The following is a 144179-nucleotide window of genomic DNA, read 5'->3' as shown; positions in this document are numbered from 1 at the left end:
GTTTTACTTACCTTGTGTTAGCTGTGTGCCACCGAAAATAAGTTATTGCTTTCCTCAATCTGGGGTTCCCTGATTTCAAAAGCATCTGTAATTGTATATTACTTCCTTAGGTTTTACCCACCGGGTATAACTGTGTGTTATGACAAAAGTAGTTATAGGTTTTTACTGCACCTAGGATAAGTGTTTCACTATTGACCAAAAGTATACTGTCCAGTTGACTGTTTGTGTGATTTGTTCCAAGAGTCACTGTACAACTGGAAGGGCCTACGGCCTTTGTATTACTGAATGTGATCTGAACGTAACCATTGGTCTTTTACTCCCAAAGAATAGGCTTGACCTATACTAAATGTGTATAACAAGGTTTTGACTTCCCTAGAACTACTGTTAGGTGTTCCAAATAAGGTTTATACTTGGGTCTGTGTGCTTTCAAGTATAGTGTTCTGTTTTTATACTGTGATTTCTTATAATGTTTTAGTACTTACCTACCCCTAGATTTATCTGGGCCTACCTGTATTTAAATAAATCCTTTATTTTTACAATGCAAAGTGTTTCAGTGTCTCTTTGGATCATATGTATTACAATTTAACTTGTACTTTGTCTACTGCCCTCCCTCCCTCCTAAGATAAGCCTGGCTGTTCTGTCTACACTACCCTATACTCAGGTGGTACAGCCTTATTCTAAGAGTGGAGTCTTGTACTGTCTCAGTTGAATGGTTTTACTAAGCCCTTAGTTGGACTTCAGAAAAATTGTCCTAACACTGAGGGCCTTCTGTCAGATTTTATGTCTCACCTTCAGTTTCTCAGGACTGGTACCACATCCTTAATTTTTACATTTCTCCTGTGTCTCAGGGGTGTTGGCACACACTGAAAATGTACATCTCTCTTGTGTTTTTCAGTGATGGAGACACAGCCTGCATTTGTAAGTGTCTCCTGCCCCTCAGGTGCCAGGGAACAGACTCAGTTTGAATGTATGTTTATATATCTCCTTCCTAGCCAAGGTGGGTACAACTTCTGCATCAGCAATATCTATGCATCAGGCTGATTTCCATTGTGCCTCATCCCATACATGATCATGGACTGTGTCTCTCCTGCTTCTGATGCAAAGAATGAGGGTGAGAGGTGCATGCCTACTGGATTCATAGCACTGCATTGCTCCTGCACAGACAGCTCCACATCACTTTCCTTCTCTTGCATCCTTACTATTTTTCCCGACAAAAACTAAATGTTTTTGTAAATAAAATAAAAGTACAAGGATGTCTTTCTCAAAGTAAACTAAACAATAAGGAGCTGATTCATGGAATTTGTGCGCAGAAAAACAGGGATTTGTGCACCATTATGCCCGCAAATCCCCATATGATAAACAGGGATTTGCGGCCAGAATGGCGCAACAATCACCGTTTTTCGGCACACAAATTCCATGAATCAGCCCCTAAATGTTTCTCAACTAAAATATCAAAATCTATGTTTAATGTTTGATCAAATAAATATATAGTTTGTTAGATGTGTAGTTTTATATTGAGCATTTAAGTTAAAAAGGTCTTGGCAATTGTGTGCACGTGGAAGGAATAATAGGTGTGCTTTGAGCAGAGTTGAACCAATCTCCAGGGCAATACCTGAGTGGGCAGAATGTCAAAGACCTGTCAGCGGCTGAATCGCTAATTATTAGAAACTCCAAAGTGGAAAGAGGGCACCTATGCAGCCCTTTTTTATAGATTAAGAGAAGAGATGGAATTCCTAACCTTACCGTGGAGAAAAGGTAAAAGAATCATAAATTGGATCCAATTTATGATTCTTTTACCTTCTCTCCAGAGTAAGGTTAGGAATTCCTTCTTTTCTCTTAATCGCTGAGTTCTTCAGAATGATATCTTCTCTATTCTCCTCTTTTAAGCTGTCCTTTATGACAGGGGTGGGATAATGGGATATTTTCACTGTGGGACCCGACCAGCAAACACCTGAATGATAATTAGAGAATGTCTACTTTGTGGATGGTTGGAGCTGCTGGCTGGATTGGTGTTGCTTTATCAGGTCCATTGTACCATTATTTCTGTTCTCTGTGACAGCATTTGACCCAATAAATGTGTATTTCTGAATAGGTCCCACTTAGCAATACCTGCTGCCCTTAGTATTAAAATGGTGAGATGAATAGTTTGGTTGGAAAATATATGGAACAAAAGTGTGCTTTTGAAATCTGATGTGTGATATTGATACATTGGTATTTGAATGTGTTAGGGTTGTAGGCTAGTGGTTCAATGGGGGGAGTAATAGCTTGGCAGGTGTGATGCTGGAAATGCATCGGAGGGACAGGGCCTCCGTATCCTTGTACTTTACTGCCTTTTTATCGGGTGTTCTCTCATGTTTTCCACGCAGGAGTTCATGTGGGACTCCTGGCTGTGCAGCTCTCTCTGGTTTCGGTGAACAGACCCCATGGGATACCCTTATGGCACCCATGGGTAGGGGTACAACCATCCGCCCCTAGTGTATGTTTTTGGGCACCTGTGGGTGGCCCACAGAGCAGGTTATGTGCTGGTGGCAGCTCCGTGCTGAATTGACTGGTGTCCTGAGCGTCCTCCATTTTGGGATGCCCAGGCACTGTCATTGGAATTGGTAGATTCCTGATGGAGACAAGATGGCTGCCGTGGCCTCTTGCCCTCCATCGCCTGTTACCTTGATCTTCCCGAAGTCTCAGGAAGCCCTGACTCTGTCCCTTCCCCCTGACTGGATTTTGAGTGGAAGTTCCATATATGGTAGTGTGGGGAAGTGCTGACCAGACTGGCTGGAGCCTTCCAAACAACCGTATGTTGTGGGTACGCCTATGGGTAGGACCTGGGTGAATGGAGTGTGTGACGAATACGCATTCTATGTTGTGGGTGTCTAGTATCTGGTGTTTGACACACTGACTGAGACAGCCCTGCCCGAAACTGGTATGAATGCAGTGTGGAGTGGTGAATGGCCGGGTACTTGTCCCAATACACATAACTTGTTGTGAGTGTCTGGAGAGAAGTGAATGGCCTGAATGCACTGTGTGCCTGATTGGATGTGATTGGATGGTTGAGTATGACCCAGCGGAATGAATGGGAGATCAACAGTATATCTAGGGACCTCTCAATGCTCGGAATCGTGTTCAGAAGCTGAAGTCCACTACGAAGAGTAACTGGAGTGAAACTGAAGCTTGACCTTGAAGCCCTGCTGGATGAGAAGAATTGATGTTGCTCTCCTTCACAATATGAAAGCTGCTGTATCTCCAAGGACTGACCTGGAGAGGACCTGGTAAGGTGCCCTCTTCCCGAGCTACGAGGGACCATCGTGCACCAGCTGATCTTTGCCAAAGCTCCCTGGTAGACAGACTTTCGACAGGCTGCCAACCCGAGACGGGGACTGCCGCGGAATCCCAAAGAGAATCGCCTTGACTATTGTCCGCCACTGTCGACGACCGCCATCCCCAGCCCGAGCCGCCGTGCTCCCGTTTGCCTAAGAACTTTCGTATCCGAGGATGCTCTCGTCCGCATCATCGCCGTTGTATCCCGCTGGAGAAGGCCTGACCGTCGACGCGCTGAGGAGCATCTGTCTGTGGGTTTCCTGCCACCCAAAGACCACATAAACGCCGATGACTCAAGGCCCTTGCTGGGGCATGGTTCTTCAAACTCTTTGCGGTCCAGAACTATCAACACTGAGGTGCCCCGCACGCCTCTTCCTTGCAGGACATTTACGCTTCCCTGTCAAAGAGCACCGCTAGGAATGAAGCTGCCACTTCACCGTCATAGCTCACCCTGTTCTCCGTCGGACGTTCGATGACCCGTGACTCCTGCCTTAAAGGGAGGGCACACAAGAAGGGCTGTCGATTCCCTGATGAGGAACGCTACAACGCCAGGTACTTTGGGGCTGCAGAACTATTGGGAAGTCTCTTGTGAAAAATATATGGACTGGGCTTGTATCTTTATTCTACAGGTTGCCTAGGTGGGGAGATCACCACACAGAACTGTGTCTCAGTAGCAGGGCCTGTATTCTGCCAATTGTTCTCACCAACTGCTTTCCTCTTACCTCTATTGTTGGTTTGCTTTATAAACTGATTTGTGTGCCATTTAACCATACAGTTGATGCACTTTAAAGAGATCTACTAGTAATTGTTGTACCACGTACAACTGTATTTTGCCATTATAGATAACCGAGTACAAAGTGAGTTATCGTGATATTGTACATAACCTTGAATATTAATTATATAAAGACTGTCAGGCCGATTCATGGAATCAATGTGCGGCGAAAAAACGGCGCACGCGTGCGAAAACGTGCGATTCGCAGTGAAATAGCGAAAATCGCAGTGCAAGTGCGATTATCGCACAGAAAACATTGCACATCAATTCATGGAAGTCCGTGCACGCGCAAAATGTGGGATGTGCGCTGAAAAAGTGTGCGGCGCACGCTGGCGCACGCTGGCGCACAGGTCATCGAACGCTGTGCGATAAGGCCACAGCGAATTCGCACATAGCACGGCGCACATAACAAAAGTAGGCGTAACACGGGGCGTCACACGCAGAATGGGGAACAACTCGTGAAAATGTGGGCGTCACGGGGGAAGTACAGGAGGCAAGTGCGCAGAACGCCCACACGCTCGCCTGCAACACGTATTCATGGAATCGAATAGGGAAAAACAGCGCACGGCCAAAGACGCGCACAGGCCCATACATGTCCGCCACACGAAAGCAGGCGGTAGCGTCCCTGCGCAGGAAAAAAACGTGCGCCAGAAAAGGCCCACACGCGATCGGGCCTGGGGGAGCGTGTGCGTGTATCTCAGAGGTGCGCAAGAAGTTTCACACGCGATCGGGCCTGGGGGAGCGTGTGCGTGTATTTCAGAGGTGCGCGAGAAGTTTCACACGCGATCGGGCCTGGGGGAGCGTGTGCGTGTATTCCAGAGGTGCGCAAGAAGTTTCACACGTGATCGGGCCTGGGGGAGTGTGTGCGTGTATTTCAGAGGTGCGCGAGAAGTTTCACACGCGATCGGGCCTGGGGGAGCGTGTGCGTGTATTTCAGAGGTGCGCGATAAGTTTCACATGCGATCGGGCCTGGGGGAGCGTGTGCGTGTATTTCAGAGGTGCGCGATAGGTTTCACACGCGATCGGGCCTGGGGGAGCGTGTGCGTGTATTCCAGAGGTGCGCGAGAAGTTTCTCACACGCGATTGGCCTGGGCGCGTGTATTTCAGGGGTGTGCGAGAAGTTCCACACGCGATTGGCCTGGGTGCGTGTATTTCAGGGGTGCCCGAGAAGTTCCACACGTGATTGGCCTGGGCGCGTGTATTTCAAAGGTGCGCGAGAAGTTCCACACGCGATTGGCCTGGGCGCGTGTATTTCCGAGGTGCGCGAGAAGTTCCAGACGCGATTAGCCTGGGAGCGTGTATTTCAGAGGGGCGCGAGAAGTTCCACACGCGATTGGCCTGGGCGCGTGTATTTCAGGGGTGCACGAGAAGTTTCACACGCGATTGGCCTGGGCGCGTGTATTTCAGAGGTGCGCGAGAAGTTTCACACGCGATTGGCCTGGGTGTGTGTATTTCAGGGGTGCCGAGAAGTTTCACACGCGATTGGCCTGGGCACGTGTATTTCAGGGGTGCGCGAGAAGTTTCACACGCGATTGGCCTGGGCGCGTGTATTTCAGAGGTGCGCGAGAAGTTTCACATGCGATTGGCCTGGGCGAGTGTATTTCAGAGGTGCGCGAGAAGTTTCACACGCGATTGGCCTGGGCGCGTGTATTTCAGGGGCTCGCGGGTGTTTTTACACACGATCGGGCCTGGGGGAGCGGGGTACGTGTATTTCGTGGGCTCGTGGGTGTTTTTACACGCGACCGGGCCTGGGGGAGCGGGGTACGTGTATTTCAGGGGCTTGCGGGTGTTTTTACACGTGATCGGGCCTGGGGGAGCGGGGTACGTGTATTTCAGGGGCTCGTGGGTGGTTTTACACGCGATCGGGCCTGGGGGAGCAGGGTACCACTCACCGTCTGCCTTGCGTGTAGAAGAACGCGTAGCCAACACCCACCCGCTGTGAAGTAGTAGCGTGTGAACCCCAACGCCTGCAAAACACACGCACCGCACCCCACGAAAAGCAACACCCGTGCGCGATACGTCACAGACACGCATACGCGCTAAGGGCCTTTGGTCCAATGGAATCGCGTATGCGTGCTGACGCGCTTATGTGCTAAGGGCCTTTCCTCGATTCACACGCTGACGTGCAGAATTTTCACGTGCCAAATCACTCCGTATCAAGCTGGCCACGCGTAAGCACACGGAAGACCACGCTCCTGCCCAAAAGGTCGAATTACTGCCCCCCCAGGAGCCCCGAGCAGCCTCCCACGAGCCATCTGCTGCTGCCTGCCTGCCTGCTGCCACCGTGCCCTGCCATTTGGTGCCTGCACATCAGCCATCTGCAGGGGTCCAGTTGCTGTGTCCACCCCTGCTGGAACAGAACACTCCCGATGGTGGGATACCATCGCTCCACAGCCCAGCCCCAGGACCCAGTTGCCCACCCACGCCTGCCTCGTGGGTCGCCATGTCGGGGCAAACACCATCCGAGACCACTGGGACCCCCAGCCAGAGGGGCAGAGGGCCACCAGCTTCAGTCAGAAGGAAGTTGGTGTCCTGGTGAAGCTTGTCCTGGGGCATTATGGTGCCCTCTTCGGATCACCACGCGCCGACAAGGAAGGACGGGACAGGATCTGGGACAACTTTGTGGTTGCCATCAACGCGGAGGGGGTGGCAACCCGCAACATCAAGCAAGTCAAGAAGCGCTGGGAGGACTTCAGGTCCAGGACCCTCATAAAGGCCCGGCGCCTCGTGGAGTGGGGCCGGGGCAGCATGAGTACCATCCAGCTGAGGGTCCTGGAATGCGTACGCCCAGCACTCCATGCCCAGATCCTTGAGAGGCAGACCCGTCTGGAGTCGAGCGGTAAGTGGCCAAGCATTGCTGTGTGAGACAGGGCATGTTGCAGCGTGCTGGTTTTCTGATACTTGCCTGTATGTGTGACATAGGCCATGTACGCGTGTGTGTGTGCAGGGACATCATGGTCATGCATGTGAGACCAGTAATGTGTGAAGCACACGGTTGGTGTATGTGTGTAAATGTAACATGGGGAGCCCTATGCGGAATGGACACATGAGAGCATGCCAGTCTCTGTTTCTGGACATGGGTGTGGGTGAGGGATGGGTGCTGATGCCATGTACATGTATGGTGTCTATGTCTGTGTTTCTGACCTGCGTGTCTGTGACTTGTGGATGCCATGGATGCATGACACATGTCTGTGACAATGTTCAGATTCACTGATGCAGCCTAGTTATCCTTGCATCCACTGTGTCTGGGGTGTACGAGTCCAGATGGATGAAAGTACATTGAAGTGTGTGCATGTGATAGGCATGACCCATGATGCATGTGAGTCCAAAAACAACATTGTATGCTTCAAGAGTCCCTTGGACATGTTTGCTTATGTCCATAGCATGCGCCATGCCTGTTACTGCATGTGTTTTGCCTGCACTGACCCATGTGTTGTGGGGGGACATGATGGAAGTGATCTTTGACAGTGCCACTCATCTGCTATTGCTTCCTGTCTAGGGGACCATTGTACAGTACCCTGATGCTTGTGTTCTATGTCTCCCTCTACACAGCGCAAAGTGAAGAAGAGGGCGGAGACGGCGCTGTGGAGCTAAGCGGCGGGGATGCCCCCACGGCTGCAGCGGAAGGGGTGGGTGAGCCCCCACAGGGGCTTGCAACGGCGGAAGACGGTGTGGAGCCATCCAGGTTGGTGGTTTCCAAAGAGGAGGAGGAGGCCGCTACTGAGCCGCACATGGGGCCTGGTGGGGGCATCCCTGCTGGTGCAAGTGGTGCAGTCCAGGGGCAGGGGCAGGAGGCAGCACAGGTCGCCGTGGAGGTGCCTGTGCATGTCACTGTCCCTGACACTGTGACTGCACCACCATGCACCAGCAGGGATGCCCCATCCCAGGCCCGTCCGCAGGTAGGGGGGATGTCCATGTCATCTGACTCCCCTCCACCTGCGGACGAGGGGACCCCTGGCCGTATGGAGAAGGTCCTGATTGGTGTCGCGTTGCGCACGGCTGTCATTCGTGATGAGGTGCGTGCTTCCCGGGGGGAGCACGCACGTCATCACGAAGAGCACCGTGCCAACGTGGCCCAGTTGGGAGCGGTCATGGTCGGGGGTCTCGTACATGTGTCGCGCACTCTGGCAACCCTCTCCTCCTCTGTGGAGGCTATGCGCCAGTCGTACTCCATGCCGTCTTCCGGCCCAGATGCCACCAGGGCCCCCTGTGGACCTGCCCCGACCAATGCAGCGACCTCGGTGGGGATCCCATCCCTGCCACAGTCAGGAGTCGGAGGTCCAGCAGAGGTGGACACACCAGCAACTGGACCCCAGCAGATGGAGGATGTGACGGCGTCGGTGGTTTCCATTAGCCTGGATGCCGTCGTGCTGGCACAGGCAGTTGCGTCGGAGGCAGCGGCAGGCTCGACGCAGGAGGCATCATGGCTCGGGGCCATCAACATCAGGGGTGCAGGCATCGGCCGGAGGGCAGGAGAACCCTGCAATGGGAGTGGCGTCCATGTGGGAGCGGTTGGGCCAGCAGATAGGTGCGGAGCAGCAGCGGGCAGAGGAGGAACGGCTCACAATGGTCAGGGCGGAGAACTCCATGCAGAGGGCGCTGAGGCGGGCTGAGTGCCTCGAGGGTCTTCGCAGGGAGTTGGAGCTGGACACTGCATTATCCCTGCGGGACCTCGGGGCCAGGGAACATGCCCGCCTCCAAGCCATTGAACAGGAGTTCGATGATGCCCTGGCCCATGACAACAACCAGTGAGCCGTCGGACTAGCCCGCTGCCCTTGTAAATAGTTATGTAGTTAGTGTTAGGTTTCCTTTGCTTTTTTATTTATTTTGGACCTTTTGGACAATGGGCCACATTTTTGTATATAGTTTTATTTTAGTAGGTAGTATTTTTATTTAGGTTTCATTTCTTCAGTTGGGATCATGGACCCTGGTTTGTTTATCTGTATATAGTTGACTGTTGGATTTTATATTTTTTATTTTATTTACCCATGGAGCAATGGTTTTCGGTTTTGTTTTTACCTTGGATTTACTTTCTTGAACTGTGACTTTGGACACCTTTCCTTTGGATTATGATTTGTCGTTTTTCATTATTTTACGGACATGCTGCTTTTGGTTTTTGATTCCCATTGTCATTTGTTTATTTTTAATTCCATTTATGCTGTTTTTAATACATTTTTTTCATCAAACTTCAATGTGTAGTATCATCTCATTGGTATCATGCATATCAATATATGGGTTTTGAGATTCACTGACACCCATTGGGTGTATGTGAGGGCCATGTGTTCATTTCCAAACTTGCTATTGGGGTTCTATCATGTCATTGCCATTTCTAAGTGGGTGGATGCAATACTGGAGTGGGTGTTTTGCATTTGGAGGCTGACCATAAGGGCCAGGGATCTAAATTGTGATGACATGTTGGCTGGGGGATATGTGTGGGGGCCTGCTGGCAGGTGCACCGCAATGCTGAGGGGTGGGGGTGCAGAGGGACATGAGTGGGACATGAGTGGGGGCCTGCTGTCAGGTGCCCCGCAATGCTGGGGGGTGGGGGTGCAGGGGGACATGAGTGGGACATGAGTGGGGGCCTGCTGGCAGGTGCCCCGCAATGCTGGGGGTGGGGGTGCAAGGGGACATGAGTTGGTGATCAGTAGTGCAAGGAGACATGTGCCTTTGCTGGGGGGCATGCCCATGTTGGGTGGGCTGCCTGCGGGACATGACCAGGGATGCAGGGTAGTCCCCTGTGGTGTGGGCTGCCTGCAGGGGCCGTGGAGGGTGTACAGGAGACACCTTGGAGGACCCACACTGCCAAATCACATGTAGGACTCCCCGGCACCCCTGAAATACACGTACCCTGCTGAAATCGCGTGGGAAAATTCTCGCGCACCCCTGAAATACACATACCCTGCTGAAATCGCGTGTGAAAATTCTCGCACACCCCTGAAATACATGTACCCTGCTGAAATCGCGTGTGAAAATTCTTGCGCACCCCTGAAATACACGTACCCTGCTGAAATCGCGTGGGAAAATTCTCACGCACCCCTGAAATACACATACCCTGCTGAAATCGCGTGTGAAAATTCTCGCGCACCCTTGAAATACATGTACCCTGCTGAAATCGCGTGTGAAAATTCTCGCGCACCCCTGAAATACACGTACCTTGCTGAAATCGCGTGTGAAAATTCTCGCCCACCCCTGAAATACACGTACCCTGCTGAAATCGCGTGTGGAACTTCTCACGCACCTCTGAAATACACGCTCCCAGGCCAATCGCGTGTGGAACTTCTCGCGCACCCCTGAAATACACGCACACGCTCCCCCAGGCCCGATCGCGTGTGGAACTTCTCGCGCACCCCTAAAATACACGCGGCCAGGCCAATCGCGTGTGGAACTTCTTGCGCACCTCTGAAATACACGCGCCCAGGCCAATCGCGTGTGGAACTTCTCGCGCACCTCTGAAATACACGCGCCCAGGCCAATCACGTGTGGAACTTCTCGCGCACCCCTGAAATACATGCACACGCTCCCCCAGGCCCAATCGCGTGTGGAACTTCTCGCGCACCTCTGAAATACACGCGCCCAGGCCAATCGCGTGTGGAACTTCTCGCGCACCCCTGAAATACACGCGTCCAGGCCAATCGCGTGGGGAACTTCTCGCACACCTCTGAAATACACGCGCCGAGGCCAATCGCGTGTGGAACTTCTCGCGCACCTCTGGAATACACGCGCCCAGGCCAATCGCGTGTGGAACTTCTCGCACACCCCTGAAATACACGCTCCCCCAGGCCCGATCGCGTGTGGACCTTCTCGCGCACCTCTGAAATACACGCACACGCTCCCCCAGGCCAGATCGCGTGTGAGACTTCTCGCGCACGTGTGTTCCCGAAACCCGTAATACACGTTCCCCGCTTTGCGTTTGCTGTTTGCCAGTCCGGTAGACTGGTACAGGGTTGGTGCAACCCTTTGAGATGGTTTTGCGATCTTGATGGCTTGCGCGAGGGCATTCTTGGGGGCGTAACTGGCGCTGCTGCAGGGTCACTGCGCCACTCTGCGCCACGTCTGCTTTTGGAGGCGAGAATCCATGAATACACTGTGCGCAGAAATTGATTTTATCGCACGCGGCTGGCGCAGACATTCGCACGGGCACGCTGTGCGCCAGCCGCGTGCAACACTTTTGTGAGGAATTCCATGAATCGGCCTGTGTGTTTTAATCAATACAGTGTGCAGACATTGCTTTGTGGGTGCTTGGGGACTACACTGAACTTAAGAACCAGCCTGCATCACCTCCTGAGAAGCTAGGCCTTGATTGCTCGACCACGTACCAATATTGAGAATCTTGGCTGGGGTCCTTTGTGCTCTCTTCTAACAATAAGAGAGCGGAAGTCCAGACCCCCACTCGGTCCCTCACAGCATGCAGATAAGAAGAATACACATCCGGCATTAAAATGTGATGAGTATAGTAATAACACCATATTTAACTGTAGGGAGGTATAGCTCAGAATTCAGCTAATGTGCACATCCTATTCGTAGAAAGCAATATGTTTTGTAACAAACATAACATGCTTTCCATGTTCATGAAAAGCATTTCGTGAAAAACTGCACACCAACTAGGTTGCATGTTTACATGTATTGTGTAACAAAGTTGCCTTGCATTATCCAATCCTAGTTCTACTTATTAACTAGATGGGACCTAGAAATCATTAAACTAATGTACCTATCCCCTCCCCACCTCTAAAATGTCATTACCCTCCAACATTAGCCCTGCTCCCCCAAATCCTAGTGAACATCTAGCTGTCCGATCTCAGGGTATGCCAGATCTACCTTTCAGCGCTTGCCTTCTGATTCAATGACTTTCTTTCATCCTGATCTGTTAGCTCTTTTCGTGCCTCATCTCCTCACTGCTCTTCAAACCTTCCCCTAAAACGTATGATACAAATACAAAATAACTTAACAATACTCTTAAATCAGAGCCTTCTGGGTCTCTTGCCCTGCTTTAACACAGCAACAGAAAAATAATTAAAAGGGATCCAATGATAATAGAATTCCAAGCTCCACTGCAACCATGACGTCTAAATGACCGCTAGCAAGGGCAGTACGCTAGGCCTATATGTGATGGCACAGCCGCCAGAAAGGCACCACACCCAGTTGCATCATTATCCCAACTCCCTCTCTGTTCTGCCAACAACTCGGCTGACCCAGTGGGGATATGAGAATGCGCGTGTTGCCTCACCCTCAATTTCCAAAACTGGAGATTTATCCACTATAGTTGGTAAAGTAAAACCACCAATTGGTAATAACGAAGAGCCCTGCATAAGGCAAAGACCAGGGACCAGAGGTTTCATATGCCATTGCTGTATACATACCACAAATGGTGAGAAGCTCTGTAAGAACTTACCTATCTCTTTTTTCTTTTACCAGTAGACATAGGGCCTCATTACACGGTAGGTGGAGGACCAAGGTGCTATTAGCACCATGGTCCAGGCCGGTAAAATACTGGCACGGCCTGGGAGGAAAGGGGAATTACCGCCCTATTCCAAGGTTGGCGGGGCGGTAATTCCCCCTTCCCCCATTGCCTTTCCCCATTCCCATTTTTGCCCCATAGGGCTCTATGGGAATGGGGAAGGCGCTAATTACGGTGGCGCAAATTGCGGTACCGTAATTAGCACCCTGGTCCCTTTGCGGGTTGGTTTTTAACGCCTGCTAAACAGCAGGTGTTAAAGTACCAACCCGCAAAGGGACCTCGTAGTAAGGCGGTAAGGGTTTACCGGTACCGGTGCCCTTACCAGTACCGGTAAACCCTTACCGCCGTCCGTGTAATGAGGCCCATAGATTATTATCCCTTTTCAATTGAATTCCACATTTTGGATTCCTCTTATTTTCATCCCACATCTTAAAGAGGAAGATTGTAATGAAGTCACCCTTTTCCTGGAGTTCTAAGTTCCCAGTTAAATAAGCACAAGAGATTCAATGTTGCATAGGCCAAAATATGAACATTTAAAACATCATAGCTTCCGTTTTGTGTTGTACTTGCAACCACAGCTTTCAGTAATAACTATAATAGCAATGTAAATATAAAGTAAATAAAAAGTAATGTGTGCTCCTCCTCTTAATAACACTTAGGCATGTGAATGTCCCTATAATTAGAACGTGCTCCCAAAGTGGCCTCTCTTAGACCTTCAGCAGGTAGTTTCCAAAGGTTGTAGGTTTAAAGTAATGATTGTCTTCGGGAGTGTGGGCACATCTCTAATGAGGAAGCAAGGCGCAATATGGTTTACAAAACAATCTTGAAATACGATTTGTCAAAAACACAAAGCAGTATATTACATTGGGCCTCATTACACGGTAGGTGGAGAACCATGGCACAATTAGCGCCATGGTTCATGCCGGTAAAATACCGGCACCGCCTTGATGGAAAGGGGAATTACCGCCCCATTCCAAGGTTGGAGGGGCGGTAATTCCCCTTCCACCATTGCCCTTCCCCATTCCCATTTTTGGCCCGTAGGGCATAATGGGAATGGGGAAGGCGCTAATTACGGCACTGCAAATTGCTGTACCGTAATTAGCTCCCTGGGTCCCTTTGCGGGTTGGTTTTTAACGCCTGCAAAAAGCAGGCGTTAAAATCCCCAACCCACAAAGGGACCTCGTAGTAAGGCGGTAAGGATTTACCGGTACCGGTAAAATACCGGTACCGGTAAACCCTTACCGCCTACCGTGTAATGAGGCCCATTGTCTTCTCTACGCAAAGACAAAGGTAGCCGAGGGGATATACACAGGCACAAACATGTTTTCAAATACTCTAAATGACTCTCAACTATTTTCAGGCTTGCAATGACTCCCATTGTTTCTCAGCTCTCACAGGATTACCACTTCCAGTAATGTGTTACCACACCTGTTAAATACAGTTAGTGTGGCATTAACAAACCAACTCTCTTAAATCCAGAGCGTGTGATTACCATCCAGGCAATAAGCAGGCGTTGAATGGAAAGAAAAGGCATGGTGTCAGAGGAAAATGCAATTCTCAGAATAGACGCAGACCTTCTTAGCAGATAACGAACGTGGTGAAGGAGGAGGTAAGCGGTGTGGACACCCGATGACCAACACTGCTCCCAAGAACCATGCTGCTCCTCGGTTCAGAATCCTCTACCACATCATTGTGCCCTCACCCTAATAGTGTTGTCCTGAAATGGCATATGCAACATGATCCTGATGGGCCATCACCATCAGAGCGCATCCAAAGGAGGATGTCAGAGGAGCTAGCAGTCTCATCCTTGATATGGTGCATCAGCAGGGCTTTGGGAGCCAGGGTGTCAGGACAAGCAAGTACATACACAGAAAGCATGCACGCCATACCTGTTTGTAATCTGGAGTGAACATACCCACTTGCCATGTGGAGGGAAGAGTACCTGTCCTTACCAACATCGGGCAATAATGTAGCATTATATGCCTGGTCTCCAAACGCTTAGGGGCAGTCAAAAGTGTGTATTGGAAAGTTGACTGCAAAGTGTTCCTCACTAACCATTCTTACCATGGAAAACAATTATGTACCTGCCATGTTGATCTCATATATCCAGCTCGAGGAATGAAAGATGGACGAAGCATTGTCTTAGAAGCTATTGTCAGGAACCAGTGAGGGCTCCCTAAGTGGCAATTGGTGTGTGGCACACTCTATGCACCAATTACTGCAAATTAAGCTCTACTCGTTGAATCCTGCAAAGGTGCTGGGATTTCAATCCAAGATGATGGTGGCCAATATTATGACAACGATGATTATCCCAACTACACTAGTTCCAAATCCAGGGACACCCCCCAGTGGTGAACAAGTGTGGCCTGCTACCCATACCCCCACCTCCACTACTGCCACCACCATGGCCACCACCACCATTCCACTCTCACTGTACCACCGCCTCTGAACTGGCAACATCAGGTAACTGAGATGTGCCGTAAAGATGACAAAAAAATCGCAAAAGAGAGGTATGTTATTGGTGCCAAGGAGACCACCCCTCACATTCATTTTCTGATTCCAGTAACGTGACAACACTGCACGTGTTGAATAGCATAATGCGGAATGTGTGTCCAGAAGGAGCATATTGAGTTAGTGTGACAACGCTCAAGCCAGGAGGAGTAGGCCATGCTACCCTGACAATAACTGCTCCAGTGAGCTGAGAGAATGTTTCATAAAGCGAGGGTGATGTTGGTGGTCCTGGCAATACTGAGGACACAGGCATGCTGCAGTGTGCGCAGATAATTATGGCTGGGGCCAGGAGGATGCAGGTGAGTCACCAACATCGGACTTGGTGTATCAGTTGTGTGGTTATAAAATAATTTCTTAATTGTATATTTCTTCTTCCCCTTTAGGCTTGACAATTAATCACATACACGTCTATATAACTCTGACAAACATTATTGTGAGGCCTCAGTCGTTAGGACTGCTCACGCCTTCAAAGGTGCATAATCAGCTAGAAAACCCGCTAGGAGGTGGGACAGCCCAGAACAACTGTGAGAGAATGTGGGATAATCAGTGCCAGATTAAACTCTGTGGAGGGTCCTAGGCAGTCGAAATATCTCCTAATACGTTTCAAATTTTCCCCACCACTTTATTTTGATCCGTTATAGTGGGGCCCCTAAAAGGAGTGGGGCCCATAGAATGGTACCTACTTGGCCTAATGGTTAATCCAGCACTGGGGATAATGCTGGAACTGTGAAGTGACAGAAAAGTACAGGATGAAAATTATTTGCGAAAGGCATCATCTGGCTCCCAAGTTAACTGCCAACAGTCTAGCCACGTGACAGGTGTACAGGAAGGAAAGATGAACAAGCAAGAGGCTGCTCCTCGAGGAGAAAGACTGCATCTTCCCACGACTAGCTGCCAAATCAATGACACAATTGCACATAGCGATGAGATGTTAATTTTTCAGCTCTAAAAATGTTGTAAATTAGCCCGATTTCGGGGTCGAAGGTTAGTTTGATGTCTTGAAGTTTGGAAGGAGGCATGCTATCGGTTTTTATGTTGCAATGCAGCGTGATAAACTGACTCTGCTTCCTGCTACTCTTCCATATTCTAGAGTTTGTTCTCTGTTTCTTCATGCCATGACCAAGAATTGTTGGCACCCGAGGAGGACATTGGCAACATGCTAACCTTTTGCCTCCATTTCCAGCTCCTCATCTGACAGGGTGGAGGTCACTCTAAAACTCCATCGACCCGGTGAGTGGTAGGCTTGCCTTAACTGGTGTTACTCCTTTGGGTTTAAGTAGTGAGGATAGACACAAACTGGTGGCAGAAGTCTGGCAAGACTTTAAAAAGGGAAAATTGCCATAACCAATTCTTGCTCAAAGGTACCTTCGACATAGAGAAGATAGCAAACTTAAGAGAGCTCTCTTATGTAAAAAGTGTCAAATCTGTTCAAAACAATGATATGTTTACTGGGCAGTTTAACCATGCAGCAAAAGATTCAGCTGCACCGGGCCCACCAAATCAGATGCAGATGCATTTTATTACGTTGCTTTTTATTTTTTATTTGCAGTCACACTTTTGTTTGTGAGACACACTTGTGTAGTTATCCTACAGTAACAACACGTGCAGTTCATTATTTATTTTATTTTATTAATTGGGTATTTATAATGTGCCTATTCATAATGTGTTTCATGGCGCAACAAGATAAGAGGGGGGGCACAGGGATGACAAAACAAACGGTCCAACTTGGCCTTGTGAAATAAGGATCATGCAAGTGTAGTTAACTGAAGTGCAGGGGGCTTGGGGGAGTGCCAGTGGGTTAAGCAAGTTCCAGAGGAGGCCCCGGTTGACAGTGCCTGGGGAAAGAAGAGTGTGCCAGGGCAGGAGGTCCAAGTGCGAGAAATGGGTTTGGAAGGGCACCAGGGGTGCAGGTCCAGCCAGGCTAGTGCAGGGGAGAAAACCCCGAAGGGCAAGTGCAGGTTGGGAGGGAGGGTCAGAGGAGATGAAGTACACAGGGTAAACTGGTCGAGGAGGGCCTGGTGTCCTGTAAGAATATGGTGGCACCAGGCAGCCAGTTATGAGGCAGAGGAGAGATTAGCAGGGGAGGAGAGAGGGAAGTAGAAAGAGAAAAGGAGAGTCTTGAGAAGCTTCCGAAACTTAAGGAGATCTGGCTCAAGTCTGAGAAGGGCAGAGAGACCATTCCAGAGGGAGGCACCTACAGAGGAGAGAGATCTACCCCCACTCTCTGCTTGGGGAAGAGTCTGATCTGAAGAGAGTTGGAGCTAGAAGTTAGAGTGCTGTAGCAATTAGGTATTTAGGGAGAGAGAGTTGGATGCAGCAGGGTCCCAGGTGATGTTGAGTATTTTGAACTTGATCCTCTGAGCAACTGGGAGCCAGTGTAGAGATTTAAGGGCTGGAGCAATGTGGTCCCTGGGCTTGAGGCCAAGGATTAGTCTTGTATTCCTATTCTGGATTAGTTGAAGGGGATGAAGGAAGGAGTTAAGTAAGTTGAGGAAGAGGCTGTAGCAGTAGTCCAGTCTGGAGAGGATCAGAGCTCTGGAGACTTGAGTTTCTGGGGGAAGGTGACGAAAGGGAGAATGACTCTGAGGAGGTGTAGCTGAAAGTGGGACTTCTTAGCAAGGTCTGTGATTTGAGGAGAGAAGGAGAGCGAGGAGTCAAAGATGACACCAAGGTTTCTTTCCTCAAAGGAGGGATCGTGGAGGTTACCCATGGAGGATGGAAGGAGCTGTTAGCAGTGCACCCTGCCTGAATAGCAGACAATTCAGAAATGAGAGAGGAAGAGGAGAAGGCAGCAGAGGGAACTTGATGGAGTTGCGTGTCATCCGCATAACACTGGAAGTTAGTAGAGAAGGTGATCAAATGGGAAAGAGTTGCAAGGTAGATGATGAAGAGCCAAGGCAAGAGTATAGAGCGCTGGAGGAAACCAAACATTGAGAGTAAGATGGAGGAGATAAAATGGCCCCGGTCAGAGAGGAAGGAGGTCAGCCAGTCCAAACCCAGGTCTTTGATTCCAAGGGTATCACTGAGCCGATTTATAAGGGTGATATGATTTACAGTATCAAAGGCAGAGGAAAGGTCCCAAATTATGAGAACAGAAGGAACGTTGAAGTCAAGATTAGGGAGCAAGTCCTCAGGGGTGTTCAGGAGTACAACCAACAGACTCAGTGTGGTGGGTAAACTTGGAGAGGGTCAGCTTGTCCAAGAGTTTTCCCTGGAAGGGGATAATTGAGATAGGGCAGTAGTTAGCCTGACAGGAAGAGTTGGCAGAAGGTTTTTGTGAGGAGAGGGTGCACAAGGGAGTGCTTGAAGGGTGAAGGGAAGGTTCCAGTGGCAAAGGAGTGATTGCAGAAATAAGCCAGGCTGGAGGAAGCAAGACAATGTTGTCCATGTTAGTTCCGGAGGAGCAGGGGAGAACCTCTTTGGATAAGACTATCATAGAGCTGACTTGTCTAGAAACCTCATCAGGTGATATTGGAGAGAAAGGGGAGAGCAGGAGGGATGGGGAGGTGGGACAAGGGAGGTCTTAGAGCGGGAGAGGTAGAAGGGTGTGATGTAGAGGAGAGTGAGGACATAGTATGTTCTGAGTTTTAGTAGTGAATTGAGAGGCCAGAGAAGTGCAGAGGGACAGGGAAGGCAGAGGAGAAATGGAGACCGCAGTAGCATTGGAGAGTTCCTTGCAGATTTTGAAAAGTTCAGCTGTGTTGTTAGTGGCCAAGAGATGCAGGCTTGGATAAAGTCCCTCTTCTGGCACATGGCGAGTCTGTATTTCCTTTGCAGCAGGCGGCAGGCCAGTTTTTCGGAGGATGTGCTCGAAGCTGGCCACTTCCGCTTAGCAACTCTGCACTTGCGTTTCAAAGAGGCAAAGTTGGAATCAAACCAGGAGTTTATCTTGTAGGCAGGATTCATGTGGATCCTTATGACAGGGGCAAGGATATCCAAGATGGAGAGTTGAAGGTTTGCAAGGGCTCTGTCAGAGTGACAGTCTGTGGGTGGAGTAGGAATGGGAATGAAGCTGGCGGCAAAAGCAGCAACTGACACTTGCTTCATAGGTGTGTCCGACCAGAGGGAAGAATGGTGAGTGAAATTGAGCCACATAGGTTGCAGAAGGATCCAGAGCCCACTTCAGTGCAGTCAAGATGAATATTAAAGTTGTAGATGAGGAAAAGTTTGGAGGTGGAGGCCTGCAGAGAAAAGATGAGGTCAGCCCACTCTGAGAGGGGGAGGGGTACCTGGCAAGGGGGGCTGTAGATGGTGGCCACAGACAGAAAGATGATAGGAGAGACACCAAGCCATTACATTCTTTTTGTCAGCTGATCAAATGTGAGCACTGTGGCTTCTGTCATGCTCTGTGCGACACAACCTTTCTGGAAATATATTTAATATTTTTGTTCAATGGGATGCTTCGAGTGCATAGAAAATAGGCCGCCAAAATGTAATAAATTGCCCTCCACAAGGAGGGTCTGTTTCCTAGTATCATGCATCATACTCTGTCTTCATGCAACTTATCTCGCTTCAGGTCAACATCTCTGCTGTCACAATCCCAAAATTACTACTGAGAGAAAGCCAGTCTCTGCCATGAATATCTGCTCTCTAAAAATGATAGTAATTTTATCTTTTCGATGATAAATCAATACATTTCGTTTGTGTGGCATTCTAAGTAAATGTGTTCTGAAGCAACAGAGTTAATCTTTAGTTCCAGAACTTCCTGAAAGGGGTATAGTAGGGCATCTTTTAAACAGCTATATATATAGTTGTAGTTCACGTGAGTGCAACAACATAAAAAAGGGTCAGGCCTATAAAATTAGTACCTGCAGGGCATTTCATAAACAACACTTGCCCATGGCTAAACATTAGAATGCACCCCTATAAAGGGAATCCTACAAAGCAACCCCTCCCAAACATTATAAATACACTCTATTATAAACAAAATCTAGTTTTATTAACTTCTAATTTAAGTACTTAAAAGTAGTAACTTGACACAGCAAAGTAGACAACAATATTGGAAAAAAGAGTTCACTTTCATTATTATATGCATACGTTCTTCTATCTCATGCCCACTCTTCAGGAGTGTACTGCTGAAAATGTATGTATTGTAGTTGTGTGAACTATTTTTGAGATGTTGCACTCAATTCATTTAATTTTACATCTAGAGCCAATAGCCTATCTTCTGCTATTAAAGACTACAAATATTTTCATCAGATTTGTTACTGAAACTCCTCGCAACAATCATAACAGCACTGGTAAGCGAGAACTTCAGGGTGACCCACACATTTGGAAACAACCAATATTTACTTGTATGGTGAATATGTTGCAACAAGGAATGCAATTCACTGTCCACAATCCACAACTGTTGGCTTTGTCAATAATTATAGTCTAGTAAACCATGAACGAGTTTTTTTAACCTCTGTGCCCTGCAAACTTCATCCCTTCTTAATATTAGTAGCTATAGAAGAAGTAGCTATTACATTATTTGCCCAGGATCACATACCTTGATTAAGTGGTGACGCTGATATCTGAGCCCAGTCTGCAATTTAGGCACTAGACAATATATATTCCCAACTCTAGTTGGTACAGGTATGTCTTAGTGGGCCTAAACAAATATTCTTTGGGTTTCACAGATGTACTATGAAGATTTAAATTCACTGGTGAAACAAAATGCATGAAAAGGTCACCTTCTTGAAGTAATTGTGCCTCATTGTAAGTATGCTGGTCCGGTAACAACGGTGCCGGTAAGCTACTTGCACCTTTGTTACCGGACTGGCTTATTCTGAGTTTTGCGAGCGGGTGCCTTTCAGCCCGCCAGATCTGACCTGGCGGGCGGCACGGCACTTGCTCACACACATTGACGGTAGCACCGGCACCATTATGAATGGTGCAGGTGCTACTGTCTTCCCCATTCCCATTGAGTCCAATGAGACTCGAATTGGAATGGGGAGTAATTTGTCCCGGCGCTCGGCAATGGGGAATTACCGGGACCACTAGGGCTAAAAGTCCCCATTGCCGGGTGCTGAAAAAAAAATGACTCCGGCGGCAGCCGTGCCGTTTTTACCGGCACAGCTACTGCTGGGGTCATAATGAGGCCCATTGTTTTACAGAGCATGGAGCTTGTTGTGCATTTCTCCCATTTCTAATCACGCAGTATTTTCAGTTGTTCAGGCACACTCCACCAGCAATAATAACTGACAATTAACAACATCTACCACTAATTGCTCCCCCAATTAAAATGCTCTGCTATGAACAAAGAAATCTGAAAAACATGATTGATATGCTCTGTGCATTCCTGTTTCTTTCTCGGTACTTAACATGCAAAGCAAAGAAAAATGTAAAACGGGAAAATGGTTTGTAAATAAGTCTTGGAATGATGGCAGGGAAAAGCTAATTGTGCACCTAAATAGTACCTGCACCAACCGGCAGCCACCGGCTTTGTCCACCCCAAGAAATGACCCTGAGTGTACGTTCAGTGCATGAATGTACATAGACAGAAAGCTATACATTATCATTAGACAACTTCACAGACCCGTTTGCTTGTTCTGGACTTTGGTTTAGTCTCACTGTTAGATACAGACAACAAAGCAGTCTTATGATATTATTGTACTCTGAGACAGTGTTCTGGGTTGCTTGCAGTTCTTACTTAAAGCTGCAGTGCATCATGGGTGCTCATGTTATCATGTGATGAATTGCTATTTTCGGAGTGCTCATGGCCATTACTTATTGTATGTGTGACTCATGAAGCAAGGGTTAGTCAATGGGAGCGAGTTCCAAAGAGATGCTGTAGAAGTGACACCAGTAATTACCAACACACGAGCTCCTCAGATGGTGACTCAATCACTGTCACTGTACCCTTTTAGCTGCAACAACATGAGCACTACCTGTCTCCAGCTTTGTTTTTAGTTTTGCCTCACAATTACAATGTGTGTGAAGTTTGCAAACTTCTCACACATCTCATTCCCCAGTGTTCACATTTTAGCCTTTCGTCAAAGTGCCATTACAGAGGATAATAGCAGCCCTTAGCAAGGGCCTCATTGGTGGTCACTTGAAATGTGATTCACAAATTCTATTTCATCTGACTACCCCAGTGCTTCAGCTGTGCAGCATGTTTCTGGACTGTAGCCTTCAAGTCCTAGCAACACAGGGAGGACTGTGCACTTTATGAACATTATCTGGGGGTAAGATGGTTCTATATACAGGTATATAGCATGCTGGTAAACAGTAGCCTTCAAGCCCTAGGAAACATGAAGGACTGTGCACTGTGCACTTTATGAACATTATCTGGGGGTAAGATGGTTCTATATACAGGTGTATAGCTTGCTGATAAACAGTAGCCTTCAAGCCCTAGAAAACATGGAGGACTGTGCACTGTGCACTTTATGAACATTATCTGGGGGTAAGATGGTTCTATATACAGGTGTATAGCTTGCTGGTAAACAGTAGCCTTCAAGCCCTAGAAAACATGGAGGACTGTGCACTGTGCACTTTATGAACATTATCTGGGGTAAGATGGTTCTATAAACAGGTGTATAGCATGCTGGTAAACAGTAGCCTTCAAGCCCTAGAAAACATATAGTACTGTGCACGTTAGGAAAGTTATCTGGGGTAAACTGGTGAGATAGACAGATTCCAATACCAGTCATGTGGCGCTGCCTCCTAAAATGCCTGCTGCAGAGATTCATAAGTAGCCTGCTGGTTGTAGGTTGCAATCCTTGTAAGTAGGATCAGCTGGTTAATGTGATTGCTGCATAGATGATCTCAGTCACATGCACCCATAATAATTAGACACTGGGACCCCTGGAAACTTAATCCAGCCTGGACACTTATTCTGATTTATATGAAGAGGCACGACGCAGACTCAATAACTGTGAAATAAAAGGATTAAATGACTGGAATGAGAAAATACAAATCCAAATTAAACATCTGAGATCAAAGGGTAAAATAATTGAAGATGTATATTTGGGGCCAGCACACTCTAAGCTTTATCCTCAATTGGACAACAATTTGTAAAATGAGGAGGATATTATCTTCGTTTTTATTATTGTGTGATCTAATCTGCAACGGTCTGCTCCATCCACTGCTCTGTCCACACCATAACACATAGCTCCCAAGAAAAACTTTCAGCCCTCTCACTAACTGCCAATTACCCAACAGCTGGTTGCCCAATATCTGTCCCCTGCTCTGCGCCCATTCTCAGTTCAATCATACACCCTGAGCAGACACCCTCAGTGGCCCCTCCAGAGAAGCTGAACATTCTTTCTTTCACTGCAGTAAAACACACACTCTTGAAGGCACCTGGTCTAGGGTTGCCAGATTACAACAAAAAGGTCATTTTGTATTGTCGTGAAAGTAATAGGTTTTCACAGGCAGTTCTCACTCAAAAACATGGTAAAAGCAGCATGCACTTGCGTAGTGGCTGCAGGTTGTCCTTCTTCTCTCAGGTCAGCCTCAGCAGCCGCACCTGTGATACAGCAATGTGAATGTATTGTTTTGGGACCCTACCTTGAGGTTACTGTACCACATGCTAATACTGCATTGTTAATGAAAAACAAAATGCAACACCTGTTGCTTGCTCAAGTAACTACAAAATATTGTTAATGATTTCATCTCACTTCCCTCTGACACACTTCCCCATTTGAAATCTTGCATCTAGGTTACCTAGTTCAATTAACAGGGAGTCATATGATTGTTTTTCGATCACTTCTGAACTACTTGATGTTCCCTTAGATAATTTAATTTGTTGATGGGTCAAGTTTCCGTAATGATGAAGGAAATCGAGTTGCACTATATGTGGGCCATTCTCCATGGGCCATGATAACAAGTTCCCAATTACCAAATGTGATATCTGACCAGGTTACCATGACTATGGCATGCATTTTAGCTGATCAACAAAGGAGTGACCATCTACACTGATTCATGATATGCCTGAGTCTTCTTCACATTGTCTGGTTTGATGCTTAAACATAATACACACATCTGTGCCCTGTTAGATGCCATCATATTAGCACAACAAATTGCCATTTTCAAGCGTGCACAACATCAACCACTTTGTGACAAACCTTTAAAAAGAAACAGTTGGCAGTTTCTAGCTCTAAGGCTGATTTTCTATTCAGATTAATGACTCAGCATACATATATCCCACGATTCTCCTCATTCCAAGAGCTAGCTGGAACAACAGGAGGAGTGCAAAGCTCTGTTAAATCAGTTTTCCCCTCTGTTTTCAGTAACACAATGCTTGAGCCCTTGGGGCCAGCATGAAATTATCACTGTTGACTGTTTAGCTGTCAAAAGCAGGTGTTTACAGGATGTCAGACCATGTAAGAACTAGAGCTGTACCGAATAGCATATTTAGTATTCGGCCGAATACCGAATAGTTTGTCAACTATTCGGCCGGGGACGAATAGTGAGCCGAATAGTATTCTAGGGCATAAAAAACAGCATTTCAATTAATAAACTAATGAGGCATTCTATTGCATGGGTACATATGTATTAATTGGACACATCTCTGTAAGCTTATGACAAAAGACAAAGAAAAAACAAAAGTTATGGGAAAAGCCCTTACTCCTAGTAAGAGTAACCTGTAAGGGGAAGGTTGTATTTTAGGAAAACAAGCCTTTCAACATTTTCAGCTAAGAGGCTACTTCTGTGTTCAGAGTAAATCTCTCCAGCTGAACTGAACACTCTCTCGCTGCCACATTGAAAGGGGGAGGTGCCAAGTACTCTCGCGCAACATTCGCCAACCCTGGAAACCGAACACTGTTCATGTCCCACCACTCCAGCGGGTCTGCAGTTTTAGGGAGCAGCGGCTCTCTCAAAAAGACACTGAGCTCAGTGTCCAGGGAATTTATTGACTGACTCACACCAGCCGTGGACTGCTCAACAACACTGTCCCAGAATGCCCATATGCCACATGGTGGAACGCTCTTCTTGGGTGGTGGCTCGTCCTCTTGTGGGTCAGGGTCTGCAGGTTGCCCCTCAGGAGGCGAGGACTGCTCACAGAGGGCTAAGGTAGTATAGTGCATAGAACATTTCACATTGTTGGCCACAACATCATTGCTGAAAAATGTTAATTTGAACCGCAGATCGATGCCTGTTGCCACACAGTAGATGGGTATAGTATGAGTGGGCAGGTCTACTAGTTGGGCGTCCTTACCTCGATTTCTCCTGGGGGGTAGCTGAACCTCACTCTGATTCGGAATTTGAATTCAAACCGAAAAAGATCGATCTGATGGAGCCCCTCAGGGAATCACGAGATGTTGGGGCTCAGGACAATGATCGTGGGAATTTTGGAATAGTTAATGTGGAGATTTTGTCTCTTTTCTACTTTGTAAAAATTGTTTCATACAATTAAATCAAATAAAAAAAAAAAAAAAAAAGATGGGTATAGCCTCAATGTCTTTGAATCTTGCCTCTACAGCCTTCAATAACTCTGCTTTCACTAGCTTCACACCAGTGTCCCTAACCTCGCCAGAGCTCAGGTAGGCCCTTAAAGCTTTCACAGCAGGAACCACTAAGGAGATGCTTGATGCATGGGAGCAAATCTCCTTTGTGAGCTCTGCAAATGGTGCCAACAAAGATAAAACATTTTCTGCCAAAAGTCACTGGCAGACAGAAAGATTTGACACTTTATCGTCCTCCGCATAGTACAAACTTACTGGCCGCCTCTGCCCTACCAGTCGCCCCAGCATCAAAAAGGACGAGTTCCACCGTGTAGATACATCTTGAATCAACTGCAATTCAGGCAACCCTAGATATTTTTGTAGTGTGTGCAGGCGGGACGTGGCGGAACTAGAATGTTTGAAGTGGCCTACAAGTTTTCTTGCATGTGTCATCATATCTGACACAGATCTTTGTACAAAATGCCATCCAGCATGAACAAAATTATTGCAGTGAGACAGCGGGGGTGCCCCCGCGGCCTCACCGTGATGAGGGGACATGTGGGGAGCACATTTCAAAGCGAAGCTGCCGGGGTGGCCAAAGTGCCCCAGCGGCCTCATGAGTCTGGGGGGGCCACTCCTGCAGGCCCCCAATGCAAAACAATGTCGGCCACTGGCTTTGCACCGGTGGCCCGACGAACAACAATATTATTGCGGTGAGGCCGCGGGGCCACAGGGAACCCCCGCGGCCTCACCGTGCTGAAGGGGCGGGGGACACATTTGAAATCGAGGCCGCCTGGGTCGGCAAAGTGTCCCGGTGGCCTCATGACTCTGGGGGGGGCGCTAGGAGCGGCCCTCCAATGCAAAACAATGTCGGGCCACCGGCTTTGCACCGGTGGCCCGATAAACAACAATATAACTGTGGTGAGGCAGCGGGGGTCACCGTGATGAGTGGGCATGGGGGGGTCATGGTCACTTACCTGGCGATGTCTCCGGGTCCGGGTGCTGGCATCTGCTGGAGCTGTCCATTGGCATAGGAAGCGAGGGAAGGGAAGAACTGTTCCCTTCCCTCGCCTCCTATTACAACACGTTAGGCTGGTTCCTCTGTGGTCAGGCTGCAGAAGCCAATAGGCAAACAGCTTGTTTGGCTTCTGCAGCCTGAACACTGCAAAACCTTCCATGATTGGCTGCCATCTCCCAAACAGGGAGAGGGCAGCTAATCATAGAAAGTGGACTTCGGCTTCGAGTCCCTACACTGAAACTATTCTGCCAAAGCCGGATAGCTGTATTTCAGCCGAATTTCGGCAGAATAGGGACTCGAAGCCGAAGTTCGGTACAGCCCTAGTAAGAACCCACATAAAGGAAGAGGTCAAGAAGATGCTTGATCTTGGGGTAATGAAGCCTGCTAGCAGTCCCTGGGCTAGTGCAGTTGGACTAGTACCAAAGGCAGGATCCAAGGAATTGAGAATCTGTGTGCACTAGAGCTCTTAATGCAGTCACCATGACTGACAGATGAGCTGGTGGACACATTTGGTTCAGCCAAGTACCTCAGTAGATTTGACCTAACCTCAGGCTATTGGCAAATAGCTCTAACAGACCATGCCAAGGTGAAATCTGCATTTTCAACCCCAGGAGGCCTCTACCAGTTTAAGGTTATCCCTTTTGGACTAAGGAATGTACCTGCTACATTTCAAAGGATGGTAAATCATGTTCTGAATGGGATGGAGGACTTCTGCATGGCATACTTGGGTGACATAGCAGTATTCGGCCCTACTTGGAAGGAACATATTGACCACTTAGGATATGTATTGCAGGCTCATGAGCAGGCCAATCTGACCATAAAGGCAAGTACATGTCAAATTGGTCAGAGTAAAGTGGTCTACCTTGGACATGAGATAGGAGGAGGTGAAATAAAGCCATTGCCTAGCAAGGTACAAGCTGTACAGGACTGACCAACCCCTACTACTCAAACCCAAGTGAGAGCCTTTCCAGGTCTCACAGGTTACTTATAGGAACTTCATTGTGTACTGTGGGACCATCGCTTTTCCCTTGAATGTGATCTGCTCACCCAAATTCCACAAGAAAGTCAGATGGAATGAGGAGTGCACTAAGGCAATTGAAAGACTTAAGAAAGCCCTTTGTAAAGCTCCAGTCATGACAGCTCCAGACTACAACAAATCCTTTACTGTACAAACGGATGCTTCCATTACAGGTATAGTTGCAGTTATGAGTCAGCTGGATGAGAGGCAGGGAACACCCAATCTGCTTCATCAGTAGGAAACTGAAGGACCCTGAAACAAGGTGGGCAACCATAGAACGTGAGTGTTTTGTCATTTTGTGGTATTTGAAGAAGTTTAGACCATACTTATATGAATCTACTTTTGTAATTCAAACAGACCACCAACCCTTGAGATGGTTAATGCAGATGAATGGGGAGAATCCTAAATTGTTAAGATGGTCAATCAGCTTACAGGGGTTTGATTTTACCATAGAACACAGGTCAGGGTGTAATCACCAACATGCTAATGGTCTCTCCAGAAAGTATGACCAACTGGAGTAAGGAAATTAATTCAGGGGTGGATTAAATCCTCATGTCCCTTAGTCTGGGGGGATGAGTGTTAGTGAGAATTCTTAGAAATGTCCTAATTCCCTCTATGTGAGAGACCCCCAGCAACTTTGCTGGATTTTGAGGACTTGATTTTTTTAACCTGGAGAGAGTGAGACCCTTTTTCCCACTCTCTCATGTATTTTAATGTGATTTGTACACTGTGTTTCTTTTGGTTGTGGAGTCTGACAAACTCCATAGGCATCATCTTTTACATTGTGTCACACAGCACCTTCGGTGCAGTGACACAGGGAAGTATTTCAGATTTCCCAAAGGTTTATATACCTTCTCTGGGATAAACTACTGTTTCCCAGAGCAGTAAAAATGAAATTGACTTTACTTACATTTGTAACCTTATGGACCCAGCACACACTGGGCCTCATTATAAGTATGGCAGTAAGGCAACAACCGCTGCTACCGTACCGCCATACTACGATCTGTGCTCACGGGTGCCTGTCAGCCTGCCAGGTCTGACCTGGCAGTCAGAGCGGCACTCGCGAGCACAGCATTTTGGATGTACCGGCACTGTTGTAAATGGTGCCGGTTCATCCGACGTCTCCATTCCCATTGAGCCCGATAGGGCTCAATGGGAATAGGGATGTACCAGGCCCGGCACCCGCAAAAGGGCAATTACCGGGTCCGGCTGGGCCGGAATAGCCCGGTAATTGCCCATTCATGGGTGTCGGACCTGGATGCGAGTTTGGAGGTAGCCTTGCCGGTTTTACCGGCAAGGCTACCTCTAACCTCGTAATGAGACCCTCTGTCTTACAAAAGGGTGCTGGAGGGGCTACATAGTATCCCCTTTGTCTAGCTTCTCATGTCAAATTTTTATGTTACGCTGTCCTCACTGAATGGCTGGTGGCAGTGGTTTACTTTTTACTACCATTATGGGATTTTACTACGGGCTGCGTTCGCAGCCACGGTAAAGCACCCATGGGTGCCATTTTTGTAAAAATGGCCCGGTGTTCCTTTTTCATCATTTCTTTGTGGAACGGTCCTTTTTTAGATTTACTCTGCGCCCCAAACCAGGTTTGGTCCCTTTGTTAATTTTGCCTTTGGTGGAATTCATGAGTGAAGCCCACCTCTGGCTTCAGGGTGTCTGGCGGGGGCAGGAAGCAAGGGAGATGCCTGAAACTCCATGTGCTTAGTCTCCTAGGAGATAGGAATGCACTGTTAGGTGATTGGCCGGCTGGCTGTCCGGCAAGGATATCCACCCTGCTGGGTGACTGACAGCTAGGCTTGAATGAATGGGAGCAACCTGCATAAAAGGCAAGGCTTTTTGGCTTGGAAGGCAGAGTCGACAACTGGACACAGAAGAACTTGAAGAGGACACCTGCTGCAACTCCTGGACCGTTGCTTTGCCTGGTGAAGCCCTGCTGTTGTGCTGAAACTCCAAATTCGTATTGACAGAGAAGCCCCTGCAAGGACGACTTCTCCCTTTGAGTTGGTGGGACCAATCAACTCCAAAGTAAGCACCTGGACATCCTCTTAAAGCTGATTGAGTTTCTACTGCAGTCGCTGCTGGAACCGGATAGCTAGGGAGAGGACCACCAGTTTGTGTGCGTTGCTTTTAAGCTGGCCAAGAGCTCCAGGAAGATCCTCCGGACTCCCAAAAAGCAGGACTGACCGAGCCTGAGCCCCCTCAACAGAGTGCAGGACCACAGACGCAAGGAAAGCCCATCTCGACAGACAGGAACCACAGTGTTGCTATTTGCAGTAGACGCGAGAAGCTGAAACACTGAAGTGCCACTTGTTTGAAGTTTGTCGGTTGCGAGCGGTGACTATTCAATTACAGTGCAGGAATCCTCAGAAATCCTCCCTCTTGTCCCCACGACTGAGGCCCAGGACAAGCGAGATCTGCAGAGCTGCACAGGAACAGAAGTCATCTGCTGCACTTTTTCTTCAACCTAAAGGTACTGTAAAGTCTAAGAGAACTTACCTCTTGTTGTGTAACCACTTGTCCTTGTTGGAGACTTGCTTGGTTGCATCTGTAGAGTTGCTATCAGCTTCTTTACTTCACAAACCTAAACAGCTAGTGGCCCTACTTTGATTGCTTCTATTCTATAAGACTTTTAAAACATTGTGAAAGACGTTCTACTTACCTGCAAGAAGTGCTTCAGTTCACCCTGGCTTTGCTAACTTAGCATTGGCTGGCCTGGCTCCCTGAATGACTCTTCTCTCTTCTGCTTTTGTGTTTGCTTTCTTTCCAGGAAAGGGTTAACTGACATTGCATTGGGGGGTTATTGAAAGTACTTACCTTCTTAAGAATCCTTGTGTGAATACTTGTTTTATTCTGATCCCTCTTTTCTTTGAAACTCTCCTAAGAAAGTGTGAATGCAAACTGTGCTATATTAATGTCCACAGCACCCTAGCAATTGATGTCACCTGAGGGTGTAGGTAGTGTCTGTGAGTCATCCCAAATGGGTGTCTACTGATTTAGATAACTAAGAGTGTGTATTTTTGGAGTTTATTTGTGTGTTGTTTTGTATTGCTCCCTTCTGAAGAAGGCTTATTCTAAATGACTGGTAAAAAAATTAATAATTGTTTACTCAAGAAACCTTGTGTGTAAGAGTTTATTTGAATACTTGTCACTGTGAATCTCTGTGTAACTTCCCTCAGCTCACATTGACCTGTCTTGAGATAAGCCTGGCTGCTCAACACGCTACCAACCTGTGTAGTACAGACTTATACCAAAGGTTGGGTTCCTATTGCCAGGAGGTCAGGGTTGTTGTAGTGCACCAAAAGGGTACTGCATACAATCTTGCCTAACAATGGAACAGCAACTCCAGCTTCCATGCCACACGTACGTCCCACAATAAACAAATACCACAGACTATTATGCCCACACACATTAGGGTCCATGGAGCCAAGCTGTAGACAAATGTGTGAGTCAGTCAGGCCACCCACAACCATATCGCAAGTTGGGCGTGGCCGAACGGACAAATGGCCTTGTGGCCATGAGGTAGTGCCTGCCTTAAGGACACAATCCAGGGTCTAGTTCTTAAGCTGCCAACACTGTGTTGGGGTCCACTAGTGGCATAACACTGTTTGCGAGTTGAGACCGATCAGAAGCACTTGTGCACCCTGAGCGATGCTGGGGCATCAGCCACTTTATGCCGCATTCCCCGCGACTGCTGCCGGACAAGAATTTAGCACTGGGCACTTCCCACCTCACCCACCATCACCGAGGGACTTCTGGACATGTATCTCCCCTCCACTCAGCAATATGCTTAAAACCAGTGGTTCACCATGTATGATCTGAGTTCATGGCCAGGTAACAGAAGTTCAGGTGACTGGCCTTAGGACGACCTTTGCACCCTGTGGCCTGTATCAGGGATGCAAGCATCAGTGCATGTCCCAATGCTGCAGGTTCAGTGGTCAGGTCGGTCAAGCAGGTGCCAGTGGCACAGCTGGAGGGATGGGAGGGAGAGGCTGTGCCCAGGCACAACTTGTGCAAGGAGGGGGCAGCTGCTGCTCTCACCTACACCACCAGCATGGGGAAGGGTGGAACGACACCATGCGGAATGTGCATCGTCCCAGACTGCTGTGGAAAAACGATCTTAGTGGAGAAGTATAAGGGCATTACTCACATGGGCTCATACCGATTGCATGGTGGCCAGTCCCTGTGGCCAGCCCACCCCCCTTCAACTCTGACATGACCACTGGGGAACTGCTGGGCTTCTCTGCATTTGCTCTGCTTTGAGGGGAGAGGCACCAATGTAAGAGGCACTCCCCAAGGGGGCATGCTCTAGAGTCAACACAAACCCAAGTCGGGTGGAAGGTCATTGCATGTAACAACGGCCAAGGACAGCCAAGCAGTCAAACCCTAGATGGACCAAGTGTGCCAAATGATCCAGTGGACTATGGGGAGAAGGATGGACAGGGTGCCCTGCTGTTGATGAGCAAGTCATTTGAGGTTCGGTTGCCTGGGTGTTGCAGTGAGTACTAAGTGAAGTGCTGACAGGACCCACTCTCACTGTATACAGTAAACCAGAGAAAGGCAGTAATGCTTCCTTAAAATTGGGGTACCCTGGGTGACAGACAAGTAGGTCTGGCCAAATGTGTCCAGCTTCCACATAGATCCAATAGGCGTACATCTCAGATTTTACCCTATCCAGACTTTCACAGCTGGCCAGCCATGTGAACCTTCCATTCAATTCTATGGTCAACTACCAGATGGCCAGGTGCGGAGAGTGCCCAACCGGCAATTCAAAGCAACACAATAGGCACAGGCGGGCATGTCCCAGGCCTCATGGCAATTAAAACCCTCCTTCTCCCCCACAACATGTCACCAGTAGGCAATACACAGAGGTAGGGGATCAGCGCTTGTTAGGGCGGGCAACTCCTAAATTCATGGGGGTATAGCAGGTCTGGGGAACTTGCCCAGGCAAGCAGAGTCCTCTTTTCGGTACACCATAGCAATCAATTTACCCTGTTCAATTCAGGATTCCTCAAACCAGTCCTTCTTTGATTCCGCACAGCATGGCCATGCGAGCGGGATGGGAGGATGTACCTCCAATGTCCATCCAATCACATTCTAGCAACATACACCCCTGGCAGTTTGACCTGAAAGCATGCAGCACATACAGGCACCCATTGCTGAGGATCAAGCAGAAATGCCATTGCTCCCAGCCCCAACAAATGCGATGATGACATGTCATGTCTGGCCCCTCATGCAGTGGCCTGACAGATCACACAGCCATCCATGTAACTCCAATGCACCAACATGCCATCACCAGACATCCATACACATGTGTCAGTCTCAGCTGCTGATTGTGGATGATGGGTATATCACAGACATGCAGCACCCCACCCCCTTTTAGATCACATTTAACAGACCTGAGGTGTATCATTTAACAGACCTGAGGTGTAAACAATGGTCAACTTGACCACACAGAGTCTTTACCATCTGTTCATAATTAAAAAAAACACTGTTTATTATTCTACAAAATACTATGTGTATTAAAAGACAAATCCAAAACATTTCCACAATATACAAATACCTGCTTATACATATACATACGGAGCAGAACCATGTGCAGCACTAGCTAAAATGTGCAAAACAATGCAATACAAGTGCTTGAGGTTGGTATCTAAATTGCCAATCTTCAAAAGCTGTTCATTCAGGATAGAGTGGTCTCTATTTTTGACTTGATGCTAAGGAGACATTCTTGACACTGTGTGCTCCTAGTTTGGAAGGTTCATGTTGCAAAAAATAAACTTTCCTCCTTGCTTCATTACTAAGAGACCACCGTCCAGGTTGAAAAGTCCAATTACAGTGTATTTAGATTACTTTTTCTCGTGGGTATAGTGTCTAAATTTCAATCCCGCTTGCCAAGGATGTAGTTCTTAAGAATCCTGTCAGCACAATCTGTTTTGGCCAATACTCCATCCCTTCACATTCACATTCTCTATAGTGCTACCAGGCCGTCATCGGGACACAATCTTAATTTTCGAAGAAATCAATCTTTAAGGCTACCCCAAACAACCAAAAAATTATGAAAAAATATATCAGCTGTCTCATCAATGAAGGTCTTGTATTTACTTTCTTTCATTGTTCTAAATCCTTACATCTTTACTAACCTTAATATTAGTTATCATCTGGGGAATACATCGCTCATTTGCATTCATGTTAACTTCGTCCCTTCTTTTATTATTAACGGAAAGAAATCGCATTATGCAAATGTCAGTTAAATCCATATGAGCACACTGGCTCATGATGTTGTTGTATTTGTAGTCACAACACTCACTACCTTATTCGTGATATCTTCCACGTCTTCACTATTATGGTGTTACTTCTTGTTGCACCTTTTTTCTTTTTTTTCTTTTCGCATTTAAACTGCCTCTCAAACCTGTTGAGACAGTGTATACATTCAGCTACTATACTGCCTTACTGTCTCTGGTTCAACATCACAGTTTTAAGTCACTAGTTACATGCGCCTCCAAGAATTAAAATGATGCACTCACAGAACTTCGCAAAATTAATTGAGTCTCATTTAGAGCAACTTCCTGACCACACAAGGCAGGCCGTTAGACAAACTATTCCTAGTGAGTCTACTGTATATCTGTATGATGTGGCAACAACATGCCTAGTACTTGTGTGCATGCAATGAGAGTTGCTGACATCAATTACTTAGACAGGAATGGTTGCCAGATTGTTATGTTGGGGGCATGGGAGGGACATTCATGCACAACATCTCTATGGGTTGCTCATTTGCAAATGATGATTGCATCATCCACACTCAACAGCTGAGACTGACACATGTGTATGGATGTCTGGTATCTGACATTCACACCTCCCAAGCTCCATCTCTGGGTTGAAGAGGGTATCATACTGGGCCAGGACCTGCATACCCGGGATGACAACTTTGTTGGTGGTGAAGTTGGCAGCCTTCAGCCTCTCCTTGGGGCTTCTGGTCGATGAAGCTGACATGGCTTCCCTGAGGCTGGCGGAATTCTGATGGGTCCTGATGATGTGACGTGGAGCTATGGTGGTGGAACAGAGAGTTGGAAGTCCCTAGATGGCAGGTGAGGTGGTCAAAGAGCCTGACAGGTGAGCCACAGGAGAACATGCAAAGGGGGAATAGCAGGCTCTCCAAGGCAGTGCTGGTGGTCAGCAGGCACTCACACACTACCAGGCGCAGCAGATATGGAGGTTTGGAGGCAATCTAGGACAGGAAAAGGCAATAAATGGCACAAGGCAGGAGGAACAGGTGTCTCTCATGGATTCACGGGGCAGCAGTCTGAAGATCTGAGGGAGGGGCCTAAGCACGTAATTTACGTGCCATACTCAGCATGCCTACGAGCCCAACACTGTGCCAGAGACATTTAAGGGATGACACACTCATTTCCAATTGTGCACGAAAACTGAAACATTCAAGGGGGTTGAACATATAACTCACAGAGATTTTTAGGGGTGTAATACACATTTTACTGAGCCTATCTTTTTTGTGGATGTCTGGCAGTGCCTATTCTTGTGGTTCTGCCTTGCAGAATGTATTTTTCTGGGTTATTCCACATGGATCCTATTTTGGGTTGTGCCATGTACATCGTATTTTTTTGGGGTGTGCCTCGTGGTTCCTAGTTTTGGGAGGAGCTGCCACATGGATGCTGAGGACAGATTTTAACCTAGCTACTTTTAACTGACTGCACAATGTGTGAGAAGGCTCCACAGAGAGGGAGATGACGAGGACTGGGAAGAGGACAGAAGAAGGATAATGGTGTGCCTGCAGGTGCCCCAGCAGCACCAAGGTCCCCTAGGGGCAATAGGGACCAGCCTGTAGAGCAGGAAGAGACAGAGCACCCCACAAAGAGGCACAGGAGAAGGGGCCACAAAGGAAGAAGCGGTTCACCATTGATGAGTTGCAAATCCTCACAATTTTATCTACAAACCCCATGTCGGCTTGTACCCTTGTGCTGGCAGTACCATTTCCCAGAACCAGTGGTGGAGGATTTGGCACAAGGTTATAGACCTAATCAATATATGTGACATGGAGAGGTGCACTGCATTACAGGTCCACAAGAGTATGGGGACCTCACAGCCTGGACCAATGAGAAGACGGTGGCAACCTGGCCTCTGCCTAGGCCACTGGAGACAGATCACCACAGTAGGAGGAGCTGACTCCATTTGAAGAGGTTACCCTGTGGGCTCATCAGCAGTGCACTGGTGGTTGGTGTGGGAGGTATGGACACCTATGCAGCCACATCTGGTGAGTGCCATGTTTGCATGTCATGTGTACTTACATTTTCACATGATATGCAGTCAAACGTTGTGGAATTGTTGGCTGGGGTCCTCCTCACCCATCCATTGGTACTGCAGTAATGCTAGCAGGGTCACTTCCATCACATGTTCTGCATTCAGGGAGATGGATGCATCGTGTCCATGTGCGGTTGACTTTGATCTTAAAGTACACATAACTGTATACAGGATTTCATTGCTACACCTATGTGTGGCAAAAGCATGCAAGACACATCTCATTGAACATGTTCACAGTGTCATCCGTGTGGACAATGCATTTGTGAACGGAAATCACAAGTCACACAGAATTACACCGAGGTGTGGATGATGTCAGAGACATCCATACACTGAACCTGGATGCCAGTGGACATGCATGAGTGACAATGTCAGTGCAGAGATGCATGAGGTCATGTGCCAGACAGGAGTTTCAGTGGTTGGCCAATAGATGTTTGAGTTATGTACATTGGAGTGTCAATGGACTAGTGGCCATGCAAGTGTGCACTGACCATGTCCATGTCACATTCTGCTCACACATGGTTGACATGCATGTGAGCATGACTAACCAAGAATGTGACCGAGGGCAATGTGGCGATTGGGGTTAGGGGGATTGTGGCTACACATATGCTCTATGTAGGTTAGGTCAGCATAATTAGAGGTCAGGCTTCCACATGTTGCAAGAAGACAAGGTTGGAGCAGAGTAGGGGCTCAGTAATGATGCACGTACCTCAATCCATCCACTGGTGGTAACTTCACTCTCATTCATGTCCGTATGTATGTATGTTCTCCTAATACTCCAAACCATGGCATGTTGCATGGTCTAACTTGCAATGACATAATTAATGGGTCACAGAATGTCAGCCATCTGTGCCGTACAGGTTACAGTGTTCTCAGTTCCAATGTGTGATGTGTGTGTGGCTGGCAAGATAGTGTCTGTATGCATTATAGTTCACAAATGCGTGTTCTGCCAGGTATGCTTGCCTTTGTATATTGTTGTCTGTCTTTGTGCAGTTGATGAGGCAGAAGATGGGGAGGAGTACAATAAAGAGGAGGAGGATTAGGCACAGCCATCCACCAGTGCAGCCCAGGATGCTGTGCCTAGTGAGAAGCCCCAGGCACTGCAGAGCATCATCAGCAGCTCTGCAGACTCCTCAGATGATGCTTCCGAATATGATTTTGAGGGAATACTGAGGGACATAGAGGGTGCACTAATGAGTAGTCTGGAGGCCATGGAGCTCAAAGAGTTCCTTGAGGCTGCTAGGTCTGAGGAGGAAAGCAGGAGTGGAAAGCCCTTTATAAACAGTGGTATCAGTGGCAGCAAGATTGCCTTCACCCATAATAAACCTGGCAGCAGAGACTGGTGTCAAACAGCGGGTTGCAGACTGACAGCCAATGACAGTGCACTCACTGTGAGCAGCGCGGTGTTCATCATCCCGGCTTCGTAGGCCCCACACACATGGTGGAAATGTGCCTGCCAGTCACTCTGAGTGGGTAGAGGGGTTGCTGCATACAAGTGCCCAACAGGGAGACGTCCTGCAGGAGATGGACATGGTCATTCATTGCCTGGCTGCAAATGTTATCTCCTCAACTGCTGCATGCAGTACTGAACAATGCATATCACGCCAGGAGGGGAGAGAAGACATGCAGCAACTGAGGCAGGTCATTAGCGAGAATAGTTTGGCGCTCTGGCAATCCCTGAATGGTGAGTCTTTGGCCTATAGGGACTACCAGCAGCAGGTGATTGACACCTTGAGGGAAACACTGTGTGTGGGGATGTTGGCCTCAAGGGACTTCTAACATCAAGACACGCAAACCCATATCAAATGCCTGCAGGCACAGAAGTTGTATGTGAGGGAATCCCTGTGTCAAGCCGCAGAAGCCCAGAGCCAATCCCTGGAAGACGAGATGTTGGCATTAAGGCAGTCCCGCCATCAAGACACAGAGAACTGGATGCAGTCTCTGCACGATGAAAGATTTGCCACAAGGGAAATCCTCCCCCAAGAGATTGCTACCATGAGGCAATCTCTCAACATGTAGTTGGAGACATCAAGAGCAACCTTGCCACTCGTGACGTACATCACCAAGACCTTGTCATGATCGGGACCCTCATTCATGCATACCTTTCACGAGTGGCCGTAGCCAATGAGGACCAGGCTTTGGCACTGGTCAGAGTGCACTATCCAAGGGTCCACCACAGGATGACGGCTCCAGTTGAACCATGCAGGTGTGGCTCTTGGCCATGTTCACACACATCCCTATCCTTTTGCCCATGCCACCTCTTCTTCATGTGCCCTGGTGTCCATGAGGTTGTGGAGGGGATATTCATTTTGATGTTTTATTCTTCTATATTTGTGGACTCAACAACCGTCAAGGTTGGGCTATATTTTATTTCTTTTTTTGAATATTGACCGTGTCCAAGGTGGACTTTTTTTATTTGTTTGTCTTTGTCCAGGGTTGACTCTATTTGACTTGTACCCTCATCCAAGGTGGATTCTAATTGACTGGTAGCCCCGTACAAGGTGGACTTTTTCATACTTTTGTCCTCGTCCAGGGTGGATTCTATTTGATTTGTACCACCATCCAAGGCAGTCTCTTTTTTCTTATTTGATTTTTTCCCAAATGTCAAGGCCATTACCCTCTTGAGGGCATTTTTACTCGGAGGACTGGACACATGGCCATGCACAGTGGAGTAAACAGATGTGGCGTTGTGGACTGCTACAGCTTCCTACTTAAGTTGCACATTGCGTTCTACATTGATTCTCATATGTGTATTCTGTGTGTCTGACTCATTTATCTATTTATTTATTTGAACTTTTATTTGAACCAACTCACCCGAAGGCCCCAGGGCACACAGAGAATGAACAAGACAAGACAACACAAAGTCAGAGTCAGGGGGAGATGAGGGTGATTCTAGATTGAAGGTGCATTGAAAAGGAAGGTTTTCAGCTTTTTATTTTTAACTCAGTCGTAGTTTGGATTTTTTTGAGTTTGGAAGAGATGGCGTTCCAGATAACAGGGGTCAAGACGTCAAAGCTTGTCTCCCTGTGCTTAGCGAGGCTAAATTTAGGCTGAACTAGTTTGGCCTGGTCCTGTGATCTAAGGGAGTGCAAGTGAAGGCATGGTTTCAGGCGCTCTGTGAGGTGGACAGGCGCCTCATAAATCAAGCACTTGTGAATTAGAGTTAAGATCTTATGAGCTACATGTTTCCTCACGGACTACCAGTGCAGCTCTCTTCTTGCCTCAGAGATATGATGCTGTCTAGGGATACCTAGAACTACTCTTACTGCCCCGCTTTTGGTCACTTGAAGAGCAGAGAAATTCGACTGGGCGGTGGTTGGCCAGGAGACTGTTACAGTAGTCCATCTGTGAATTGACTATGAATGAGGCCAGCAGAGACATATTTTTCTGGGAGAGAAAGGGTCGAATGTGGCTGAGAAGTTTGTTAATAAGCCTGCAAGATGCGCAAGTCTCGGTGATGTGCTGCCTCCTAGTAAGTTCAGCATCCAACGTGACACCTAGCATTTTGGCGTTCATGGCCAGTGGTATGGTTGTATTGGCGATGGAAAAGTTGGCATACTCTGGTGCCTGTTCCTTGAGCATGTGGCTGGATGCGGTGATAAGGATCTCGGTTTTCTCTGCGTTAAGGGCCATTGAATTTGCAACCATCAAGGAATGGATATTGGAATATATGGAACTGATGGCCTGTGAATCATGGGAATAGATGCCTGAGAGTTTTAGGATGATCTGAGTGTCATCTGCGCAGTTTGTATAAAGGACACCCAGATAATCATGAATCGCCAGAAGTGAGAGGATATAGATGTTAAACAGGGTGGATGAAATGGAAGAACCTTGGGGTACCCCACACATAAGTAGTGTGGGTGAGGAACAAGCATCATCTATGGCGACCCTAGCAGTATGGGGGCCCAAAAAGGAGGCCACCCACTGTTTGCTGTACTAAAACATCCTACCAGGGATTGCAACCTGGTCGCCAGCAGTTCATGCTCGACCAGGTCAAAAGCGGCGGAAACGTCCAGCAGCATAAGAAGGGCCGAATGGCCTTGGTTGATGATGGAGGAAAGATTAGATTTAAGGTCAAACATGGTGGTCTCCGTGCCATGTCGAGATCTGAAGCCGGATGCCGGGGGCCCAGTATGCCATTTTCCTCGATGAATTTCTGAACTTGCAGGTATGCAACCTGATCCATAATTGTAAGGAGGAAGGGGAGAGTTGTGCTTGGAAGGGGGTCAATGTTGTCTTTTTTGAGTAGGGGGTGATGCAAGCTTCTTTGAGATGAAGGGGCACACACCCTTCAACAAAGGACAGGTTAATGAGTTTGGTCACCTAGGGGCCTAAGATATTAAACCAGCTGACCATGAGCCTTGAAGGACAGGCATCACCCTTACATGAGGTAGTCTTCATGGTAGTTATGATCTGAGTAATTTCGGCCACGGTACTTGGGGAGAAAGAGAACGCTGATTGAGATTTTCCGATGGGAATGGACGGGAGTCCTGTGCTCTCAGGGAGGCCTCAGAATACCAGTCTGGTCTTCATGAGATGAGCTGGATTGTAGATGTGAGGCAACTTTAGCGGTAAAGGTATCATGAATTATTTGGCAGCAGGCAGAGTCCTTAAACTGTGCAACTTTGGTGTGAGGTTTGCTCTTAAGGCCCTCAAAATGGCAAATAGTTCCAGTTGGAGCTTAATTTGGCCTGTAAGATTTTTTTGTTGTAGTAGGAGGATCTAGCCTGCATCATAGCGGACTTGAAGTTCTTTACTGCCAATTTATAAGGGGCTAATGTTGATGGGCAGGGTTGTTTCCGCCAAGCTCGATCGGCAGACCGCCTTAGATGTCTGAGGGCCAGACTATCATTATTGAAGGGTTTCAGGCTTCACACGTCTGGTGATGAGGGGCGGTAGGTCATCCATGACCGCACCAAGTGTGTTCGTAAGATGGAGAGCAAGGTCAGAGGCATTGTTAAAATCCTCAAGACGGCCCAGTTTAAGAGTCTGTCAAGGAAGGGCATCGACTCTGGGCAGAGATACCGGGAGAATAACAAGAAAGGTCAGGAGATAATGATCAGACCAGGGACAGGTGGAGATGGAGGGTGCAGAGGCGGAGACCTGATGTAATAAAATCCAGTCTAGTATATGGCATTCTGTATGAGTAGAATCTTTTACTTGTTGGGCAAACCCTATGGCGTTTAGCGCTGCAAGGAGTGACCATGCAGCTTTGACCATAGCCACATTGGCCCAGAGATTGAAGTCCCCTATTAAAATGACTGGTGTATTCACATTGGACATTTTATTGAGAAGGTTTAGAAGTTGCTCCTCAAATAGGGGAAGAGGTCTGGGGGGGGGGCTATAGATGACTGCAACAGTGAGAGAGGTGTTTGCATTAATTTGTAGCTTGGCCACTAAGGATTCACAATCGTCAATGGGATAATGAGGCGAGAGGTGACACTAATACTTGGCCTTGTATAACAGGGTAGTGCCACCTCCCTTTGTAATTTCACGATCTGCCCGGAAGATCTCATAGTCAGGGGGGACAGCTAGGGTGGCTTCACTAGGAATGGAATTACTGAGCCAGTCAAAATTTGAGTCTGAAAGTAAATCTTCAACCTCGATTACACATTGCATAAGGGAGCGTGTGTTAAATTGAAAAAAGCAAGTGGGGGCTGGAGAGGCCTTCCTTTGCGACGTCCTTGGTATGGATGGAAGCATTGTTGGGGAATGAGGTTGGGCTGTCAATGTTGCTGGGGGTAATTTTCAGTCTAGGGCACATTGCTGTATTTGGGCCGGATTGAGGCGTCTGTCTGAGCAGGGCACAAGATGTAGCTGGTCTAAACCAATGTCCTATGTTTTTACAGGTGTCTTGCCTCAACCAATGTCCACATGCACTCCATGGGAGGACCACCCAGCACCCTATTTCCACCATACTCCCCATTCCCTCTGCTGCCCACTGGCCCTCCTTGCACCGTTGCAGAGGCATGGTGTTAAGTTGAGGTGGTAAAGTATTCATAGAACCACAGCTGTGCCAGCAGGTAAGGCTGTGCACTGTTAATCTTTTTCATGGCTGGTTAAGTTTGCATCCCAATAGTGGCATGCTATGCCACACGTAGGGTTTGCATGGATGATGTGATTTGGTGATGTGTGGGTGATGGTCACTGTCGATGAAGATGTGAATATGTCTCCATGTCTATGAGTGTGTATGTCTGCCTGATTAGCTATGCATGTGCTTTGGGTTTCTGGTGTGTGAAGGTGTGTGAAGTTGGGCAGGTCCAGCAGCAATGGTGTGGAGGGAGAGAACATGAACAGGGCTCATGAAGCCTCGTCACCCACGTGCATATGCATTCAGTGTGGAATGAAACAAGGACTGGCTCGAGAAGTCTAGCATGGAACTTGAAAACTTGACATCTATGGTCGACCCAACAGCGCACTCGGACCCCTAGCCCTGCAAAGCTCACATGCGTTTAATGGTTGCCTGCCCAGCCAAGGTCCCCACAGCCTCCCTCCTCCCAAAACCCCTGGGTGCTGCCTCCTGGGGCTATGCAGAAGGGCGGGGGTACCTTTTCGAGGGTGCCATGGGCCCTTCCCGCCAGGACCCATTGGAATAGATTGCACTACCAGATGCCACTGTCCGAGCCCGTCCATCTGGTAGTTGGCCATATGAATGAATGGAAGGACCAGGTGGCCAGCCTGCTCTGGAAGTACAGATGTGCACAACTTAGTATTATACTCTATTTGGGTCTATAAGGAGGCTGGACACTTTTGCCAAGAACTGCCCATCTGTCACCCAGGGTACACAGACAATAAGACAGCTTAGTCACCTTCCCCCGTAATACTGTAGACAGTGTGGGTCCTGCCTGTGCTCCCCTTGTTTCTCACTGCCCAATCCAGGCCCCATGGCAAAACCACAGCACTGCCCAAGCTGGGCAAGGGCCATGCCCCACATATTTACCAGCACAGCTTGGTTTGCTGGGGGCACCTTGCTGGCCCAGGGCAATGGCAAACAAAAACCGGCTGGTGCTTTTTTGAGAGTACAACTTTTTTCAAGCCAGCAGGGTGGCTGGCTAAAAGAAGAACCTCAACTGACTGCCTGCACTGGACAGGATTTGGCACACCTGGACTATCTAGGGTGGACTCATTGGCTGACCTAGGCTGCTGTTTTAAGCAAGTGGCATCCACCCTCCTTGTGACTGTGTCAAAGTTATGCCCCCATGGGCAGTGCCACCTTATATGGGTGGCTACCCCCTACCAGCAGAGCAAAGGCTGAGCAGCCTGGCAGCTTACTAGTGGTCAGATTAGAGTGGACAGGGTCAGCTGGTGTTAGCCCAAGTGCAGGCCCTTTAAGCCATGTTTGCCCCTTCTCCTCTGAGCACGTTTCCACAGCAGTTCAGAATGACTGTTCTGTGGAGTGCCAACCCCCCTTTCACCATACCAGTGGTGGTGTCTGGAGAAACCCCTGCCAATTTATGTTGTGTCTATCTGTGCCTGTCTGGTTGTCCTGTCCACCCCACCAAGTGTTGGTGAGGGACATGCCCTGTTTTCTTGTGACCCGCAGAGGGCATGAAAGTCAGCCCGAGGTAGGCTAAGGCTCCCCACCAAAGCCACCCTCCAGCATGTGCAACTACCGGGTTGATCCTGCCAGTGGCATATGCTTGTCTTAAAGATTGAGCCAGACATATGTGAGTACACACAGCCAGTACAGTGATACTGCAAATGGCTCATTGAATTAGTGATGGTTTGATGGATCCATCTCTTACTTTGATAATTGTGGTAAATATACAGCAACTACATGCCAACAAATGCCAACCTCCCGAGATGCATACATTTATCAGACCAGAACCAATCTGGCCTCGCAAGGCCTCTTTGGTGACTCTAACTAAACTTGGTCAGATTGCACATCCCCATGATGGCAATAATACATCCTGTTGTCTGCCTTATTAACTTCCGATTACACTTCCTCTGCCTACCATGGAAATCACAGGTAAGGGGAAATAAGGATTCAATTCCAGATAGGAAGCCTGGGCAACAAAGGCAGCAGGAGTACTCCCAATTCAGGGAGGTAGTGATGGAAATGAATAATACAGTATTTTTTCAGAGGCCTTGTAATTGAAATATATACACTTCAAATCTTTTAACGAGGATTCATTGGAGTGCAAGTCCAGCTCCAATAGCTTTTGTTAAAGTTGCTGCCCCTAATAAGCTCATGGTTGGATCTTGTGATTGAGCTGGCCATCCAGCGTGAGGCGCACTAACTCCTGTCGCAGACCCTGCCTGTGTCGTGTGGGACGGCCTGTCATGATGCCACAGAGGACAGAGTTTGGGCTTTACAGGCTGAGCTATTGGAACCTGTTTGTTATAAAACACAATGGTCTTGGCAGACTCCCAAGCGGGGAACATAGATGGGGAACGGGTCAGTCTCACCATGCAGACAGGACATATGGCGCTGCTTCCACCCAGCCTCTTCTGCCCCGGAAGGTTCAGGCCGACATCTGGATAAATGAAAGTAGTCTGTGACTCTTGTCCGTGGATCACTCTGCTCACACGTGGATGAAGAACAAAGCTAGCAGGGATGTTTGGTGTGATTGGCATGACACATTGATCATTGACACTTCAAACTCACCTTGCAGCCCCGAAGTTCCTCCTGGGGCTATGCCTCTCTGAGGATGGCTTGAACGTCAATTGTCCCGGGGACCCTCCTCAGGGTGCAAATGAGGCTGTTGCAGGGATCCTGTTTCCTTTATCCCCCTAAGGTCAGACCCCGATTAGCACCACTGATGGATCCATGGATCTGGCACAGAGGCTTTTTGCTGCCTCCTGCCCTCCCTGTTTCCCCACTCGTTGGGTCGGGATAGCCAGGCATACAGCATACACCTGCTGGTCATGTTGGTGCCCTAAATTCCCCTATTCCCAGGGTGGCAGGCTGTGTCACGTGTGGCTGTCGTGGGTATTCCAGGACTGCTTCTGCGAAACTGGCCTTGCGCGCAGGCCATGCAACCACATTTGTCAGGCGCCCTCTCCCCAGGTGGTCATCAACGCAGATCGGGACAGTGCACACTCAATCACACCAGATGAGCCATGCTGGGGCAATGCCTGAACAGCCCTGGGACCAGGCCAGCCGCTCAAGCATTGGCTCCCCGACTACAGCCTCAGATCAGACCTGGTGACTCACTGAATGTAAACATGTCACTAAGCGGAGGTAAAGAAACTAATCAGGATTTCCTCTGTAACAGTGAGTGAAGAGGGAAGAGCTCAGTGCTGAATTCACATCCAGCACTGGGTGTAGGAAATGTGGCATATGGAAGACCTACACCCTAGCATCACTCAGGGGGCCCAAACCTTTCTGTTGGGGCCTAACATGTGGATCGTCTTAGGCTGGTAGCTTGGGAATGTAGCCCAAAGTGCATGGTCGACTCCATCTAAGTCTCAGTATGTGTGAAAGACAAATAGCTTACAAGTATCATAAGGGAAAGCTGAACAGAACTTTGAAGAGAGATTTCAAGAGGGCACAAAACCATCGAGAGGTAAACGGATCGGGATTCAACACAGGGGTCAGGGTGGTTATCCAGAACAGCGAATCCCCATGCAGGACCATCACCCGCGCACATCTGGCCCATAGGATGCATTTCCTCCTGCAGCGCAATTGGCTCCAGGTCAGCTGGCAAAGCACTGTGGCAGATGGCTTTTGGCTCTGCAGAAAGACTTACAGCTCCCTGGCTCCAGTTTTGCCATGTCCACAGGGCTGAGGGAGATTTATCACTGGCGCACTCTCCTCCAGCAACCCTCCCAGGCCCCTCTAGGGCACCACCGGACTGAGATGGGAGATGGGGCTCATTGCTTCCAATGTGACTGTCGACTGGGGTGGACAGTCCTCAGTTTGCCCCCACTGCATCGCACCGCTGGGCGGAGAAGCCCGCAAGGGATGCCACAGGTCTGTGGTGATGTCCGTTAACAACCGGATTCATCTTGAAACACAGAAAAAGGAGTCTATCACGTGTGTGATTCAGAGAGCCAAACAAAACCATGGGGCACAATGGAGGTCAGGCCCAATGCACACACACATGATGCTTCTAACTTACTGCACCCACCCTATGTGACCTCTGACCCATGCTTTATTGTGCATTATCATTTAAGCAATACGATTAACACATTTGTGTCCCATTATATAAGTCACGTATTAAGCCCGTCCTGCTCTAATCCCTTGATTTATATCTAGCCAACTGTGTCTCAACATTTATGACTTACATATAGCTTATGGCTTCCTAACATAGTGACTTGCAACAACTAGTACACAGTGCCTGAATAATTGAAAGCTGCATCTAACTACTAGGCCATGCCACGCCCTAATCTTCGTAAGAACTGTATTTAACCTATGGTGTTCCATTATCTGAAACATGCATCTAGCGCCTCCATCCCAACATATGTGATTCGCATTTAGCCCATTATATCTTAATAATTAATAGTTGTTCCTAACTAATGGGGCCCATCTTTTGAGACCAGTACTCAGAATAATGTGCCTAACAACGGTAATCTGCATCTAGCTCACTGTGCCTCAATATTCTATTGCCTCGGTGCCTCATGACTAGACCATTGCACTGAGCTTTTTGCCCTTCCCCAGCATGAATACATTCACCCCTGATTGTCCTACTCAGCCCATATGGGCTTGCTAATGACTGTCATATTTAGCCCGTATGTGCCTGTCATTGACTACTGTATTCAATTTATATGGGTCCTGCCATTGACTGTCGCATCTAGCCCATACGTGCGCTGCCATTGATTGTCGCATCCAGCCCATATGGGCCGGCTAATGGTTGTTGTATTTAGCCCTTATATGCCTGCCATTGATTATTGTACTCAGCTCATATGTGTCCTGCCATTGAGTGCCGCATCTAGCCCATACGTTCCCTGCCATTGATTGTCGCATCCAGCCATATTGGCCGGCTAATGATTGTTGTATTTAGCCCTTTTATGCCTGCCATTGATTATTGTACTCAACTCATATGTGTCCTGCCATTGAGTGTCTCATCTAGCCCTGTCTCATCGGTTGTGCCCGTCACTGGTTAACTGCACTCAGTCCACCTGGTGAACTCCCTGTTATTATGCTCAATTACCTATGCTATATGTGACTCTTTATGCCACTCCTGATCTTAATAATCTAGTCCACTGCATCTAGCTTAAGCATTTAGGGTATACTCCCCTTTGCTCTCAAGTCCCGCTGCTGCCTTAGTACAAATATATACGGCACTCATAGTGATACATCATGAGTTCACCACACTTTGCTTATCGTCAATCACCGTCCCACTGCTCTTAACCTGCCTAACACCCAATATCTGCCGAACACCAGACATCAGTCACCACCATTCTACCAAGAATATCCAATACACTACACCTTATATAGCCACATCCCCTGACACCACCATGGAGCAAACTAACATCAGCGGTCCCAGGTCCAGAACTACCAATGAACCCCCAAGCAGACCATGTAGCCCACCCATGAGAAATTCCAGACTTAGAGCAAGACTCACAAGACTATATGAGCCTCTGACCAGATCCCTCCCTAGCACTAACAAAAGAACCTCTATTCAACCAGCTATTACTGTCATTAACAAAACCAAAAATTCTCTAACTTCCTCTCTCAAAACCAAACAAACCAAAACTACCATAGCAACCCATCTGCTCAAAGGCAGACTAATAAATGCCAGATCCCTAACGGCTCATGCCACGGACATTTGTGAATTTATACTATCTAATAAGCTGGACTTCCTCGCCATCACAAAGACCTGGCTCCACGAGGCAGCTGGACCTCTACTATCCCTAGCTATCCCAGATGGCTACACCATCTTGAGACAAGATAAAAATAACACGCGCGGTGGTGGCACTGCCATCATTGCCAAAATTAGCCTAAACATGAGATCTATCTCCATCCCAGACTTAAACTCTTGCGAAGTATGTGCCATCAAACTCCCACTTCAAAACTCCCAAACTCTGACCATTTACCTTATCTATAGGCCCCCGGGGCCGGTGGGTACATTTGAAGAAGATATTAACTGTCTAGTATCCACCAATCTCAAAACCTCCACACAACTACTCATACTTGGAGACTTTAATCTAGGTTATAATGACCCATCAGACAAACATGCCCTCAAAGTGGCTAAGACCCTCACTGAATTAGGACTAACCCAAAACATCATGGAACCCACCCATAACAAAGGGAGAACTCTTGATTGGTTAGCAAACTACAACTGCTCTGCTTCCATTACCTCCATTTCCCCACAATTATGGACAGACCACTACTTGATATCATACAACTTATCCACCACTAGGCCACTCCCTCCTATACCCAATATGGCCCCTTCATGTCCCACCAGGAAAACAAAATATCACTAAGGAGAAAGTAATTCCTGTGATTCTACCCATCCTAAACCAACTCGATGAACATCTAGACCCAGAGATACTTGTCGAAGAGTACAACAAAATTAAACAAACCACCCTCGACAACATAGTGCCTCTAAAAGTTAGACCAAGTAAACATAAAACCCACCTCAACAAATGGTTTACCCCTGAACTGAAAGATCTCTGTCAACTTAAAAGAAGCTGCGAATCCACTTGGAGATTCAACCCATCAGAAGACCATAAAAATAAACTTAGAGATATCTCCTCACAATACAAGAAGGAAATTATCCTGGCCAAACGTATCTCCTATAACAAGTGCATTTTCACGGCTAACTCAAGCATGAGAGAGCTATTCTACACCCTTAAGGAATTAGAGTTCACTCCAGGGATACAGCAAGCACTGGCCAACAAAGTCACCATGCTCCAAAAAAAAATAGCGGCCAAGAAAGCAGCAATCAATCAACCACCTATATCCAATGCCATATCACCTATTCTGGAGCTAAACACAACTTGTCAATTCAGATTTGCAAAACATTGATCCGAGAGGTGGAGAAAGTCATCCTCACTCTCAAGCCCTCCAATTGCCACGGTGACCCGTGTCCTGCACAACTTATAAAAGATGCTGCAAGAGAACTTTCCCCTTTCATAACTAAACTTGTTAATGCCTCATTCACCTCAGGTACTGTACCGTCCAACCTGAAACAATCATGGATACTGCCACTCTTAAAAAAACAATCCCTAGACCCCCTCATCCCTACTACCTATCGCCCCATTAATACCGTCCCCTTCATGTTAAAAATCCTGGATGAAATAGCATATACCCAAATCCAAAGATTCCTAAAACAGCACAAGCTCCTAGGAGTAAGACAGTCTGTATTCTGCCCACAACACGGGACTGAGACCGCTCTCATCGATTTGAAAGCTTAAATTGACGAGCTAAGAGACAAAGGTCAAACAGCCCTCCTCTTACTTTTGCATCTCTCGGCCGCATTCCACCTTGTAGATCATAAGGTCCTCTGTAACCACTTTAATTCTGCTGCACACTTCTCTAAAGAAGCCATAACATGGGTTGAATCCTTCCTCAGCGAAAGGACTATGAGGGTGCTTTCCCCATCAAATGCAGCAGACCTGATTCTCATCCTGTGTGGCGGTCCCCAAGGCTCCTGTATATCTCCGACACTATACAACATATTTGCTAAGCCCCTTTTTGATGATCTGGACCTTCTTGGTATCACCTACACTACTACGCAGATGATACCTAGATTCTCTTCCCACTTTCAGGGGATTACAATAAGGATTTGGCCTTGGTAAATAGGGTATATATCATCATCCAGGCATGGATGGCAACTCACGGACTATGCCTGAATGATGATAAAACAGAGTTAATAAATCTCGGCACACAGGCTAACCTCACCAAACTAGGCCAGGATTACTCTGCCTTTGAGATCGACGGGAATACCGTTAAGGTAGCCAGTGAAGTGAAGACTCTAGGTTTTCATCTAGATGCCACACTCTCCTTCAATAAACAGGTGAACTCACTAGCCTCTACCACAGCTTACACATGTAAGCTTATTAGAGCAGGTAAACACTTTATCACAAACGACAACTGCATGATCCTAGCTAGAGCTCTCATTCTTTCTAGACTCGATTACTGCAATGCTTCATATATTGGGGCCAACAAACACATCCTACATAGAATACAAATTCAACAAAATAATGCCTTGACGGCAGCTCTTGGTATCTCCAAATGATCACAGATCTCTCAGATAAGGCGCAATAACAATTGGCTGTCGACCCAAGACAAAATCTTACTGAAAGTGGCCTCCATTACACATAAAGCACTGAATAATGCAGCTCCTCCCTACCTAACAGATAGATTTATAGAAAGAAGATCTGTCAGACCCTCAAGAACCACCTATGCCAATACCCTCATCATTCCAAGTTTCAAACTTACCAAGGGCGGAGGCACCAGCTTCCCCGTCCGAGCAGCCCAAGTATGGAACTCACTGCCTCACACTATACGTGAAGAGAAATCCTACTTTAAATTCAGATCTAACTACATCAAACACCTGAAACAGTCGATCAACTAGCCAGTGCATCCTTCCCCTTACCACCCGCCTGACATTTTACTTGTATCTTGTACAATATCATGTATATAATCTACTGTATCACTGCTATTACCTGTATATATTATTTGTATTATTTGTAATTATGTGTATTCATGTAACTGTGTAAGCTAAGCTTCGCATATATCCTGTACTGCTGCACCCTCTTACCCTCGGGTCTGGTGCGCATTATAAGTGAATAATACAAACAAACAAACAAACAAGCTGAGGTGAAATCCTGTTGTGATGTGCACACCACCGGCACCTCTCAGCCACTCTGTTGCATGCTGCAGGGGGTGGAGCATGAGCATGTGTGATATGACCCAAAATAGGGTGAGCTATTCCTGTGTATGGCAAAGCCAGATGAAACTCATATGGACGTTCATAGTGGTATTGTCATGCAAATCGGTTGTCTGAACTGACTATCGGAGCAGAAGATTAATCGAACCATCTAGAAGCTGGTTCCATCTGGAGTTTCTCTCAGGATAGCTGGTTCTCAGATACCCCAGTTTTATCTGGTGAGGCAAATTATTAGAAGTCTTAGTGACAAAACAATCTCAACCTATTCTCAGACTTTATATGTCAAGGAGTTTGGCTCGCTAGCATGAAGCTGAGCATCACATACCAGTGCCCATTGTGCCACTTTTTGTATGCAGAACTGGTGCTGCAGGATGAACCGAATGCCAGGTTAAGGTGCACAATGCTGACGCTCATCAAACCCGAGGAAAGGTGTTGGTTGCCCAAGACAGCGGAATAGTGGCCATGAAAGTCAGAATCTGCTAAGGAGAGTGTAACAACTCACATGCCGAATCAACTAGCCCTGGCAATGGATGGCACTGGAGAATTGGGCACATACCCAGCCGTTGCCAGCACGGAGAGATACAGGGGCGATAACGCAATGAGTAGGAGGTATGCTGAGGTGTGCATGGTAGCCCAGAGCGAGTGCCAGAATGGAGTTGCTGCAGATGCAGCTCTTGGTAGTAGTAGCAAATATTCAAAGAAGAACTTAGAATGGCATAGTGGAGGAGGCTACCATGTGAACAGCTGTTGAACATGGGTCAGTTTTTCCTAAGAGATTGGCGAGCATCATTCAGAAGGGAGAAGCAATAGCCTCCATTGTCCTCTGCTGTTTGAAAGGGATTCGGGTTCAGTTCCCCAAACCCAGAGTGGTAAAGATGGGCACCCTCACTGCATCCATTGCCGTAAGGAAAAAGTTCCTGGAGAATCTGGAGTGTTCTCTGTGGAGAGTTCTATTTACTTTGTGAAGGGCAGGACACCTTGGAACGATTTTCCCTAGAGAGAGGAGCATAAACCTTGGAAAGCATTGTGGTTCGGGTGGCTTACAGTGAGCTATCGCTTTTCCTTGTTACTCCATGGGAGATGGTGTAGATCTCACACAACTCCGTACCCATATCTGCAGGGATTGGGGTTAGAAGCCAGTGGCAGAAATATTCAAGGGAGAAAAGACCGAAAGTTATTTTTCTGAAAATAACTTTTGGTCTTTTCTCCGCTGAACATGTCCACTTTGGTCAGACCTGGTGGGCTGCAAGGCACCCGCTCGCAGAACTTGGAGTATGCCGATCCGGTAACAATGGTGCCGGTAGCTTACCGGCACTGTTGTTATCAGACCGGCATACTCATAATGAGGCGCAATGTGATTTCTGCCCAGTGCCCTGAATGTCAAATTGAAGAAAATCATTGGACCGCAGGTAAATGGCGGGAGTAACTAAGACTCTCTTAAGGTGACCAAATGCTGCGTCATCTCATTGGTGGCATACATGAAAGGATAAACGGGACTCCCACTGTCCATACCTACTATCTAGTAAATCACAGCCAAGGGAACAGGCTTGGCCGATTTAGCAGGGATCAGAGACACTGTTGAGCATGACTCTAGTCTGGCACTGTGATGAGACATGAGAAGTGTGGGATAAGTGGGAGGCCCTCGAGCCAGTGGTTAATTACCACCATTTTTTATAATTTTTCACTTGCCCAGTGAGGCGGGGGTGGCCAGCCCCATGGCGCTGTCTCTTCTGGCTCCAAACACCACTCCAGCATGATCCGTTTCTGGGACATTGGCAGGTGTGGTACTTGACTGGGAAAATGCACCTGTCCTACGATAATACAGGTATCCTAAGGCAAGCTCATGTCGGACAGAAACATTCCATGGAGACAGAGGGCACAATCTTGCAGGATCTTGATTTTACCTATGAAGACAGACTATATAAGCAGGGCCTCATGATCCTTATGACATTTTGTGTTTCCAGTAAAGCATTCATAGCGACTTCACATTTTGATCCTTCCATGTTGGCTCTTCCTATCATTGTGAAACCGAATTCAGCAAACATTACATTGTTCACTCTCTAATGGAGAACATGAGCTAGGTTTAGACCGTCGTGTGACATGCTGATGATGTGTTGTTGCAATAGTAATCCTGTTCACTGCCATCTGTGGGATTATGACTGAATGCCTCTAAGTCAGAATCCCCCCAAAGCTGTTATGCTAATGCAGCCCTGTGGATCCTCAGTTGGCCTAGGATAGCAAGCTTTTGGGCAAGTGCATAGAGCTGTTTGCCTCAGGACTCAAGTGTGGACAGAAGGGGACCACCTCTCTCGCCCATAGTGCACCACTTATTGTTTTGGAATATGGTGCATAATCACTTGTAGATGACCTGATTCTGGGTCACAGTTTCATAATTAGCCATTTAGCTAACTCTCTGGCATCTATTGGAAGTCATTCAAGATGTTGTCATAGGCAATGCTGCACAACCGGTGTCACAAGGGTCTCAATCCTTCCTGCTCCTGCTGCGCCATGGGGTGCACAAGAAATTCCCACCCAACCTGGTTGCACCTGTAAGGAGGTGGGCTGGGTGGGGAGCACCCTTCTCCCTTTCTGGTCAGCCTAGCAGACTCAATGGTGTTGGACCAGCCAGTGGAAGAGTGGCAGAATCCATCGTGAGGGAGTCAGAGAAGAGAAGCTGGGCCTTGGTTGTGGATAGTGGCTTAAGCCCCAGGACACAGGGTTCAGAGGTGGTGGCTTAAGCCCTGGCCCAGGGCACAGAGGTGGCGACTTCAGCCTGCACCCTGGATGGTGGCCTTAAGGCTGGCACAACCTCATGCCTGCCAAGCCATGTGATTGGGGAGGACCTTACCAGACCATCTGATCTTTTGACTGGGCCCAACTAGCCCTCAGGCCGCAGCAGTCGGGCCAGATGGACTGAGTCGCGGCTGTCCCAGTTGTCTCCTACATTTGTCTGCAGTACATCTCCATAATAGTCAGTGGGAAGTGTCTCCATGTGGGATGGACGTATATCACAGGAGCTGAACGGGGTCCTCAAGGCTCTGACTGGGTCCCCAGAACAGGTGGGGACCAACAGGGCTGACCGCAGAGGGAGAGGCTAAGCAAGTCTGGCAGCTGAAGGGTCCGGTTGGTCTCACAAGGAAGTGCTACTGGGGCTGGGCCTGCCAGTCAGGGGCCCCAAGCCTCTCCAGAGGGCATTGCTAAAAGGTGTCCCAGTCAGAGTCCCAGGCATCCACTATCATGATTAATGGTGTCCCGATAGTCACGATGGTGGATTCGGGAGCGAAATACACACTCATTCCTGAGGTGATATGGAGGAAATATGGACCAGAAAATGTGCATGGAGTGGACATCAAATCGAGATCTTATGGTGGTGCAGAAATTGAGCTGATTGATTGATTCACAGAAACCCTTTCGGGTTCAAAGACATAGAGGCTGAAGAGTGCATTTATGTCTCAAGGAAAGGGGCATATCCACTGCTCAGCTGAACACATCAAAGGTTGCTAAAGGTATGACTAGATCTGAATGTGATGGAATTGGTGTTCTTAATTGAAAGTCCAGAAATGAACAAAGAAAAAATACAAACTGAAATATTTAAAGATGAGATTGGCTATGTGAAAAGATTCACGCATCACATGCTACTTAAACAAGGGTGCAAACCAGTGGCACAAAAACTATGTGGTGTTCCGATATCCATGAGAAATGAAGTAAAATTGGAATTAAATAAGTTGAAAGAACAGGGAATTATTGAAAGCACTAATGCATCTGAATCGGTGTCACATTTAGACATGGTGGGGAAAAGTTCAGGAAAGTTCAGAGTGTGCATTGACTTAAGAGAACTCAATAAATGTGTAATTCCTGAAAAAAAGTCCTCTACCTAATATATAAGAGTTGATTTCAACGATGGGCTCCACAAAAGTATTTTTGACACTTGTTCTTACAGCCACTTGCCATCAAGTAAAATTGCATAAGGAATCGAGGCATCTGACTGCATTAATCACGCCAGAGGATCTTTTCCCAATATTGCATGATGCCGTTTGGACTTATATCTGCGGCTTCTATGTTTCAGAACATCATGTATTGTTTGATGGAGAGGAAGGTGTCATCTTCTTTCAGGGAAATATCCTAGTCTATGCCGAAAATGTGAAAGAACATAACAGTAGACTAGAAAGTGTGTTCAAAAACTTTACGATGCAGGAATGACTCTCAGTATAGAGAAAACAAAAAATAATAGGAAAGACATTGAATGCCTGGGACATGTAATCTCTATGGAAGGGATTGCACTGAAAAAGGATCTGGCTAAGGCAATAAAACACATGATCACGCCAAACTACAAGGAACAGGTCAGAACATTTTTAGGTATGGCCGAGTACAACTCGAAGATCATCTGAGGATTTGCTGATCACACTGTTGCCCTAAGGAATATGATGAAGCGGAACAAGAAATTTGCGTGGGATTACAAATGTGAGCATGCATTCCAATATATATAAGGAAGCATTGGCAACAGCACCAGCATTACAGAATTATAAGAGAGGAAGATGCACAGTGATCACAACAGATGCAAGTAATGTGGGATTAGGAGCGGTTCCTGCTCACTAAATGTCAACATCCACTGCCTGCCATCCCCTTACTTTCGTACACCAGTGCCCCAGCCATCTCGTGCTGTGCCTTGTGGGTAGCTCAGTGATTGCGGATGTGTTTCAGAATGCATTGTTTCAGTCATTACAGTTAAGCAAGGTCTAGATGAACCAGTAGTTTGAGAAATACAATTTCAATCATGTTTTGAACAGGCTTGATAATACTATCCCATGGCTATAAACTAAGAGGAGACTCTATCTGATTGGTTTAAGAGACAGGAGTAACTGTTGAGGGATATTGGGAGTTCCCCATGGGTTTCCACCCCGATACGTCCCAACCCTCCTGACTTCAACCCATTGATTCACGAAAAGAGCAAATGAGTTGAGTTTCAAACCATAAGGGCAGTCTGGTCACAAGTCACTGAACCCAAACTACTGGAAATTCTCAAGGGGGAACATGAAGGAGTTGGAGTATCTGATGATGTTTCCTGCCTAGCCATTCATCTATGTGCGGATGATACATTAGGCAAGGTCCCACCAGACATTATGTAAAGTGGGGTTATGGGATTGCATTGGAAGGACACCTGGTTCCCCCTCATGGACCAAGGGTAGTTTAGCGAGGGATTGTCACATTGGCAGCACTATAGAAATTGCCCCTAGATTCCAGGCTAGTAGCTCTAGGTCTTGTCACTTCAGTCTACATAGCCAGAGATCCATGCCACGCAATCAAAACTTCATTTCACAGACCTGAGTAGCAGGAGGGTCAAAGCAAAGCCACTCAGTCATATGCACACATTGCAGACTGGCCCTGCGTGTTCCCAGTATAGTCCTCAATGCACCAATGTCCTAATGGACTAGAGAATACAAGGTGGCAGAAATAGACACAATGTCAGGGACTAGAGAAGCTAGTTGGGGAGCTATGGTTTGCTGAACAGAATGAGGATGAAAGTAATGTGAAGGAGAGGCTGATGTTGTAGAAGGGACACGTTAAGGTGGATGAGAAAGGTAGGGGCATTGTGAGAGGTTGGATTTGGAGAAGGGATATCTTAAGGTAAGGTGGAAGAAAGAAGAGTGAAGCTGGAGTTGAATGATAAATAGCTCAAGAAGGGGCAGGAAGGAAGCAGTGTTGTGAGGAGGAAGGTGACACTGTAAAAGAGACAGAGGGGAGAGAAGGGAGGAGCACAACTTTAGAGAGGGGCTAGGAAGAGTCTACCAGTACCTGTGTTAGCAGTGGAGTGGTCATGCCTATGGCTTGCTAGGTGGCCTGGCTCAGGTCCTGGGTTGTAGAAGAATCCAAAGCTAAGCATGACAGCAAAATGGGACCAAGCCTTGCAGTGGCCAGGGATCCAGAGCAGTGGGGAAGAGATCATTTAAAGCCCACAAAAAGGACTACACATTGAAATGCCACAACCGCACAAAGAGGGCTCTGTAATGTTTCACAACTTGCAGAGCCTGTTGGTGACCTTTGTGAATCATTATGGCTGATACAATCCTCACCACAACACTTCATACTCTAGGGAATTTGGACTCTGGACCATGGCTTTACTTTAGGCTAGGCTTTGAACATCCTTTCGCCAACTTGTGCTTTACGTTTTAGGGACATTTGAAGACATGGGCCTGATTCACAGAAGTGTTTAATAATGGCACAATCTCACAGGAAAACGTCCTGTGAATAAGGCTCATAGTTGTAATGTGCAAGCTGGCACCTTAGAGGCACTTTTTCAGAAAATCCTTTAAGGCCTGAAAAAGTTCAAGAGGGAGCTAAGGGTTATTTGGGCTATGCAAACGTGTGTATCACAAATTGCCTCAGAGGAGTTTCCATGATATAGGTTAAACAGACAAAAGTAGATTGTGAACCACCTTTGCCTTAGGAAGCACTGGTTTCAGGAAAACTATACTCCACAAAGGGGTGGGTCAGCATATGAAGCAACCAGACAATCAAAGAACAGTACATTCTTAAAAACATGAATGTTCAGGCAACTTTATATAAACAAGCATTGGCAATGGCAACTGTTTGAGCTTTTGTGTAGGCATGGAAAAGACGCTCGCCAGTAACTGCCGTAGTGATGTTAACTGGCCATTTATGTTAGCAGGTGCAAAATGGCCTGATTACCTATTCATCATCATTAGTCATTAGTGTCATTAGTGCCTAGAAAAAGCCTAATACTTGTACACATGCCAAAATGTTTGGTTTTGCCAATGCTTGTTTTCAACAGGACTTTAGTGAAGGACATGCATAGTGCTAATAAATGAATTGGCCGAAGGCAGACCTGGTCAAGACATTTTTATTACACCAGTAGACAGTTTACAGCACCAATTAGGCTGTTAACTCTCAAAAGAAACAATGGCAGGCACTTTGAGTGCAAAGTTTGATGGTAAGGCTTTCATAAAGCGAGCTCAAAGTTTCCAGGAGGAGGTGCTTTGGGTGGGAAGGGGCAGGAACCGGGTGGGAATGGTTATAGGGATTAGCATGGCCGTGACCAGTCAATCGGTGGTCAAATAAGCAAACAACATCAGCAAGATTGTTGTCCCTCCTCATATGCCATTAATCCCTATCTTTACTCTAATGCAATAGTTTTGGCTTACAGGTGGCACACCACTTAATAGCACAAACAAAAAATGTCCTCACCACATGAATGCAGTGCTTTAAATGGGCAGTTCTTGCTGGTCCTGAGATCCTCTACTTCTTTCATCTGAAAGCCAAAGCACCAGCACTTCTCACCTGAAAGTGAATACTTGTATTCGGAGAGTGGCACCAGTACTTCCCAACAGTGAGCAGGCACTCTGGAATAGTGAGTACATGCAGGTCTGTATTTCCATTTCAAGCACTGCCTCGATGTGCCATTGGGCCTATTTATTTGAATATAGTACAACTGGCTTAATGCACCAAGAGTGCATGAACCGGGAGTACTATTAACCACACTGACAACAGTGCGACTTGTTACAGAAATCATTGAAGGATAAGCTGAGTTTGTGCTATTTCGCCAAAAAGCCATTTCCAGAGCAAACATTTACCACAAGGGACTTGAGAAATGACATCCGATGTTGTCATCTTGCATTCTAAACAGTACTCTCTAACTCACGGAATTCGGAGATTTCACATCTCAGTTTCGAATGCTAATACGGCGTGTGTGTATGACGCAAGACATTTCTCAAACATGTTTCCGACCCTGTGCAGGCAGTGAGAAAACGGTGTCAGCATGTTGTTACCGTGGAGCTGGTTGCATGCCCGTCACAGGCATCGATAATTACAGCATTGGCAGTTAAGCTGTATTAAATAGCAGGATGGCGTTCCCTGATTCGTTTACACTGTGGTTTATTCAGGAGCTGAATAGCTTTTTTTGGCAGCGGGCTTCGTTTTCCAGGTAGCACTCTTGCTTCACCGTGGAAGTCCCCTAGGTTTCCATGGCATTCAATGGCTACGGGTATCTGCGAGGGCCAGACCAAGGTTTTACAATGCAGATGGAATTGGCAGTTCAGACAATGGTTGCCATCACGTGCCGTTTTGTCGCAGAATCCTTCCGCCAATGCGCAAAGAAGTGGAAATGTAAAAGTGAGCTGCAACGTTTCTTGTCACCTGTACGTATTTTACATTGAGACCTTTTTAAAGCCAGAACTTGTTGAATGAGTAGGAGTATGAACAACCAGAAGACTCTGCTATTTCAGAAATCATTTCCTCTACATATTTGGACAAGCACATGGCAGCACACGCGGATATAAACAAGGAAAGACTCTTTTTTTCCCCAACATCTCCACACTGACAGCGTACCCCGTCTCCTCCCCTCCCCCTATCTTGGTGTGGGACCACTATCTGCACATTTAGGCTAGTATCTCACCTCTTTAGCAATAGTCCCTTTATTTTTTTTTTTATTTTTTTTTTTTTATTGAAACGTCAGCCATGGTATCACAACTAAGAGAAAAGTTGGGCAACCATAACTTTTGTTACATAGAAGACAAAACTGTTCTTCAAAGTGGCGTCTTACAATCAAGTAACTAAATGTACTTGCAGACGTATACAGCCTTCAAGGTTACATTTACGTACCCAGAAATTTTATTGGTTGGTGGGATCATTAATCAATTTGTAATTGATTTTGCCTCATGACTTAAGAAAATGGAGTCCAAAAAGTTAACAATGGCACATGTAAGTTGTATGTCATGACCAGAAATTGCCCGACACCACCAGTTGGCCATGTCGTTGTCCAGAGGAGCATATTTCCCAAGATGACATTATCGTTGGGTTTTTACCCCGGCACATGCTGTTATTAAATGATAAGACGATTCCTTGGCGATGCAGCAAAATCGGCATATGTTGTCGACAGTGTCCTTGATTTTGCGTTGCCACAGCATTTCTTTAGATTGAATGGCGTTCAGCGAAACTTCAAAAATTTATCGCGATATTGCGAGTTTGGACATTTTACTAAATATCGACAGGGTTTGTTCAATTTATGAACTGTGGTATCTAATTTCAGCGTGGATTTCAGTTTGTTGCGAAGTTCTAAATTGCAGATCCACGACCAATTGTCAAATTTGAATTTTGACAACTGTGGTAAGTTAATTAAGTCATCAATTAGTATGTCAGCACTATGTAAATAGATTGCCAGGGCAGTTTTCCAGGCGCGAAGTAGATGATTGTTGGTAACTGCATGTTTCTCAACCAGAATTTGGTAAGCAGGGGACGGTGCAGCTACGCACATTTTCCTCCAGGCCGTCAATGATTTCCATATTACAACAGAGTGTAAAGAGTTCAACGATAACTCATAGCGGATCGCGGTGATGGATACATAGCTTGGAAGTCTTAAGACACGTCTCCAGAATATTGCCTCAAGTTTGTGCCAGCTCTGAGCGGCCAAATTCCATCCGGCTTCCGCTCCAAAGGTGATTGCAGGAATTACCTTTTGGACATAAAATGTCAAAACTGGTGATAGACTAAATTTTCCAAATTCTCTGTTTATCTTGGCGCCTTGAATTGCGAACTGGTTCATCCGTGCGATCAGATCTTGCATCCAGTCGTGTTCGTTGATGGAATTATTGAACATGATGCCAAGGTAGCGGATGGACTTCACCAGTGACAAGGTGTTATTCTCAATGGTCCATTTAAATGCTTGGTCTTTCCGTGATGTTGTTGTGCCGATAGCCATTATCTTGGTTTTGTTGACATTCAGGTTTAGGTCATTTTGTTTTAGATAGTCGCTGAGATTACTCAGCAGCCGTTGAAGACCTATCTGGGTACGATCAATTAAAACGAGGTCGTCCGCGTATGCTATGCAGTTTATCGGTGCAGTGTTAATTTTTGGAGAAAAGCAGTGGACCTGTTTTAGGCAAGCCAGGATGTCTGCGATAAAGAGCTTGAAAAGCTCAGCTGCCAAAGGGCAGCCTTGTTTCACACCCCTATGTGTAGGAATTTTTGGTGACAAGTCGCCTTGGTTATTAAGCCTTACTTGAATTGATGTGCCAAAATGTAAGGCTTGAATGGGTTCCAAAATAGATTTCGGACAATTCCAGGCTTGGAGTTTTGTCCACAGCAGGTCACGGTTAATCATGTCAAAAGCTTGGCGTAGGTCGATAAAAGCAAGGAATAGTTTTTTCCCTGTTTGTAAAGTTTCCAGCTTTAAAATAGTTAGTATGAGTAAGTTGACTTCAACACCTACGCCCTTGGTGAAACCTGTTTGTCTGATGTCTAGGATCCCTGCATGCGAAGCCCAACCTTCGAGTTTTTGACAAAGAGACGAGCCCAGGATTTTTCCGATAGTGTCGAGTAATGCTATCGGGCGATAGTTGTTTGAAATCGCTCGATTTCCCCGCTTGAATATTGGAACCACAATAGCCTCAAGCCATGATTCAGGCATTAGTTTTGTGGATTGAATGGTTTTTAGCAAGGCTTCTATCATAATGGCCCATTGCCGGGCATGTTTTTTCAACATGATGTTTGTAAGCATGTCAGGACCTGCGGCATGGGAATTCTTCAGGGTCGTGATCATTTTCTCTATTTCGATGGCCGACATGGTTACCTCCCAGACAGCACTAGAAGGCACGAAGTCTGAGTTACGTTCTTTTTCAGGTAACTGGTACACTTCAGAAAAGTGCTCTACCCAGGTTGCACTGTTGATTTCGTTGGATATGTTAGTTGATCATCGGGAATTGCCAGAATTTAAGATGTCCCATATCTGACGGGTGTTTTTGGTTACTAGTATTTTCATCATTTCTTCAGCCTTATTTTGGTCAATAATCATTTTATGCGATTTCAACCAATGACGATACACCTGACGCCTTTGTTTAATTTCTTTCCTGAGAGTCTCGGCCATCAGGGGTGATTTTAAGAGCTTTTTCAGCTGTCGAATGTCAGCTCTCATCGTTTTCTTTTGCGCCGAAATGATTGTACTTGACACATGTTTGTGAACTATTCCCATTGATCGGGCTGCGATGGTAGTAGACATCATATTGCTGACCAGAGGTGCATAATTGACGTTTTGATCTGCATAATGCTTATATAAAAGGTCGGTTAGTGCGTGGAGTTTTGAGCCGTTTATTCGTAGGCGATTTCCTGCTGTATTTACTGTGATAGGTAGACCATAATGTCCTTCGAAAAATGCCCACTCAAGAGTGCATGAGAGACGTAAGAGATCATGATCACTATTCTGCATTTTATCTACCTTTAAGTTTGTTATCTTGGCCATCATGTTTAACGACACCCAAAAGTAGTCCAGGATACTATGAGAAGTGTCACGGTGCCAGGTTGAGGATGGAGGATCGTCTCCTTTGACATTTCCGTTCACCAAGTGGCAATTTCGATTTTGTAATGCCTTCATCCAGGCCTTGCTTCTACTAGATAACTCATGTTCGCCAAGGGGTAGGTATGTTTGTCGACTCGTGTCAAAGCCAAACCAGGTACAGTTCAGGTCCCCGCAACAAATTATTGACAAGTTTTTGTATTTTATTACAGCGTTGTCTATGAGACTGGTAATGGCCTTCAGGAATGTTGCAGTACTGATTTTATACGGATTCCAGTAACCGTTAATAATCAGGAGATTGCGCCGCTCGTCTGTGGTGCCTTGAGTCGATTGCATGTGAATCCCCTGGGTAAAGGGGTTCGGATTTGAGACTTCCATGAGTTTCCATTGGTTGGTTATTTTGGTCATTGTTAATAGCCCAGAGTAAGGGCGACCTTGTGGATTTTTTACGGCAGGGTTTAGATGAATTTCAAAGCCGTCTTTCGTTGGAGCCTCTACAAGCCACGTTTCTTGTAGACAAATTATGATCACATGCTGAAGGTCGACTTCGAAGTTGTTAAAGAGGTGTGTAAATCCTCTCGTATTCCATGATAAGATCTCGCTCCGAGTTTCACAAGCAGATGGTTGTGGCTATTGTTTTGTGTTGCGGGAGCGGGGAGATTGATTTTCCCTTGTTGACTTTCGACTGTTCTGAAAATTTTGATTGGGTCGTAGTGAGATTGCCGCAAGTGACTGCCTTATCTCTTTGCAGCTTGTGGAGACATCAGCCTTAGAAGAAGGCGAGAAGGAACAGATGTTGGGACTCATTGTGGGTGTCGGAATTTCAGTCGAGATATCAAAGCCAAACACCAGTAACTCGTCAGAGGCACGCAACATAGTGTTTCGTACAGAGGCAGAAGGAATATGCAGAATGACCTGGTCGGCCCTATGTTCAGTTAGATATTCGACAATCTTGATGTCGGCTGATTCAATTGTGCGTAGCGATGGGATGCATTTGAGTAGTCTCATCACATTTGCACGATTGAGATTGACGTTGTTTTCGTCGTCGTAAATGTTTTGAAGACGCAATTTCCCAATTTGTATGGTCGAAGAGGAAGAGAGATTTTGGTGAACTCTAGAGACATGGTGCACCTTCTTACTTTGTTGGTGTTTGGTACATTTAGGGTTCCATCTAGTTGAATGTATGGAAGCATGTGCTAATTGATCGCTCACCCTATGGGTTTCGTTGCCAGTACGTGAACACTGAGCCGTTGACGCTGATCTTCGGTTTATAGTGGATTTAGACTGACCCTGAACATCAGGAGGAAAGGAACGTATGCCGTCAGTGGCTCTCACGTTGTGTCTCTCGAGTGAGTCTTCCTGTTCAGAGTAAGTAGAGAGATTACAGAGGTCTATTTCAGGATCACTCTCAGAGCTTTCAATTGTCTCACTTGCAGACTCGGTTCTTCGTCTTTTCAATGGGGGATGAACTGGTGCACGAGTTGGTCTTACAGTTTGGGCAGATGTAGCAGGAACTTTGGCTGCGTCTTCTTCTGGTTTGGTTGTTCGTGTGAACAAACTCAATTTTGTCGGCGAAGGTAAATTTCTAATGAATTTTTTTTGTTTGTTGTTATTGTTTCCTTTCGATTTATCAATGATGCCATGTGAGCGTTTAGAGTTTGTCTTACTGGTGGCCGGTAGGCTCTTCACTTTTTTGAAGCGATTGGCTGTAGAATCAGGAAGAGAAAAGGTTATTGCTTTCGCGGGTCCCGTGAATATACCAAATGAGCTTGGCAACCCCTGCGAAGTCGAGAGCGCGGAGGGCGAGTTCCTGTCTTTAGGCAGAATTGCTGCCGATTTGGCCGTGTCAGAGACCGCTCCTTTTGAAGTCATACATAAAGAATTCGTTTCTTTTTCAATGTTGTCCTTACTTGATTTCAGATTTTGTTGGGAGTCGACGAGATGCGACTGACTACCTATCGAAATAGGCCTCATCGTTGAATGATTAAGTTGCCCAATTTGAGACTCAGTTGAGGATACCAAGATATTTGTTCCCAAGTTAGTGGTTTGCCCCGAAGCCAAGTTTGGAAGCGCATTTAATTCACTTTCTGTAGGAGACTCTGTTGCTAGAGGTTCTAAAGTTATAGTATGCGGTGGATATTGCAATACTGAGTGTGAAAGGACGGCGTCCACGTTGTGCCGCATCCACTTTAAGGCTTCCAGGAGACCTTCCGATAAGGTGGCGTTTTGGCAGTGATGGCGTGCAGCTAAGTCTGTTAATCGTTCCTGCCATCGAGTCGTCAGATCGGTTTCTCTCGAAATCTGATTTTTCAAAAAGTTGTTCAAGTTTTCGGTTTTCACCATTTTGTCAGATAAGGCTGCGATTAGCGCTGTTTGATCTTTTAAGGCGTCATGAAGTGATTCGTAGAGTTTTGTGAAGGGAATCATTGCCGTCGATGTCGCAGCAAGCACATTGTTGTACAGCTGCGTGGCTGCTGCTGCCGAAAGACTGGGTTTCTGAGATGACGATGAAGAACCGTCTACACAGGAATGTAAACTCGAGGAAGTCGCCTCATGTGACTCAGCTTGGGCGCTTGATTGGACCTTTTCCAGATGATCTGATAAATGTTTCTTCGACGAGGAGGGACGGACTCGAGGAGTACTTGTAGATGACAGATTTGGTAATCGAGGACCTTTGGCAACACTTTTGTTTGCAGACACGTTGGTATTTAAAGCAGGCTGTTCGACGGCAGTGTCAGGTAAATTGCTGCTCAGGTCAGCCCCGTCGCTGTTTAATGATGATGAATGGTCTTGCCGTGAGAAGTTTCCCTGAGTGACTAAGTCGGCTGATTCTGTTGAGTTTGACTGTGGCTTTGTACGAGAACAGGTTTGATGTCGTTGATCATAGTAAGTCAGCAGCCTTTCTTTTGCGGCGGCATAGTCTGCATCAAGTTGTGCCAGAAGTCGTGCCTCACGTCCTTCCGTGCTTGAATTTGTATTTGTTTTTTTTCTACTATTGTTCTCGCACTGTATTCCTGTAGTGTGAGATTTGTTGGAATTGTGAGGCGGCACGGTTTGAGTGTCCTTAAAATGATTATTGTTTAGACCTTTGAGAGTATCACATACTTGGTGACTGGCAGGTGTTAAGATTTCCTTGTCGTTATTTAATTCAGTTACGAGTTTAATAATGTTCTGAGGCTGTTTCCTTGGTACTGTTGACATTCGATTTAGAGTGGAACTGTTTGTAAGGGAATGCATGTCAGGTGGGTCGCATAAGTTGCGAGTACTTGCTGTGAATTTTGAAGTTAAGAAATCATTGTTTAACAAACGAGGAGTTGTAGAGACCGAGATTAAAGACGTGGTACTGGAAATGAGTGATTTTCCACTCTTACTAGATGTAGCGAGACACTTTGAGGCAGTAATTGGAATGTCAATATGGGATGTATACGGATCGGCCGAAGTGATCACGGTTTGAGGGTCGGCTTCAATCATTTCAACGTCAGTCACGTCAAAAGGGGAAAAAAAGATTTCAGGACTATTGATCGACGGAGTGGGCGATTTATTGTCTCGTGGCAATGGGACAGGAAGGCTGAGTAATGCAGCTGCTATAGAATTTCCTTTGCTGCAATTATGATCATTCTGCTTGTTAGAGACATCGTGTTGAGAGACTGACGCCTGCAGACAATCAGGTGAGTGAACAGAAAAGAAAGTAGACGTTGGAATAGAAGGCTGTGCCGGCTCTTCGTGGAGCACATGTGACTGATCAAAGAGATGTATTGTGGATGCCTTGTTTGCACTAATCGCAATGTTTTCTGCATCTGGTAGAAGGATGTCGTTTGCCTCGACTGGAGCGAGGGATATAGTGGCAGGCATTGTTATGTCGGTGACAGCAGGATTGTGGAGCGTAGATATATGAGGAGCTATAGGAGTTTCTAGACACATAGTTGCTTCCACAGGAGCAGGAAGCCCATCCCCCCGCTCGCTTACCTTGACTGTTTGGGGACCACTTGTCACTTTCATTGCAGACCACGGATTTAGCATCCTCCGATGCTGGAGCGTTTTCTTCCTTGTTTGTGGACCTGAGTTTGCAGTCATTAGGGGCGCCGCTCCTCCGCTCCCCAGCTAAACAGCAGAAACAGTATAGTCAGATGCGTTGCCCTTGTCTCCGCCGCAAGGGTGAACTGGCCCTGTGTTTATGGGCTGGCAGTGACACGTGAGCAGTCACGTGATCGGGACGATGCTCCGCCTCCTCCTGGAAGCGAGCGTCCGGCGAGCGCGAGTTTTGAATGAACTCCCAGCGCTAAAAGACGTGCAGCAACACCTGGTATTTCTGTTTAGTGATGGCAAGGCAAAGAAAGTCTTCCACTTCTAGAGAGCGGTTCCTTTATTTATGTGTGTGACTAATACGTTTACAAGGCTTTGGCGCTTGTTTTTTCTACATCCCCCACGAGAACTTCTAGGACGGGGAGGCAAGGAGGGGGAAACAGGGGTTGGGTCCTTGAAAGCACTACTTTAATCCCTGAAGAGACTGGACCGGTTCTGCTGTCTGATCGGTGAAGACACTGCGGGAGACACATCTAGAATTAAAGCATAATGGGAAGAATTTGGATACACCTTTGCTTGTCAGCAAAGCATACAAACCCAAAGCAGAAAATAAACAAAACTAGTAATTCTGAACATTTCTCTTCTATTCCCAAACATGACTTTACAAAGTCTCTGGCTTCACAACTCTTTGACAATTTCTATAAGTTGAAATTCTTTAAAAAAAATACTTCTATACTACTACTACCACCATGTGAAAAGCCAAACATTTTAAATCTGATATGTTTCGGAAAGTATAGTCTAGACACAAGTTATGGTAAACTGAGCTGCACTCTGCCTACTAACACTCATTGCAGGTCACACCGCACTAATACGGCCCCTGACTCAGGCCCCTGTTTACCTTCAATGCAAATGGCAGCAATATGTGCCTCCAGGTTCCTCGCATAACGTGTGCACATTGCAGAAGCATGACTGCAGTCTGCTCTACTCTCTGCATGTTTTCACATGCATACATGCTCTTTTTTGCAAGGATTTCTTTACCTGCACCTCATGCTCCAGGCTGCACTCAGCCTGCCTTTGACTGCAATTGCTGATGCCTGCAAGTTGCATGAAGATTATTGTTGCCTGCAGATCTCCTAACCTGCATGATGTGCTGGTTTGGGCTTTATAACTTGTAGACACACAAGCTAGTATCATTATCTGTAGGCATGACACTTTGAGATCTGCCCAGCAGATTCCTAAAGTCCAAGTGTTCATACTGCTCGCACTTTAGCATAGTGTGTAGGTTGGTGCCATGAAAGCTCAGCGCTTGCTTTAGCAGGTCCTTGTCCATGCTGCAGAAATAGCAAACAGCGCCTTCTTTCCATTTCAGAAATGAAGAGTGATGTTGTTCCACCACGTGACATGCACATACCCGTTGCGGGTCACACATGCACTGTTGCTGAGCTCTCTCAGGGGACGAATGTTCACATTACATCAAGAGACAGATACAGTTTTATCCGTTCTGGCATGCACTGTTCCAAATATTTATGCCTGCGTTTTACAGTACATATCGTATTGGATATCGGCTCTGGATGACATTTTTATCAATAGTGTATGAGTCCGCCGCATGTATCGTTCTGTCTCCCTTATCCCAGCACATACAATGAACGCACCCGAGTAGAGGAAGGTACAATAATTACAGAGCAACCCGTAATTACACGGATGCTTGAAAAACACGCATTTGCAAAGCCAACAGTTTTGGCCTTGTGTCCCACTGGATAGGAAGATGCATGGTGTATTTACCATTCAAAGATGGCCAGCTTGTTTCCAGAGAGCTTCCTTAGAGACAGTCATCCAAGATGGGTGCCTCCATGGAAGAGCTCACACAAAATCAAAGAGTTCCGAGATGGGCAGGAATGGGTGGGATTAGCCATCAACATTACATTGGCTAGGGGCAGGGAGTGGGAGGGATTACAGCTCTGTATACCTCCTCAGCTGTCATCTCCATTGGAAAAGAATAACAGACCCTTACTCAAAGCCCATTTTTGAAGCTCATGCTAATGACAATAGTTCTGACTTTTAAGGTAGCGCTTTCAGCGTCACCTACTAGCCCAAACTAAAAGCACTCTTCCCTGAAAACACAGTAGCTATAAGAATACTAACAACCTATCTCTTCATTGAACATACATATGACTGACAGACACAATATAAAGAATTACCATTCTTGAAAACCGGGAATGGCAATGGAAAAGGGAAACACAAAAATATGTTACGAAATCCATCTTCTTGCATTCAGGACACCATCCAGCAAATTGTTGGGCCTGTTCTGTTGGCATGAAGGCTAGGCTAGTCTTCTGTCTCAGCTGCCTTAGTTGTTTAAATCCAAAGGCAATTTGAAGATGTCAAGTCAGACACCTTTTCTTCAATGTAGACTAAAATATGGTACACACGCTGGATCTCATGGTGTCTGCAGCACTGCAAGAATATTGTTGGTACCACAAACTCAGTATTGAAGTGCTAGGCAAGCCTATATGGATTGGTCAGTGATTGATATTGATACTGATATTTTATTAAGTGTTTCAGAGTGCGACAAGGCCAGTGAGGGGAACAGGGGAGAACAAAACAGCTATTTTACTAGGCCCGGTGACATTGAGAACGTGCAAGTGCATGGGAGAGGGGGAGGGGACAAATGCATGAAAGGGAGGAGAAGTGGAAAGTGCGAAGAAGAGGAGAAACAGATAAATAAGCAAAAATAAATAAATAAATAATAAAGGCAACAAATAGTGGTAGTGCAGCCAGCAATTTGCAAGTGCTAGGTTTAAAGCAGCAGACAGGGTAGGTCTGATAAGTGCAGGAAGAAAAGGGGGGGCTCTATGGGTACAGTGGCCTGGAGTCAGTGCGGGAGGGTGGCAGGGTGAGCAGGTACCTGGGCCCAGAGGACAGCGGGTGGCCAGGTGCACAGTGCCAAGAGAGAACAGATCAGCGGGGGAGAGGGGGAGCGAAGGTAGAAGGAAAGAGGATGGTCTTGAGGTGCGTCCGGAACCGGCGGTGGTTCGCCTCATGTTTTAGAGTGGCAGGGAGGAAATTCCAGAGGGAGGCCCCAGCCGAAGGCAGAGATCTATCCCCAGCTCGTTTCTTTGACAAATGACTGACCCTGAGGGAGTTAGAGGTAGAGGAGCGAAGAGCTGGAGAGGGGAGATATTTGCAGAGGGATAGCTGAAGGTATTTTGGACTCAGGCCCCAGAAAGCCTTGTGGACAATGCAGAGGGTTTTGAATTTAATCCTTGCATCCACTGGGAGCCAATGGAGAGATTTCAGAGCTGGAGAAATATGATCCCAGTGCTTGAGGCCAAGGACAAGTCTCGCAGTCCTGTTCTGGATTAGTTGCAGCGGGTGGAGAATAGAGGCATGTAGATTAGGAAAGAGGCTGTTACAATAGTCCAACCTAGAGAGAACCAGAGCTTGGGATATCATGAGCTTCTGGGGGAAGGAGAGAAAAGGCAGAGTACCTCTGAGGAGGTGCAGTAGGAAGTTTGACTTTTTAGAGACCTCAGAGATATGGGCGGAGAAGGAAAGGGTGGAGTCAAAGATGACCCCGAGGTTCTTAACCTTGCAGGTGGGGGTAGGAGGAGGGCCAAGGGAAGCCGACCAGAGAGTGAGGGGAAAGGATGGTGAAGGTGTGCCGATGAGGAGGATCTCCGTCTTGCTGCAATTGGTGGGCTGGATGTGAATTGACACTGTAACTGCCAGGCATTGCTGGTTCATGCAGTTTGGTATTCTGGTACAAACAAAGTATTTCAGTGTCAAAATGCTAATTATCATTTCTTAGGGTCTGCTAAGCTGCAGCAACAATCCGAGGCACCCCTACGAGCAAGGAAAAATAATGGATTACTTCTTAAAAAAAATCCCTTCTGCTCTTCATGCAGTAGCAACACCAGCCACACTTCCATTTTTGAGACTTTGTTGTCCTGGTCGTCTTGCCATTAGCAGCAGTCAAACTCCACTTCTTCCAGCATAAATCCATAGACTTTCTCGGAAATCAAATAACAGCAGTTCTGTATTGGCTTCATTTTCCTTATCTTCACTTCTATGGAAATACATGTTTAGCTTTTCAATTTCCAATACGTAAATCAGAGCCTTATTCACCCCACACCCTAATGCAAAATTGGCACCGTCCAAATCCCCTTTAGCTTCATCTTTGTGAGGAACTTTAAGGAGAACATGAAGAGGTATGATGTTTTGTGGTTGTCATTGGTGAATGATTCCCTCAAAGACTTGAAGGGCTGGTGAATGGGTGGACTCATTCGAAGTCATTATGAACGTAGTCATGCTGGAACACATCATGGATGCTTGCTCCCTGAAGGTGTGCCAGCAGTTTTTTGTTTCCAAGGAATTAGATCATAGATATTTAGCCAAGATGGCTGATGCGTGGATCTCACATAGAGTGACATACAAGTCAAGGGAACATGTAGGTCAGGTCAAGATAGCCCTCCCTACTGTCCTCAAAGTAGAAGTGGGTATGGCATTTTAATGATGGGTTGCAAAAGAAGAGTGCCGCCACTAATTTAAAAGTGATTGATGGACCCTAGTTTATTCCCAGACTACCTGCTGTGACTGTGGAAGAACTGACCAATCGAAGAGTTAATCCCATCTGTCCCAAAAGGAATACAGAGACTAGTGTGCAGGCCCTCTGCCTCTAAACTGTTTTGCTGATATGCAGGACACATTCCAGAGATTTCTACAGGTTCTCAGCTACTGGGTGGTGGGATTTAACTCCCAGAACGGAAGCTGTGGTTCTTCCCAATACTCAACACTATTTCCACCCCATTAAAGGAGGAGGCACGTATACTACTGCAATTAGTGACACTCCTGCTGGTAACAGTATTTTCCTTTGGTAAGAGGTTTTGATAAGCAGTCACCTTCAGTCCAGGAGGCTCTCTAGTGGAACCTCTAAGGTATTTCCTCTTCTGAATATCTTTCTTCAAATAGCTGATAGGAATATATTCTCCCCATCAGTGTCCAAGAATGTGTCCCTGGACAAGATTTTCTTGTGAATGACTTGGAGAGAGAGGCATCTTTAGAGGCAATACTCTCATTCAAGGAGTTTGATAGCTTAAGCTCCACTCCTTGGACTGGTCATATTGCTAAGAAGACTACGCACAAGTCTGGAAAGTTGCCCAGGTCCAAAGAAAGAGCAAACATATTTCTTCCCCTGGGCCTTCTTTTTTGGGGCCTTTCCCTCACCTGCCCCTTTGGGGGAGTGGGGTAGTATCTCCACGAAGGTTAGGGGCTCCTGTATTGGAGACCTCTCTAAACCATTTGGAACTTCTACTAAGAACCATGCAGAAAAGCATATTTCAGGTTCAGAGGATGAAAGTAACCTGTAAGGGCTTTTGGAACCAACTTCTTCCGATAAGAAAAAGAAAATTCCAAAAGGTTGTTGTAGGTGCTATATCATTAAATTGGAGACCCGTCCCAAATGTTATTCTGGTTTTACAGGGCAGTTTAACTGAATATAATCATGTGACTTCCCTTAAAGGGTATCATTTACTACTGGCTAAAGTTTGGCTAATGTGTGTGCTAGGTCTACTTTCTATTTTTGGGGTTCTGCTCTCCAATTTTAAGGGAATACTACACTTCTTTCTTTTTTTCATTTTGGTTTCCAGGATCTCAAACTTATTGTTGTGGTGAGAGGGATTTGTACTGAAGTCCTTCTGCCCCTGAACCCCTCTTTGAGTATATGTTCATATGACAGTGCATTCTAAGCCCCCATTTTGGCCATAAGAATATTTTATCTCCCTACATTGTCTTTGTAGAGTAGACTGGTGGCAGCTCTAACTCAGTTTTTGCTTCATTAGTGGCACAGACATTTTAACTTCATTAGAAGCCAATGTACTTTTTTGACAGCCATTGGGGTCCTAACATATTTTGTTTAAGTGCTGCGCCATTCTACTCTTTTGGAGATGGAAACCAGGTGGCCTTTTTTCAAACACAGGCTCATAGTGATCCTATCCATGCAACTTAATTGCAGTTTGGACTGGTTTAGACTGGTCCATTGACCTAGACAGGAGAATACACATACTGTGTGGGGGAACCTGGGTGGGTTTTACAGTCAGCCCAATTGGCTGGTTACAAAAACCTATCTGTGTTAGTGGCCTTGTGTATGATTCGCTGAAGCCATGAGTGACTAGGGGAGAACCGGATCCTCCATAAATTCTGAGGGATTTCAGATGGTAGTAGGTTTACCTATTAGCATTTTTCTTGTTGCCATAAAGCTGCTGCTGCGGTTCTCAGACTAGGTATAGCCATACTGGCTGCACTCGGTGTCCTGACTCTTAGCACCAGTGTTTGTTGTTGGCTGCTTGACATCCTTTCCGGGCTGATCTTCCTCCCCCCACTGTACGTCTCTGGATGGTCATGATATCTTGTGTTAGGATCACTTTTAGGATGTTTCTGCCCATCTCCTTGTTCTGTTTACCTTGCTGTAGCACCTCAAAGTAGGAAGCTGCCATCATGCAGAATGATGTTAGGACACCACAACCTCACCTTTGCTGTTCATTTGGAACATCCTGGGTCACCGCCACTGGTGTTTCTGTTGCTGCTCTGTTTTATGCTCATTGTCTGTCCTGTCTGGCTCTCCGAGCCAAAGGGATCCAATTGGCCATGTTCCTCTCTCTTCCTGGTGCCTTCTCCATCATTTCTTTAACTCGTGGCTGTTGAGTCACTCACAAGGATTTCTCTTCTTTTGGGTCTTCAGGGTCATCATTGGTGAGGGGTTAAAGGCTCTGTAACTGCACCTGAAACAGAAGATGTTTACTAACCAGATTTCGTCCCCATTCTTCAGGCAAGTTCTCCTGATCTCGTGCCATGAGTGACTACCTTTGGGTCCTATGCTGATGGGTTATTCTTGAAACCTTTGCTCATGGGTACATTCTGTCCATTGTCGTGAGTTCCTGCATGTCCCCTTCTACCGTGGTTTGCTATAGACTTGTTTGGCATGAATCCCGCTTCACTTCGTTTCTACAGGGAGCTTCAGGGTATCACACATGGAACTGAAACGCTTTGAAAGGGTCTCCTCTGGCTTCCCCTGGAGTCTATTGCTGTCTTCTCTCCATGTGTGTGGTAGAATTAAGACTTACCTGATTTTATTGGACAGCCGTGTCTCCATCTGCAGACTTTGTCTTCTTATTTAAGAGGGGGAACTGTTACTGCCTTGAACAATTCTACTTAAATGACTTTTAAAGGTGCGTAGGTGAATACTGATATTTTTCTAGGGTCATTATGAGGTCCTGGAGTGTTCAGTGAAAAAATTGAATTTTCGCATGTACTCTTGAATGTATCTATAGTTTTAAAATATGTGCATAACACTCCTGTTCGTGAAAATGCTCTAAGTCACTTTGTATATGTTCTAGTTATTACTACACCTATCTTGGAGTGTAATAAAACCTTATGGCCATGGTACTATATATCTGACCTAATCCTAACTTTGGGTGGCGTGACACCCAATGGGTTTGGATTTTAAAGTGTTAAGCACGAGCAGAGCGCAGTTGTTGCACTAATCACTGTGGTCTGAGTCGAGCCTCACCTGTTGCCTGGTCACCTTGAGTAGGAGTCTAGTGGCGCTGGTTTTGCTTGCATGAGCAAAGCACAGTTCAATTACGAGAATATCATTATTTCAAGATCCCCATAATAAACATAGGATAACATAGAATAGCCCTTAAAAGTCTATAAATGGTTAAAAGTCTATAAATGGGAAGAATAGTACACAACATTGAAATTACATTTTCATTTCCGTGGTAGTAATAACGTGCTTACTACTATTATACAATAAAAAACATTATTACAATCATCTGAAAGATTTTACCATCACGTCAGTGACTTTTTTTATAAGGCATCATCTATAGTTTTTATCATCTGATCTCAATCAAATTGATGCATTGCACGTTACCACTCAAGCGCCTCGACCAAAAGTCTTGTGTAGCCAACCTGAGCACATTATCTGTATAGCTAGAAAATAGTTGCAGTCTGTCGCGCTAGACAGGCCATCAGCAGATGTTTTGAGGTTTGAACGGTGTCCTCCTGATTACATAAAACACACTGTTTAGTTTAGTATAGCTTATTTATTTGTAGCGCGCACCAAACCCTGAGGTGACTGGTCGCCAGAACTTAAGAGAATGTTACAGACATACAAAGGATTACAACAATCAAAAACAAAAAGGTCTGGTCAACCGGTGATTACAGGATGGTCGGATTTGAGGAAACAAATAAAAGTAGTCCTATAGACGAGTCGCCGGCGGTTACAATTTAGGCGACGGTGCCAAGCTGACAGTGTAATAGATACAGAGGAATTGAGCAGGGCACGTACGTTTTTGCAGCACGACTTGGCAATCCTGCTGGCCTGCTGCAATCCTTCTAGTCAGGCACCAATCCGTTAGTGTTTCTTATAGAAGAGCCACCTCTTTACTTTGGCTCTGAAGGTCCAGAAAGAGGGTTCCATTCTGATGGTGAGGGGGAGGGCATTCCAAGGTTTGGCGGCCAGTACACAGAAGCTGGCTCCTCCAGATCTTTTGAGTTTGAACCTTGGGATGCTGAGGCAGTGCGTGTACAGAGCTATAGTAGGTCTGGCAGATTGGTGTTTGGAGAATTTGTCTGACAGGTACTTTGGGGCATTTTTCATCAGACATTTGTGGGTAATGGCTAGTGTGCAGAGGGAGATTATATCATGCACTGGGAGCTAAAAGGTATCCTGTCTGAAGCTAGTGATATGGTTGGATTAAATTTGATATTTCATTATCGTTTGAACGCGTATATTGGATTTAGATTATAGGGATCAAGTTCAGACGGAATCGCAAGAACTGCATCCTCCAATATGAATGGGGAATTGGTCCCAAACATTTCAGTATTATTCCCGTTGGTTTGTTAATCATAGAGAAGCTTTTGTAAAGTTTATAATTGTTTGTCTTCTCAATAGCGTGCCTCCAGTCCTTCCAAAAGAGGTCTTTTGGATTGGACTGGATATGTCTGTTCTGATGTTTTTTTTTAAAGTTTTTTTTTTATTTACGTGTATATGGCTCAACCAAGCAAGCCTTTACACTCAATCAGAAAAACATTGCTACACATGCATAATAAATCCACACACTGGGCCTCATTACACGGTAGGCGGAGGACCAAAGTGCTATTAGCACCTTGGTCCATGCCGGTAAAATACCGGCACCGCCTTGGTGGAAAGGGGAATTACCGCCCTATTCCAAGGTTGGCGGGGCGGTAATTCCCCCTTCCCCCATTGCCCTTCCCCATTCCCATTTTTGCCCCATAGGGCATAATGGGAATGGGGAAGGTGCTAATTACAGTACCGCAGATTGCGGTACCGTAATTAGCACCCTGGTCCCTTTGCGGGTTGATTTTTAATGCCTGCTAACGAGCGGGCGTTAAAGTACCTACCCGTAAAGGGACCTCGTAGTAAGGCGGTAAGGGTTAACGGTCACCGGTACCATTACCGGTGACCGTTAACCCTTACCGCCTTCCGTGTAATGAGGCCCACTCTCTCTTTCCAACAAACATAACTTTGGTTTGGCTCAGGTTTATTTTGTGTTTGTTAGTAGTTGCATACAAGTAAAGAGCATCCAAGGAGTGCTGCAGGCCGATAGGTGTTTGGTCAAGCAGTACTGTATCGTCAGCATATGAGAGCCATACTATGCTCTTGTTGCCGAACTTAGGGGGGGGAAGTTGCGCGCAGCCTACTCTGCCTCGACTATGTCGGCCATGTATAAATTAAAAAGGAGGTGCACCAATATGTAGCCCTGTCTAAGGCCGATGTTAGTTGAAAATGGCTTTGATGTATAACACTCCAGAGTCAATCTGTCACCGAGTTATCTGAGTGTAATAGTTCGATAAAATATAACAGAGAGGGGTCAATCCCCTAGCGCTCCAACTTATCCCAGAGTCTAAATCGGGATACACTATTGAACGCCGCCTTATATTCCACAAAACAAAGATATAAGCGACCATCCACACAACAAAGGGCATCCGACATTAACAGCTGCAAAACCAATCTTCTATGAATAGTATTGCAGACTTTTCTGAATCTAGTCTGTTGGCGCTTTATTAAATTGACTCCAGCCACTGATTCAGTTGTTTCAATAATATAGCAGCAAAGATCTTCCTGCTCGAGTCCAAAATAGCCAGCAAATGGACGTTGTTAGGATCTCCTTTTAATGCACCAGGACCAATATAGATTCATGTCGGATTCTAGGAAACTCACCAGTTTTGATAACATATGTAAATAGTTCATAAAGAAGGCGAGCCCAGAAACAATGATTTTTTTTAATCGGAGCTTTAGCTATCCCATCTTTGCTGGGAGCTCTAGACCCCTTAATCTTGCTAATGATAATAGTAATATCTTCTAGGTCACAAGCAACAGGTTTGCCAATAATTGTCAGGGTGATATCAAAGAACCATCCCCATACGTTTGGGAGCCCCACTGATCTTCATATAGGCAACATACCTCATTGGAAGACTTACCTGACATAAAGGTAAGGAATAGATAGCATTTATTTTCGGTCTTCTGTTTTCAATAGGCTAGTATCATCTTCCAATCATTCCAATCAGAGCCATGGAAGCTGATCTTATGTTCCTGCACCAAGTTTTTATTAAGAGTGCGCAAGGCCGAGATGTGTGTTCTTTTTGTTGTCACTGAGATGGATTTATCGTGAACAATCTTCTGCACAGCAGCACGTCAGATTTTCTTCTCCCTATATCTGGCCAGGTCAAAGAGCGACATATGGGATTTCACAGATTGACAAATGACCAGATTCCAATGTTGTCCATTAATGTTTTTAAATCCAATTGGTAAGAGGAAATAAGATCTTCAGGGGAATTGCCACATGCTACAATGATAGATTTATATGTGTAATATTGGCCTCATTCCAGATAATTGTGTTGCGTTGTGCATTAGCAGATACTTTCACCATGGGAAGATTCTTTACAGGCAATGTACCAGATTGCATGTTTACCCGGTGCATAGCATGATCGCTAAAGATGTAAGATTAATCAACAATTCCATGACACAAAAGCATATAGGGTAGTTTACAAAAACGTATTCTATACAAGATTGGGCCTCATTACAAGTTGGGCGGTGAAGGTTAAATGTGGCGGTATTACCGTATTCTGCCTCATTACCTCACTGCCCAACTATGAGTTGGATGGAAAGTTAGAGGGTTCACCTCCAGCTATATGTTGGAGGCAAATCTGACAACTTTCTGCCCATTTTCCGTAGAATGACGGTGCCAGAATTACTGCTATGGTATTTTTTTTAAAAATGCACCATTGAGGGAATGGACTCAAAGAAAATGGGAACTCACACCACCACTGCCACTTGTAATCCAGCGGTAATATCACTAGACCAAGTGGCAGTAACTGTAATTCAGTTTGTTAGTATCTGGGTGTATTTACCACCCAGATACCACCAAACTTGTAATCTTTTCATTACTCCAGGTTGCCAATTGTTATGCCGAGGCCCCCTAAGACTGAAGGGCAACAGATCGAATTCAGCCAGCGCATGGCCTTTCCTTAGCACCCTGGATAGGTAACAACCCCTACTCTTGCCCGCAATATCACATACGTCACCACAATTTTTGTTGAAAAAATCACCCTGTTGGCCGCAATGGGTATTAAAGTCACTTGCCACCACAATACCACCACGGGGGAGTAACGACCTCCACTCGAGTCTCAGTGACAGAGGCCAGGAGTTGATCAGTAAATACACCATCAGGGGGGTTGTATAAGGTTAGAACCAAGGTATGGATGCCAAGTACAGGGACATTTTCCATTACAGTGCAGAGGAAGTTTGTGTGCAGGTTCCTCTTCGAAAATTCTTTAAAGTGAAGTAAGACTTGGTGCCAATACAAATACCTCCCTTAGGGCGGTCACCTAAGTCTCTTGCAGGAGAATCAAGTCAGTGGCAAGAAGGGCCTTCAAACCCACCGGATTACTTAAAAAGGCCCGGAAGCTTTGTGTATTCTGTGAAAATAGGTTAAAAGAATCAGCGAAGCTCCCTGGTCAATGCTGAGACATTCCCCAGTAGGGGATACCCAAGTCCCTTTGACCAGTTCCAAAGACTGCACACTGTTATACATTTTCAAAGGCGCAGCGTTGTGGTAAGTAATTTGATTTGCAGTGGTTCGATGCGATGCAACAGGCAGTCTCCTGCCTTCCAAAGAATATAGAGGCAGAAAAGAGAGCACAGATCGCAGATCCAAACGAAGGACAGACAAATAAACGCCCAGGGCAGACAAAGAAGGAGAATATGAACTGATTAATTCACAGTAACCAGGACACAAAAGTACCAATCACCCAGTTGGTAACACTATTTATGTCAGGCAGTTCAATACTTTCAATGTCGATGGAGGCAATCACGTTGAGAGCAGGTTTTCGATGCAGCAATTCCAGTGTCCGAGAGCGATTAAGAAAAGGGCTTGTGTCCAGAGGAAACTGTTCAGTGATTTTGAGCTGATTGCCAATCAGGCCCAATGATTTTCCAATGTGATCCACTGAATGTAATATAGCTTGGGGAAATGGCAAGCATTGGGATCCAGCACAGCAAGGGGACATTCAATGTGAAAAGTGGAACTGGTAGAGGATTTCTCCAGCAAACAAGATGAAATGTCTACTCTGTGACTGCTCTACTCTTCTCAATCGCCTGACCGCTACCCACTCTGCTAGCTCCCCTGATGCCAGCATTGTTTGGAGCATCGGGTACTGCAGCTGGATGCTGAACATCCTTCTGATCTTTCGCGGGTGCTTGCACCACTTATCCAGTGTTCCGCAGCTGGGCCTTGCGTAGTTACCCGAGGCTGCTGGTCTCTAGTACACAGGCTGAAGCACTTGTCCTGCACAATGCAGATAGTGGGCCCCTTTCATGGAATTCTTTGCACAGTTCAAAGTGACTTTGCACTGCTGAAAACTGGCTTTGCACTGCCGACACAAACCCTGATTCATGGAACCGTGCATAGTGTATTTTTGCTGTTCAAAGTCCATGCAAAGTAATTTTGTTCTGCAAAAATTGCTTTGTCTGACTTTGTACTAATTGAGCCATCTTAGATGTTTTAGCATTAGGGCCTCCAAGCCATAAAGAATTGAAGCACAAAAGTTTTGTTTACAAAGCTTCCTCATGACAGGCAAACTATATTACGCTGTATGTTTAGCAACATTATTAAATAGTCCGATAAACCGTGCTGCTTTACAGACTTTAGCTGAACTTATTTCATGATATCTAGTCGTTTTCCCCATCTCCACTCCTAAATATGGGATTTTCTACATATTCAATATAACCCTGGTTCGAGACCAATGGCTGCTTCCAGAGCAATTTGTTGCCAAACAGTGTGGCCTTCATTTTTTAAAAATGTACTTCTAATTCGTTTTCCTTTGCATATGAGCACAATTCACAATTCAAGTTTTTAAAATGTACAGCGTTTGGAGTAAAGCGCTATATAAACATAATAAATACAAATACAAATACAAATTCCCTGATGGATCAAGACATAGCCATATATGTGTGGCCAAGGGCCACTAGGTCATTTGCAGACATCCGACACACCACAAACTCCTTGCCAATTATTGGGGGACAGTGACATGTTAACTTGAGTCTGGCGGGCAGATCAGACACATATAGATTGAACAATAGGGGGGCAAGCAAGCAACCTTGCTTTACCCCCCTATTTATATCACTCCAATCAGTAAAATGCCTATCCTCATCCAACCTTATCTGCACCTTTGTAAAAGAAGACAATGGCCCTCATTAGGACCCTGGCGCTAAGTGTTTAACAGCGCCGTAAAAGGCTGCGGCGCCGTTAAACACTTAGCGCCTTACTACGAGGTCCCTTTGCGGGACCCGACCTGAACGGCTGGTCTAGACCAGCCGTTAAAGTAGGGACAGGCAAAGGGACCTTGGTGCTAAGTACAGTACTGCAATTTGCGGTACCGTACTTTGCGCCTTCCCCAGTCCCATTGAGCCCTATGGGGCAAAAATGGGAATGGGGAAGGGCCAATCTTCAATGGTGAATTACCGCCCCGCCAACCTTGGAATGGGGTGGTAATTCCCCATTGAACATTGGCAGACTCGTTACGATACCGGAACCAACCATGGTGCTAATAGCGCCATGGTTTAGCGCGCCAGTATCGTAATGAGGGCCAATGAGTCCATGATCTGCAGCACATAGGCTGGACAGCCCGTCCAGTCCAACTTGCATCATAGCATGCCACGATTTACCTTGTCAAAGGCAGCTCGAAAATCCACAAATGTGGCATAGAGGCTCGGGCTGCCCCTCACATTAGATTTGCCTGTAAGGCAATCAATGAGGCGCGTGTTGTGCGTTGTGGAACATCCTGGTCTGAAGCCATTCTGGATATCAATTAGAACATTCATTGTTTCTACTCACTGCTGGAGTTTCTGCAGCACAAATTAGGTAAACATCTATCCTGTCACAGCTAACATCCATAACAATTGATAGTTAGATGTTAAGGTGCAAGAACCCTTCTTTTGCACCGGGATCCGAAGGGCTCGGCACCAGGAATCAGCAATAATGTGGTGCTCACATACCCCTTGAAATAATATTTCTAAAATGTGTGCCCATAACTGGATATTTTCTAGCACCATATTTCCCAACCAGGAGGTTTAGAACATTTCAACTGCCCAATGGGCACCAGAATGTTATTCCGATCCCACTCCACAATCCAGTCTATATTAGGTGGTATATCCCCTGTAAAAGTTCTCTTTTCCGGTAGATACATTTCAAATGGATACATTTTGACCAGCACTCTGAACCAATGAGGATGATGACCAAGGAATCTGTCGGGCCCTTAACAGCCCAAAGTGCTTGCTACATGGTTCTGGTGGAAACACTCTTTAGAACTCTGAAAATACGCTGCCATTGAGCATTTTTTGTTGAGTGATTACACCGCCTCATCCAATTCTTGTATTTGCATTTGCATTTGCATTTGATGTTACTACTAGCCTTTATCGCAAGGTTATTATCCAAAACAGAGCACTTAATCTTTCTAACTTTCCCACGTTTCAAACACTTTGGGCCTCATTACAACCTTGGCGGAATTGGTTTAACGGCGGCAGTAAAGGTGCCAGTGCCGTTAAACCCATTCCGCCCTATTACGAGGTTCACTTGTGTTAAGATGGATTTCTGAACTCGGACCTGGAGGGGCAGAGGTTCAGAAGGCCAGCCTAGTTTCTTGGAACGGGGTAACCTCTGGACAAGCCAGACCAATCAGGATAGCATTGGCGGCGGTGAAGACTAAGGGCCTCATTACGACCCAGGCGGTAAGTTACCGCCTGGGTCATACCTTTACCACCATGGCGTAAACTATGTTTACGCCATGGTGGTTGGCGGACTTACCGCCCCATTCCGAGGTTGGCGGGGCGGTAAGTCCCCATTAACCCATTTACCCTTCCCCATTCCCATTTTTGCCCCATAGGGCATAATGGGAGTGGGGAAGGCGTTAATTACGCCACCGTAAATTACGGTGGCGTAATTAACAACAAGGTCCCTTAGCGCCATGGATTTTAACACCTGCTAAAAGCAGGTGCTAAATCCTCCATGGCGCTAAGGGACCTCGGAATCAGGCGGTAAGGATCGGCGCTGTTTACGCCGCCGTAAACCCCTTACCGCCTGGGTCGTAATGAGGCCCAAAGTCTCAAGAGGGGTGAGGGTGACGGAAAGACCTCAATGAGCACACAAAGCAAGGACACTTACAAAGTACTCCAGACAGGTGTTATATTAAAAATATAGACACATTGATTACAAGGCCTTTGTAACATCGACCATAGCAAAGAATCACAATAATGCTAAAGTAAACCAACACATTACAATCAATACAATATATATACAAGACCGCAGGGTCTAAGGAGTTAGGATCACATAATATGTAGACCACCTAGATGGGGAGGAAAACAGGCAGTGCAAGTAATCATTAGACCCAGTTCGACATCCAAAATACACCTAACTAGGAGGGAGTCTGAGCCCTACGGAGAGAGGAGCCTTATGCTCAAAAGTACCTGCACGGGCTGGTGCCAATGGACAAAAGAGGGCCTCTTCAAGGATATCAGGCAGTTCAGGAAGGTGAATGAAGCGATGCCGAACAAGTCCCCACTACTCAAGCAAGGCCTCCACTTGTGGGCAGAGGCAGGGTGAGAGTGCGGGATAGAGTCGCTATTTCGCAACAGCGGTAGAAATGAAACGGGCTCCTGCGCGAGGGGCCACCGGTTGGGGTATGGACTACTCACTGGTCCCCGACGCAGGCAGACCCAGACTTCTCCAGTTCAGTTCACGTTGCTGGCAGGTTCAGCTGCGATGATCAGGATGTCTCGACACCGTGTACATTCTGCGTAGCAGGATGCAGGGTCGAGGGTGTCCCAAATGCAGCGGACGTGCACAGGTTGTTACCACAGCAGGGCAACACGGCAACCGCATTTACTTTGGTCCCGGCGCGCTCGTCTCACTTCAGACCTGGGAATGCCAAGTGTACGAATTAGGTGTGAGGGTGCCGTGGACGCAGAGCAAGCAGTAGACCAAGTTTCGAGGGCTTCCACAAAACGGCAGCGGTGACAGAGCAAAGCGTCCTGCGTAAGGTGGTGAGCCCACTGGTTGGCCCAGGGACACTTCCGAAGAGGCTTACTTGCAGGGTTTGATGAAGGTGCCGGGAATAGTTGATCCCACTATTCCAATGGGTCGAAGCGCCTTTGCAGACCTTCTAGGACAATCAGATGCAGAGGGGTCTCGCAGGACGACAGCAGTTCAGGGTGCCAAACCTTCAGCGGGTCACCAGCGGTTCCTCGACTCAGGTTCTTGTTGCAGGATACTTGGCTCCTTATCCCTTGTTCGGTGTGAACTCAGGAGATCGACATGGTAGTGGTGTTTCCAGCCTCCTCTTATCCAAAGTTCCCATTGCGCCAAAACGGAGAGGACCCAATGAGAGATCTGCTCACAAACACTCACACCATATGTGGACCTATCATGGACCACGGTGGTCCCAGGCATTCAGGACACTCTAGACTCTCTGGCACCCAGGATGTGTATTCGGACCAGACATCCCAGCCCACATCCTGGAGGCACACACAAGGCATGCAGAAGCCCGCAAAAGCGTTTGTGTTTCGCGGGAAAGTGCATGACCAAATAAGGACTGCCCCGTGTCGGCTCGACCTGGGGGAAGGTGAAGGGGCAAGGCGGTCAGCGGACAGGACAAAGAACCTCATGGCATGGCCATTTGGGGAGCCAGGCCACCTATTTGTGCCAAACGCGGTAAGCGCGGATACATGGCAAAAAAGGGTTCAAACCACAAGAGAAATGATAGCTGCCACCAGTCCCATCTGTGACACACTTGCACAGTTCATAATAAGTCCAGCGAGAGTTTCTAGGGCCTTTGGAATGACTAGAGACCGAAGAGCGCGCTAATGTATGTTACGGTGCACTCTTGTTTAATGTTGCACAAAAGCTGCAACATGAGGAAAGGACTAAGGGAAACGAAGTCTCCCAGTATTGAATGTCTTAAGGGCATGTCATTTTCCCCATAAGAATTGAGTGAAAGCCCAGAGGAGTGCTGCGGAAGGCTGCGCTTCTCTGGCAAAGTCTAGATCAGGGTGTAAAACAACAGCAAAATGTTTGGGGGTTGCCACATGGAGGGAAAATTACATACAATTATGAAATCTTTCCTAACACTCGCCCCTCCCAGACTAAGGACAGGGGGAACTAATCCACCCCTGGATGAGTTTCTTGTTCAGGTCGGTTAAACATTCTGGACAACCCATCAGCATTGCTATGTTGGACACCTGGCCTATGCTCAATAGTGAAGCCTTGTAGACTTATGAACCACCTAAGCAACTTTAGATTCTCTCCCTTCATGTTCATTAGCCACTTTAAGGGCTTATGGTCAGTTTCCACAGTGAAGAGGGTCCCATAGAGGTAGGGCCTCAGCTTCCGTAGGGCCCACACAACAGAGAAACATTCTTTCTCTACTGTGGACCATCTGAGCTCTCAGTCCTTAAGCTGGAGACTAATGAAACCAATAGGGTGTTCCTTACCCTTCTCATCTACTTGTGATAGTACAGCTCCTATCCCAGTGTCAGAGGCATCTGTCTGCACAATAAAAGGTCTTTGGTAATCAGGGGCCTGAGAACAGGGGCCTGGCACAAGGAGTCTTTTAAGCCATTGAAGGCCTTCTCACACTCTTTAGTCCAAGTTACCTTCTTGGGTTTCTTCAGAGTGGTGAGAGCAGTCAGAGGGGCAGCTATGGTGCCATAGTCTGCCATGAAATTTCTGTAATACCCTGTGAGTCCTAAGAAGGCTCTCACTTGGGTCTGTGTAGTGGGGGTAGGCTAGTCTTTTACTACTTGTACTTTACTGGGTAGAGGCTGTATCTTCCCTCCACCTACTTCATGTCCAAGGTAAACCACTGAGCCTTGTCCAATCTGGCTTTTACTGGCCTTTATGGTCAAGTGGGCTTTCTGAAGAGCCTGTAACACAATCCCAAGGTGTTTCACATGGTCTTCCCAGGTGGCACTGAAAACTGCTATATCATCCAGATATGCAAGACAGAATTCATCCAACCCATTCAACACATGATTCACAAGCCTCTGGAAAGTGGCAGGTGCATTCTTCAACCCAAAAGGCATTATCCTGAACTGGTAAAGACCTTCTGGAGTTGAGAACGCTTTCTTCTCCTTGGCATGTTCTGTGAGGGCTATTTGCCAATTGCCTGCAGTGAAGTCAAACATGCTGAGGTACTTGGTGGCACCCAAGGTATCCACCAACTCATCTGTTTGAGGCAAGGGGTGGGCATCTGTCTTGGTGACAGCATTCAGAGCCCTGTAATCCACGCAGAACCTCAATTCAGAAGTGCCTGCTTTTGGAACCAAAACCACAAGGCTGGACGAAGGAGTACTAGAGGGTTCAATCACCCCAAGATCTAACATTCTGTTGACCTCCGTCCTAATGTAAAACTGGACATTGTCTGACATCCTGTATCCCCTACTTTTGGTAGGTACACTGTCTTCTGTGTCTATCTTATGTTTGCACCAAGGTGTCAAAACAGGGGACTGTGAAAACAGGGGGGAAAATTGCCTAAGCAAACTTTTCACATCAGCCTGCTGATCAGAAGTCAGGTGAGGGGCCACTCGGACACCCTCAAAGGAGCTATCTGAAGGACTGCTTTGAAACAGGTCAGGGAGAGGTTCAGACTCCTCTTCCTCAACATCGGAAGCCAATAGCAGTGCTGCGTTTTCAACTCTTGGGATGAAAGCCTTCAGCCTATTTACGTGGAACACTTTTCGAGCCTGTCCAGGCCTTCCAAGGTCCTCTAAATAGTTGACCTCACCCAGGGGCTCCACCACTGTGTAAGGGCCTGACCATTTATCCTGTAAAGCTCTAGGCTTTATGGGATTCATGATCAGGACTTGCTGACCAGGTGTGAAGTTGATGAGGGAAGCTTTCTGATCATACCAATGTTTCAACAGGGCTTGTCCTGCCTTCAACTTGTCACTAGCCAGACCCATCAGGAGTACCATCCTTTTTCTGAGCCCTAACACATAGTCTACTATGTTGGTAGTAATAGGGAGAGTGGGCATCTCCTATCCCTTCTTGACTATGGCTAAGGGTCCCCGCACAGGGTGACCAAACAGAAGTTCGAAGGGGCTGAAGCCAACACCCTCCCGTGGTACCTCTTGGTAGGCAAACAGTAAGCATGGTCAAAGAAGATCCCATTTTCTTCTCTGAGGTACTTCCAGAGCCCCAATCATACTTTTTAACATTCTGTTAAACCATTCCACCATGCCATTGGTCTAGAGGTAGTATGCGGAGGAGAACTTGTAGGTGACCCCACAATCTGTCCACATAGCCTGCATATACTTCAACATAAAGTTTCTGCCTCTGTCAGACACAACTTCTTTAGGGAAGCCAACCCTAGTAAAGATGGCCAGTAACGCTTTTGCGACTGACTTGGCAGTCACATTTTTCAATGGGATGGCCTCAGGATCTCTGGTGGCATGGTCGACCAATACCAGGATAAACCTATTGCCTGAGGATGTTTGGAGGTCAATCCCTACCCTCTCGAATGGTACTCCCACAACTGGGAGTGGTAACAATGGACCCTGGATTGTTGAACCACTCTTACCAGATAACTGGCAGGAGGCACAACTCCCTCAGTGACTTTCTACTTGCACCCCCATCTTGGGCCAGTAGAAGTGCATGGATAACCTTTGCTTGGTCCTCTTAATACCAAGGTGACCAGCAAGGGGCACTTCATGCGCTAGCTGCAGGAGGAAGGGTCTTACAGCAAGGCAAGGGGAACCACCAACCTCATATGGTTTCCTTCTGTAGACTCTGTGGGCCCACTATACAGGAGTCCACCTTCCCAATAAATCCGATGCTTCCCAGGAGGTTCACCCTCAAGCTGGGAGCAGGCCTGTCTCCTTAGGCCTTCCAGAGATGGGCACTCCCGTTGGCCTTTACTGAATTCTTCCCTGTCAGGACCACCTTCTACTAACAAATCATTTAGTTCAGGATGGTCATTGGGGTCAAACACTTCAAGCATCACCACCTCCTCGTCAGGTCCGGGCGATTGACCAACTACCTACACCGCAGTGGTAGGCGAGTTAGGGGGAATATTTTCTTTCCCTCTTCTTGGTTTCTTGACTCCTTTAGCCTTGGGTTTCCCCTTTGGCTGGGGCAGAGCATTGGTCTTGGCCAGTGCTGCCCTCGTTTGAGACCTTGTGCAGAGTCTGTCAGAAGTACCTCCCACAAGCCCTAAAGCTCTGAGATCATTGTCCAACAAGACCTTTCCTGGGACACTCCTCTGAATGCTCACTGGAATCCTGACCGCTGTACCATTGATAGTAAGATTTACAGGTATTACTGGGAACATGAGAGGTGGGCCTTCAGCCAACTTAGTGGGCATCAGAGTAGCTCTGGCAACTTCCTCTGAGTCTACCAAGGTAGAATCCACTACAGTTCGACTGCAGCCTCTATCCCTAAGAGCTGGAGTATCTACTCCATTGATCAGCACACGGGCCCTCATTACAAGTTATGCCGGTAGCCATGCCGCAATTTGCGGCATGGCTGCCGGCAAAACCGCATCTGTGTCCGTGTCCTCGGAATGAGGACTTACCGGACCATTCCGAGTTCGGATGGCCCGGTAATTCCTCACTCGAGGACATGGAAACAGTTCATCCCCATTCCCATTTCAGCCCCCATAGGGCTGAATGGGAATGGGAGAGGGAGTAAACAACAGGCCATTACGAGATGGCCCGTTGTTTGCTCCCTCTTCCCCTTGCGGGACCCGGTATGCACGCCTGGTTTTCTCAGGCGTGCTTAACGTGTCCCGCGAGGGGACCTCGTAATGTGGCGGAGCGGGTTGAACGGCGCCGCAGCCTTTTACGGCGCCGTTTAACCCGTTCCGCCAGGGTCGTAATGAGGCCCACTGTCTTTAAAGTAGTGCTTGGTGTTATCTGGAATCCTAGCATAAGCCTCTGCGACTTTAGGCTCCCAGGAACCCAGGGAAACTAAAACTACCTCAGCTTCTATCCCACTGGGGAAGGAGTCTGAGGAGAAGGATGCTCCGGTAATCTCTTCTTCCTCGTAGGAGGAGAAGGCCAGATTAGCAGAGTGGACCCCCAAGGTTGTGACCTTATATCTGGGATCCCCCTTCACGTGGTCAGTTGCTCCACAAGCAAAACAAGATCCATTGGGTCTGTTTACATAGGGAGGCTTATTATAACCAGAGTTCTGTTTCGGAGGCTGACCTCCACTACCCTGTGAGTTCTCTTGTGTCTTACCCTTATTTTTCTTTTTATGGCCCTTTTGGGAAGAAGATTTATCAGTTTCCCCACCCTCCTTATCTTTGGATTTTTTTCCTTCCTCCTGCTTACCAGGATGAGTCTTGTCCTTATGGGACACTCAATGTGACACCCATAAATCTGCTGCAATGGCACGCTTCTTAGGATCTATCTCCTTTGAATCTGCCAAATGCTGCTTAAGCTCAGGGGAAGAAGATGCAAAAATATGTTCCAGCATGACAAGACTTATCATACCTTCAAAGGTAGAAACTTTATAACCTTTGACCCAGCCAGTCAAGTTTTTTAAGGATTCAGTTACATAAGATACCCAAGTACTACCTTTTTTTTCTTATACTCTCTGAATCTTTTTAAGTATTGGGCAGGAGTTTTCCCAAACTTTAAAATGAGAGTCTGCTTCAACATTACAAAATCTGCTCTCTCAGCTTTCGACATTTCCATAATGGCACTGCAGCCAGAATGGGGCAGTCTGCTAAGTAACCAGGCAATTTTGTCAGCATTGTCAACTTGTTGAACTTCACATGCATACTCAAATGTATTCAGCCACTCCATAATGTCATTATTTTCCTCATACACACTGAGCCCTATGGGGGCTTAAATGGGAATGGGGATGGGTACATTGAATGAGGAATTACCGGGTCCTCCAAGATTGGAATGGCCCAGTAATTCATCATTCAAGGAACCCGGACCCAGACCCGAGTTTGGAGGCAGCCATGCCCTTATTAGGGCATGGCTGTATCCAAACTCATAATGAGGCCCTTTGTGTCCCTTATGTTTGTATCAAAGACCTTCCCCTCTGAATTTGCTTTAGAAATGAAATAATGCCCTGAAATAAAACCATACATTCCTGTTGGGCTTTTAAGCCAATTTTCTATTTCGTTTACTGTTAAGGTTCTCAGTTCTGACATATCATAATAACCATTAAGGATTATCCATTGTAACAAAGCAGGGCCATAAAAAAGGCCTGATGGTCATCCCTTTGAAGAAAGGCTGTGTCTGGAAAATGTGTTGAGTGTCATCACTTTTATAAAAGACATGCCTTGAAAAATTGTCCATGGTCATCCGTTGTAGTGAAGCAACTCTTTAAAAAATTGTTAACTGTCATCACTTGTACAAAAGTGCACCTTGAAAGATGGTTAAGGGCATGCCATTTGGCAAAGTCTCGCATTGAAAAATTGATAAGGTTCATCCTGTGTAGCATATCTGCTCCTTGAACAATTGTTAACATGCTTCCCTTGTCACAAAAGCACACCTTGAAAAATTAAGCGTAATATCTTGTAGCAACTGTGCTCCTTGATAAATTGTATGGGGTCATCCTGTCTATGAATACTGCTCCTTGAAAAATGAATGGTCACCTCTTGTAGCAAAGCTGCTCCTTGAGATATTGATACAGGTCTCCCGTTGCAGTGAAGCTGCACTTGAGAAATGAAGGGTCATCCTTTGTAGTGAAGCTACTCTTTGAGAAAATGTAAACCTCATCCCTTGTTTGAAACCCACAACTTCATAAATTGTTACAGGTCATCGCTTTTAGTGAAGCCACTCCTTTTAAAATTGTTAAAGTTCATCCCTTGTACAAAAGCACACCATGAAAAACTGTCAAGGGCCATCCCTTGTGTGAAAGCTGCTTCTTGAAATATTGGTAAGGGCCTTGGCTTGAAGCGATGCCAATCCTTGAAAAATTGTTAATGGTCACACCTGGTTTATGGTCATTGCATCGAAAAAGATGCATCGAAATGACAACGCATCGAAAAAGATGCATCGAAAATAAAAGCATCGAAATTCTATTTGCAGGAAAGGGCTTTGCTTCCCCCAGGTTGCCAGTCTTCAGGACACCCGGAGGTACGTTTGGCAGCATACAAAGGAGCTTGTCCTCCTTTGCCTGCTTTGACGCTCCCGCTCAGCTCCATGCACAGCATCTCCTGTTTCTGTTCCTAGCACCCTGGGTTGACGTCTGCCCAGCTTCCTCGCTCGAAGACTGCTCTCCCCATCTTTTTTGCCCTTTTCCATTTTGTATTTCTTTGAACCAATAAAAAACAGTGTTAGACTAGACTATTCATTCCAGTTCTCTGGAATAATCATCATACTCCTGATCCTCTTCTTTGTCACAGTAGTCATGGTAGACCGACATGGGAAGCACTTGGTCTTTCCAGGATTGTTAGTCAGCTTCATCATGTTAACTGGTTTAGCTTTACAATAACAGATATTAACACTGCTTGGAGAAAGTGAGTAAGAACTTGATTTGGGGACAGAAAGAAGGTCTACTAAGGTGGTGGGATACCACGTTCTCTGGGAATGGTTTTCCCTAACCCCATAGGGGATTCCTCTGCCATGTGATCCTCCCCTGGTGCACCCGCCCAAGGGGGACTATTGTACTGTGGTTGCACCGCCCTGGCCCCATGGGAAAGGTCTCCTCCTAGGGGAGGAGAAAGGATGACATCCTCAGATTCGTCACACTGTATAATTTTAAATGGAGGTTCAAGTAGGGTTGCTAGCTTACAGTGTTTTTTGCCAATCATTTCGTTTAATCATTCATAATGTGGAGCAGCTGACACATTTGGTCAGCAAGCTGTATTCCAAACATTTGCTTTGAAAGGCACTAGATTGTGCCTGCATGAGTTGCTTTCAAGTATTCTTTTAGTTGTATCACTTCAATCAGTGTGCCCTTCTCCCTGGAAATATGGCAAGTGGCTTCTTCAAACGGTCTCAGAACATCTGTATAGGCCTTCACACAGATCAATGATGCATTAAACCATCTGCCACTACATGCTGCAAAATAGACTCTTTTATGGCCGTCAATTGCTGTAACATTCTTAGAAACATGAAAGGAGTTCTCTCTTTCAGGCACATCTTGCACAAATTATTAAGATTGCAATTCAGGGGTTGCCTGAATGTTTGCCCAGGCTGCCTTTGCCTTTACAAAGTGGTGAAAATGACCACATATTTTCTTTGCTGCTTCCAACAAGTTAACAATGCTGCTGTTCCTTTTCAAAAAGTAATGGACTTGAGGAATCACACAATGTGGTAAGATTGGCATATGGTGGAATTTCCCCTTTCACAATGTTAACACCATGATTGTCCCGTACACACATACCACAAAACTGAAATGTAGATTCAGCAGCTGCAGCCACTTGGATATTTCATCTTCGAGCTCTTCTAAAATATTATTTGGAGTGCATCTTCTTCCAAAAGTACAGATGTAGAGAGCATACCATTGCCAGTGTGATGGGTGGAGGTGTATTTTGGAGACAGAGCCTTAGAAAAAGAGATGTCTCTGTCTGCAGAGTGCAATGGCACCCAATGTGCAGTGATGCACTTGTAATTTTCTGTAAGGGACCTGGTACACATATGGGTTGTTAAATGGACAATGGTCTTTTACTGCCCCACATGGCAGAATGTGCAACTTTTCATAAGTTTTCATACAATGACAAAACTTAAAGAGTTTAAATAATCGATTGCGTGCTGTGCAAAGTAATGAATAAGGACATTCAAACCACTGTTTTCGACAACACAGAATGGCTGCATGTTTTTGGCTATACACTTTCTAATCAAGTCTGGGAATTCCATAGTTACTATGTGACTTTGGCATAGGTGGTCCTCTGTTCGAACATGCCACTTATAGTTTGCTAGCTAAGTGATGCCCTACTACATTATAAAGGCTCAGCCCTTCTGGAAGTACTGTATTAATTCTTCTCATTTTCAACCAGAATTGTCATCTGGCTACAACACTTTGTGCTGTTTGATCTTTAGAAAGGGCCATTGAATGACATCATTCAAAATGGCAACTACGCAAAGTTGTGCTGAATCACCTCGACTGAATTCCATTTGTCTCACTTTCTGGTTACATATAATACACATAGTTGTAGTAATATCTTCGGGGTTGATTTTAAAGTGGGTCCAAGCAATGTTGAGTGTTTCGTGCTTGAACCTGGAATATTGTGCTCCGCTTTTCTAATTTTTTCAGATGGTTTTGAGTGCAGACAATCACTATTTGTTTGTATGTGCTTTTGTCAGGCTAACAGGGAACTACTTTTAGATTTTGCCTATTTGGTGGGAGTCGCCACCTATAAAGCCAAAACCTTAGACATGGGAATAAGAGATACAGGGGAAATTGTATGTTAGTAGGGACAAGTGGCTCAGAGCTATTGTTTAGTTATTTGTCTTCCCCCATCAACGTCCATTGTCAAGCTGAGGCCTATGTGACTTCCCTTCCCATCTCCGCCCCTCTCGGCCAAAACCACATGCATTGCAGACTCTTTCATGGACTGTCACTCACCTGCATATCTCACAGACTGATCTGATGTACAGCTGCTTAACACTAGATAAACTAGGAAACTGAAATATGACTATGCTGGGGTCAATCATTGACTCGTGTGTGTGAAATCACTGCACACCAGCCCCCATACCTGGTATCTGGGAATGGCAGACAAAGTCATGTTTGTTATTTCAGTTTTTTCTTTCTCTATTGTTTAGCCTATTTGCTTCATTTTTTCCAGAACTGACAGCACTTCTTTTTAGCAGATATGGTGTCTGATAGGTTATGGAGATATAGTGTGTGGTGAGTTGATTACATTTCTATTACATACATAGACAAACACACTGCTCCCAGACTCACACACATCACACTGTCCCTCCACACATTAACTGCTCCACAAAAACTCGTGCCCTTCACACACTAATCATGCTCATACTAACTGCCCATAAACATATGGCTCTGTCACACAAACAGACATGCACAGACACACACCATTCACACTATCACCACACACAAACTGGCCCGGCACATCATCTCAAACAATGCCCATCACACACATGCATACTTCTCTCCATGCACACTGCCTGCCCCCAAACACAGTGTGATTACCTTGCACACTGCCCCACACATGCACCAATGCACAAGCTACCCCCTCACACACAGAACTCACTGCTTCCCACACCCACAGCCACTGACCACCCCACAAACACTGCCCACACACACTACCTGCACGGACTTTCCACACACACTCTATCCGCCCACTCCCCAGACATACTAACACTGCCCAAGACACTGCCCACACAGACACACACACACACTGCCTCCCCCACATGTACACTCCACCCACAGACACTGCCCTCCAAACACGGACCTTTTCCAACCACACAAACACATTGCCCCACAAATTGCTCCCCTTGCCCACACACACACACTGCTACCTCCACACTCATCCTACACATGCTTTGCCCCATACACTGCCCACCAACACTGCCTCCCACACACAATTTCCCTGACACACACACAGACCCCATTCACACTTCAACCAACATGAACTGACTGCCCTATACGTCCCCACGTAAATTGCCTCATACACATACTGCCCCCACACACTGCCAACACACATATAGCTGATACACACACTTTACTCCACACACACACTGCTCCTACAGACACAGTGCCACCACACACCTACCTGCCCCCACAAATACACACTTTGCGTGCCAACACACACACTATCTTCCCCCACACACTGCCATTTCCCCTACAAATTGCCACCACCCAACAAACACATACTGCAAATGCCTCACACACACTTACCCCACACATGCAGTGTCCAACTACACACTGCCCCCACACACCCACCTCCACACACACTGTCTCCCACACACACATTGGCTGTACATGCTCCCAAACACTCCCCATGCACACCTGCCACCCACAAACACTGATACCACCCCACACCCACACAGAGGCCCCACATATACAATCCACACACTGCCTCACATACATTTCCCCCATTCAGAATTCCCCTCACGCACATTGGCCAGCATCACAAATGTATTGCCCACACAAACTAACATTACCCCCACAAACAAACTGCCCAAACACACTGCCCCACAAACATGTACTGCCACTACAAACTAACACTGTTCCTCCACACACAGACTAACCCTACATATACACACACACAGCCCCATATGTACTCTGCATCCCATATATACCTCTCCCACATATTAACTTCCCTATCTCCTCCATCACACAAACTTCCCTCACACCAAGGCACAGTGTACTCACACACAAAATGCCCCCTCACACCATTTGATCCAACAAAATTCTTCCATATGCACTTTCCACACACTGCCCACACACACTCCCTGCACACAGACATACACTGCTGACACACATTGCACCCACCCACACACATTGCCCCCAAATATACACACTGCCCCCTCACTCACAGTCTGTTCACCCCCACACACCACTGACCTCCATGCACTACCCACATACACACACACACACTGCTCCCACACCAGGCACTGTGCCTCCACAGACACATTCCCCACAAATACACTGCACTGCCACACACATACACACAAGCTCTCTCACACACACACACTGCAACTCGGCACAATGTCCCCATGCATGTATGTCCCCCACACACACAACCCCCACCCAAACTGTCCCCCTCATCAATGTCTACCAACACACACATACAATGACCACACACACGCTGCCCACATACAAACCCATTCACAGACTAACACTGCCAAAGTACACACACTGCCAACACACACGCACACACACACTGTTCAACCACACACTCCCTCACACCCACTGCTCACATCAACACAGTGCACACACACATAGCAATATTGTGAGTACATGGGAATTCCAGGGAAATTCATGCCAATGGAATTCATGCCAATGGTCTCTGTGCCTGAACATTTGTGGTCAAACCATGGTGATGATGCAGGTACTTGGAGATATGTGGCTAATCACTGGCAAAAGGTATGAGCAGCTGAGTTTATGATGTTAATACCTGACACATGTTTATACGGTGCCTATTCAAAAGCCAAAACTATTTTTGATGTGATTGACTCATAAATCAATCTCAATGTGAAATGCTTATCAAACCGCACATTTCTGGCCTGTGTGAGTTGGTGATTGCTAGTTTATCCAACAACTGGTTGACAGAGGCTCTTTTATATGAGCCAAGTACTCTTTTTTATGGAGTGTACTTTTCCGTTTTCTAATGTCGACAGCTTGCGTGCAGTGACCCTTCTGACCTTATCACCTTCCTCCGAATGTGTTGCCTCTGTCCTCAGAAGAGCAATTTGAGCTTTTTTAGAATTGTTTAGATTAAGGTCATACGTTCTCCTTTCCATCTTCTGCTTCCATTTGGGGGTTATGCCCTCTGCCATTGCTGTTCTCTCTAGGGACTTCAACTCTGATTCCAACACTTCTACTTCTAACTTGTGTTTTCTCTTGGTGGAGGCCCCCTTTTCGATGCACAGCCCCTTCACGTAGGCCCTTACGTTTATTGAAGCTATTGAGGGTGATGAGTCACTTTGGAGATTGACCTCCATAAATATCTGTATTTCCACTGTTATTGTTATAGAAAGGATTGGTCTTTCAAAAGGAATGAATCCAACCTCCCCATCCTTGATACCTTTTCAAAAAGCAAAAGAAGATTCACACAGGTCTGGGGCACCTAAAACACAATTGAAAAAACTAAATCGAATGTATGAAAGTACACAGACGGCAATATATCGATAATGAAAATTACATTCATTGAAACATGTATGTTGTTACATACACCGAATAATGTAATTTGTGTATTTACCAGCAAAAACCATACTTGTCCAGAAACAATCATATTTCTACACACGGAAAATGACTACATCAGCCGATATACTACAAAACCAGAACTGTCCAGATATAATCATCGTTCTGCATGCAGAATATTATTTCATCTGCACAACTATGCTTGCATAGATACAGTCATCTCTCTCTACATACAGATCATCATTACAACCGTGAAAAGACATGCCCAAAAGACAGGAGCAGTCCTACATGAGGAAAGGAGTCTGCAAATCTGCATGGGCATAAAATACATTGGCCCTCATTACAACACTGGCGGTAACCCATGGCGCTATTAGAACCATGGTTGCTGCCTGTGTTGTAACGAGTCCGCCAATGTTCAATGGGGAATTACCACCCCAATCCAAGGTTGGCGGGGCAGTAATTACCCCTTGAACATTGGCCCTTCCCATTCCCATTTTTGCCCCATGGGGCTCAATGGGACTGGGGAAGGTGGTAATTACGGTACCGTAATTACCTCGAAGGTCCCTTTGCAGGTCCCTACTTTAACGGCTGGTCGGGTCGGGTCCCGCAAAAGGACCTCGTAATAAGGCGCTAAGGGGTTAATGGCGCTGCAGCCTTTTACGGCGCCGTTAACCCCTTAGCGCCAGGGTCGTAATGACCCCCATAATCCTTCATACCAAACCTAGCCAAAATAACACATTTCGACTAAAAGCATACAATTATACATAACACTCACTCACCCACAGTGACTGTTGTATCATGGTTCCACGTGTCACACCTCCGAATCTCATGCTGGCAGTATTTTAGACATGGGGCCTCGTTATGAGGTTGCTGGTCCGGTAACAACGGTAACATTAAGCTTGCTGGTACCGTTGTTACCGGACCGGCAAACTTCGAGTTCTGCTTGTGGGTGCCTTTTCGCCAGACAGGTCTGACCTGGCACCCACGAGCAGACCATGGCGGATGCACCGGCACCATTCACGAATGGTGCTGGTGCATCCGGCCTCCCCATTCCCATTTAAGCCCTATGGTTCTCAAATGGGAATGGGGAGCATTTTTTTCCGGCACCAGGGATTGGGCAATTACCGAGTCTGGCAGGGCCGAAATGCCCCGGTAATTGCCCATTCCTAGGGGCCGGAAAAAAAATGACTCCGGCAGCAGGCGGCTACCGGTGGAGTCATCTAAAACGCACACAACACATTAAACATACAGAAAATCACATTACAAAATCTTCCTGCTAAAAAGACAATGCTGCGTGCCTTTTATATTGGTTCCTGCCTACATTACAAGACTATGAAACAGAATAATAATAGGACAGAAAGAAACCGAAAAAACAAGTTACACAGAATAAAATACATCACGATAGCTAGCCAGATAGATAGATATATAGATATAGACCAAAAGACAGATATATAGATTGAGAGAAACAAATACAGATTTTGAGATATTATACTACCCATTGTCAGGCGTGCAGTTAAGGATGCACATAGGACAATGTAAAAATGCGTCCTCCTATATGTTTTCAACCTGTAGGGGTTTCTTTACAAACCTTTGCAAGCACTTTGCTGGTACCGTTGTTACCAGACCAGCAAACTACGAGTTCTGCTTGTGGGTGCCTTTTCGCCAGACAGGTCTGACCTGGCACCCAGGAGCAGACCATGGCACCCAGAGCTTAGATAGAATTGTGAACATTAGCCTGCGTCGCATCTAGATGGAATTGTGAACATTGGCCTGCGTCGTGTCTGGATAGAATTGTGAATGCTAGCATGTCCACACTTGGATAATATTGTATATGTTGGCATGTCCACGCTTGGATGGAATGGGAAGATAGGTTTTTGACTGAAGGATAGCATGCCTACGCCTAGATGAAACTTGAATGTTAGCATGTGCCACACTCAGAACTGTGAACACCAGCCTTCGTCGCATCTAGATAGGATTGTGAATGTTAGCATGCCCACACCTGGATAGAGTTCTGAACATTGGCCTGCGCCGCTTCTAGATAGGACTGTGAAGGCCAACAAGTGCCACACTTAGAGAAAACTGTGAATGTTAGCATGCTAAAGGTCAGGTAACCCACTAACCAATATAACCTCAAATTCTGCTTACTTATCTCACTCAAAAACTCACACAACCATCTCTCGCACCACAAGCCGCACGCACTTCACAACACTGCAACAACACATAAGCCGGAGCAACAGCACATGCAGACTGACACCGATCAAATACCTGCACCAAAGCTCAGCACCCGGTGTATACCGAGTTGAAGCTGCCAACAGAACACCACTCCTCTCACTATCCTACTCCCTCTTCACCTTACTAACCCATCCCACCGTATCGTTTACAGACCCGCCAGAGCGCCTGGGGACCAATTTCATTGGTTACAGTGCGCGGTACAAATACCTTTAACATTTAACATTCAACATTTTACTTATCCAGCTAATTCCATCAAGCACGCCAAATCTAGCCTGAATCGTTCACAGTGGAACAAGTTGTAAGCTGAAACACATATTTTGTCACATTCTTTTGATATGGGCAGAATTACTCGCAGAATGTTATTAGAAATATAAACATACAAAGAGTCCCCTAAAAACCGATATTTTCAAAGAACATTTGTCTGTCTGAGCACAAACAAATGTCTGTACATTTGCAATGTATCTCGTAGTGTAGGTGTGTTCGTAATGCGTATCATGAAATATGAAAATAAGAAAATACCCCTGATACTCCTTGACATATGCATTTTGTGCAAGTTAAATCTTTTGATCCACAATTTGTAATCAACAAGCATGAATTGGATCACCTGACATAAAATAGTTCATTTTGATTGTCTAGTTTTGGATCCGAGCATATCAGCAGATAGTTGTGGATCTACCACATCACTAATGACATTGTATGTATACGGTGACACCTTAAGATTTCTATGCACAGAAGTAACACAATCTAATCCACACAATGGCTATGGCTTGTAAAGCTTTTCTTACTGAGTGGCAGTAAGCAAATACCTTCACCTGCAGTTAATGCATTGAAAACATGGCATGAAGATGTACTGAAAGTGCTGTACATGCAGGCCCTAACCTTACAGAATGGACAGTGTCCTTGGAATTCTACACATGTGCTCAGGTTGCACATTCATTTAATTTGCAAGCTGTACAGAGACACATTATTCAATGTCTGTACTAATTTCATTGCTACCGGATGCTCCACTATTGTGCATCACATTACAATGCACCAATGCTCTTAGCTTATTCTCTATATCCAGACACACATGTCTGGTATGTGACGTATGGTTAGACCAAAAGCTCAAGCTTAAACGTACTCAGAGTTTTAATAGGCGTAGACGTGTAATCATACTGCCTGGGTACACCATAGGAAGCACTATGTATTGCAATGCTCCATGCTGTCGCTTTCGCCTAAGGAAATGTTTTATAAGGTTGATATATCTTTTGAGAAGCATGATCTAGTTTGGGAGCGGCCTACCTGTCACCCTAAGTATGTTTTGGCCTACAACTGCAGTCATCCTTTGCACCTGACTATGCTACAAAGTGTTGAGTAGTAAGCCAGAAAAAGCTTGAGTACACCTCCCTAGTTGCATGCTACAAAATCAGAATTGATGCCCTTTTTTTGTGTTTTTTGTTTATTAAGCATTTAGCGTAATTAAATACAGACTTTTGCTTTAAAAGAAAACATTGTGTGTCTCGCTTGCATAGCCAAACCACCGACACAGTCTTTCCTTTTGTTCCTGTGTCATTTTGATCTGTGAATTTTGATTTTTGTCCTCCATGGTTTGGCTTAGTCTTTAACACAATCATCACGTCAGGCAGGCTCCACAGACAGAGGCTCCTTGTGCTTTTATTGAGGAGCCGCTTGATTCTTTTCTAATCTGATTAACAATGTTTGGAGGAACATTCCGAGGGCTCTTGTAGGTTTTTGTTTTGGGTTGTCATACAAAGTTGACAACCACAAGTCTGGATCTAGGTCACATGCCGGCATTAATGTTGGCTGTAGCAATGTTCCTCTTTCTGATCTTAACTCAGTACAGTACACTATCAAGTGTCGTAAGGATTCTTCGTCCTGCTTGCAAAGGCGGCATGTGATTTCACTTCCTATGCCATATTTCTTAAGATTTATTTTTGTTCTTACGATGTTGAGTCTAAATCGTAAGATTAGATCTCGATGGATGGGGTTTGCACTCTTTTTCAGGTAACCATGCAAGATTTTTGGTACTGTGGTGGATCTTATTGAATGTGTGTGGAATTTGGAAGTTGCACGGGCACTTTCTGTTTGCGCCCACTCAACAGACAGGAGCAAGGTCTTTACTCTCTTAGGATTGTTACATAGTGTGTCTTTTGTTAGGTGCACGTTTTGTAAAATCTCATTGCATTTTTCTTTCCAGATGCTCAAGGGCCAGAATGGAGCTTTTTCATTTTCAACTTTTAAGATATAATATTGTGGAGGACAGTCTTTTACAAGTGTCTTTCTAAATGTTGACAGTTCTTTCCATATGACCGAGACCTGCATGGAGTGAAGGCCCAGTTTGTGCCATATTATACTCATTGAAACGCATGGCGGAAGTCTCAGAACTTTTCTCCAAAACCTGGCTTCAACCTTATCCCAGGTTTCCCACGGAATTCTTAGCGCTGTGTCACCAGCGTAAATTATTGATGGGATTACCTTTGCATTGCAAAAGTCCACTGTTGGTTGAATCGAGAACTTGCCATATCTTCTTTTCAGGACTAGGGCTTGTACCGTGAGCTGGTTCATTTTGTGGTGATGTTCTATCCATGGCTGATCGTTCCAATTGACACTTATTATTGCTCCCAGGTATTTCAAGCTCATTGTTATCGGTATGGGCTTATTGTCAACACACCATTTGAAGGGTTTTTGCACTCTTGCTCTCGATATTTTTATTATTAGAATTTCCGATTTGTCAGGATTTGTTTTTTGTTTGTTTTCTTTGACATAAACGTCCAGGTCTTCGAGCTTCTTCTGCAGACCAATAGGGGTCTTTTCCAATATGATCAAATCGTCTGCATAAAGTAGATCGCCTATCGCAGTGATGCCTAACTTTGGAGAACATCCGCTTGTTGGTTCGAGCCAATCTTTTATTTCCAGGATGTAGAAATTATAGAGGATTGCCGCCAAAGAGCACCCTTGTTTCAGGCCATGTTTTGTTGGAATAGCCTTGGTTAAATTGCTGCACTTTTATGGAAGTATCAGTGTGGAGGGCTATAATTGCTGACACTAGATCTGCTGATCCTTTCTGCTCCATCTTGGCCCACAGTATCTGTCTGTCCACTCTACCAAAAGTGGGGGCCATGTCTATACACGCGAGGTATAGCTTCTTATTTTCACAGATACTTTTCGCCTTCAACATATTGGGCCTCATTACGACCCTGGCGGAAGACCATGGTGCTATTAGCACCATGGTCCATGCCGGTAAGATACCGACTCCGCCATGGAGAAAAGGGGAATTACCTCCCCATTACAAGGTTGGCGGGGCGGTAATTCCCCCTTCCTCCATGGCCCTTCCCCATTCCAATTTTTGCCCCATAGGGCTCAATGGGAATGGGGAAGGCGCTAAGTACGGTGCCGCAAATTGCGGCACCTTAATTAGCACCAAGGTCCCTTTGCGGGTCCCTACTTTAACGGCTGGTCTACACCAGCCGTTAAGGTCGGGTCCCGCAAAGGGACCTCGTAATTAGGCGCTAATAGGTTAACAGCACCACAGCCTTTTACGGCGCCGTTAACCCATTAGCGCCTGGGTTGTAATGAGGCCCATTGAGTATAAGTAGATTTAGGCCACAGTTGACTTTCTTGACAAACCCTGCTTTCCTGGGATCGTAGTTTCCTGACAATTCAATCCATTCTTTCAGTCTTTTTAGGAGGATGCCAGCAAAGATTTTGCCTATCACGTCCAGTAAAGATATTGGACGGTAGTTCTCGGGCCGGGCTCTGTCCCCCTTTTTATGTATTGGAATAATTATTGCCTTTGTCCATGTTTCTGGTATTTGTTTGTTATTGATGATTCTTGTGAATAGTACATGACACATGTCAGCCCACACTTCTGGGACTTGTTTTAGTATGGCATTAGACAGGCCGTCGGGCCCAGGTGCTCGGAAATTGCTGGCTTTATTGATTAGAAACATAATTTCAGACTTCTCGAATGATATGTTCCATGCAGTGTCGTTGGAGTTTCCTTGTGTGCAGTCGTCTTCATTCGAAGACGTGCTGTACATTTCTTGAAAATGTTGTGTCCATTTTCCCTCATGGATAGGGTTGATCTGTTCAACCCCTTGTGATTCAGTATTCTAGTTCAGTAGTGCCCACATGAATTTGGCATTTTTGTTGTTAGATGCTATCAGCATTTGTTCAGAGTCTTTTTGAAAAAATTGGGCTCTATAAGATTTGGTCCAGTTTCGATATGCTTTTTTTAATGCTGTCCTTTCGTCAATTGCACACTGGGTGTTCTGCTTTTTTAGTGCCCTGAACTTTGCTGTCAATTGTGTTTTTTTTCTGCTAATTAAGAATTATGTTTGTGTTGTCTGACTATTTTGGGCTTTGTATTATGGCCTTGTATTTCTCTGAAGATGGTAAGACAGGCTTCGTATTCTACCCCTGTGTTGGTTGCTCACTGGTTGCTGACTGCCAGCTCTCTATTGCTTTTTTGAGAGTCGGAATCATATTTGATGCCAGTCTTAGTCTATTTAGGTTATTGTTCACATCAACCTTGTGAGCCCAAATTTCTTGGTGTTCCGGCCCACTTTTGTGTTGATTATTTGGATGTCAACACGTAAGAATAAGTATTTTGTGATCGCTTTTTGTTGTTGATATTATGTTCAAATAAGAAATTGATTTGAAGGTTTCGCGAAAAACAAAAAAGTAGTCCAGGGTTGCACTTACGTTATGTGATGTCCAAGTCGGGTCTCCTTGTAGGTCACCAGTTACATTTCCGTTCACCTGCAGGAGATCCCGGCTTTTCATATATGTTAGCCAATTTAGCATTGACAAATTCGACCATCGCAATTTTTCCTCTTTGCACAGTCTATGTTTAGGTCGCCGCAAATAATTATTGTGGAGTTTAGATATTCTGCTCTTAACTCGTCGATGTGCTTGGTCACAGTGTCCATGAATTTGTCACCATCTTTAGCTTTGGTGTTCCAATAAAGATTAATGATTATTTGCATCTTCTTTTCAAATTGTATTGTTCCACCGTTTTCCTCTTGAGTTATTATTATTTGTATAAGTGGTGAAGGAGTCAAAACCCAGATTATGTTACCTTTGTAGTCGTTCTTTATGATAGTTAGCAGGCCTGCAGATGGTCTTCCTTTCTGTCCTTTGTATGCTTTGTTCAAAAGGCACGTGGCCCCATTCGCGGTTGGGGTATCTAATAGCCAACATTCTTGGGTGCAGATGATATCTGTCGTCAGTAGCTCAACATTATTTGTTCAAACAAATGTCGAAAACCTTGCGTGTTCCATGAGGCTATCAGAAGATTTTTTATGACATCTGGGCATTCGGTCTAGTGACTTTTCTTTGGGGCTAAGGTCTCAGCTAGCCAATCCCATGGTTTTTTGTGTTGATTTTGTCACAATTGGGGCTTCACCGTTCACTGTGTGGTCCACAGTCTTATTTTCAGCACATCATTTTATTCTCATTCGAAGGGCATTTGGTCCTCCCAGGACAGTTGGAGAAAACCTTGTTGGTTTAACATTCTGGTCATCTTCAGAATGTGGTTCCCCTGAAGGTCTGCGTTTAGATGGATATTTAGTGGTCTTAATCTGTATTGTTCTTTGTTCAGTGTTTGCAAATTCCTGCAATTTAAGATCAAACCCAAGTATTCTGAGGTCATAGGCTGCTGTACAGATTAAATTCACAACTGCTTTAGAGAACAGATGAATGCAGATCCAATTGGTTCCTTCTTCTTTAGGGTAGGCAACAATTTTAATGTCTTTTGGCACTGCGATGCGTAATTGTAGTACGTTATGGAGTAGTTTCATGAGATTTGATCTATTAAGAATTAGATCATCCTTTGCTTTCAGTACCCTCTCAATTACGAGTTTATGACCGCTGTATTTCTCTCCTCTTTTTTCTTGGTCTTGCGAGGCAATGTTGGCTTGAGTTTGATCGCTTTGGATTTGTTTCTCCTTAGTCGGGATTTCCCGTGGTGGATGGCATCTCTTTTTATATCGATCTTGATTTGGGTGGGTCAACATGGCTTGGAGTAGTTTTTGTTGTCTAGTTTTGTTTGAGTTTTTGAATTCCAACTGGTCTCTTTTTTATTGAAGTGTGCGGAACAGGCGAGATGTTATCTCTCTTAATTCAGGTCCCTCATGATCTTCTTCCAAGTTCTGAGACTCCTCTAAGACCTCTTGGCTATCGGATTCTAGTGAGCTGTCACTATCATAGACGGAGAGAAGCAATAGAGCATCTTGGTCTTCGCCGTTGTTTCTGTCAACTTCTCCAGCATTCAAGATATATGTTACTGTGATAAATTCTCGTTCCTTCAGTTTTTGTCATCCAGCATCTTCTTTTTGGTGGTTGTTTGCTTGAGGAGGTTGCTCTGGTTGGTGTGGCACATCATCAAAAAGTTTCAAATTATGAATGAAGTTGCAAGTTCCCTCGCTTGAAGTGTGTTTTGGAGGCGATAGATTTTTTGTCTTCTTGTTTTGGTTCCCAGTTGGAATTTTTGGCTTTTTATTAGGTTTTTCTGGAAGTTGTTTAGGTCTGGCTCCTGTCTCATTTTCTTTCAGTTAGCTTGTGTTCTCTGTGGCGAATAGGGGAAATACGTCTTTGTTTTGTTTTGATGTAATTGGGGTTTCAACGTGGCCTGTCAGACTGTCTATTGTCACTACGTGTAGGTCTGATCTTTGTTCAGGTCCAGTTTTGAGTGTACACTCTTCTCTTTCTCTTCTAGCGGTATTTATAGCAGTATTTTGTGTTTCCTGAACACTGGAGAAAAGCCCTTTTATCCTCTCGTGCATCCTCCATTAGGTCAATGAGAGTTTTGAAGATTATGTTTTTTGTTTCTTTCTCTCGGGCCCTCTTTTCTTTGATGGCATCGATGTAGGATTCTTTGTATATCTGTTTAGATTGTATTAGGACTATTAAGGTGGACTGCTCCTTATAGTTTTCCTGAAGGGCTTCGTATAGTTTAAGGAACGGTGCCATGGCTATTGTCACCATGGATCCAAATGTGGCCTGCATGTTAGCACAGGCCTCTGTTTGCTTGTAGAATTTCTGAGACAACACTTTCGTGGGCATTTTCTCCCTGCCTCTTTTTTTCGGAGGCTTTTTTTTTTGAAAGAGCTCTTTTTCTTCTACCCAGATCTCACTTAAAGTTGGGTCTGCACTTATGTCCTTTCTTTGTGGTCTGTCTAGCCGTTCTTGTGGGCTGTTTTAAGGTGCAAATGTGGGTGAATGTTCTTGATGAATCTGTTTTTCTTGGATGTATGTAGCATTTTTCTTTATGGTCTTGGATTTTTTTTCCTGGAGCCATCTGTGAGGTGGATGTATTTATATTCACTTCTCTGATTGTTCTTTTGGCTCTTATAGGGTGAGGGGTAGAAGTTTTCATTGGACTGCTGGACTCCACCAAGGCCTCTACATCTGGCATAGGGCTATTGGGAGGCTGACCTTGGCTAACATCTTGTGTGCTTGAGTCAGGAGGTTCGATGTTTACAATTCCGACATTAGCTGACTCTTTTACTTCAGTTGATGGACTGCGTGGAGTGTTATCTCCTTTGAGTGTATTCAATGATTCCCCATTTCTTGGCAGCCTCTGCTCAGGCGAGCAGTTGATCATATCGCATTTTCCTGATGCTAGGAGTAATTCCTGATCAGTCACTGCATGCGCAACCCGTTTGGCATCAGCTGCTGTTGTGCTGGGCTCCTTGTTGAAATCTAGTGCTGCTTTCAGTAAGGGGCATAACTCTTTCTTTTTGAAATTCCATCTGATCGACTTTATGTCTGAAGGAGAGTTTACTCTTAGTATTCTCTTTTGAGCTGATTTTGTAGCTGTATTCTATTTACTCTGTGACTGCCTTTTTTGGCAGTCACTGGTGTGGTTTGTGGAGTGTGTTTTGATATAATTTGCTTCGATGGTAGTTTACTTCCACTGTTGGCATTGCTCACAGTCCCATTCTGCAGTGGATGTTGTGTTTTTCTTAAGGCTTCTAGTTCCTTGGGAGGTGGTTCAGCTACCTGGGCATTACTGGCAACATGGTTTGACTGGATGTTGGTAGGAGCACTAGGCAACTCTCCCACAGCATCCAGGGGTGAGTCTGCGCTTCCACAGGGTTCCTTATTCCTGTTTTTTTGGAGTGTCTGTGCGAAAGTAAATAATGCCTCTTCACTGGAAACGCAGAAGACATCCTCACTCTCTCCCACAGACTCTGGTGCTCCGATCTGCTGTGTCGGGCTCTGCCCACCCAATCTGCCTCTGTCCTCAGAGGCCCCCGCCCGCCCCTTCCTCGTGACAGCAGTGCCCTGTTGAGCACACGAGGCTCCTCTAGCCACGCCTACCTTCGCGCTCAGCTGCAAACAGCCGGCGGCGGCGTTCGTAGGGCCTGCATGCTTTCCTTGATGTTGCCCCCACAGAACTGGTAAGGACGGGAGCAACAGGGAGGGGGGCGCATCGCAGCAGAGGGCTGGCACACGATTGGCACGTACCTTGTTGCTCGGTAGGCACGTTGTCCTTGTTGTCCTCGTTGTAGCGACCCGCCAGCTGGTGAGAACTCACCTCCTTGTGGCTATGTTGGTCCATAGGCATAGCGCTTTCACTTTGTGAGTCACAACAGGCACACAAGAGCTCGCAGACATGGGTGATGGCGGGCGAGCCAGATGCAGGGAGCATATGGCATCACTCCTCCTCCTCAAAGGCAGCGCTCTGATTACAGGCGCCGGACATTTTCGTACGGCTCCGTGCGTGAGGGTCCTGTTTCTTTGAATAATTTGGTATACTTGATTTTAGGTCCATGGCGCCTTCTGCGCCACTCGGCTAACACTCTGCTAACACTTTGCTAACACCCCGCGTCAAGAGTGTAGCTTTTGTGCAAGCACTACCTCCAGGCACCACCTCCAAGCAATGGCAATGGAAAAGTGACTGAGCCTCCAGCAGGGTAGCTTCCAGGACACAGGTACCAAACACTCTGCTAACACTCCGAATGGATGCCCTTTACGTATGTAAGACATGACCTAAACCCGAAACAGATGTATTATAAGGTTGCCAAAGCCCAAAACACACTTAGTACGCACTTAATCAAGATGCCTACAAACTGGTGATCTTTGTCACGTCATCAGGGATCTCATCAACTATGTAATTTCTGATGTCATCTGTGATGCCATTTGTGGAGTACGAGTAATGGGTGCATTGCTTACCATATCCAACACATTTCTATGGTTTTGAAATTATAATTGTGCACTGCAACCGTAATTTCCCTTTAACATTTTTCTTACTGCATTTGCATGGTTTTATTTCACAAAATTAAATTAACATCCCTTCTACTATTTATGTTTACTGAATTACAAATCTTTCCCTAACTGAAGCTGTTTCATAATGCTATTTCATTGTCACTTATTAAAAGGTCCTCTTTTGACAAATGTAACTTCGCTATAACGTTTTTTTTTAACAACGTTTTCACCTTATATCTATATCTATAGCCTAAACATATCATTCTCGTAGGATGTCTGTTCATTGTGAACTGAGAATGTGCATAGCCATCCTAATCCTGAGAGTCCACTAAAGACCTGCCTCAGGACAGGAACATTTCCAATAGCACTAATGGAGTGACTCATGTCACAGTCATTACACCCACACAACAAAAGACTGCCGCAACCAGTGTATATAGTTCAATGTTGCAAACATGTCAATGTTAAGGTGAGCACTGTGCAAAATGAAATAGCTATAGGGTTATTGAACAGGGATGTTTCCCACCTTAGAAAGCAAAGGACCCAGAATCAAATCCCCTTTGAAAAAAAGCCACCTTAGTCTGATAAAAGATGTGCTGCTTGTAATGAACAGTGAGAAGCAACATTACGTTGTAACAGTTTAAACGTGCTAATAATTCTTCTCTCTCAGATATTCATTAGGCTTGATAACCATCTTTTCATGAACATATGTCCCCTGTACTATTAAAGGTCAAGACTTCTTCTATGCAAACAGATGGTACTTAGATCCTGGTTAATAGGAACCGTGTTGACTGTGCAGCTCCCAGTGTTATTTCGATACTGAATTGCCACATTAAGAGCCTGTTCCTTGTTATATGTGCATGGTCTTTGAGATGCACAATCGCCTTGATGGTTTTTGGAGATAATGCCACTAAAGTGATGCCCAGATTAGGGTCTGTTGGGGGGAAATTAATTTGTATTTCCATGTACAGGGCTGATTTCATGGAAACAAACATTCATATTGAAGAGCATTGCTAAGGACCCTCACACACAAGCTTGGAATACAAGTCTATCGAAGTCTATCCAATCACTAAGGATTCAGACTGCATGTAGTATGGGACTGCAGCATAAATGTATCATTTAGTGGTCACACTCTACCATATCACGTTTGGGGCAAAAGATAAGCTATGTCTGCAGCAGGTACCAGCTAAATTCTGCCATCTTCACGATAACTGGTCAATTCTTAGTCCCTGAAATATGGAAATGTGTCTGCCTTGTTAATATTGGTAACCCGAAATGTCTTCCTAGTATTACTACCTAATATCGATATTATAGATACAAATTCAGTGGTAATGAAAAAGGTTCTTGGGATTTCGACTCCGGAGCAAGCACTATTAGCACACAGCATAGCTGTCAGGCCGTTGTTGAGTTAACTGGGCAGGGTTTCTCCCAATTAAATGTTAGTTCATGGAATGTTACCCGTATTACATCGAGACAGAATGGTGGTGATTTTTAACGTTTTGCTAGTTCTTTTGGCATACTGATGTTTCAGGAAACATGGTTGGACTGTGTTTTCTGGTCTTGTAGGAGTATACTTTTTATTAGTCAAATCAGCTGAGGAGGGTGATGGGTGGCTTGATGACATGGCTGTCTGCTCGATTAAAAATTCCATCAGTCGATATTCTTGAATCAGGCATATTCTTCTTGTGATAAAACTGTTGTCTGAGTAGATGTCATCGATTGTGCTGGTCAATTTCTATAATGTCAGCAAGGAACCAAACGACAGGGCTGCTTGGGAAGCTTTAAGAACGTGTTTATCTACTTTACAGAGCATTACATAGGTAGGGGATGATTTCAATCTAAATCTAGGTTCTGGCAGGGACAATGACCCATCTGGTAATGGTGAGGACACTCTTCTCCATGCACCAATGCTGATGATTGTATGGATGCAAGACAGAGATCCTAGCTAATCTGTATGATAATGGCATAAGACACCTCAATGGAAGTACACTTTCAGATACCCTGGGAAGGGACACCTTTGTGGCTCTGAATATAACGAGGAGCACATTTGATTACTTTTTGATCCCACTACAGGACTGACTGAAAATCACGGAAATATGGTTGGTGCAGCAGCCATCGACCAATCACTATCCTATAATGGTCCCTTTTATTCTTGGTCTTTCTGGTGAAACACAGACTCTTTTCAACAGGGCATCAGGGATGGGCGAGGTGGCTTGTGACCAAAAATCAATGTGATCTTGAGTGGGTTAGACCACACTTCTATAGAACGTGGATGGCATGTAAGGGAAAGGTTGCTATTGATATAAAGGGGTACCATAAATCAAACAAATGCAATTTCACCAGGTTCTCTTGAAGCATTGATGGGTAAACTGAGAACTATAGTCTCGAAAGACAAACCCTTGTCAGACACTACAAAAAGGGAAGGAATATTAAGAGGAATATCAAACTGGAACTGTTAAAATCAATAAAATCAGTCAAACAGGGAGACTGTTTTTGACCGAAAGAGGTATAAAACAGTGCCTGCAGGATAGGGAGCGCATGGTCAAGATAGCGGAGAGGTGAGATGTGAGCCTTTTGCCTCCTTCGTCCACCAGGCTGTAGCACGCTGACCGAGGTGGCTGAAATCCCCCCACGGGACCCTGGCATCACATCCAGAGTGGGGGGTGACTGTGGGGTATTTTTGGCTCCCCCGTGACCTACATGTGAGGAAGAGAGGAAGAGAGGTGGTGGGTGAGGAGGCCCTCAGGGCTAAACATGGTGGCTCATCATGGGCTCAAAATGCGGCTGGTGTCCCTTCACCCACGCAGTGTGGCATGAGACAACAGATTAGAGGGGGAGTGCAGTGCAAGCCTGGGAGAGGCTTGGCAGAGCATATAACTGGTAGGAGGTGCGCCCCGAGGCTCTGCCCACTGAAGTCCCTCCTGTCCTGGCGGTAAGGTGGGAGGCGGCAGTGAGATGAGGACTATTCAGCCCGCAGGAGAGGTGTGGCAGCAAATCATGGCGAGAAAGACAGGATCCCGCGGAGTCAGGAGCCAGCACGGCTGCACCTGCCTCTGTATGGGCAGCTTGCAGCTGTGCTGGCACTTCACTGTGCATCGCACTGCAGTATTCTCGGACAGGGCGCTCAACACACCATGCAGCCCTGAGCAGCTCGGCACACCAGGAGAGGAGCAGTGACATGGATCTGTGGAAAAGGGTGTATGCTGTGTCCCTGGCTTGACTGTCTATGATGATCCAGCTGGTTGGCTGGGGGTACATATGGGGCTCCCGGAGTGGTAAATCGGGACTCTACAAATGGCAAGTAGAGGGAGGAGGGTATCCATTGTCGCTTGAGACCCTGGTGTGCGGTGAACTTCAAAGAAGGGTCATCTGTCCAGATACCCATGATTTTGGGCTGTGGGGGTCAGCAGAGGCGTACCTGCTGCACATAGCCATACTACGAGAACTGTCCAGGTGCCTGTCGTGGAGCACTGTAGAGGTGGTTTGGGCCCCCCCCTGGCTCAGATAACGCCACTGGGGAAAAGCCAAAACATAGCAACAAAAGCTAAAGTGGCAACAAAGAGTTATATATGGCTCTCCCAAACAAAAAGTCCACGTAAGCTTACATCATGAAGGGGGATAGTGGGGAGCCCAGCATCTGACACCCACCATACCGGAATTTACGCCAGACTTTTTGACTCACTCACTGGAAGCCCTGAAAAGAGACATTAAAGAATCCATGCATTCCGAGATCCAGGACCTTGATAAGGAAATGGCCGACTTGTATGGGGGTGCCTTGTTGATGACTTGGAAATACTTGCTGTAGTTTGTTGCCAAGGCCTGTTGTTAGTTCAACATTTTGTGTGCGTGCTTTGGTCTGGGGGGGTTGAGAGGGGGGATAATCTACACTGCAATTAATAGGATGGGTGTAGGCTATCATGGGAAAATTAGGGAAGCAGGGGGATTTAATGTATTGAGAATGTTATTTGCTTGTATGGCTGGTAGGGGACAACCATGGTACTTGAAGAAGCAGTGGGCGGATAGGGATGGGGCTCGAAAATGTTACCCGTGTAGTAATTCTAGTAAACACTCTGGAAATAAGAGGCACCCAAAACAGCCAAGATGGTGTTTAGGATAGCCACAATGAATACCACAGGGCTTAAGACCCCTAATAAATGTACCCAACTCTTTAGAGAATTTAGGCGGCTGCCCTTACATTTAGTCACCCTTCAGGAGATGCATCTGTTGGCTCGGGACCAAGGCAGATTACGGCACAGGTTATACCCACACCAATTTCACTCATCAACCAATGGAACACGTGCTGGGGTGGTCCTTTTGATTCATAGGGACCTGGGCTTTGCACATATTAGAACTACAAAAGGGAGTGATAGGAGGTATTTCATTGTGGTTGGGTCTCTGCAAGGCAAGCTGATGACTATAATTGCTTTCTATACCCCAAACACCTCACAGGAACAGTTTATGTTGCAAGTCCTGGAAGTGGCAGGGGAATGTGGCCATGAGGACCGATTTCTTTTAGGGGAAATTACCTTGGTAATGGATGGGGTTCAGGACAGGTCTGTCCAAAACACTTACTCAGCGATAGGGGCTCTTTTCCAGGAACTAAGAGCCTGATATCAGGACCTCAACCTGATTCACATTTGACACACGCATCACCCCACAGATAGAACCTACACTTATACTTCTCACGTCCACGCGTCAGACTCAAGAATAGATTACATTTTCATGCCTGTTGAATTGTCCGGACTAGTCCTGTCCACAGAGATAGAACCAATGACCCTGGCGGACCATAGTACAGTCACAGTGCATCTGGGGAACTGAGCAGGGCATCACAAACAACAACAGTGGAAAATGCCCCAGGGATCCTACGGGATCTGATCTGTCTACACTAATTAATAGAGGACATCAGGGATGCTTTTAAACATCAATGAACCAGCTGACACTTCCTATGGTAACCGTCGGGACGCCCTTAAGGTGGGAGCTCAGAGCAATTTGATCTCAATTGCAGTTGCAATGAAGAGCCTTAAGGGGATTGGAACAGTGGCTTCTATAAGAATTACAAGATGCAGACAAGAGATATAGTTGGACCCTACCTAAACAAAACTTTAAAATATTAAGCACTACGAAGAGCCAACTGAAGCTCATTAGAACACAACGGGCAGAAAGCACCCTACATTGCCTGAGGCATAGATACTATGAACATAGTAACGTATCAGTGAGGGTGGTCACCCACCTCCTTAAGCAGCAGGCTAACCGCTCATTCATACAAGTTTTAGCAGATGCTCAGGGCAAGGAATGAGGTGACAAAGCCAACAAGAGGGAGATGTTTTATGATTTTTGCAGCTTGTCATACATTTCAAGCGGGCCTAATTATCAAGACCAATTTGCCTACCTCAACGTGATCTAATTGCAGCTAATAACAAAGCAGGACAGGGATATTTTAGACTCCCCAATTGACCCCCTAGAGGTGATCCAAGCCATAAAGACTCTGAAACCAAACAAATTCCCTGACCCAGATGGCTTCACTGCCGACTTTTATAAAACGCTCACCCAGTTGTTGGCAAAGCCATTGGCAGACGTTTGTAATGACATCCATGATGGAGAGGCCTCCCAGAATCCATGAAAGAGGCCTAGGTGGTTCTTGTACCCAAGCCAGGGAAGTACCCCAATCAATGTTCCATTTATAGACCGTTGGCCCTCTTAAATTTAGAATCCAAAATCTTTCCAAAAATGTTAACGGGTAGGCTCAAAAATCTGATGCCAGAGATTATGGGCCTCATTACGACTCAGGCGGTAAGGGGTTTACGGCGGCGTAAACAGCGCCGACCCTTACCGCCTGATTACGAGGTCCCTTAGCGCCATGGAGGTTTTAACACCTGCTTTTAGCAGGTGTTAAAATCCATGGCGCTAAGGGACCTTGATGTTAATTACGCCACCGTAATTTACGGTGGCGTAATTAACGCCTTCCCCACTCCCATTATGCCCTATGGGGCAAAATGGGAATGGGGAAGGGAAAATGGGAAAATGGGGATTTACCGCCCCGCCAAGGTTGGAATGGGGCGGTAAATCCGCCAACCACCATGGCGTAAACGTAGTTTACGCCATGGTGGTAAAGTCACGGCCCAGGCGGTAACTTACCGCCTGGGTCGTAATGAGGCCCTATATAACCAGGCCAATCGAGGTTCATATCGGGAAAGTGAACAGCGGAAAACATCGGGAGGGTAGACAAGTTGGGCAGGAATCGGGCAGACCCACTCTTGCTGGCAGCAGATGCCAAAAAAGCTTTTGACAGGGTGGAGTGGGGATACTTGAGGGAGGTCCTGGTGAAATTTAACATTGGCCCTATAATGCGACACATGATTCTTGCCAACTATGTTGACACAACTGCTCATCTGATGGTGAACGGAACACGCATGCTGCCAATTGAGCTGAGATGGGGCACAAGACAAGGGTAGTCTCTTGTTGCCTTTACTTTTTGCAATGCTAATGGAACCCTTGGCATTCTGTATATGAGCTAATACTCATATATCGGGGGTAGAATTTGGTGGTGCCCAGTATAAAATAAGTCGGTTTCCGGACGTCATCATCCTGTCCCTTACTGATCCATTCCAATCTTTGGCCCATGTTGAGAAAGAAACACAAATATACAGAGTGGTCTCAGGATTCAAAGTTAATAGCTCCAAGTCATAAATACTAGGGATGAACACCCCACCCCCCTTTGCTGAGGTCCGAGCTGCAGCAGAAATGTCCTTACTCCTGGGTGACTAAAACATTGCGCTATCTGGGAATATCCATTCCAGAAAACCTGTCCGTTATGTATGAAGCTAACTGCCCCACCTTGGTGGGCACTATTAAAAAGGATTTGGAAATAAGGGCCTCCCTAGACCTAACCTGGTTTAGCAAAATAGCCGTAATGAAAATGAACATACTCCCAAGATTTTTGTACCTCTTTCAATCAGTCTCTGTCCCAGACACCAAGAACTCTGTGGGGGGCTGGGAAGCCGCGCTATTTAGGTTTCTGTGGAGGGGTGCTCACCCAGAGTAAACTAATATACATTATACACCCCCCCAAATCCAGGGGGGGGCCTCTCCTTCCCCAGGCTTTGGAATTACTACAAGACCGCACAAATCAGACCATTGGTTTATTGGGTGCAGAGGGACGCTGGGAAAATATGGGTGCTATGGAACAGGCGGTGGTGGGATGTCACCTTTCGACCCAACCGTGGTTATCCAAACACAGGAGAGCTCAGGCACTGTATGTAAATTCTGTTACATGGGCTGCGATGGAGATATGGGATACCCTGAGTAGGTCAGCTGGGTGGTACTCCTTACCGTCACCTATCACTCCTCTGATTCACAATGACAATTTCACTCCTGGCAGAAACAACAAGAGATTTATGGGCTGGGCAACAGAGGGCTTGGGAAAGATGGAAGACTTCTTTACTAGAGGGAAGATTAGGCCAATCTAGGATTGCAAAGCAGAGAATGGATTCTCCAAGGTAGACCGCTTCCACTGTCTCCAAGCTAGGCATTGGGTCCTTCATCCTACTATTCAGGGTCCGGCAGTTAGGCAAATCACCCCTTTGGAACTGATCTTCCAGGAACCAGCAGAATCCAAGGGGCTGAACTCCAAAAAATATAAGGCCATTAATACAATGGCAGTTTCCGCCCTAAGGTCTTTCTGTGATGGGTGGGAGAGGGGGCTGGGGGAGGTGATTCCACTGGTCCACTGGAGGAATCAGAAAGGGTGTATGGGGGTCTCTTATACATGATCTCCTCATTTGGTGAAAATGCAATAAAAAATACTGACTAGGGGCCTCATTGCGAGTTGCCCGGTAAAGCCGGGTTCATTACTGGCATGCCGGAATGAGCGGGTCCGTGCTCGTATGAACCCGCTAATAGCGGATGATTACGAGTGCGCGAGCACACGCGTCCCTCCATGCCGGTAGTGGCAATACCGCCATGCCGCTAAAGGGCCTCCAACCCCCCTATACCGGCATCGCGGGACCCGCCCATAGCGGTACCGCCTCATAACAACCCCTAAATACCGGCATGGTAATACCGGCATGGTAATACCGTGTTCGTCAAAAAACTGACCCGGAAATTACGTCATCGCGCAGGAAAGGGAAATGGGCCGGCGGCCATCTTTAAAAACACAATCCATTGCCATCCTCCATAACCACCCACGATACTCGGAGAGCACAGTGGAAATCCATAGAGGATGTCAAAGGCTACCAGGAAGACCACCCCCCGGCTGCGTGAACAGCGTTACTCAGACGCAGAGCTCACCATATTAGCGCACACTCTAGCTGCACATGCAGACACAATACAATCCCACGACAAGAAGCGGGAGGTGCAGCAACAAAAGAGGCAAATCTGGCAGGAGGTAGCCCGCAGGGTATCAGCAGTAGGTCCCACCCCGCGCAGTGTGAGGGACTGCAGGAAGCGGTGTGATGACCTCCGGTTGAGGGTACGCAATATCATGGCCACCAATCGGAGGGAGGCCATGGCCACAGGTGGGGATGCCCACCCCCCTGCCAAATTGATGCCCTGGGAGGAGACGGCCAGCAGATTCATCAGTCCTGAGTCCATCGAGGGATTATGCGAGATGGAGACGGGTGCGGCATCAACCGCGGAAGGAGGTGAGTGACCCTGCAGATCCCTGTAGGGGAGACCATGAAGTAGCACAAGTGAAGTGGTAGAGAGTCTAGGCAAGGCAATGCATTTCCCAACACCCACATGACCATACCCAAATACAGATGGCGGGCCAAACGCTGCCACACTGAAATGCATGCTGAGTGCCCATCCCTTAGCCAACACACAGCTAACACACATGGAGCTTCCCCATGTGATACTTCACAAAAACCCAAAATCAAAGGCATGCCACTTGCCATGCAGTGAATGCTTACATGCCCTCTCTGAATACCCTGCGTGACACACCTGTAAGACATGAAAGCACGATCAAATGAATAATGAACAGTACCGTCACTGCCATGTCACACCATCACTGATGACCTGCATCTCTTCTACCCCCCCAGGCACTGATGAGGAAGAAGCAACCCAGGAGACAACTGCGAGGGCATCCACCTCACACCGTAAGAAGAGGGCAACCACCACCACCACCTCCGCTGGAGACAAGCAGGCCACACCCACACCTGTCCAACGGGAGTCCCTGGAAGCACCTGCCTCCACTGTGGAAGAACTTGATGCCAGTGTGGAGCCTGAGGAAGACACCGAGGTGACATGCCCGGCCAGCCCGAGCCCCTGCCCACCCCCTCGCCCCAACACCTGCAGTCACCCACCTGCAGTGAATTTGATCCCTGCCTCTGTGACTGTGACCTACCCACCTCTGAGGAGTCCAGTCCCGAAAATGCCATCCACGTGACTGCACAACCCACCACTCCAGCCCCCTCCAGAACCCTGGAGACACGATTGTCGATGGTGGAGGCCCAACAGGAGGCTGTGTTAGGCTTACTCCGCCAGTACATAGCGGATGGGGAGGAAACCAGGTGGGGTATTGCCACAGCAATTGCAGGGACCACAGCGGCCATCGAAGCAAACACAGCCGCTGTCAATGCATCGGCTCGGCTAATGAGGGACTGCCTGGGGGCGGTGACACAGGTGCTGACCTCAATGCTGCTTCATATGCAGCGGCCACGGCTTGCAGAAGGTGTGGAACCTGCCAGCGAATCACCTACTACCTCCACACCAGCTTCATCTGTCCCCACCAGCCCAGTGCGCCACACACGTAGGAGTGCAAGGCACACCGAAATGCCGCCTCTGGACAGGAAGAAGTCCCGGAAGTAATGTGGGGGGATAATGGTAGTGGGACACAAGGTTGGGGGTGAAGGGGTGCATCTTGTGGAGTCTATTGGGAGTGTTGGTGTTTGTTGGGGGGTCAGGGAGTTTGTTGGAGGGGGTCAGGGAGTTTGTTGGGGGAGTCTGGGAGGGGGGAGTGGGCACATTTTTTCTGTTGTAAATAATACACACGTTGTGATAGGAAAAATCCATGGCTGGACATTGTTATTTTTGTGTGCATCCATTTATTGTGGTACGGTGTTCAGTGCCCAACTCCCAACATTCCCTGTGTGCATGTCCACATTGGCCCAGTGTCTGACTGACACAAGTCTTTCATAGTCCCTGTGTTTCAGAAGTATTCGTGAATTAGTGCTTGGCGTACAGCATGGCCATCCTGTGCATCACGTACTGGCAGGGGGGCTACTTCACCTCCATCTCCATCCTCATCATCCTCACCCGGCCCATGCATGTCAATGTCAGGTGGCAGTGGTACATTTCTCCGGACCACATGTTGTGCAGCATGACACAGGCCATGGTGATCTTTGCCACCTTCTCAGGCCTATATAGGAGTGCCCCACCAGACCTGCTGAGGCAGCAGAACCACCCCTTCAACAGGCCAAAGGTCTGCTCAATCACAACACGGGTAGTGGTGTGCACACGATTGTACTCCTCCTCATGGCTGTTCTGCGGGTTACGCACAGGGGTGAGTAGCCACGGCCTGAAGGGATATCCTCCATCACCTGCAAGAAGATTCAAATAGGTGTGTGTCACTCTGAACTGCCACATTCAGGGAGAACAGTCATGGCAGCAGCTATTTGGTGTGGGTATACACATGTCCCTGTAAGCATGACATTTTTTTATCTAGGTGCAATCTATACTGTCATGAGGTGTGGTATTCTGGATGGCGTTCAATAGATGATGCAGGGTGTAATTATGCATGCTGAGGCAGATATGCTGTGGTAGTGCAACAATGTTTTGACTCCAATTCATGCTGTTCATTATTTACTATGCATGGTCACACTGCCCACATTGCCACACTTGCCATCCTGTTCATTCATGCATTGCTTGCCATCACCATGGTGGCCTGGTTGTGCCTCTTACTTGTTCTCATCGATATGCATTATTTGTGATATGTGGCCCAGTGAAGTGTCATGTACCGTTTGACTGGTTCAGGTCAGGAGTCTTTGGCTCTGCATACATTCTCCAATCACCGGCTATTCCCACCCAGGTGCAGTATTCCCCCCCCCCCCTTTTGCATCCCCACACATCAGTACCCCAAAGCACTGCCATGGGACGGTTGTGCAACTCACCAAGCAGCCAGGTACGTGGTCCGGCATGTCACTCCATGTGATGGGGTAGCATGGAATTACCCAGTAACATGGCATCATGTGTTGATCCAGGAAATCGGGCGCAGCAATGGGTGATGATCTTCCTGGAGTCACATACCATTTGCACATTGATGGAGTGGCATTGCTTGCGATTGCGGTACACCGCCTCTATGGCATGGGGGACTACCAATTCCACATGGGTGCAGTCGATGGCACCGACACAGTTGGGTATGCCTGCCAGTGCATGGAAGCCTACTTTGGTTTCGGCTGTCTCCTGGGCAGTCCGTGGTAGGAATATGTGGGTGCTTGCATGCTTCAGGAGGGCATCCAGCACTTGGTTCAGCATGTGTGAAAATAGTGGTTGTGAAATGCCATGCAGCTGGCCCACTGTGTGTTGGTAGGTGCCTGTGGCCAGGAAGTGTAGCACAGACACCACTTTTAGTAGTGGGGGGATGGCAGTGCGTATTCCTATGTGGCTGGCAATGTCATTCTGTATCATGTCCACTATGGTGGTGATGGTGTCACGGTCCAACCGGTACAGGGTGTGGATCTGCTCGGGGGTTAGGTTGAATGGGCTGGGTCTGGTGCGAGGATTGGTGGCTGCCTACGAGGCACTGGTGGCTGCGCTGGTCGTAATTGCTGGCCCTGTCTCACCCTCCTTCTCCTCCTGCGTCTCCTCTGTGCTGCCTGTTGTTGTTTCTGTAGTTGTTGTTGTTGCTGCTGTAGTTGTTGTTGTTGTTGTTGCTGTAGTTGTAGCAGTATAGGCATGTCCTCCATTGCCATGATTTCAACTGCTAGTGTTAGCATTTTGGTGTAGGAAGGGGTGTGGTGTGTAGGTGTGCTCCTTTTGTACTGGGACACTCTACATTGCCTACACCTGTGGAGGGGGTTGTGGTGTGTGGGTGTGCTCAGTTTATACTGGCACAGCCTCCATTGACTCTACCTGTGGGGATTGTGTGCACCTGTGGCAGCTGCCTTGTATCCTGCTTGTTGTTTGCGGGTGGTCTGAGATGCCTGTATGGTCAGCATCGTGCAGGCCGTGATTACCGGCTTCGCAATGCCGATATTTGCATGTATGCGTGGGTTGGAATTACCCCCTATTACCGGCATTTGCTCCCTGAAGGTGTGCGTGTACGCGCCTATGTCGCTATAAGCGGCACTGTTGTTTAGTGTGCCGCTAATACCGGGTTTGCGGGTCGGAATGCAACGGGACGGTAAACGATGCCGGTATTACCACACCGGCATCGTTTTTGCCTTACCGGCATACCTCATAATGAGGCCCAAGGTGTTACAGAAGCCCATCACGGTTGCATTGCTCACACTGTTAAGGATTCCAATCGGACGTCACACACTGGACCAGGAAACTTGGTCTTAGCCTGGGATGTGGGGCTAAATAGGAATGCTTTTTCTTTAATTTCAACAAATTTAAATTGAGCCGGCAACCGACCCGTCTCACACCCCCTTTTACAAATACACTGGGTCACAATGGACCATGAACCAGGCAGGTTGGTGAAAATACAATATATATATATATTTTTTTTAAATCACTAAAATCACACAAATCTTAATATTGGTCAGCAATCACCAATGGGGTGATAATTACAATAAAAACTACTGAACTACACTTAGTTAACCTTCTACAATAACATATCCCAAGTACACATCAATAGGATCACTTTCTGAATTAGGATGGATAACACCCAACTTAAGGTTTCCACCTTCAATGTTATCTCAACCCACAAATATTTGAATTAGAAAGAAGTAGCAGGTAGTTAGGGTATGAGGCAGCAAACAGAGTCAAAATCCGACCTTCCTTCTCAAAATAAGAGGCAAGAACAGATGTTAAACCCTTTGCAAAGGCCTAAAATGGCATTCGGATTTTGATAAATAATTAATTATATGTGTGTTTAAATAAGGATATACATATTTTTTATCACAGTATTAGGGATGTTATATCACTATCAAACAGCTTGTAAGGTATCACAAAAGCATACAGGTAACAAAACAGATTGAAATTGAAAACCCAGTGCAGACAAATTCACACATGGAAAAGTTGCATTTTTTCTAGTTTAGTTTTAAATGCCAAAATGTTTTAAACCAAAAAAATAAACAGGTCAAAAACACTGAACCAAAATGCGTTTTTTTGGCACAGTGAGAGATGCACAGTACAGGGACAATATAGAAGTGAAAGGAGGTGGTATATCTGGTGAATTGAGAGAGATTTGGAAGGTAGAATGAGGTTCATTTTTAGGAAAATAGAGTAATTAAAAAGAGAAAATGGGTTTTAAAATGAAAGGCAACTTTTACTTAAACTAAATTATCTAGACTATATTGTTAAAGAAAGCCATGGTATGTTCAAAGACTGATTCGCCACATCTGACTTTTCCAGCCCGGTTCTGATCTATGTGGGAATTAATTTGAATTACTCCAAATATTACTAATGAGTTACAAGGTGAGGTGAATGAAAGAATTGTGCTAACACTAGGAAAGAAGAACAGGTGCACAGAGAACTAGAACAGCCTAGACAAGTTATCAAGGTATGGATATGGTTGCTTAGAGAGTGGAACAAAGACAAAAGTCAAGATGGGGTAGACTATGTGTTATGGGATGGGGGATACTCACAGTCCGCTCTTAAATTTGGGATTAGGAACAGTCAACCAGGTTCTGGACTCCAAGGCTCGGGTCACAGGTAGCGGTGGACTCTTCTAGCAGAACAACAGCTGGGCCTGTCTGGTCACCGGATAATCAGGACAGCTGGATATCAGGGTTGCAGCGGGCATTTTGTTAGTGGGCAAAAAGCCAGGCTGGTCTCAGGATGCTCCCCAACAGAATGCCACAGCTTTTCCCCATGGTTATTGGGATTTATTTAGTGGGATTTCAGGATTGAGGCCTTGCTGGGGTAGAATCAGCTATGCTTTGGCCTTGCAGTGGAATCTGGAATCAGCTATGCGTTGGTTTTTCAGTGAAATCTGGAATCTGGCAAGATGAATGTAGACGATCAGGAACGCAGGCGCAGGGAATTCAGGAAAGAGTGTGTGTCCAGAGATCTGTCAGCCACCCTTTTTATAGAGCATGGTGACATCATAGAATTATATGGTAGGGCAGGCTTAGGCTGAGTACACCCCTAAACAACTGGATTGGTCAGGGGTGATAGTTACTGCCTTCTTCTCAGCTGGTTGGGTTTCAAGGGCATGATGTCAGATTTATGATGTCAGTTTTACATTGTCCAAACCTCCCACTGTTACTTTAGCTTTAGAGTGAAATATTCAGCCTATAATTCTACAACTTTACACGCGTGTATGGATTATCATTAGGCATATCAGTATTGATTTTCACATTGGCATCAGGTACACTTTCTGTGAAATACCCAATTCTCTGTCATTTCTGTTCCCAAGGTGGCAGTGAAGATTACGTCTTAAATTAAAACCCACAAAATTACATTAAAACTGTTAACTTTTTACATTCCTGCAAATTTCTGTTGCAAAAAAAGTTTTTAAAGTTTCTTAATGAAAGAGTCTTTTGAAAGAAATGGGCATCCTTCTTCTTTGACTGGAACCATTTTTTCTCTTCAGCTATCACCAACTGTCACTTCAGCTCACTGTGCGGAGGGGCCTTCCCAGTTTGATTGAAGGTTTCATGGCCACTTCCACTTCACAGGTTGGTGTCCAAGAACTTCCATTGTAAGAGGCCTCACTCCAGACCAAAGTCTGCCAAGGTAGCAATTAGCACTTGTGTGTTCTAGCATCTACTGTGAGGGACCTTCTGTTGCTGGCAACCCCCACAAGCAGACACCTGTTTGGGGCTGATTTCCCCCATGTAGCCAATGCAATTTAAACCCTTATTTGATTTATTTTGTTATACATCAGAATAAAGCCTGTTGAATAAGATCTCCCATTATGTTTCATAGCACAAAACCACTTCACCTTGCTAGATAAGACCAGTGCCTTATCCAACATACACTTTTAAACAAGTATTGTTCTTTATTTGCAAAAGTACATTTAAACATGTGGAAACTGCTGACATTTTCCTTGCAAATTCGGGTTTTCTCTTCCCTCTGAATTCCAACATTGTTTTGTAGCCAGAGTTAGTTTCTTATATGCAGCAATGTGTTTAAACACATATGCACTGACAATGACATAGGCCCAGAGAGCCAGGGCCTCTTTGACGCATTGATCTTTGATATTTTGTATCCCCAAAAGTAAAGCGTTTCCCGTGTAGCTGAAGTAAAGCTTGTTTTGATCTCTTCAGAGCTGAACAACAGCCTTTCATTCAGGGATACTGCTCCTGTCTGCTGGAGCACAATGTGAATGTGGATAAGCATGGCAAGGTCTCATTAATAAAAGTAGTGTGATGAGGAACAGAGGAAAAGAGCATCAGAGCTGCATCATTTTTAAATGTAAATATTTCTCCTTTTCAATGGGAAACTTTGACTTGCAGCAAAGCAGCACTGCTTTTTCACTCCCCTTCTTTTGTACATGTAAGAACACACAGGTAGGGTTTCTCAGTGTTCCCCCTTGTTCCACCCTGCCCAATATGTGCTTGGCAAGATGATGCAGCCATCTTTTTGTAGTTGCAAAACACAGTTTTGCTGTGAAGCAGTGGTGCTCAAAGGAGCCAGCACAGCCATTTTGCTGCTTCTGCTGAAGTGCAGCTTGGTTATAGAAGGGAGTACAGCTGAGTAGGTACATATATCCCACAGCAACCAACCACCTCTAAGATGTGCTGGAGGAAGTGTGGGATGGAGGGAACAATGCTTCATATTATATGGGAGTGCCTGGGAATACAGGATTTTTGTCTCGAGGTCAGGTCAAAGTGAAAGGAAATTCTAGGGGTGTAACTACCAAGGAACCCCAAGCTTTAGATTTTTGGATTCAATGCCTCTCTAGAACACCAATGCACGAGAGAAGAGCACAAGCTGCTGGCACACCAACTGCAAGCAGACAAGTTGTCTATTGTCCACCTCTGGAGGAAGACCTGGCCCCCCTCTGCTTCACTGTGGATGGACAAAGTGTGTTCCATTCCTGAAATGGAGATACTTACTGCTATCATAAGAAACTCTTTTCTTTCCATCCAGCTGAACACCCTACTTACAACATGCCCAAGAGAGCGTCAACGCCCTCCTATGCCCAATTGTTTCAGGGCCCTCAGCCTGGTGGAGCAGCCCTAACGTATATTTTGCAATGTTACTGCTACCGTTGTCAATCTATGATCCTTTACGATACTCTGTTGAAACAAGTTTGTAGTTTGATTGTACTCTTGGGAGAGAGGGGAGGGGAAGGAAGGGTTGGGAGGGAGGTAAGGGGGGAGTTCAAAATATAGCATGAGATCCTGTTATTGTACTTCAGGAAGTCCCGGCCTGTGTTCAGAATGTGAGAAAATCAAATCTTAGTTTTAAAAAAAAAGTGCTTGCTGCAGCAAAGGTCCAGCGCAGGACCATATTAGAGAATTAATGAAAGATTATATTAAGGATGAAATACTTGGTCTTTATGCGGCAAGTGCTGGTATCCCCTCAGAGCCAAGGAGCTTGAACTCCAACATTCAGTACTGTGACTGGGTCACCCATTTCTCTTCACTCTATGGTGTTGACCATCTTAATTACCCAATGCAGACAAGCTCCAGTAGTTTCCTGAGGGACCAAGATGAAGGCCCATTCATCTAAATATTTAGTCAGAATTAAGTCATTGTGACACTTAATATATTTTCCAGGAATTACAGTCTCAGTCGAGACCTGTGTGCATTGGATATATAAGAGGGCCTGCCGTAGCAGCTTTGTAGTTATGGTTAAGTTGCTCAACCCATAGGAAGAGCACCCATAAAGGATCCTCACAAAACTTTGCAAAATAAGTATATGGCACTTTCAGATCGATCCTGCAAAGGTTGATGAGGTTTTGTCAAGGGGCGTGGAGGGGCAAAGTTATAGCGGCAGTCCCAAAATGCGTGGTTTTTGCCATAGATGCAATGGAAAAAAATGTTGATCACGCCTACATCTCAAACTGCTGGATGGATTTGCACCAAATCTGTGGCAGGAGCGGCAGCTTCGTGCCAAACACATGCTCTTGTAAATCTGGTGTAAATCCGTCAAGTCTTTTTTTTAAAACAATCCGAAAGTAGGTAACATTAAATTGTGAAATCTGGGTTCAGTCCACAGACTTACTTCACTGTCTGGTCCACAGACAGGCCTCCAATTGGCCCAGATGGCAACATGATGTCCGCGGACATCGGGCACGCCCGCTGATTGGATGGTGAAAAGCGTGAAGTGCATCAGATTTTTGGAAATGCCCGCCATGCTGGATTCATGAACAGGAGCCGGTGTCTGTGAACGTTACGGTAAAAGCATATTGAAAAACATAACATTGCACTTGTCAAACTTATTTTGGACGAGGTGAGGGGTGATGAAGATGAGATGGGATTTGGCCTTAACAAGCCAAAAAACATGTGCTTTTATTCTCTGATGTCGGCGAACAGATCGGGGAAAGTTCTGCAATGTTCGCAAACATGTCAGATGTTCGGAGGCATCTGTGCTTATTTGTCCATTACAGGGTTGGTAAACAGCAGTTTTTGGATGGCTTCTAACTTTGGCACCACTCAATGAAACTGCATGAAATTTGAGAATTTCATTCAAGACCTGATTCTGGGCCTCATTGCGACCCAGGCGCTAAGGGATTACCGGTACCGGTAAGGGTACCCGTACCGGTAATCCCTTAGCGCCTGATTATGAGGTCCCTTTGCGGGTTGGAGACGTTAACGCCTGCTTTTTGCAGGCGTTAAAAACCAACCCGCAAAGGGACCTTGGTGCTAAGTATGGTGCCGCAAATTGCGGCACCGTACTTAGCGCCTTCCCCAGCGCCTTCCCCAGTCCCATTGAGCCCTATGCGGCAAAAATGGGAATGGGGAAGGGCCATGGCGGCATGGGGAATTACCGCCCCACCAACCTCAGAATGGGGCGGTAATTCCCCATTCCGCCATGGCGGAGTCAGTAAGTTACCGGCATGGACCATGGTCCAACGCCAGGGTCGTAATGAGGCCCTCTGCATTTTGCTGTTCTGCAAAGACGAAACACAATTAGAGGGGGGTCCCAAAATATTGTAAAAACTTCTAAATGTAGTGCCATTTGACGAATCACCACAAAAGTATGCAAAAAGATGTTAGATCTAGATATACATTTTATTGCAAAGTTTGGTGGGATTTTGTCAAGGAGGGGCAAAAATAGAAGTGGTTTCAAAATATGGTAAAGGCTTATAAATGTGGTGCCATTTGACAAATCTGCACAAACGTTTGCAAAATGATTTTAGATCTAGCTATACATGTTTTTGGAAAGTTTTGGTGGGATTTTTCCAAGAGGGGGCTAAACTAGAGTGAGGGTTTCAACATGTTTAGATGGCTTATAACTTTGTTGCCGTTTGACGAATGTGGACACACGGTTTCAGAAAGATTATAGACCCAACCTTGAATGTTTGTACAAAGTCTGAATGGATTTGGTCAATTGGGGACTAAGTTATATTACTATTGTATGTGCAAACATTCGACACTTTTGAAAAAATAAAACATGGCGGATTTCCAGCAAATTTGTGTAAGGACTATTGGCAAGGACCTGAAAGCATGGTTTTGCAAATATGGCTTAGTTTTATTTTTTGACAAGTGTCATAATGTAGGTACGAAAGATTGTGATTTACCTTTGGTTATTGACGTATAGACTGTGGCCAAGGGCAGTGGCCAGATTTTCCGGGTCATGGCATAAGGTCATGAACCTGGACAATCTGGCTACTGGTCATGACCACGGGGGACAACCAATGGGATAAAATGGCCATGTCCATCAGGGACCGGCTATGTGGTAACGTTTTTCGAAATTGGGACAGATTTGAAAGGAGAAAAAAAAATGTGCTTGTGGTTATATGGTCATAGGGTTCTCTCTTCGCCTTCTGCAGGCCGCCATGGAAGGGGAAGAGGGGCTCTGCCTTCCCTTTCCAAGGTGGCCAGGATTTTCCTTTCTACCTGGAACGGGTGATGAACGCCATATTATTTTCTTTAGCTTAAAACAAAATGGAAATGCTGGAAAATCATATTGAGTCTATATACTTTACTGAGAAATGTAAAGTAGATGGAGTCTATAATTTTTTGTTCTATTTTTTTAACTGTGAAAGGTGGTTCCTAAAGGAACCTTTTTTTGCTGGTTTTATTTTGTTTTTTTGCAGGAGATGTTAGAACGTAAGTTGCGGAGGGCAATGAGGGAAGAGGCAGTGGAACAAGTTGCAAAAAGTGTATAGAAGTGTTAAAAATGATGCTAGAAGGTGGGAAATGCAGAGTTTTAAGTTGAAACCTTTGCTATATTGGGGTAAGTATGATATAAGTAAGTTGTAGGAAATTAGCATGCACTGGTAAAAACCATGAAATTCACTGAAACAACTTTGTTAAAGGGATGTCTGGTTAAATTGCACTAACGAAAACCTATACAATTCAATGAAAAAACCTTGTTAAAGGGACGTTATGGTTAAGTTGCACCAATACAAACCTATGAAATTCAATGAAAAAACGTTGTTAAAGGGACGTTATGGTTACAAGTAAAACTGAAAAACCTCAGAAATTCGCCAGTTATGGTAAGCTAAGCAACCATAAACTCACGCCACCACTGTGCACAACTAAGACTAACAACCAGGACCTTGAAGATGGCATCATAAATGTCATTAGGAATTTGCGGTATCCTGCCGGTAATTCAGTCAGGATACTGGCAAACTCCATTTACCGTCTCCACCACCCAATATAACAGTATTACTAGGATATTATGGGTGGTAGAGAGCCGGTTAGTTCCCATTCTTGTGTAGTCCCATAGGACTCCATGGGATGGTATTTACTGAATCACTAGCACCGGCATTACCGGTGCCGGTAATTCATACATTATCTGCTGGTGGCAGCCCAATCTACAGGCCGGTCAGGCATGCCGGGAGATCTGTGCCAGAATTACCAGGCTTTTGTTTGGCATTTTTTCCAGACCAGAAAAGTTGTTATGAAGCCCTTAGTCTCATGAAAAAAGGCATTGGGCCTCATTCCGAGTAGGGCGGTAAGGGATACCGGGCACCGGTAAGGAGACCGGTGCCGGTAATCCCATACCACCCTACTACGAGTTCCCTTAGCGGGTCCCTCCTTTAACGCCTGGTCTGACCAGGCGTGAAGGACAGGACCAGTTAAGGGACTTCAGAGCTAATAACGGTGCAACAATTTGCGGTACCGTTATTAGCGCCTTCCCCATTCCCATTGAGCCCTATCGGGGCTCAATGGGAATGGGGAATGGCTTTTTCAATGGGGACTTACCGGTCTCGCAAAGGTCAGAGTACACCGGTAAGTCCCCATTGAACCACACTGTTGCTGGTACCGTTATTGGAGGCAGTCAAGAAGCAAATAGCGCCATGACTACCTCCAATCTCGGAATGAGGCCCATTGTGTTAAAAGGTTACCTGTTTGTGTTTCAATGTTTGACAAATACTGGTTTTATATATGGTTTGATGAAAATATTACATTCTACCAAAAATAAATTATTGTAGGGGTTAAATATGAACACTTGAAAATAATGTAGTTTGTTTAAAATTGCTTTGTATGCTTTATTTTAAATGGCCTGGAGGAGGGAGTAGCTTCAGGCAGAAAACTGGTGGTTTGTGTGTGCTTTTAGAACACAAATTACCCTTTGCACAGAATGTTAAGAACATCTTGTCCAAAAGAATGGTCTCTTAAATGGGCCAACACTTCACTTATAAATCACTCACACTTTGAAAGCTATGCTAGATAAAGAAAGTGATAGGCCATAATTATGGTTCCTGCAGCTCTTGATGGGCCACTGCGAAGGGGGCATACTTGTCTTGAGAGCATAAGGGGACTGGGAGGTGACAGTCACAAACAAACAAATGCCCTGTGGCAACTGTACATGGAGCACACAAATCAATGCCTCGCGTCCCTGTATATATCACTCACACGGACGGATCAATGACTTGCTACCAGTTTATGCCTAACTAGCATGTATGCATGTCCTGCTGTCAGTACCCAGATGCTGCCCTCGAACATATCAGGCACAGGTCCGGCCACTGTCCCCGAAATGATCAAATCTGAATAACTGCCCAGTTACTGCCCCAGTACATTTGACACAGAAATCAATGCAGACACAACCCCTGTACCGTGCTGCTGATCCAGTGAATCTAGATTCCAGTCCCCTGCAGCTGGCCCGATCTTCAAATCAATAAATGCTCTGCTGCCCTCCCCATCCCGTGACATGTTCACTTGTATGTATTCCCCCACATATGCTGGATTTCTTCTCTGTTGCCCACTCTGACATGTGCGTTTAACACCACAAATCCCAATGGTTTGCTGATCAGATCACCCTCCCTCCCCACCCACCACTTTTGCTTTTTCTGAAACTGCGGCTCTCCTTCCTGATACCATCAGACAGACTTTTTGGCAAGCAGCCTAGAACCCCCATGGAAAACCAAGCAGAGAAATAACTTACAGAAACGTTCTCCTGCACTGTCACATTTTAAAACAAGACATCATGAACCCATTTGGTGGTGGTGGGAGGTGTGAAGACTTGAGGGGTCTGCCTGGGGGCTGGGGCAGAGGTCAGTGGAGGTGGTGGCAGGTGTGAAGACTTGAGGGGGCTGCCTTGAGTAGTGTCTGGAAGTCGGTGGGGGTGGTGGGAGGAGGATGGACCAGCAGGGTCTGCTTGGGGGATGGGGCAGAGACCAGTGGAGCTGGTCGGAGGTGGGAGAACTTGAGGGGACTATCTGGGGTAGTGGGTAGAGATCAGTTGGGGTTGTTAGAGGTGTGAGGAGTTGAGGGGGCTGCCTGGGGTAGTGGGCAGAGGTCAGTAGGGGTAGTGAGAGGAGGGAGAACACACAGGGGCTGTCTAGGGTTTGGGGCAGACTTCAGTGGGGGTGGTGGACGATGTGAGGACTTGAGTGGGCTACCTGGGGGTTGGACCAGAGGTCAGGTGGGATTGTGGGAGGTGTGAGGACTTGAGGGAACTGCCTCGGGTAGAGGGCCTAGGTCAGCGGGGGTGGTGGGAGGAAGGTGTAATAGCAGGGGCTGCCTGGGGTTTGGAGCAGAGGTCAGTGGGTGAGATGGGAGTTGTCAGGACTGGAGGGGTCTGCCTGGGATAGTGGGTGGAGGTCAAGGGGGTTTGATGTGTGAGGACTTGAGGGGGTTGTCTGGGGGTTGGGGCAGAGGTCAGTGGGGGTGGTGGCAAGTGTGAAGACTTGAGGGGGCTGCATTGAGTAGTGTGTGGAGGTCAGTGGGGGTGGTGGGAGGAGGACAGACAAGCAGGGTCTGCCTGGGTGTTGGGGCAGAGGTCAGTGGACCTGTTGGGTGGTGAGAAAACTTGAGGGGACGGCCTGGGGTAGTGGGCAGAGATCAGTTGGGATGGTTAGAGGTGTGAGGACTTGAGGGGGCTGCCTGTGGTAGTGGGTGGAGGTCATTGGGGGTAGTGAGAGGAAGGAGAACAAGCAGGTGCTGTCTAGGGTTTGGGGCAGACTTCAGTGGGGGTGGTGGAAGGTGTGAGGACTTGAGGGGGCTACCTGGAGGTTGGGCTAGAGGTCAGGTTGGATGGTGGGAGGTGGGAGGACTTGAGTGGGCTGCCTGGGGTAGAGGGCCGAGGTCAGTGGGGGTGATGGGAGGAGGGCGGACTAGCAGGGGCTGCCTGGCGTTTGGGGCAGAGATCAGTGGGGGTGGTGGGAGGTGTTTGGACTTGAGGTAGCTTCCTGGGGTAGTAGGTAGAGGTCAGTGGGTGAGGCGGGAGTTGTTAGGAAGGAGGGGGCTGCCTGGGATAGTGGGTGGAGGTCAGTGGGGGTGTTATGAGATATGAGGAATGGAAGGGTCTGCTATGACTTATTTATTATGTACTTATTTTTTTCATTTATTTCAGCGCACCAAGCCTTGAGGCATCTAGGTGCAACTTGGCAAAGCCACGTCACATGTTGCAGGGGGCTACATTAGGTATACCACTAAGCATGTTGCAGCCTGGCAGGATTGCAAGTACAGTGAGGGACTAAGAGTGACAACATCATTAGTTTCAGTGAGGTTAGATGTGAAACACAGCGTAAGGCAGTGAGATGTCAAGTCAGTGGTTACAAGCAAGGGGCGCAATATGTAAGTGTGTACATAGGTAAGTGTGTACATATTGGCAAAGCCTCACCTCATGGGATGGGGGCTACTTCAGACATGCATACAGTTCCACTGCTGATGTAGATGGCAAAAGTGAGTCCGGAGGATGCACATGCGGATCATGGCCACTTCTCACGGTGCAATGGAGGAGCAGACAGACTCAGTGCAGCTGAGCACACAGAGGAGGTAAGACCGTTCCTCGGGGTATAGTGAACTGCAGAAGCTGTGCAATATTGAAACAGTGGTAGACAGACAGACCAGAGAGGCAGAGCAGGGCAGACCCCTACTTCCTACATGCGCATAAAAGGATGAACAGTACATGCAATCAATAGGTAGCGTCAAACAACCATGAGAAGATCGACCCACATGCTGCGCTAATGCACATACCGAGTAGGTCCCAAGGTGCATAGAGTGTAGTATCAAGTTCAATGGATCAGCAGTGATGTTGAATCGATGATCAGGGTAGAAAGGGCAGCGCCTGAGGTTCTGGCAGGCCAACAGCCGGTGGCCATCCCCAATCAGGGATGGGAGCTCTGGCCTTAAACAAAGGTTTTTAACAGGGCCAGCTTGACCTGCCAATGATAAGTCGGCAGAGGTGGAACATCGAGGGGGTATTGGCACAGAGAGATGGTCGTCTGTAAAATGGCAGCTATGTTATAAGGGCAAAAGTGATCTTGATGGCCTGTAGCCCAACGGGGCTTACCTGAGGCGTTCTGGCTGCATGTTATTTGTCCTGGATGCGCTCCAGTGCCTGGGTGGGGCTGATGCAGGGCCAGTCAGGAAAGTGTCTTGGGAATTTAGGGGTTAAGGCCTGCAGTTTGAGTTCACGATGAATTTAGGAGTCCCTGTACACAGTTTTGCCGGGTACTGACTTGAGTTACCGGCAACGTTTTGCAGTTTTGCTGGGGTGCTGGCTTGAGTTGTGGGGGGATGATACTCAGCTTTGCTGGGGTGCTAGCTTGAGTTGTGGGGGGATGGCACTCAGCTTTGCTGGGGTACTAGCTTGAGTTGTGGGGGGATGGTACTCAGTTTTGCTGGGGTACTGGCTTGAGTTGTGGGGGGATGGTACTCAGCTTTGCTGGGGTGCTGGCTTGAGTTGTGGGGGGATGGTAGTCAGCTTTGCTGGGGTGCTGGCCTGAGTTGTGGGGGGAGGGTACTCAGCTTTGCTGGGGTGCTGGCTTGAGTTGTGGCGGGATGATACTCAGCTTTGCTGGGGTGCTGGCTTGAGTTACAGGGACAGTTTGCAGTTTTGCTGCGGTGCTGCTTCGTTTTACGGATGGGGGTGCAAAGGGAGGTGCAAAGGTTGAATGTATGCAGTAGTTTTGGTTTGCAGGGGGCATATTGTGGACGTTCCACTCAGTGTTGTTTGCACTGCAAGTTACTTTGCACTTTGGAATCCATGACTCAGTAAACAACTCTTAGCTTTTTACACGCGCAAGAAGGCGCAAAGTTATTTATGGCGCGAAGTAGTTTGCATGGACTTAGTGCATTTTTTAAGTTTGATTATTCTCAGAAATAAATTAAGACTTTTGACTGCCTCACTGTCTGCTCTTAGCCCTGAATTGTGGGGGTGGCACCAATCCATATCATTGACTGGCCCGACATGGTCATCATGACCGTTGGACACAGCCCCTTTGAACCCCACTCATGCCGGTCAAAAGAGTGGTAACTTCATTGATGTTCTCTCCAACTTTTTCTCCTCAGCAAAGGCGTCCTACTTTGAGACTTCAAAGTCCCTGAGTCCCAAACAGCAAAACACCTTTATGACTCCCAATTGTTTCTGAACACCAGCATTAACCTTCTGCAGAGTTAACTCTCCCACGTGCATGTCAATGGTCACAGCCTTGACCTCATCTTCACCCTCATCCCTGCACGTTTTGTGCGTGAAACCCCTCCTCTTTGACTGGACCAACCATGCCACAATCCCCCATCTCCTATCGCACACAAAGCTGCCCCACAAAGGCTAGTCTAACCGTCCTGCGATTGAGCACAGCTCCTTCATGAATTTCCTGCTAGAAACACTAGATGCAAACTTCTTAATGTTCCCCAGTACAGGCAATCCCTTAGTCCTTCTGGATACATTGAATCACTTTAACAAAAAACGAGTGGATTCCCACATGCCCATAAAGTCTAGTTGTGCAAAAATCAATCCATCTGCCCCAAGGCAAGCAGAGCTCACCTCCAACACACGGTCAATAGAATCCCATGAAAAATGGTCACAGCCCAGGAGATCTCAGATTTTCAGAACTAGCCACCATTTTTAATAGCCTTGTTTTATAATTTTTCCACAGTTGAAATGTGTTATACCTGGGACGGGTTGGAACTGTTTTAAGAGAACTCTAACAAAAACAAACCTCACCTCAGTAAATGACTTAAGTATTCTGATTGTGCGGCTCCTGCACTGCACACTCTTCATCTTCACTCAATAGACTTTACAAGTCTTTCAACCTAATATGTACAACTTTAAATCTTAAGAGAATTATTTCTTGAGTAGACAAATTACTCAGCCTCTCTCTCTGAACAATATGATTTAATCTTCTACCGCCAACCTTCTTAAAGCTCTTCCTCTCAGTATCTCAGATTAGAGGCTAGTCCTTTTCATTTCAAGTCCTGGGTCAGATTAGAGACATCTATAATCTGTAAATCAGAAAGCCGCCTTAAAACATGATTATTTTCGGACTACTCTGTGATGTGTCTTGTGTTTCTCGCAGTGGTGTTGAAACTAGTGAAGCTGTGGCAGCCGAATCGCCTCCTTAAATTCTGCATGCGGTTTGCTGATGACACGCTGACTCGTTTATGAGCTCTCCTTTTCTTTTATTCATGCTGCATTGCAGACAGACACTGGGCTCCTTGGCTGGAGAAGCAGGTAAGGATCACGCTCAGTGTAGTTTCAGAGAAACCTTTGGTTTATTTTTACTGAGGCGCAATACTATGCTCACAGGCTGTGACTACATGTTTGTTCCATTGTCCTCTTTGTTTTCATTGGGTGTAATTGCAACGAAAAACAACAAGCAGCATTTTACTGTTTATTTCTGTTGATGTGAAATTATCCCACGTCCTCTGTTTGAGAGAGCATTCGTTATGGATGTGCCTTCATGTTTCGGAAGTAAATCATACATAATTGAAAGACTGTCGATTTTTGATGTGTAGACCTTTCATTATTACCTCTCAGAAAGCAGTTGTCAATTTATTTTTTGTTGGGGCAGTTTTGTTAAAGTAAATATGAACTTGTTTTTGTGTAGTTTTACAAAATGCAGTCTAAGAGAGATGCAGAGAAAGACAGAGCAAGAGACCCACGAGAGGGACTGAGGGAGACACAGTATAAACTTCTTTACAAATTGTGTCTGCACCTTTCGGCAGGGATGTCATTTCTTCCATGTCACCGTACACACATTTCTCAGGTCTGCCATCCCTTTGAAGAGGAACATTGCAACATTGTCAACACAGATATATAACTTATATGTATGATATTGCAACCTTTCTGAGAAGAAATACCTTAGAGGACATAAAAGGAGAGGTTCTTAGAAGTGCCACACTTTTTCCAGCCAATGTTTAGACCGTCATGTGGCAGTCCTAGCAGAAAACCCAGGAAAGGTAGGGGATGAGTGTTGGAAATGTTCCTTCTTAGCAGGTGTAATGCAAATGTTCAGCAGGGTAAGGCTCTTGCATTGCTCTGGGTGGTTTGATACAATGTTCCTAGTATGGGGTTTCTATTTTAGTACACAAATTAAAGGTTATAACATTTTTGGATGGTTTATTGGAAGTTTAGATGTGTGACAGTATAAAAATAGGAAACACACTGATTTTTATGTTCTTGTTACTGTACCACTAATTTATATAAAAATGCTGTTAGTGGTCAATGGCAGTTTACTGGGTATACTGGTTCTTACATGAAGTTAAGTTGATTATTTAGCGTACCCCTATTAGCAGATTCGGACTAATATGAGGGCTTTGAGGAACGTTATGCTAAGCTCTCGGTCACCACCTTTCCATGGAGCTACGCGCATAGATGACAATCGTCCCATGACTGCCACCTCTTCCAAAATAATTCCCCTGGGGCCCAGACCTCTCCCCAACAACATGCAGGTTACACCTAGGGTTCCTGCTTCGTTCTCCTCGACCCATTCAACCACGTCTGGTCCACTGGGAATCCCTTACCCTCTGCCCACTACAGCCACTGTCTATACTCCCACAAAGAACAACCCCCTCTCCCTCCTCTCAAATGTGCCCTCATAAATAGACGCTCTCTCCCTGCCCATGCCACGGGGATCTGCAACCTTCTTTCAGATCTCAACCTCGACTTCCTAGCCATCACAGAGTCTTGGCTTCACGAAGCACCGGGTCATTCCATCTCTCTAGCCCTCCCTCCAGGCTACACCATCCACTGAAAAAATAGACAACACGTGAAAGGTGGTGGAGTAGCTATTATAATCAAACTCCTCACTGGAAGGCAACACCAAGACCTTATCTGCAAAACTATCCATCTCCCCTAACTGCACTATCACCATTCACACTGTATACCAGCCCCCAGGCCTGGCTCCTGACTTTCAGGGTAATCTACTCCACCTCCTTGGGGATAACATTAACAAAAAGCATTCTACTTGGCGACCTGAACTTGGGCCTCAATGACTCTAAAGACAAAGCAGCTAGAGCACTGGTAAAATATATTTAGGACATGGGGTTCGTGCAAAGATACACCACCCCCACCCACAACAAAGGTTGTACCTTAGACTGGGTTGCTGACCACAACTGCTTTGTTACTGTCATCTGCAACACCCTCTGCCCCTGGACGGACCACCACCTCATTCAATTCACTGTCCCTGGAACTACTGCCACTAAACTCCTCACTTCCACACCATCAGCGTTGGCTAGAAGTGCAGAAAAACCTTCAAAAGACAACCTCTTACCTTTTCTTAAACCCCCTGCTTTTAAGCCCCCTTTCTCTAAAGGCCTGGGCTTGCTTGCAGAGCTCTAAAATGACACCCTCAAACTAGCAATTGATTCCATAGTCCCACTAGAATCAAAAAAACAAAAATATCTATGCATGTTAATTCCTGGTAGACAGCAGAACTTCAGGCCTTACATACCCTAAAACACAATGCTTTGACCAATTGGCAAACTAATCCCAATGACGCATCAAAGGACAAATTCAAAAAGCTGCCTACCCACTATAGAAATCCCAGTATCCAAGCTCAGGCCACTCCTTCAACACCAGAATAGCAAATGCCAAGTCCCATTCCAAGGAAATGTTTGCGATATTCAGAGACTTAGTCACTCCCACCAAGAGCTCTGATGACATCGTTAAAGAGGAAGCATAGTCTTCAAGTATTAAAGCAGCCATGCTCAATAAAATAGACCTCCTGCAGAAAAAAATACAAGCTCACTAAGAAGCCCTTCCTGAGTCTGACCCACCTCTGTCACCTACCAATAACACCAATCTCCAGGACAATGACCTCTTCTCCTTTAGAGATGTTATGGAAACTGAAGTACTAGACCTCCTCAAACATGTCGAACCATCCATTTGCAAAGGTGACATCTGCCCAGCCAACATCGTCAAAGATGGTGCTGACTCCCTTGCACCTTTTTTGACAGCCTTCATTAATGTCTCATTCGCATCCGGCCTTGTCCCTCCCTGCTTCAAAGAAGCATGGGTACGCCCTCTCCTAAAAATACATTCACTAGATCCCACTACCCCAAACAACTACTGCCCCATTACCACAGTCCCTTTCCTCCTAAAAATTCTCGACAAAGCAGCATACAATCAAATCCAGCACTTCCTTGAGTCCAACAACTTCCTTGGTAAGAGACAATCAGGCTTCCGCCAAGGTCACGGCATGGAATCTGCCCTTCTTGACCTTAAAAAACAAATATTTGGAAATCATGGACGAAGGCAAACCAGTGCTTCTCCTCCTCCTCGATCTCTCTGCTGTGTTTTATCTTTTGGACCACAAGCTGCTCAGCAGACACCTCACCAACGCAGCTCAATTCTCCCCAACAGCCACTACTGGGATTACCTCCTTCCTCAAGGGAAGAGCCATGGTGGTCTTCTCCAAGCAGGCGTGTGCAGCTCCAACTATTATCCATTGCTCTTGCATGGCAACTACACTATACAAACTATTCACTAAGCCTCTTTTTGATAATCTTGACAGCCTGGGCAGAGCACACACAAACTATGCTGACGGCACTCAGGTCCTCATACCTCTCACTGGCACCTATGACCAAGATACCAAGTCACTCCACAAGATTTACGCATTCAAGCATGGATGGCAGCAAATGGGCTCAGTTTCAATGGTGACAAAACTGAGATTCTCCTAGTCGACACTAAAGAAACGCTCAGCAAACTCAGTAAACAATACAGCGACTACAGACGCTCGTCCTTACTCATAAGTGCCTGGCGCTCACAGCCCCCACTTACTTGTCTGAGAAAATGATCAGAGCCACCTCTTCCAGACCTAGGAGAGTTCATCATGCCAATCAGCTGTACATAAAAAAGGCCAAAGCAGGCAGCGCCAGCTTCCCTCACATTGTGCCTAAATTATGGAATGCCTTACCAAATCTCTACAGGACTGAGACCTCACATTTGACCTTTCGGAAAACACTGAAAACTATGCTCTTTAACTAACCCTGCCATCCTACATCAATTAATAGCCCTAGTGCTTCTTTACAAACCCTCTCCATCCTGCCCTTTGTACATCGTCACCTCCACTACATCATCGAATTTTACTTTGTTACCTCACTGCTATCAGGTTCACTGTAACCACGAACCACAGTCAGGCTGTCTTTTTTATCACCATTGTCTTTGCCCTCCCCTGTTGGTGTTTCATGCAACCAAGTGAGACTGCTTGTAACAGCGCCACAATGCCCTTGGGCTGTTTGTGTGCTATATAAATGTAAAAAATAAAAATAATAAAGACCTTGGGGAATTCCCCCTTGGCTTTGGGCTTATTGCTATGCAAACTCCTATTATGTAAAAAAGAAATGTAATTTTTTTCAGTGCAAATTGCCCCAATCAATGCAGACGCGGTATGTGTTAAGGAATGCTATTTTAGTAGACAAATTAGAGGTTGTAAAATGTTGTGATGGTTTATAAGTTTACATGTGCAACAGTTTAAAATAGGGAACACAGTTTATGTTTTAATGTCCTTGATGCTGTACTATTATTTGATACAAAAGTACTGCCAGCTGTCAATGGCAGTTTACTGGGTACATTGATTCTTCTGTGGAGTTAGGTGAATATTTAGCATGCCCATAGTTACAGGTCTGATCAATGTGAGGGCTTTAATAAAGACCTTGGGGAACTATCACACGCAGGAATGCCCCCCTGGCTGTGGGTTTATTGCTATTTGGATGGTGTTCCTTGAGACTGGAGTAGTATTAGTGTCTTTATTTGCTCGGAAGACAGACTGGAATTCTGCAACTGAGAAAGACTTCTGCCATGGAATGGGATATAAAGTCTGTTCACCCTTTTTTGATGGTTGCTATTTAATACAGGAGGATCATGTCTCAAACTAGCACTTAATGCCTTCTGAATGGTATGGCCCATACTGGGCTGCAGCCTTTTTTGATTTACATGGGGTTTTAAATGTAGATGTGGTTGGTGGTTGCGTGGAATCATCCTCTGCCCATTTAGGGAGCTACCAGCAACAGCCAGCGTCGAAACACATGTAGAACTGGAACACTGCATTTGAAGATTAATTCAAAATGCTAGATATTTAGAGAGGATACTTCATTTTTTGTGGCATTTCCTTTTTCGTGTTGTGATTTTTATTATTTGACATATTCCTACTTGGTTGGACATTCAACATGTCTGACCATGAGAGTAGCAGTAGTGTTAATCACATTATCGTTTGGGTTCTGAATGCATTGCCACTGCTGAATAAGGCAACTGGGGTGTAAACTATTACTGACAGTTGGCGCTTCTTCCAAGTAAAAAAACACTGGTGTAGAAAAGAGGCAGAGGAGGTACTTTGTACATGTGCTATGTCACCAACACTTAATGAACTGTTGATTTTGGCAGCTGTGTCAACTTCATATGTTGTAGATTTACTGGGTGCTATTGTGTAAATTAGGAGAGTTATATGTGATCTATGCCACCATAGTGCATTTGTTGTTTATTTGCTTGGAAGACAGACCTGAATTTTCCAGCTGAAAAAGATATCTGCAATGAATGGGATAGGAAGTCTGTTCACTTTTTCAATTAATGCTATTCAACACAGGAGGTTGTTGTCTCAAACTAGCACTTAATGCCTGTTTGTTTATTTTTTTTTTACAGTGATTTGAATGGTTGCTATGGAAATGCTGCCCAGTTTTGTTTGCTTTTTTCGAGTCGAGAAATGGTTGCTGTGCCATTTGTCAAAATGTATATTCATGAGATTAGCAGCAGCAGCAATAATAATACCATCTGGTCCCCAATCCATCAATACCACTAGGAAGTTTTGAGAATAAAAATGTGTTTAGACAGTTGGAGATATTTAAGGTGAACGAATAAAGGCAGAGGATGTCCAGTGTACATTGTGGTAGAAAACACTAATACGTGTCCCTTCTAATTTTCTGTTTTAAAGGTTGGGAACATTAATTATGATAAATTATGTGGTGCAAGATTCCTGGGATGATGTGGATGATCCGTATTGGAAATTGCATGAGCACCATAAAAGAAAAATGCTTGGGGCTCATGTGTTAAGTGTATGGAAATTGGCAGCACGTCAAGCAGGTGATTCCACCAGTGCGATGCCACCAATATTTTATGAACCTTTGACTTTGACAGTAGTGTCAACTCCTCATCAGTTTTACCATCTGCTAATGTCTAAGTGTTGTGAACAATAAAAATCCTCTCTTTCTAAAATTGGCTGCATGTTTGAAATATCTAATCCAAGAATAAATGTACCCTAAACATAGCACAATCTCATAAAACTACACCTCACTCTCATGTAATAAATATGTAGTAACCGCCTTAATAGAATGATATAATATAATTTACAGTTTTATTGGCATATATAAACATCACTTGAAAAAATACATTCTCTGATAGGTTCAATATTTCAACAGCATCTGACGTACTTGACATGCTATTGGCAGCTACCCACGACATTGACAATGAGCAATGAATCGGAATGTTAATATAAATATATGATTATCTGTTCTCATGTACTGTTTTTCCATTTCTAATTCCAATATTTTAAGTGACAAGCAGTATTTCTATTTACCATATTAAAACAGAAAGCTACATTCAATGGCTGGAGGATAATTATCCTACAGAAGAAATAAATACAAACAAAGTTGTTGAACAAAAAGAAGCAAAATAAAATACACCACATGCAGCATTTTGTAAGTCATTCCTTATGTAATGTAAAATGAGACCAACAATAATATTTTAAGGAACAAATATTCATCACCAAACACATATACTTTGTCTTCCTACTGTACATTGTTTATACAACCAACACAAATATGTAGTGTATTATATCTTCAATTGTTTCAAAATGTTTGAAATATTTGCAAACAGAGGAAGAAGTTACTCAAGTATGACGAAGAATCAAACAAGAAGCACCACAACAACTACTCACAAAACTAATTTTGGATTAATTAAAATAATTTAAATGACTATTCATTTATGTTGGAAAAGAAGTACAATCAATCAAAAAGGATTTTGAAAATGTAAGAGAAATGATGGACAGTAAAATTCACATTGTATAAGAAAACACAAAGATGTGGCTTTTTTAATGTTCCATCACAAAAATTGCAAACATCAATCATGATAAATAATCTGGTGCAAGTCTTCTGGAATGATGTGGATGATGCGTATTGGAAATTGCACGAGATGGTCTAGCCCATACTTGGATGCAGTCTTTTTTGTCTTATATGTGGTCTTATATAGCTGTGAGTGTTGGTTGTGCAGAATCAACCTCTACCCATTAAAGGTACTGCCAACAACTAGAGTTTTCAAACACGTGCAGCACTGTAACACTCTTTTTGAAGAGTCAATAGAAATGCTAGAGAGGTTCAGAGAGGAGGCTTCAATTTTTGTGGCATTGTATTTTTGGAGTTGTCATATTTGTTATTTTATATTTTCATCACCAGTTGGACATTTCAATATGCCTAACATTGTTCAAGAAAACACTAAGACGTGGCCCTTCTAATGTTTTTTTCAGAAAGCTTGGGAACATCAATTATGATAAATCATGTGGTGTGAGTCTCCTGGGATGATGTGTTTGATGTGTATTGGAAACTGCATGAGATGGTTTGGACCAAACTGGGTGGCAGTCTTTTGTGAATTGTATGTGGTGTTATATCTTTACTGTAGCTGTGAGTGGTGGTTGTGCAGAATAATCCTCTCCCATTAAATGTGCTGCCAGCAGCAGCCAGAGTCCTTAAACATTGGCAGCACTGGAGCACTCTATTTGAAGAGTTATTAGAAATGCTAAAGAGGTTCAGAGAGGAGGCTTGTCATGAATTGTCTACAGATGTCATGCCCTGATCTCCAGTAGAATCACTTGAATGAGTGACAGATCCTTTCTTTCTGATGCAATGCATCTGTCATAAGTTTTCCTTAACTTCACCCAGGGTAAAAAATAGGGTCTTTATTCGGTGAAGACACTCCAGCATTTCACATCTGAAAAAAGAAAAAGAAAAGATGAGGGCTATTAAGCTTGGGAACATCAATTATGAGAAATTGTTTGGTGCAAGTCTCGTAGGGTGATGTGCATGATGTGTATTAGAAATTGAATGATATGGTTTGGACCATACTGGCCTGTAGTCTTTTACGGTTTATATGTGGTATTATATCTTCATGGTGGCAGTGAGCAGTGGTTGTGCAGAATCAACCTCCAACCATTAAAGGTTTTGCTAGCAACAGACAGAGTCTTCAATCCCACGTTTCCTTGGAACAGTCTATGTGAAGAGTTATTAGAAATAGTTGAGACATTACAGATGTGCTGCTCCTTTATTCAGCATACCACTTGGATGAGTGAGAGGCAATCCTAGGATCTTTTCTTTCCGATGCAATGCATCTGTCAGAAGTTTCTTTTCACTTCTTCCCCGCGTAAAAATAGTGTCTTTATTCAGTTGAAGACACTCCAGCATTTCAAATCTGAAAAAAAAAAAGACAAGGGATATGAAGCTTGGGAACATCAATTACGAGAAATCATGTGATGCAACTCTCGTAGGATGATGTGTATGATGTATATTAGAAATTGCATGAGATGGTTTGGACCATACTGAGCTGTAGTTTCTTTGGTTTATTTATGATCTTATATCTTCATTGTAGCTGTGAGTGGTGGTTGTGCAGAATTAAAGGTGTTGCTAGCAACAGCCAGAGTTTTAAAACCCAGGTTGCCCTGGAACACTTAGGGTGAAGAGTTGTTAGAAATGGTTGAGACATTTTAGAAAGAAGGGTTTTCATGAAGGGTCTATTGATGTGCTGCTTCTTTATCCATCATTACCAGTACCACTTGGATTAGCAAGAGGCCTTCCCAGAATCTATTCTTTCTGATGCAGTGCATCTGTCGGAAGTCTTCATCCCCTCAATCCTGGGGTAGTAATAGTGTCTTTATTCGGTTGAACAAAAAAAAAAAAGATGTCCACATTGGAATGGGATATTAAGTCTGTTCACCCTTTTGATGGCAGCCATTTAAAACTGTAAAAAAATAACTAAACAAAGAAGATATGGGGCCTCATTACGACCCAGGCGGTAAGTTACCGCCTGGGTCGTACCTTTACCACCATGGCGTAAACTATGTTTACGCCATGGTGGTTGGTGGACTTACCGCCCCATTCCGAGGTCGGCGGGGCGGTAAGTCCCCAATCCCCATTTACCCTTCCCCATTCCCATTTTTGCCCCATAGGGCATAATGCGAGTGGGGAAGGCGTTAATTACGCCACCGTAAATTACGGTGGCGTAATTAACAACATGGTCCCTTAGCGCCATGGATTTTAACACCTGCTAAAAGCAGGTGTTAAATCCGCCATGGCGCTAAGGGACCTCGGAATCAGGCAGTAAGGGTCGGCGCTGTTTACGCCGCCGTAAACCCCTTACCGCCTGGGTCCTAATGAGGCCCATGGTCTCTTTTCCCTTTTCATGGCGGCTGTTAAACTTTATATGTATTTGTTCATAGAAGAACGATTTGATACAAATGAGGCACTTTATGTTTGTAGACAATGTTTTGGGTTTTATAATTAAACCATTTTTTCTGTAATAAGTATTTTGAACAGCATGGTAGTGCTTGGTATCTCTTTGTGCTTTAAAAATGTAACATGTTTGACGTGATTGCATTGCACACTGTATATCCTTTTTGAGACATAGGGCCTCATTACAAGTCCGGCGGTAACCCAGCCAGTGCTGCCGGCATGTTGCCACTGGACTTGTAATATTTTCCAACGCCTGGCTTGCCGGAAAAACCGGGGGATTACGACCCTGGTGTTTCTGGAAGTCTGGTGCTGGAAAATCATTAATCCCATTCCCATTTAAGTCCCATAGGACTCAATGGGAATGGGGATGACGGAAGCACCAGCACCGTTAGTAACGGTGAGATGCTAGAAACAATGGCTAGTAACGGTGCCGGTGCTTCCATGAAAGTCTGCGGATGCCATCATTGTGGTCAATCTTCCCTCTAAGCTGTGTGCATGTGCACTTGCCCAGCTCCCTTCTGGGTGCCGTTCAGCGGATTTTTAGCAGAGCACACAGACAATTCACACCTAGTCAAAATGAAGCAAGACAACGCGGCACAAAACAACTTTGAATACAGATCCAGCACTTAGAAAGCACTTGTGGGTATTAAGCGTGTTATAAACAATAAAATAAATACATGTTCTTTCTCTTAAAATAATTAACTAGTCTTGATATTCTGCTCATTAGCAAGCATGACGTTAAACACATAAAATCGCTACCAACAAACGGTTAAAAACTAATATGAAAAAGTGGCTCCATTAACGGAAGAATCTAACCAAGATATGCCTGCATATATTAACTAAATAATGTTGCCTCCCCAACCATGAATCCCAAACTTGACCCTACCACGCTTTTACGTTATGACTCTAACGTCTGCTCCAGAGCACAGATACTACCGGACAACCTTGACTCTTCCTCTCTTGGCTCTGCGAAAGGTTACCAGACATGTACCTACATCCACTTGATTTATGTTTGTTGTAATATGAATAATGACATGTGCCAGAATTTCTGTTACTCATGGTGCCGTACCAAAAGTGTCAGACACACTATGTAATTGAATTACAAGCTCAAATATCAGATACTGACTCTAAGAAAGCAAGCTACTTGGTTGTATAACCTCAGCCTATGCTTCCAATTCTTTGTACATATGTCACACAAGCACTTTGAAGCAGCCCCCTTGCAAGTTAATGCATTATAAAGCTAAAATCTTAATTTTCCCTCTAAGGATTTGGAGAAGACAAATGTGATGCTCAGAGTCTCCTTCTTTAGCATTGCAAACATTACCCTATACGTGGATAGCAACATTGAAACATCATTTACTTGAATCTCAAGGGATAATGGGTATGGACTATGTCTGGCATTACTTTTCTATATTATTAGTGCACCGGATATTCAGATAGTAGAATGCTTTTCACATACCCTGCATCCTTTCCAAGTGTTCCGAGTTCCATTGGGCAAAGACTTTCATACATTATATGGTAACTCGCTGCCATGCAAAAACAGTTTCACCGAGCACTTGTACTATCCTACACAATGATAAGGCTGGGTTATGTTGCAAACAATCTTGGATGAACTGCAAAATAATTGTGCCCATACAGATTCATGAGATTCTTAAAATGCACATAATGATGAGGCATTAACTGTGCCTTGCTTGCCAAATAGTGTGGGTCTGCAAATATCCTACTGAGTGTTTACTGCTACAATCACTCACTTTTTACATTGCTCTATCAACTAGTGTTGGATGCCAGCACAGGGGATGGGGAAGGGTATGATTTGAAGGGCACAGGTCAACACTCCTTGCAGGTGACTAACAAAACAGCACACTTTAAAAACCAGGTCAGACATTTCGGCAGTACAGCACAGTGAAGGAAATGTGTTGCTTCTTTGCTAAAGGATAGGAAATTCTAGTAACAGTCTAGACAACAGCACATTCTTTTTCTTTCTATGCTCAGCTGCTGAGGACTTTTCGAAATAACCATGTGCTCTATATTTATCGTCTCTAGCATCTCACTGCATCTTATTTAACTAATAACAAAGAATTCCAGTACAGGGATTCATATTTAC

The sequence above is a fragment of the Ambystoma mexicanum genome, chromosome 3p (genome assembly GCF_040938575.1).
Source record: "Ambystoma mexicanum isolate Mex_15411 chromosome 3p, UKY_AmexF1_1, whole genome shotgun sequence".
NCBI lineage: Eukaryota > Metazoa > Chordata > Amphibia > Caudata > Ambystomatidae > Ambystoma > Ambystoma mexicanum.
The sequence above is the reverse complement of the archived record's forward strand: the minus strand, read 5'-3'. Positions refer to the sequence as shown.